This window comes from Zonotrichia leucophrys, chromosome 20, assembly GCF_028769735.1.
Source record: "Zonotrichia leucophrys gambelii isolate GWCS_2022_RI chromosome 20, RI_Zleu_2.0, whole genome shotgun sequence".
In the NCBI taxonomy this organism is placed as follows: domain Eukaryota; kingdom Metazoa; phylum Chordata; class Aves; order Passeriformes; family Passerellidae; genus Zonotrichia; species Zonotrichia leucophrys.
In genome coordinates, this window is record NC_088189.1 from 5,932,251 (window position 1) to 6,054,146 (window position 121,896).

At 46.6% G+C, this 121,896-nt stretch overlaps 2 protein-coding genes across 9 annotated transcripts in view; both read right to left on the minus strand.

Moving 5' to 3' along the window:
• The window catches only part of CHRNA4 (cholinergic receptor nicotinic alpha 4 subunit), a 20,885-nt gene extending 18,462 nt beyond the window's left edge, over positions 1-2,423 (minus strand). Inside the window, exons 1-2 of the mRNA XM_064730025.1 lie at positions 1,913-2,423; positions 616-767 (exon numbers count right to left, since the gene is read on the minus strand). Coding sequence (XP_064586095.1) covers positions 616-767; positions 1,913-1,973 — 213 coding nt within the window. The 5' untranslated portion in view covers positions 1,974-2,423. The remainder of the gene's footprint in view (positions 1-615; positions 768-1,912) is intronic.
• Positions 2,424-40,943: 38,520 nt separating this feature from the next.
• Positions 40,944-114,857, minus strand: KCNQ2 (potassium voltage-gated channel subfamily Q member 2). Of its 8 annotated transcripts, XM_064730061.1 has the most exons (18): positions 114,547-114,857; positions 92,044-92,134; positions 91,071-91,197; positions 89,406-89,581; positions 88,422-88,547; positions 86,158-86,268; positions 85,200-85,295; positions 84,421-84,515; positions 81,078-81,107; positions 77,167-77,235; positions 75,309-75,338; positions 69,800-69,853; positions 62,531-62,754; positions 61,440-61,548; positions 60,780-60,911; positions 57,903-58,010; positions 52,200-52,323; positions 40,944-51,502 (listed from the first exon to the last, which is right to left on the minus strand). In XM_064730061.1, the coding sequence occupies exons 1-18, from the start codon at positions 114,840-114,842 to the stop codon at positions 50,795-50,797; spliced, it is 2,706 nt and encodes a 901-aa protein (XP_064586131.1). In that variant the 5' UTR covers positions 114,843-114,857; the 3' UTR covers positions 40,944-50,794. The 8 variants fall into 8 exon arrangements, with proteins under 8 accessions (XP_064586131.1, XP_064586128.1, XP_064586126.1 ...); XM_064730058.1 differs by lacking the exon at positions 69,800-69,853 and having other exon boundaries at positions 62,531-62,718; XM_064730056.1 differs by lacking the exon at positions 69,800-69,853.
• Between the last annotated feature and the right edge of the window lie 7,039 nt (positions 114,858-121,896).

A 121,896-nucleotide genomic window follows, 5' to 3' on the forward strand; every position in this document is an offset into this window, starting at 1 on the left:
GGGACCTCCTTTGTCCAGCACTTGACCCCAACACACTGTGCCAGATAATCCCATAAATATTATTTCAGTGCTCATCAGCCTGCGTGCAGACTCTGTTTTGTACAGAGTATATACAGTTTGTACATGTGATTTCTATCTGAGCAAACACTCAGAAAGTATTTTCTTGTTAATACCTGCAAGATTAGGTAAAAACCCTCAAACCTTTCATTTGCAGGAACCTCTTCAGGCAATCTCTCTTCCCAAGGCGTGCAAAGCACTGTCCCTATTAGCCTGTGTGAATTAGTGTTAATGATCATGGCTCAAATTCCAAATTAGGTATTTGATTTATTATTTTGCCAGAATTCTCTGGCATTTATGCCAGCAGCTCCACTGCCCTGCTGTGATCAGCCCCATGGGTTTTGATAAGGAATTTGGGATCCACTTTGATGCCCAGCTACTCACATGAGTCCCCCTGTGTTCCACCAGATCTATCTGCACGATTGCTGTTCTCTGCTGAGGGCAGAGCATTCCCAACCCAACCTTGGTCAGCCAGCAAAGCCCACACACACCAGGAGCCTCTCCCTGTGCCCAGCCTGGCTAATTTTGGCCTTTGTTGCACAAAGAGGCTGCACTTACGACATCGATGAGCTGCGCGATGGAGAGGCCGAAGCGCACCAGGACCACGTCCGAGATGTTTGCCACGGGACGGGACCACTTGTTATAGCCAGAGAAGAGTTTCTTCAGGAGCCTCTCCTCTGCGTGGGCTCGGGTCTCCACGTGGCCAAAAGCTGTGGGGAAGGAATGGAAATACCTGCAGGTCCACGGGCTGGCATAGCTGGAGCCTGCTCCAGAGGGAAACTCCAGCCAACCACAGCTTGGGGATGCACACGAGGGTGAAGCTACCCAGGTGATTTGTCTCCCCTCACTCTATTCACCCACTATTACAGAGCAGGGTTGGTCTGAATAAAGTGGGAGCACCAGTAATACCATCTAGAAAAGATTTCATGAGCCATCCCTCCTTGAATCTGGTCTAATTTTTATGGCCACTTTGTGGCAAGTTTCTAGCACTGGAGTCTGCAAGCAGGGAAGAGGGATGTCAGAAGGGCAAGCCAAAAAGGAAAAAACAACCTCCTGCTGGGAAATAGGGATTTTGGATCAGATTTACACATAAAAAACTGGCATTACACCTATTCGAAAAAAAGGCAGACTGAAATTAAGCTCTTTAACGTGCTTAGTGGACATTTCACAAAATCAGTGGGAGAAGGAAGAGGATGATGGACAGCACAAGTTGGATAACACGATCCCAGTTTTGCTCAGGCATAACTTTAGAAGTTGGAGGCTGCAAGGAGCAGCCCTGACCCTGCACGTAGGCTCCAGGAGCTGTCAGAGGTGCCTGGTGGTTGTTAAAAATTAAAGCCACGTTTCACCCAGGGGCTGCCGGAGGAGCTGCTGTACCAGACAGAGGGGAGAGGGAGCCGGGGGCTGTCCCCACGTCCCTCCTGGAATATGGCTTCTACTTAGGCTGCAGCTGCCCTGGATTATACAAAGGGAAGCATTAGCTGAGCGGTGGCTGTGCTCTCCCCAGCCGCAGCTGTAGCCCCGAGACACATTAACACACTTCACCCAGGGAAGAAAAGCCCGGGCAAGAAGCAGGATGCTGAGCCCCCGTCTGGATTCTCCCTCCTGTCCCCTTCCCACCGTGGCTTTAACCCTTTCTCCATCACATCAGACAAAAGGAGAACAGAATAAAGGCAAAGCTTTGCCCAGCAGAGGCTGGTGCTCAGGGGACCAGGAATGGTGGGGCAGAAGGGTGGAGGAATCAGGGAAATTCCCTGTTGAACAGGGGCTGATCCCTGCAGCGTGTCTTTGAGAGGGATAAGGGAGGAAAGAGCTAAAGAGCAGAGCAAGGGGAGAAGAGCTTTCTCAAACTTACCGGGGAAAATGCTGGCACACAGCAGCAGGAGGAGGTTTCTCTTCGGCACGAGAAATCCCATGGTGGAGCAGAGCTTCAGTGTGAGGAGCCTCCTGTCAGGGCAACTTTTCTGCTCTGAGTCTCTGGATCCTCCAGGTTCATTCCCTTAAACTTCTATCGCTCTCTCTCCCTCTGGGAAGGGATAGCAGCTGGTGCTTTGCTGTTGTTGGTTTTTTGGTTGGTTTTTTTTTTTCTTCTCTCTTCTGAGTGATCTCCAGCTCTTGCTCCTCGAAGGATGCTCTTTGCTGGGACGCTGCTCTCGTTTACTCACAGCGATGTGCCAGGGATGCAGAGAGCATGGGGTGCCCAACCTCGCTGGGCTCTCCTCTGCTCCTCTCCCCTTTCATTCAGGGCTCTTGGTGCTGGTTTGTTTGCTGCTGCTGCTGCTTTCAGCCTTCCCCAGCCCTTGGGGCAGCCTTTGCTCGGGCTCTGCTGCTGGCGGGCCACCGATGATGCCTCTGGAGCGGAGAGTGAGCACAGCGTGTTTGTATATTTAATGTAGTCAGTCCTGCCCGCCTCCTGCTTAGCAGGAGGAGGAGGAGGAGGAGGAGAGAATGCCTGCGCTCCAGCAAACAGGCTGCAGGGAGGAAAACTTTTGCAGGAGAAATAAAGGGGGAGATGCAGAGCCCAGCTGCTGCCAGAGGTGCATATGGGGCCAGCTGGGATCTCTGTAGCACCGGAAGCCCAAACAGTTCTTAATTAACGAAAGCTGTCTCTTTAATCTCGTCCAACTGCTTTTCAAAATCACTCCAGTGTAATTAGACTGAGATATTTCTGGCTTGGGCATGTATCTTTGCTGTCAATAATTACTGGGGTGATGAACCTGCACAGGAGAACAGGGCTCTGCTGTCCTTGGTGCTGTACAAACATGTAGTACAAATACAAATATTAGTGTCTGCCCACGGGCAATATTGCAAATCAGGGGTGAGACTGGGACAAGGGCATTTGGATTTATCTGTATGTTTGAATGCACCTTTAATACATCACAAAAACACCATTGAAGTCTTGCAAATTTGGTGGAGAAAAGGATAACTCCTTGTGTTGGCACGGAATTATTACTCCAGCCCTTCATCTCACATCCCTGATTCCTTGCATGGGAGACATGGAGTGGAACTATCCCTGTTTCATTTCCAAACTAGCTTTGATATTAACACAATTACTTCCACACGGATAGCAAATGGATTTAATTTTCAAGCAGGGGTAATGTTGCCAGCTGCAAAATTAATCAGAGTCTGTTCTAATAATATTAGCTACATATTTTATGTATAATACTTTCCCTACTCCCAAAGCATCTCAAATATCTTCTCATATAATAGATTGCTCACTGAAAGTGGGGAGGATTAAAGTCACAAGAGAAAATAGGTCTGTAGTGAGATTATAAATAACATCACTGTAGTACGAAACTCAACTTGTCTTGTTTTTCTTATCTCATCTCTTCCGCAACAATTGTCAGCCTCTCCAGTGACAAATCACACCCTATTTTCCCACTTTATGGATTCCTGTACTGCTTTGCTTTTGGTGTCCTGACCCTTACTGCAGCGCCTGAGCACCTGTGATAAGCTATAAAAATCTATAGTGCTCATTCCAGGGAACCATGCAGCATTAATTTAATAAGCAGCAGATGTGAGATCAAATTAACTCGGAGCTGAAGTGTGGGATACATCCTGAGAGCTGGGTCCTGTGCAGCTCTGAGCATTCCAGCAAGAGGGGAGCAGAGGGGCAGAGGGGCAATAACTTCTCACCAGGGTTAGAACAGCATCACTCTGTCTCCTACTGCAGCCACACATTCCCAAAAACAATACTAAAAACTCCTAGAATTTGTTAAACACCTTTTCTCTGTGGAATCTGAAGTCTGCAGGTTCTTGTACCCCTTGTCATGTCCAGCCCTGCTCAATTCTGACCCAGCAGCATTCAGTGAGGGATTCCTGGGTTTCTGTCCACCTCCATCCAGCCACGAGCACCAAACACAAGAAATAGTGGGCAATAGGATTTCTAAGGGCCATTTTTCAGTGAGGCTGGTGCTCTGCACAGGTCACACACTGAGCAGCCAAACCCAAGGGATGCAAGATCAACTATTCCCTTCTGAAAACCCTGGCCATAAATAATACAGGTATCCTTGACTACAGCCCCTCCTGTGCAGGGCTGATTCAAATCCCATGGACAAACCCCATCCATCTTCACCTTGCCTGGCTTTCCATGCTGGTGAGCAAACCCTGCCTTTAGATTAACCCTATAAATTATTTTGATTAAAAAAGGATTTCCTTCTTTTGGAAATTAATCGTAAATCACCTTTTCCTGTGAGTGAAAGGTTTATCCCTCACCTCGCTGGCCATGTGTGGAATGAGCATATTTTACAGTGGTTTCTGTGCCTTGGAGTGACCTTGTTAAATCTCACTGCCAGTTTCTTTCTGCATCATTGGGCCATAACAAAATTTCCATCAGCTCCTGTGTGAATTTGGAAGGCGATGACTTCCACTGGTACGTGTGCAAGGGACTCTGACTGGAACAAAAGATGCCATTTAAAGGTTTTAATTATTTTTTTTATTGTGGCAGAAAGCTGCAACTCCAGCCTGATTTCCAGGGACCCAGCTCTGAGTCTCCTCATTATTATTATCTTCCTTTGTCTGAAAAAGACGTGGATAATTTGGGTGATCCAGATGTTCACAAAAGCTGATTCAAACATCCCAGATATTGAAGATTCTAGACTGAACAAAACAGAAACAAGGCAGTGTTTCCCCACAGTTTCCAGTGAAATCTCAGACTTGTCCTTGGAAAAAGGGCAAGCCAGTAACAAGCTCAGTTTTGAGCCATTTAGTAGAATACCATGATTTTGCAAGGATCTGGAAAGTCTTGACTGTGCCTTCTTGCATTCTGCACTCCTGTAAATATCTTGTCTCCTTTAAACCTTTCTCAAATAATTTTTATTCTATAAGAGACACTGACAGAAGCAGATTGGAGGTCCTAGAGAGGTGGGTGCCTGCACATAAACTGTTCCTAAGCCCCCTCTCCTGCCTCATTCAATATTGAAAATACTCAGCTGCTCAAGGAGGCAGAAGCTGCTGCACTGCCAGGGAATCCTAGGACTGCACATTTCCTTTGAATTTGCTCTCTCTCCATGATCTTGTCTTGGGTGTCACAGCCAGCTCTCCAGGGTGAGCCCTTGACCTCTGGTTATTTTGTAAAATGTCACTGGGATGTTTAAATCTGCAAGAGTGAGACATTTTAATGATAATATCTCCTTACTAGTGTCCCATTTGGGCTTGGCACGGGGAACAGCTCAGGTTAATGGAATGCTTGAGAAACACCAAGCTTTGCATTCAAAGGGGATTTTTTTTCCTTGTCTCTTCATTACTGTGAAGAAGATTTCCCTCTCCTGTTCCTAACTGCTTTGTCATCAGCAGGGGCTTCAGGTGGGGCAAAAGCAAAAGGAGAAAAACCAACAGTGAAAGGGGAGAGGTCTCCTTTCAGTGAAAAGTGCACTGGAATGAGCAGAGCAGAGCAGAGGGACGTGCAGGGCTGATTCTGAGCAGAGCAGGCTCCATCTGCCCCTGGGGAAACCTGCGAGCTACTGCTGGCCTCTCAAGAGTGACTCTGATTTATTCATCATTTCAGTTTGTTTCTGAAGTGAAAGAATGCTTCAAAATACATTTTTAACTAAATCAAAGAGTTTTTACTGTGTGAGAGGCTTCTGGCCATGCAGGGGGGCTGAGACACCTGCATGGCAGTGAGAACAGCAGTAAAACAACACTGTAGGAATGTAAAAGGATTCAAATCCTAATGAGCACACAGGGAGGAGGGAGAGATGCTGCTTGTAAATGTAGGAATGATTATTTCCAAAGCAGTGTATATAATTATGGAGCCCAGGCTTTTCCAAGGCTTCTCCTCTTCTTGGAAGTTGGCTATGGAGTGGATTTGTTTCAGCCAAGAGCCGTCTGCATTAACCTTTTGGGTTGCCTTGGAATTCTCACACATTGCCAGGCTGGGAGCTACAGGAGCTCAGAACCTTGCAGGATTAGCTCCATAATGAAGCTCTGGGGAGAATCCAGTTGTATTCATTTTGAACAGCCTGTGCTGATGGAGAGCAGGGGGAATTCTCTCATTCCTTCTGTCTCCAGACTTGTTCCCACCTCTGTCCTCCACAGCAAGACACTGATTCTCTTTTTGTCTGACCAATGACTCACCATGCCAACAAAACGCAATAATCCACACGTTTCTTCCTCTCTGGATTTCTCTTCTTCCTGTTGCTCACTCAGGCATATCCTGGGAATTTCTGAATAAAGCTCTTTATTAATGAAACAACAGGAGGATTTGTGGTTCTGGCTGTACTTAAACAAAGCAACAAACAAAGTGAGCCAAGCATTGAAAGAGGAAATGAAGCAAAGCAGAAAGTCATGGCCTCATTAAGACTTCCAGCTCTACAACTATTAAAGGGCTCATGTTACAGATCAGATGAACCTCTACATCTTATTTGTAAATGCCAGACTCCATTGTAAAGAGCCCATAAAGAGCAAGAAGGCAGCTTTCACTTCTCTTAAGATCCACAAAGATGGATTTTTAAATTAGAGAACTGAAGCACGTTTCTCCAGACAAGTTTGTTCTCCAAGGATAGCTTTGGTTTCACTGCTCAGCTTTGCGGATCTAAATTAGGCTCTTGTCCTTCCTCACCAGAGGGCAAACACTGCCCAATTTACTCACTGTGGAAACCTGGAGCTGAGTGACTGACAAAACCTTTCCTCTCCCCAGTCAGCTCCAGCAACAGATCACAACTTCCCAGCCAGTGCAAACCTGTCTGAGGGTGCTGCAGGCTACAGGCAGAGCCAGGACTCCTGAGAGCAGGCTGTAATTAGCTAGATGAGGTGACTGAGGAGGTCACAAGCTCCCCTGAGCTCCTGGCCTGCTGATGGGAAGGGTCACAAACCTGCTGAACAGCCCAGGCTGGGAGGGTCAGGTGCAGGACCTGCCCATACATCTGGAGAGCAGGAGCTGGGAGCTTCTCCAGCCACCCCTGCTGGCATCAGAGGAGCTCAGGAGGTCCTTGATTTAAAGCTCTTGATGCCACTGCACAGACATGACCTGGAACAGCTCCCATGCCAGGCCTCAGCTCCCTGCACAGAGGGTATTTCAGCCAGGCATGGAGAGAAGAATGATCTGAGCCTGAAATACCTCAAGTGCCCTCACCAAAGCTGTTATGAAGACAGAGATGAGTTTTGCCAGAGATAAACCCTACTCCAGGCTCTGTCTGGATGACTTCAGCCTTCATTTTCATGCCCACACCATTGTGAATGTGATCTGTGTCCTCTGTGCAAAAATCAGCATTTAAAAAATGCAGCCAGTGGTAGAAACTTGGTCATAAATATTGTGCTTGGCACAAAGCTTTGGCCATAAATATTTCCTTGGTTAACCAATAGGAAATGATAGCTCTTAAATCTCAATTATAGTTGAGTAGTAACTGGCTCACACTCGTTGGCACCAGGGTCCTGCCTTGCTTGTGTGGCAAATAAGGGCAGCTTTCCCACAGCTTTGGAAGCAACCCTGGAACTCTGATTTCTGATTTCCAGAGTTCAACAGCATTTATTTTCTTTCTTAAATTAGAAAGAGCTGGGATGGAAAAACTCTCATGTTTAGACTTCCTTAAGCACTGTCCAAAAGCTTCCTGTTATAGTGGCAGTTCTTTTCCAGCTTTTTCATTTTTCCATCAATTCTTTATTTACTGGATTCATTCATATGTAGCTCACAGACATTCTTAGGATGTGAATCTTCAGAAGTGCTGCACTTTCTGCAGGAAAGGAAAGGTGGTGTTTCTTAGAGAATTTTTGGAACTGGAAGTTACTGAGATGCTACCATCCATCCTGTCTGGTAGTTTAGCTATGATCAAGCCAGCTGAGATAATTTTCATACCTACTATAAAGTCTATATTCAAAGTTAAAAAAAATTAATGAAGAGGATTCAGAGCATCATCTTTTATGGCTGCAGACAAGCTGTGGCCACACTCACCATATATTGGTACATGCTGGCAGTGTTGCCTCTCCCTAGTGTGCACCTGGGAAGGTGCAGAGGGGAAATCCAAGGGCTCCAAAAAATGGTGTCCTTAGTCTGGATTAGGGCCAAAGATCCTTTTCCCCTTCACATCTCTTTTTGTGCAACAGATGAGAAAGGTTTTGGGTAACCAGGAAGGCAGAGCCTGATTTGTCTGCACCCTCCTCCCACGTTTCTGGTACCTTCAGGCTCCCATCTTCTCCCTGCTCATTAAGACACGGGCTTCTATTATTTTCCTGCTGACTGGCCCACACAAAAAGAAACATCAGCCATCTGTTACTCCCACAGTTTTCTGGATCACAAGAGTGTTGTTGATTAAGGAGGATGTTTTTTTTCCAAAAGGCACCCATTTCCCACTGATTTCCCAAAAAATATAGCGTCTTCATCTAAAATTACAGCTTTTTTGTCCTGCATGCTAACAACACACTGGCCTTTTCTTCAGATCCATGTACAACTCTTGTATTTGCACAGCAGTTATTTACAGCACTACTCACTGCTCAGTCAGGGTAGAGGAACACAAACACTTGATTTCAAGTGCCTGGATATCTTTGGAAATCTGGACTGTGCCCACCAAAGTATTGTCAGACAACCACAGCAGTCTCATGCTATTCAGGAACTCAGTTATTTTTTGCACTTTTCTACTAAAACAATTTATCATGATGTCTTTAGGCCTCATCCTGCCACTCCAAACATCCAAAAGTTCAGAGATATTTATACCTGGACTGCTTCTAATTTTGCCAAGCAAGATGATTGGGCTGGCATGGCTACAGCAACTCCCATCATGATGACTGTCGAGCTTGGAATTAGCATGAAGATACTTTGACATATTTTATTCCAGATTCTATTCTTCCTCTTTTGGCACAGGCTGGTGTCCCATATGGCCCATTGTTGGACCCTGCACCAGCTGAAGGAAAAGCTTCTTTGATTGACACTTGAAAATACCAAGTTGTGCCTTTGGGCTGGCTCAGGCTGAAAATGCTCTTGGCAAATGGAAACAGTCGTGTCATTTTTATTTCACTGTTCAACAGGAAGAACATATTTTATACACTGAGCAATATACGTAAAAGTTTATTCTCTAAGGGGAAGAAATATTCCTCTTTTGATCTCCTGTAGGATGTTTCAAACTGGAAATGGGTTTTGGATCACACATTCAGCTCTGAGTGGAACTTGGAGGAATAAAAACCCATTCCCTGGCCTCTGGGTTTAGAAATCAAATGGCTCCTTCCCTTGGGGAACACAACTCTTGGCCTGAGCAATCTCCTGTTCCACAGGTTTGAAACTCTCACATGGGGTTGCCCACACCCAAGGTACACCCAAAGAACAAGATCAACCAGCTCCTTTCATATGTGAGGAAGGAAATGCAACCAAATCACAGAGAATGACCTGGGGGTAGAAGTTTGGGGACATGGACACTGGGATATTTCATTTTGTGACCCATCTCCCAAACCACAGCGTGTCTTGACTGACTTTCCTTGAAGTCCTCTGGACTATCCACACCATCAGGAGTAAAAGGTATTTGTTCTTTCAAATTTTACTACTATGGAATAGGAGAGAAATTAAAAACTTAATAGTTTTAAATTAAATTTGTTAATTAATTACATTTTTTAAAATTAACTTTAATTTTGAAATAGCCTGGACTCCCCAGACTATTTTACACAAAAACAGGTGTGGATAAATGAGCAGGAAATAACAAAAACCACTGTTAGTAGCAAGGCTGGTAGTAAGATTATTTTCTAGCAAACCCAATGAAAGCATTTTACTGCAGTCGGAGGAGCTGACTAATTTGTGGGTTGCAGCAAGAAGTTAAATTAGTGTAAAGAAAGAAAGGATGGGCATGGAAAAATTATTCCCTCTGCCTATCCAAAAAATGCTTATAATAGAATATCTGCAACCTTCAAATATTCTTAGTCATGATCCTGTTACTGGCAGGGGAATCAATCCAGGTTCTTGGAACAGGACAACACTGAAATCATTGATTATTTCCATTTTGTGGGGTGAAAATTTTGGTGGATAAAGGGCTCTTCCTATGTGGCAGCAGTTGAGTTTGATCCTATGGCTTTGGATATATATCATATAACATACAGCATATGTTTTGTAACCCATAAATTCCTTGAGCAGTGGAGATTGCAAATGGAAATCAGACAGACAGCTCCACGCAGCACAGAGTGAAAAATCAATCAACTATAATAGCAAATACAAAGGCTGTGCTGCAGGGCTGAAGAGCCATTTTGCTCCATGTATTCAAACACTTGCAGCACAAGAGGCTCCTGTGAGGCATCGCTGTTCTGATGGAGAGAGATTTCTCATCCCAGCCCTTAATGAACACTCAAATCACTGAGCTGAGCCTTGCTTTGTTCAAGGAAGAAAGTGCTGACCACTTAACATAAAAAAGCGCCCACAAACATGAGTCATAGTCCAAAGAGAAGGAGTTTTTCTTCAAAATCACAGGATTAAACATGTGTATGAGGTTTTTTGCAACCCTTACTACCCCAATACTACAGAGACCATTCACTTCACTTCCTGACTAATATTTTTTATGGCTATAAGAGAAAAAAACAGAGGTTGTCAGACATTTATTTCCCTTCAGTGTATGAGGCTGTTGGTGAGACATCACAAGCCTGTGGTGTAATCCCAAGACCTGGCAGCCCTGAACATCAACCAGTCCCCCAGCATCAGCTTTCAGCCTCTGCTGCAGAATTCCAGGGGGAAACAAGCTGAGAAAGCCAAACCTCTGGCCCCATCTCATCATGGCCTGTTCTCCTCTGGAATATGCTGTTTTCTGGAAGTGTGCAAAACTTCCTCGTTTTGGCAACCCACACAACAATAAGTATATTTTTATTGCTGGGGTTTGTTATTATTTTCTCCTGCAAGTGAAGGTGCTTTGGAAGTCATGAAAGTGTTTCATTGAGGGATATTTTCTTCAATGCACTGCCATTGCTTGGTCCTCTATTCACAGAAGAAAACCACAAATGTATAAATTATGCAGGCAGAAATCAATGAGGCTTTTGAGGGGGAATTCACTGGCAGTGGTTTGGAGTTGTGGCTGGTACACTCCGATCACAACACAATTATTAAAAATCCAGTCAGATCCCACACAGAAGTGATGTTATTCTAATGCCCCAGTCACTTCAGCAAGGTGTAAATTGCTGTGTTGCAAGGAATGACGTTGCCTGAGGCAAGTTAGCAGATTTGTGGAGCAGGGCAGGAGGTCAGACATGAAAGAGGTGGCACAAGGGAAGGCAGGGAGCTGAGAGTCAGAATATTTCCATCAGGATCCCAAAGGTAGCAGCCAAAGCTTCAGTGAGAGACAATCATTGCTAGGATACAGGGAAACGTGTCCAGAGTCATAGCAACAACTGATTACAAGCAATTCCCCAAACGTTTCAGGAGATGGTTCACTCTAGTCAGCACTTCAATTTCTTGGTGATTATCCAAGATGTAAACATCTTTACCCAAATAATCCAGCTGTCAGCCATGAAAATCGATTAAATGGGAAAGTGGATGTCTGCAAAATGGTCCCTGCAAGGATCTATGTGCAGGTGGAATTCAAGGGGGGGTCAGCAGTGCTGGTCCCAAAGTGGGAGCTCAGAGCCATGCACATCCTTTTCCTTATCCACATCACCTTATCCAGCACTGCCAAGGTTCACCTTGCCCCTCACATGCCACATTTAGGAAAACACAGCACCAAAAATTAAAAATTTAATTTTATACCCCCATCTCCCATGAAGATGCAGAGTGTTTAAGGCTAGAGATGGCCCTTGACTGGCTACAGGCATCCCTTGCAGGGTGGATGAGGAAAAGTTGGGAAGAATTGGGCTGGCAGCTCCTCCTGGAGAGCTGGGCTGCTGCTGCCACCAAATCACCAATAAATCAAAGAGTGGCCACCATCACTCCTGGGACATTTAATTCCTGGGAAAACATGACTTTATCCCAAGCAGGGCAATGATTTCCAAAAGGATTCATGTTTTCATGCTGTGCTCTGCACCCAGAAGGTGCCAGCCATGCTCTCCCCACTGCTGGGAAGAAGCTGGATTTCCCTGCATTTCCCAGGTTTGGCAGATTTGGAAGGAGCTGGATTTCCCTGCATTTCCCAGGTTTGGCACCTCCAGCAGGACAGCCCCTTTTTGAAGTCTCCTATTTTAATTTCCCACCTCCTTTCCCTGGATTCCTCCTCCTGGCTGTGTGTGACAATGCCAGGTGTGAGCAGAGCCCAGAGCTGCCCTTCAGGGGAGGAAAGAACTGAAAACCAGAAAAGTCTGAACTAAAGTGTGCACAAGGGAGGCTTTGTAAGCCAAATTAGAGGTAATTAGAAGTTCTCCAAAGCCATCCACCAAAGCCCTGATGAATATTTATTGCACTATTATGGACTGCTCCCAGGTATTCTCCAAGAGCATTGGAATTTTTCAGGGAAGACAGTGATATAAGTACTTTTAAAGCAATTCTTTTCCAGAATTGCAGTGGTCTGTGCAACTTACATGACTTTTACATACTTTTAAAAATATTAAAATGGGGAGCACAATGACTTTTCTCAGGATATGTATGAAAGGGGACCCGACCTTAATGGACATGCAGCAGCAATTCAAGCCCTGGGAGTGACTGACACACCTCATGGTGCAACTCAGTTTAAAATTATGGCATTTGTGCCTCTGAAAACACTCAGGGACCTTGAATATTCAGGCTCCATGTAAAAAAAAAGAATTAACCATTGATCCTCCACCACCCCACACCCAGCATTGCAGGGAGATGAACTGAAGAGCTTATGCACACTCGTGGTTACACAACCCACAAATCAACCCCCCTCTCAACACACATCTCTGCAAGACACACAAGATAAATATAGAGAAGGCAGTATCTCAGCTAATTAAGCTCTCACAAAGGTGAACTGCTGCAAGTTTAATTAGCTTGCCGATGTTCCTCCTGCAAGGGTGTTTAAATCAAAGTCAGCTTCATCTGGATCTAATTTGTGGCGCACAGGGATGCGGAGGGGTGAGCAGACTTTCACCTTTTGCTGGAGGCAGCACATCATCTCAGACACAGGGGAAATGAGGTAAATGACATCACCAGGCTCCCCTGGGCAATGTGTTACATTCTTCTGTTGAAATTATTCATCTGTTATTTAGCTTTGCATTGCCCCTGTTTCTACTGAAGACGCTCGGCTCAAAAATCCAATTGCACAATTCACCACAGCGCTCCTGGTTTAATGGGAAAATGCACATGGAAGGGCTGTGAGGGGCACAGGGCCTTGGGAGACCCTTTCCTACTGAATCCCACCATGGGGATTCAACTGGAGCTTAACAGAGCTTCCCCAGGGACTCAGCTTCTCTTTATGGCATTTATACAGAAGATAAATCAGTGTTTTTCAAGAAAGGTAAAAATGTGAGGTAGGGGAGGGGGGCTATAAAGAATCACTCCTGAGTGTCCATTTTGCCCTGTAGCCCCAACCAAAGCAGCTGATCCAAGCCAGGGCTCTCCCAAAGCTGGAGCAGCACCATTTCCCCTACAGCAGTGGTTTGGTGTGAGTACCTCCCTGTGCAATGGGGGCCACTCCTTAAATCATTACAAGTGCTACTCTTAATTAAATCTTGAAATCATCAGCTTTTCTAAGCTAAAGTGAAAATCCTACCCATTAGCTGAAGACTCTCCAGAGCTGGAGAGAAGTGATCAAAAGCAGATTGGAGAAGAAATAAACACATGGCAACCATTACAAATTTCAATTTGGGTTCTTTACCAGCTGTGTCCAAAACTTTATTATCTCAGAAACGTAAATCTTCCTTTGAGTATAGTATAAACTGGGAACAAAATTTCTGGCAGCTTCCAAACCCTGCCTTATATCTCTGAAAGGGAAAAGTCCACCAGAAGCCACAACCAGCCTGGCTTTTCCTCTCCATGGTCCTTGCAGTGGGGTGGCCTTGGTGGAAAAGCATCGCCTGCATCTGAGATTCCCCCAGTGCCCACACAATTCCAGGGCAGTAAAAGCATGGAGAGTGTCAGAGAGGTTTCCAACCCTTCCCCTGAGTCTGGCCTCTCTCTGCCTCTCTGGTAGAACCCCTGTGGTTCTTCCCTCTGGCACCAGGTGCTTTTCCTCTGTCAGTGCTTGTCCCACAGGGCCCCGAGCCAAATAAAGGGAAGATCATCAGGAGCATCCAAGGAGAAGGGAAGGTCAAACACCATCACCAAAATGAGCCAAAAACTGATGAACAGGTCCTCTGGTTCAAAATTAACAATGGTTTGCCATGTGTAGAAAATCAGCATTTTTCTACTTACTCTTATACAGAGTGGACAGACAGCGGATTTAAATGGATGTAAATGGTTTAATTTAAATATATAGCAGTAAAACCATCTCTTCCCTTCCTTCTTTCTTAGATTTAAAATCAAAAGGGAATCTTAATTCTGTCTCTGTCTGAACACATCAGCTGTTCTGGTCTGCTTATGTGCCATCTCTTATCCCAGAGTGTGTGAGAGCTGATTGGAAATGGTTTGCCACGGGTGCTTTAAAATATTTTTTCCAAAAGCAAATCTTGTTAGTCTGTGGCTATCCCAGACATGAGAAATTATACTAATGTTTGTCTCCTCTAATTTAGAATAATCCACAGACCTTTGATTCCACATCTTTCCAGCAGTATCAACAAACAATTAGTACTTTTGCTGAAACTTGTTTATGCTTTTCTCACTTTCAAGTGAAGAGAAGGTATGGCTTCCTAAAATAAAATTATAAAAAAAGGGAGAAAACCAGAATATGTCAGTAGGAAGGAATTACATAGTGCCTGGAAGAGAACAATTAATGGCCTCTGAGAAGTTGAGTAAGAGCTAAAAAATTTATTTATATCCTAACAGGATTTTCTTTTGTAAAGGAAAACATGAAATATAAATCAGCGATTGACATTTCTCCTTGGGGAAAAAGAGAGAAAAAGTGATGGATGACAGATGGCAGAGAAGTGACAGTACACTCTGCAGAGATGCTCAAATCATTTGTTGACAAGGAGAGCTTAAAAGCTTGAACAAAATGATATTTCTGCTCATGCATTTAGTCAGATAGTGCTTAACTGGTTTTGTGATGAAGGCAGAAAATGCTATTTAAAGTTACTGAAGATCTGAAAAAAAAATAACTCAGGGATGATAATTTTCTTTAAAGTCCAAGTTGTGAAAATATGATAAAGCACTGGCAAAACATTTTCTTCAGGATAAGACTTGAAAGCCAGCACAGGAAATAGGTTAAATAAACATAACTTTACTGTCACAAGAAATTATAATTTTGCATTTTCCCTAAACATCTTTTGATTTTCAGGCAGGCAGTAGGAACTCTTTAAAGCCTTACTTAAAATAACCATATATTTATATATAAATACATATTTTATATACAAATATATAGATAAATACACATATAAGTTAATATAAACTCCCTCATGTATAATTTTATATTTTTACATATTGCTTTTTTATTGTCAGCTGCTGATCAGTGAGGAACAATGAGAGGAAACTTCAAAAGGTACCAAATGGATTTGAGGACAAACAAAGTGGAGCCAAACTTCAAAGCCATGTCTGATTCTTCCAGAGTTTTCTCAGGAGCTCACAAGCCAATGCAATCCCTTGTTTTGTTTGTGTGGAGCAGCTTTGCAAAGCCCAGCCTGTCAATAACAGATTTGGATCATCCCAGACCAGAAGAAATCAATGCCATGAGGTCTTCCAGGGCTGTGTTAAATTTGGTTCTTGTACATCAGATGAATGATTCCTATTTGGTGCTGGTTACACATTCTGGCAAATGATGGATGGAAACTTCTTTATCTGCTCCCTTCCTCATGACATTTAAAATTGCAAATGACCCGGAAAAGACTCCAAAAAGAGCATTTTTCAGCTTTCAACAGAGACCATCAGCTCTTTCCACAAAGTAGAGGAAAAAAATCTTTTATCTTGGTACTTTTAAATACAATACAATGTGCTGGGAGGCAGAAGCGCTCAGACAGGGCAGGGATGGTGGGATGTGCACAAGGACCCAGCCATGGGTGGTTTCTCACTTCACAGCCCTGTGACCAACCCACCTGAATTTTGCAGTATGATACAAATTGAAAACCAGCACTTCATAAATAATGGAAACAATTAGCATGGCTACTTGACAGCCTCTGCCTGGATAAACCCACATCCACACTTAGTCTGGAGTGGATTTAAAGTATTGAGAAATGTGGGACCTTCTTCATAAGAGGATCACCTCTGCACAGGATGTGCTGCAGAACAGAGTCTGAGGGTAACTTTCCACTTCTTAAAAGAGAAAACAGGAGACAAGAAACGCTTTAACAAGAGGGAATTCACTGAGTCTATGCAAATTGTGATTAATAGGGTTAACAAAGCTTTGTTAGCACAGAGAGATTCACGTGGAGAGGAGTTTTTTAGGGTTATTAACTCTCATACCTTGTTGCTTGGGGATGTCATGAAGCAGAGCAATGTGAATTCTGTATGTTGCATTTGTTTGCAAAGCCTGGGGCGTTCCAGAGACAGGACCACCCTCGGATTTGAGCTGTTTGCTCAGGCTGAGCAGAAGAGGATTCCTAATTCCTCCTCCTGCTCAGTGGAGCAGTTGGTTGCCTTCAGCAGGGGAATTCACTGAGGGTCAGCGGCAGGGAGATAACCTTGCCCTGCAGGGATGGGCCATTTTATGTATTCATCAGCCATTCCTTGGCATGCAACAACAGCATAGCAATGAGCTGCTCCCACCCTTTCCTCCCCTCTCAACACGTTAGGAGTCAGGCAGATGATCAAGCTAAGCTTCCTGATAAATCTAGCTCTATTCTCTTTCTCTTCACTCCTCAGCTGAAATCCAAAACAAAACAAAAAACATGAGAGAAAGGAAGAGACTGGAAAATGGAAATTTCATGGGGAGCAACAGCTTAAAGGTCATGAAGTGAAGACAGGAAAAAGCTGCAAAGACAAAATTTAACACTGTGAATCTTCCATATTTCAAATTCCTCATTGATAGTACCTAGTCAGATGCTTCTCTCTTTTCTGTTCTTTTTTCCCCCTTAGAACCTGTGTTTCCAATTTGTTGTTTGCTACAAATGAAACAAGAGGAAGCTGATTCACAGAGATGCAGGTGCCTCTGTTCTGGTGGGTCAGGACAACCTGAAGCCTCAGAGGTGAGGCAGAAGAAAGCACTGAGGTTTCCAGGAATGCATGAAAGAAAGATAGGTGAACCAAGATGATAAATAATTATCCTTTTGGTGTGCACTTCAAAGAAATGGGTGAATACCATCCTGTCTGTGGCAGGAAAGAGCAGTCTGGACCTCTGTCCTTGTGGCTCAGCAGGAATTGAGTACTGGGGGGTTGGTAACACATATGGAAAATTTCATGGAAGTGCCAAACATCAGCTTCAGCAGCACCAGCAGAGGCATAAAGCTAGGAGCAGCCTGCTGCACTCCCTGCCTGTGTTTACTGCAGGGAGAATGACTCCTTGTCAGGACTAATTCCATAATGGGAGTGACAACCATTTAGGGGCTGAGTGGTGTCATTAGATGTGGCTCGCCTGCTCTGCAGCCACTTTTTCTGGCAATTTGTGCCGTGTTGTCTTTCAAGATGTGCAGGAGGGGACAAGGGGAGGAGGGAGTGCAAAGGGTTAGCTATTTCCAAACCTTTCTAACAGGAAATAGCAAGATCCTGCAGGATGAAGGGGTCACTTGGGTGAGGCATGGAGAGGGGGAGGGAGTGTATGGGGAGTGGGGAAGCAACCCCAAATCTGCTCTTCATCACAATGTGTGGATCCCTGATGTTGCCCCCTGTTCCCCTGAGCATTTTCAGGTGTCAGTGAACAGGCACCAGCTCCCAGTGGGACAGGAACCCTTTTCCTGCACAGCAATATTTAGGATTTCTCACATACCCAGAGGACTGCTAGATCCTTATTTTCATATCACTCTTGTGTTACATTTTTAGACATAACAGTGCACATTCATCCAGGGTTTCCCTTTTGGAATTGCAGAGGAAGGAAGTGTTAAGCCCATTACAAATACACTTTTTGACTGACAGCTTAAAAAATTTCAGATTGTAAAGCAAGTAGTCCCATGGTCAAATATTAATTACCATTATTCATTGTGGAAAATAAAAGTTGTGGTATCTCTCAGATACTCATGTCAGCTCTTAACAAAGCTTGACTTTGATCAAGGGCAAACAAAATAGGGAAGGAGAGCAAGGTGCTGTTTGAGCTGGAAATGCAGTTGAGGTTTTCATTTTTTGGGATCTCACCCTGAACCACAAACCAGCATGGTCTTTGCTGGAACAACACTCTTCCCATGGCACCTGGAAAACAAATTCCGCTTTTCCTTTGCACAGAAAGAAACCAATATGATGAGAGATGTGGAGAGTGTAAAACTCAACTAAACCCTGAAAGAGCCTGAACAGGACTCCCTTGGCTTTGCTCCACCTGCTCACCAGGCTGGCATTGCCCTCTCTAACTCTCCATGAGCAGAGGAACCCCCTTGGTCCCAGCAGCTGGAGAGATTGCTGTGTCCCTCTGCAGGTGCCCAGCTGAGCCTTGGCCCTGTGCTGGGCAGCAAATCTGTTCTGGCAGCAAATGAAGATGTTTCTCCTCTTCCCCCTGGACAGCTATTCCTTACAACAACTTGTTTTTCTTCAAGGCTCACACTGAAGAGCAGCAGAGATGCGTTGAAATGATTGAATTGACTCCGGGAAGATGGTTAATCACATTTAGCTGGAGCCTCACTGCAGTGATACAGTTTTATGAATCGTGTTCTGTGGCATTCACATTCTCTGAAAAAAGTCCCTTCACCCAGGATTTTTCTCCTGGGAAGCTGAGGAGCCTCAGAGAAAAGGAAAACAATTCTTATCTCATTTGCTTCTCCTGTGTTGTGCTCATATGTGGAATGTGTTTGGAGATTGTTTACCCACAGGTGATTGTTTCATTGGATTCTGCTGTGAGTTGTTTTGACTTTTTGGACAATTGGTGCCAAGCTGTGTTGGGACTCTGGAAAGAGTCACGAGTATTCTTTATTATCTTTTTAGCATTAAGTATCCTTTCTGTATTCTTTACTTTAGTATAGTATTCTTTAATATAATATAGTATCTTAAAATAATAAAGTATCTTAAATACTTTAAGAATAAAGTATCTTATAGTATCTTAAATAATAATTAGCCTTCTGAGAATATGGAGTCAGATGCATCATTCTTCCCTGCCAATACAATAGTGTTCTCATGGGGCATGAAGGAGTTGCACAGTTTTATATAACAACATACACTTGGGTGATAAATCCCCCATGTATTTTACCTGGATGGCTCCACAGATCCCCACAAACACTGTACCTGCTGATTTTTATATATTTGGGGGGGATTTTTGGGTCCATTTGCACATACAATTAGCAGAGTTGACAGCAGCTATTCTTAGGAGAAGGCAGGCAGGTTGGGATTTAAAATAAATACAGATGTTAGACAGAATTCATGTTGATAAAATACTTCAACTCTAATCCTGGTATAAACCAAAAGGCAGTGGTGGGTTATTATTTTTCCAGTTGTCAGATGAAAGTTAGATTTACACAGTGCTGAAGAAAGAGGGTGGAAGAGAGAGCTGCTGGGCTCTCTCAGCAGCCCCAAGCTCTCATTTGGAAATAATAATTTATGGAGCTGACATTCTGTGGATAGAAACCTGAGGGCAAGTGAGCCTTGAGAAGGAAAGGACACATCTGAGGGATGTGAAGTGTGAGGTCCACATTGCCGTGAGTGCTGGCGTGTGTGATGGATGGGCAAGAAGTTCAAGCAAGTGCAATAATGGATTATGAAAGCTGTCCTCACTCTGGGAAGAAGAATTGCCCAGGTGCTGAAAGCAGCAGCAGCAACGGTGCCACAGGGGATGAAACCCTTTATTTCTGTCACTGGAGCCATGCCAGAAGGCTGTGCTTAGGATCTGCATGTCAGAGAGATTCTGCATTGTCCGATTTCTTTTCTGTCCCCTGGATGGTGATTGATTTACTGACCTTGAGTCTGACACCTTGCCCTGAGAGCAGCACACAGCCTGTCCCTGCTCTTCACCCAGGCTCTTCCCCTTTAGTTATCTCTCCATGCATAATCCAGGAATCTCATTTCAATTCAGTACAAAATAACAGTTTTATGCTGCTGCATAATGTAACATGGGCTGAGCCTATTGCAGGGACTGGAGAACATGCAGGTGAGGGAAAACACCTCTGTTATTTAGCCATGCCTCAGAGGCTGAAAGACAGGGAATGTGTCCTGGGGAATGTGGAAACTTGATGGGGAAAGGTGCCCTCTGTAAAACGAGCCTCCTGACACTTCTGAGGGCAGAGGAGGCTCAACCATCCCAAGGGTTTCCTTCCATCCCCCTGTGTGCCTGGACAGGGAGGGTGTGCTGCTCTATCCTTGCTTTGGAAGGAGGTGGGATCCGAGCTCAGCCTTGAAACAGCACCTCCCTGAACCCAGCACATCACTGAAACCTGGTTTTACCTGCAGACCAGCTGGGCTGAGCCTCCAGGGAGCTCGGGCCTGTCCAGCTGGGCTGTCCCTGCTGAGCTCCGTGTGCTGCTGCTGCCTCCCAGCACAGCCCTTCTCATAACCGCCCCGCAATCTCGTTTTCTCTCGCCTGGCTGCCCTCCTCCTTCCCTCCCGTTTCTTTTATTTCCACCTTTCCCAACATTTGCCCTCCTCCTTCCCTCTCCCCACCTCGCATTGTCCTTCCTTTCATTCCCCATCACTCCAAACCCTTTCTGGCGCCTGAGCTTTTGTTCTGCTCCCTCTCGGCCCCTGCTGGGACCTGCTCTGCCTTTCTGTTTACACGCATGTCTGTACGAGTGCTGTGTGTGATAAAGCATGGAAAAGTGCCCCTCTGAGAGCCGTTTTGCTTTTGCAGAGCAGATCCTTTGTGCCAAAATAATGACTCAGCACCGTCGCGGGAGAGGGGCCGTGTCTGTATCTGCTCCTCCACAAACAGGGATGCAGATGAGCTGCCCAGGCTTTGGGCTGAATCTCTGCCTCCAAGGTGATGCCTTCAAGTGAAAACACTGAGATGAGAAGGAGGAGGAATTATCCAACAACATAAAATTAACTTTTAGCTTTGTTTCCCTCTGTATGATGAACCAGAGGCCAGACAAAAAGCAGCTCCTCTTGCTCTTGCCTAGCACGTGCATGCAAAGATTTCCCAGGGGTTTGCCCATTCCCTTATAATCATATTATAAACAGAGATTGCAGCATTTTGAGCTTTCAGCTAAGTGTTCTTGAATGGGCACTTGTCAGTTCGACTCCAGCATCCTTTATCAGTCACTTTATGCCATGGCATTTCAGCTTGAAGACAGCCAGCTGCATCTTTCAACATTGCCCACTTGATCTGGCTGCCAGTTTCTCTCTGACTCACAGCATTTTATTTTAAGCAAAAGGAGTAATGAAATATTTATTCTTTTTCTTGGGAAACTTGAAACTGGAGGCAAAATGTAACATTTTGGCTTTTTCTCTTCCACCTCCATGTCTCTGAACTGCTCCGTTCTCTCTGGGATGAGAAAACTGAGGAGTGACCACCGGCCTCACTTTACAGATATTGGGATTTTTCTGTGGGACAAGGCATGAGAGTCTCAGTAACACAAAACCCCTTTCACCTTCTGCCTCTCCCCACAAATTCACCCTGTGCAGCAGTGTGTCCAAACCTGCCTTCCTGGTTCTGCTGGGGGTTCCAGCATCACTTCTGGGGACAGGTAATTGCACACTTTCTCCATGGGTTTCTTACTTTAGCCTAAAGGAAGCAGCAGAACCCACTGTTATAACAAATTTGAAAATCACAAACCAACCTACTGATTACCTTTGTGTACTTTCTGCGCACTTGGCATCCTTTAGAGATGGATTGCCCTCATCTATCACCAGTGGGAAAAGGGGAAAGGCTGGGATATAGTGGGACCAAGCTGACTTTACCCCCACGAGATAATAATAATAATAAGCCCATGGGAGGAGGTGATTAGTGGGACAGATTCCACAGGCGCCCTGCTGGCTCTAATCTGTCTGTTGTCATTCTGCTGCTGCTGTTAGGCCCAAACAGCCAGGCAGGGTGAAAGCCACGTATTTCTGAGGGGTTTATGTCAATCTTCTGACTTTTCATTTGACTGGGGTGGTATTTTTATTTATGGAAGGTATGGCGTTGGGCCTGCCTTGGGTTGTGGATAATCTCCGCTTAGAGCTTTTTGATCCATTTTCCAAAAAGATTATTTTAATCTCTTCCTCCCTTCCCCCAGCGCATCTCCCTGCACCAAGGGATAATTATTTATCCTCTTGGCTCACCTCACTCCCACTGGCCACTGTTTGATGCTGGCCAGATGCCTGGAGCAGAGGAGACAGGGTGAGTTTTTGTGCAGGGGATGTGATGTGACACCGTGTCAGTGATTTCAGACAGCGGCACAAAAGGACTAAATCCATACTTAAGTAAACTATCACAAACAATTGTTTTGTTGCTTGTCTGTGCCCTGAGCTAGGCAGAGGGCAGGCTGACCCTAGTTTGAGCAGTCCCAGGGATGCTCTGCTCTGCTGGGGCAAGTTGTTCTGCCAAGCAAGAAGAGAGCAAACACAAAAACCTTCAGGCAGAGCCAGGCAGGTCCCCAGCACCCAACACTGTCTATTTTGCCAGCAAAAAAAAAGGCAGCAGCTGAGGCCTTCTGCCTGTTCAGCTGCTCAGTGTTAACAGCACTGAGGAAGAAATGATCATATTCATGTTCAGAGCCCCTAAACCCTCCCAAAATGAGTTTGTCATTTCCTTCAAAGGCTGCTCTAAAGCCACACTCTAGGAATGGCTGGGTTTGGTCTTCAGGTTGATAATTAGGGAGAATGTCACCAGTCTCAGGCTGCATAGAGCTGGACTGCATGTACAGGCTGATAAAGGGAATTAGAAATTCACTCATAAATATTATTCAGAACGTGTATTTTCCCCTTTCTCTTCCTCCTGCTTTTGTCTTTAGCAAACCCCTCTTCCTACTCACCCAGTCCTGGAGGGTAATTTGTCTCTTCATGGCTTGTGGAGCCTACTTGAAAAGGTTCAATTAGTGAATAAAGGTTCTGGCTCTGTATTTGCAGCATTTCCATTCCCTGGTTTTGCTGAACCTCTGTCTTCATGGAGATTACACACTCATCTTAATTAGGAAGTGGAAGAGGAAAAGAGAAGCTTTTTAGCCTGCATTATTCAACTTTGATCTGACTTATTCCCTTTCATTCTGGAAGAAAAACATTTCAAAGACTTCCAGGAGCCTGAGTCTAATGGCATTGACCAGAGGCACTGTCAGTCTTGCTGGAGAAGAGAAGAATGCCCTGATATCTCAGTTTCTCACAGAGTGTAATAATGTCCTCCTTAGAAACCAGCTTTCATCAGACAAATTTCTAAATTTAAGGTCATATTCTTTTCCTTGGGTGATTCTCATTTAATAGTCTATAATGCAGATACATCTTATATCTTGGTTAGCTTTACCCAGGGAGAGAAAATGATTCTTTGTCTTTACTTCAGGTTTCACAGGCAGTTACTAAACACACTAAAATAAACTGAATATTTTAAAGAAACTTCATGAGCTTTACCCTGAAAATGGAGTAGGGACTCTAAATTCAACTTTCCTCTCTCCTGGTGTAGAATTGAGGCATCGAGAGAAATTATTTACAAACTGAGCTCACTAATATTTGTTTAACAAATATCAGAAACACAACCAGCTTCTGAGGCTTTTTTGGAGAGGGTTGGAGGTTTTGCCATCTTTTCAGGTGATATTCACTTTAAACATTGAAATGTAGACATGGAGTCGGCAATGTTTTGCTTGGTACCCCCAGAGATGTCAAATTCTGTAAGGGAAATTCACATAACAGAAGAGATGATGGCACCTCCACTCTATTGTAGCACAGATCTTCACATCCTCTGTCATTATTGTGGTTTGAAGAGCAAATGGCACAATGGAAATGTCCTGGGAGATGTCTCTGGTTCTGGAGCTCACACTTGTGCCTCTCTGCTTCAGTTGTCGCCCTGCTGTCCTGCCCAGGCTGTGCAGAACCTTTAGTAACAATGCATTATTAACACCCTCTTCCTGGGCATCAGAAATCAAACATGAATAGGCTCATACAAAGTGCTCCAGTTCAGATTACTCCTTTCTTCCTCCTTTCTTTTGCTAACTGGAGATGTCAATACAAAGCTCACTCTGAGTTGGGGGTTGGCTCAGGGTGGAATTTCACCACAGCGTTACTGTCAGGAAAAGGGGAGCTTTGGTGAAGCTTTGGTTCACTTAGTCACAACTAAATACCTGCTGCAAGATGGAAAATCCAGCTTTTGGTAATGTGGGAAACATGGAGCTTCACTGAGGTTTAATAATTAAAGCAAACAAGCAGCCACTCCCCACAGAACACATCTACCCTTCCCCTGTCCTTTTTGTTCAGCAGCCCAGTTTCTCACTGGGATCTCACATTACCTTTATTTAAAATAATAACAATAAATAATTTTTTTTTAAAGTGTATGTGATTTTCAAGACCAGGCAATCTTTTCCCCCATTCAGTGCTAACAATTCCTCATGATTTCAGCAGAGGAAGACCCAGGGTGACTCTAAACCTGTGTCTGAGCCTTCACGCTGTCTCCAGCAAGGAAAAACAGTGAGGCAAATTTCTCAGTCTCTCAGCTGCCTTTCACTTTTCACAGGAGACACACTTCTCCTCCTTTCACATGCAAAAAGGCTGTTTTTGGGATAAATAACCCATGCCATAGTGGCAAGGTTTGTCAGATTGTTCTTTGAAAGGATCATGGGAAACTGGGCAGTGGAATGGAAGTCACTTGGCAACATTGATGCCCTATTTAAAATATAAATAATAGAGCATTATAAATATAATCACATCTGAAAAATAGATTAGAGTGAGGAGATCTGCTTCCCAGCTGTGCAAAATGTGGAAGATCTTATAACTCCAACCCTAAATTTTCTATCCTGTCAAAACTAACCCAACAACGTCCTTCAGGGACAGGGAATTACCAATTCCTGACCTAGAGATGTTCTGTCAGACGCAGAGGCTGGGAAAGAGTCCAGGATCTGCCATCTAAGGGTTAGCCAAGGATCCTAATTATAAACTGTTCTGGTGACAGCTGAAACGTGAACCTGCCTGGCCAGGAGGGGCTGAGCAAAACCAAACTGAGCAAAACCAAACTGAGCAAAACCAAACTGAGCTGCGCCCCCTCCCACCCTCCAAGCTTGCTGTGCTATCAGCTCTGCCTCAGCACAGCCAGGTATGAATAAAATATCACAGGAATACATCCATCCCACCTGGAGAGCTTGTCTGACACACTGAGCAACCAGCCAGCTCTGTTTAATAAAGAGCTTCCTTTGGTGCTTCAAAGGACTTGGTTACACCAATCAATTGTATCTTTCAAAAGCAGCTTGAACTGGACTTGCATTCCTTTTTCTAATTATTATTTATTTATTTTAACAAGACCCAACAAGGGGACAGATAGAAAGAATCTTTAGATGGTGTCAAATTTAGATTAGTTCCTGTAATATGGGAAAATCAAATAAATTTCAAGCTATAGCAGGAGTGATTTTATATTTAGAAAAAGGCAGCAAGGAGTGATTCCAAATGCAGCCTGGCTGAAGATGAACAATTGGGCAATAAATGGATTTCCAAGCTGTAATGAGGAGGAAGTAACTGGTAAGGGGAAGTGTTTACCCTTGCAGTGCTGCCCCCAGACAGAACTTGCCTGGTCCCTCACACAGCACTGTCATGCTGGAACAACCAGTGGAGTAGCAGAGACAGGGATAAGACCACAGGACCTGAGCACACATTCAGTGATCTCTGGAACATGAAATAATCCAAAATAACCGTGGGGTGGAGAAAAAAAGAAAAAACAATGAGGAAAAAAGGAGGAATATTTTTTCCATTCCCTTCCCAAATGAATACAGCACAAAGCCATTACCCGAGGGCTCACTCTGAATTTAATTTCAATGGCATATTTGGGAGAATTCCTGCTCATCACAAAGGTGTCAGAGCCATGTGTCCAGTGGTACTCCAAGCATTGAGCAAGTTTCTATATTTATTTTAATGCAATGAGTTTTCCCCTGTTGGCTGAATCACATCCAAACCAGGTTTATATCTGGCTCTGTAATTCAGCTCCTTTCTTTGTGGCCTTTCAGGATGGAATTCTCTCCCTCTTCTCTGCCTCCCTAAATGTGTCATTAGCTTCTCATTTAATTTTGGTCTTACCTGCTTTCCAGCTTTCTTAAGGTATTATTTTGATCACCTCAACTGTTCCAGCCCCTTTCTGTGTCATGCCTGGCATAGGTAGGGCCAGAACATCAGAGGGGATACAAATCTCCATAATTCCAGTGGAAATCATGGAATTCAGCTGTTTTTTTGCAACCTCTGGATGTGACTGACAGGTCTTTCAGGAGCCAAATGAGGTTTTGTTACACCCTGGATTGTGCATGTCAGAGTGACTCAAAACCTGTGGAGGTGGGAATAGTGCCTGGGCACAAATGACATTTTACTTTTTTTGTTGATTTTGTTGTTTTCTCTGCTTAAGGTAAAATAATTAGCTCAATTAATTTTCAGCATATTTTCCCTTCACATTCTAACTCTCCTTCCCATAATAGTTTTTCCTCCAAAGTGTCAAAAGGAGCATCCTTCTCTACAAAATACCAATCAAGAGGATTTCAAGTTAATTGCTTCCTGCAAACCCTTATAAGCCAAACAAGCCAATCCACTGTTCTTTAATTCCCTCTTGCTTTCTGTTATTATGGCTTGGTCAGTGCTTAGGGATGCTGCTGATAAGCTAATGGTGATTAGGACTCTAATCACGTGCCATCTGGAGTGAAAAGAACACTCCAGGGAGAAGCAGAACACAGATTTAGTGTTTCTGAAGGAGAGAGCTGCTTGTAGTGTGGCCAAGGGAGAGCTGGCAGGGATGGGGACAGGGATGGGGACAGTGCCTTTGTGCCTTCGGTAGAGGCAAATCCCCTGTGCCCTCCCCTGGCTGGATGCACAGGAAAGGCAGAGCTGGGCTTGCTGCATGGAGCTGTTGCCATTGCTCTTTGAAGTGCTCAGGGAATAAAATCTTGTTTTTCCAGACTCTCATCTACCTCATATAAACTAAGCGCTGGCAATCACTTCAGTCCTGCTTGGGAAGGTGTGAGAAGAACAGTAATATGTGTGTCCTTCACCCCAAAGTTGGGTTCTGCCTCACTTTTCCCAGACAGGGTCTGGGTCTTAGTGCTACAAAACACTTCTCAGCTCAGTGAGGGCCTGTAACCTGTGAATATCTGAAAGTCTGACCCCACCAGCTCAGGAGAGGCTTCCTTTGGGTCAGCTGGAGTGGTCAGGACCTGAGTGCCATGACTTGAATGCAAGGAGCACATCCTATCTTCCCTCCCTGTGCCCGAGATGGTAACAGGCATGTGGGATGCGCAGCCCAAATCCACAAAGGAACATCTGCACAGCCAGGCTCTGCTGCTCAGAGCCTGGGGAAAACAGGAAACCTCTTTTATGGTGTGTAACCTCAGTTAGACAGAGAGCAGGCAAAGGAAACCAAAGGCATTGTCTGAGCAGAGTCCTGTGAGCTCCTTTCTGAGGGCACAGACCAAATGACAGCTCATTATCCAGGGGAAAAGCTGTGTCCTCCATCACCCCCAGCTAAATCACTGTGAGCAGGCAGATCCTGCCCCTCAGAGGATGGAGCTGCTCTGGTCAGGCCAGAGTGCAGCCAGGCTTTCACCCTGCCCTTGGACTGGTTTACAAGGTGATGGTGATCTTTACCTTTCCATGGTCTCTGGCACTGTAAAAATGGTTGTGAATTAAAGAAAATCGTACTTAGTTTGGGTATTTTTTTTCAGTGTGTGTTTAAAGAAAATGTTGGAGGTGCTGCCAGCCCCCAGGTGTGGCACTGCAGGATGCAGAGGCAGCAGCTCCAGCTGGAGCCAGAGATACAGGAGCCCCACTCGGGACTGCTGCTGATGGGAGCTGTCAGTGACCAGGGGCTTGATGAGGGAGATCAGCATTGCTCCTCCAAAGAGGGAGAGGGAGGGCACAAAGCCCTGGGGCCGTGCAGAGCTGCCTGCCTGCACCAGATAAAAATGCTGGACTGGGCTGTGTGAGCAGACACAGAGCTCACAGCACAGGGACTTTGTGTTCAGGTAACTCAGTGCACAGCCAGGAACAGAGCAGGATCACCTCAGCCAGGGACTGTCCCCAAGCCCTCAGTGCAGGCAGGTTTTCTCTTCCACAAGTGTGCATTTTAATGGGTGAAAGAGGGTGTCTGTGCTTTTTTTGGTGGAATTTTTTTCCCCACTCAAATAAACACTTGGTATTTGAACAGTTTATTCAAGCAACTCTGCTGCCTATTTCTTCCACCCCCTCCTGCCCAGAAGGTCTCAGCATCTCACCTGAAGGGTGGATGGTGGAAACTGCCATTTTCATTTTACAGGCAACTCAGGGATGGAGAAGCAAGGTGATTGATCAAGATTAATCTGTGGTAGAGCATAGCCCCCCATCCCAAATCCTACCTCGTGTGTTATCCTTGCTCTGTATGCCTTTAGTAAGAACAGATTTGGTCCTAGAAATCAGGCTCCATTCATGCTCAATGCAGTGTGAAATCCTCCAGTCTTTACTACATCTCTGGGGACTTGGGTTGCTTGTATGTGAGATCTGGCTTTCAGCTCAGGCTCCTGATTTTAATTTCCATCATCTACAGGTGCTTGGCTCGAGAGCCTGCCCTGCTGCTGCTCCTGAATGCTAATTCCAGCCACGCTGCACGGGAGAGCTGCTGGAAATGTGATAAGGAAGCACTGGGAGCTAGTGCCAGAGTCTCAGCTGATTGCAAACTGATACTGCTGCCTTGTTTAAGTGGAAAATTAGATGGAAAAAAAATCATTAAAATATGGTAGACATTTTCTTCGGGCCCTTTTGAGGGCTGCTGTTTCTTGATGCATTCCAATAAGATCTCTATTCCCTGTGCCCTTGTAATACAGAGCAACTGCAACTGCCTGTCAGAAGGTACATGACTAAGTGCTGTCTTTTCTCTGTTCTATTGTCATTAAGGCACCAGGAATGTTTATGGGATTTGGGCCCTTGCTTTTAATGAGAGGTTGGACTCGTGCCCCCATTTTAATCAAGTATAGGACCAGTTATTATTAATGTAGGACTTTGGATGCACATGACTGCTTCCAGAGCTAATGAAGATGGATTCCTTTCCCAGAATAGATTACAGGCCCAGGTCCTGCAACCTCTGATCGTGAGGTGTTCTTGGGGAGTAAATCATGAGCTGCTGCAGGATGACAGAGCTCTGAAGATCAGCAAGAACGGACCCTCCTGAGGATGCTCTTGTGGTGGAAATTGATTAGGGATTTTCTTGCATTGGATAAAATTTGGGCTGGGGTCTAGAAAATAAAAAACAGCAAGAAATGAGTCTCGGAATGCCCTATCTCTGGAAGTGTTTGAGTCCAGGTTGGATGGGGCTTGGAGCAATCTGGGAAAGTGGAAGGTGTCCCTGTCCATGGCAAGGGGGGGGGAATGACATGAGCTTTAAGATCCCTTCAAACCCAAGCCATTCTGTGATTTTGAATTCTGAAAAGCCAGTTTGTTCCAGGCATCAGGTCACTGAGTTCTTGACACTTTGCTGCTCTCACTCCCCCTCCATCAGACCCACCAGCCTGTCTGTGCCTGCACCCTGAGACACAAGCTCAGGCCTCCCTTGTCACAATATTCCTTCTTGTGTCCCTCCTGTCCTTCACCTGCCCTAAGGCACATCTGCACCTCTGTGTGTCTCCAGCTGCAGAATAAAGACACTGCTGTTTCTTGCTTAGTTCAACAGTTTTCAGACAAATCACATCCATTTTGTATCTGTGCATCTTTGTGCACAGTGGTGCATGATGGCAGTTGGGTGTACTTGGAGACAGAATAATGGAAATACTGACTGAGTGAGAAAAACAGGGGAAAATAGGACAGTATGAAGGGCAGGGATAAAATCCACAAGGTCAGGAATTTCTGGCCATGTCTGGCCTGATCAAGTGCTGGCATTAGTCCTGCTCCAAGCTGGAGGTTGGATTGGAGGCTTCCAGGAGCACTCTCCAGCCAACACTGCTCTGATCTGGAAATTACTCATGAAGTCAGCATGTCAGTTCATGATGAATTTCACCAGTTTTAAAGCAGGGAAGTTGGGTGAATAAACTTATGTCCCCTGAGATTCATGTCTGAATCTCGTTGGAAGAAACATCCTTGGTGTTTAATCTCCTGTGAGGCAGCTTGATTGTGCAGAGAGGAAAAGAGAAGGACAGAGGGGAGCTCCCCAATTTGTTTCCATATTCCACATCAGCATGGACTGATGCCAGCTAATATGGCCAAGTTAGACTGATTTAATGAGGAATCTTAAGCAAATACATTTCACCATCCAAAGGGATGAAAGCATGGACAAGGTTTTCTTGTCTCTTCTGCTGAGCTGACACTTGTCATGCCATGACTTGATTTCATTTGATTATGTGCTTACATGATTTGGCAGAGAAACTGCACGAGTTTAGCACTTGTCTGTGTGTCTGTTGAGTTTAGATAACTGAGTGCTGTCTCTATTTTCATAAGGACTCTATTTTGATAAGAGCAGCCCACCACTGGGCCATCAGCAGAGTCAAAATTGTGCCAACCCTTCTGCTGTTCAGCTTCAGGCTTCCCCTGCAGGTTTCCTGAGGAGGCTGTGAAGTGTCCATCCATTAAAAAATGGATTGAAAATGGCCTGAGCAGACAAGTCTGGCTTCAGTGCTGGGTCTGACTTCAGAGCTGGGTCTAACACCAATGTCTGCCCTGCCTGGGGATGGAGCAGGAGGCATCCAGGGGTTCACAGCCATTCATGGTGTCACAGGGGGAAAATGAGCTGAGATTTCCTCAGGAAAAACACTCAGATCAGCACTTTTACACAAGCAGGGCCCATATGAATTACACTGTCAGGAAAAGTTACCAAAGCATGAAATTCCTTCCCCCTGAGTGTATTGGAATTGATTCACTCTCCTGAGAAATGTGCTCACGCTTGGCACTCAATCCTTTCACTTCTCTTTCAGTCTGCTCTGAACACCCACATTGAAAACTTGGTGTTGATCCCAGCATTTTTTAAGTGAGGTTCTGTGCAGGTTTGTAGATCTGATGGCTGGAATGAGTGATTGCAGTGAGCACTCCTTAAAAAGAGAGTGATGAAATATCCCTTTAACTTTCAGTCTTTCTAATCTGTCATCATATTAGAGCAAGCATGGCAGGCTCTGTGCAATCAGATCCTTCCATTCCTTCCAGAATTTAAGCAGAATTCTGCTTTCAAGCAATTGCTGGTGTACAAAATTCCAGAGATATGCTGTCCCTTTTGAAAATTTCACAGCCCAGGATATTCCCACACTGAAGTCTGTGTGACTCCATATTTTTCTAGCTAGATTTAACTAATCTTAACCTCAACTGCCAAAAGCTATGAGAGCTTTCAAAATAAATACATTTTTACCCGGCAGTAGCACCCACCCTCCCTTACCTGTCAATAATTTCAAATTTAAAAAAAAATTCAGGAAACACTTGATATGAAGAAGACCCAGTGTATCATCTTTCATTTCTGCTTTATATTCAGGGTGTTCTGCTTCCAGGAAAAGGAGATTTTAACCGTTTAATCATCCTCACTACATCTTATTCTTCCTGTAGAATATAATGCTCCACAGAAGCTGATCCTTGCTGAATGAATAGTTGTTCTAAAATGCCTTTGAGAAAACAAAATGGTTTGATTACAGCTTTTAAGTCATGAAATCATGAAGAAAAAAAAAAGAGAGATTGGAATACAGAATGTGCCAGAACTGGTCCTTTTCCCACTGGTTTGTGGGATTTGCCTGTTGGGGTGACTCCTGGCAGTGCCAAGGGCAGCAGCACCATTTCAATGGGGTGTTTCCAGGTCTGCACATCTTGGGGACACCAGGAAAGGGCTCAGGGACAAGCTGGTGCCTCAGATGCTCCTGTAAAACCACAGAGGGGGTGGCCCCAGAGTTAAGGAAATGCAAACCCATTTCAAATGCAAATACCAAGGCAACAGTTTGCATTAAAAAATAGCAGCTCTGAATGTCAGGGAAAGAATTCTAGAGGCTTCCTCTGCCTCATACCAGCCAAGGTGTCCAAATGTGGGGAGGCTGCTATTTCCAGAAATCTGGGCTGGAAAGGGAGAAGTTGTGTGGACAGGTTCTGCAATCATTCCCATGGCAGCAGTGAGAAAGGGAGAAGTTGTGTGGACAGGTTCTGCAATCATTCCCATGGCAGCAGTGAGCTGGGAGAGCTCTGAGCTGCTGTGAGAGACCTTTGTGGGAAGCCTGGGAGGATGGGGGTCCCCAGGTGGGATTGGAGCAGCAGAATGGGGGACAGGATGGTCCAAGCTTCAGTGAGAGGATGATTTGAGAACATGATGCCAACTTGCTGAACAGCAGCAGCAGAACTGGAGATGTCTGGCAGTGCCAAAGGCTGGAGTTTGAAAAGCAGGAGAAGCAGCAAGGATGGGCCAGGATTGACACTGTTCTGGATTCAAAGGTCTTCTCTCAGCCTGTGACCTGATACTTCTCCCTCATGTGCTGTAAAATCTGTTTTGCTCACATTATTATTATTTTTTTAACACAGGATTTCAGGTTAAAAAAAAAAAAAATTCACTGAGCTTTCCAAGGAAACAGAAGCTGATGTTACCTCAACAGCTTCAGCCACCCCTTGCCAAGTTCTGCTCTGGCACAAACAGGTCTCCTCCATCTGCTGTGTATTTCTGTCTCTCCAAATTGGTGTTCTGTGCATGTGATCCATTCTCTGTAACAGAAAGCTTCGTGGGCCATTTCTAGCAGCTCACTCTGTCTCTCTGTCCTGGCTCTGCAGACTGGGATGGTTTTTGTGCCAGCACAGCCCAGGGGCAGGCAGCTGTACAGCTCCTGGGCTGGGACCCCCCAAAAATGTCTCTGAGTCACTTTAAAATGTACAACCCCAGGTGGAACATCATCTCCAGCACCTGAAGAAACTGTGATTTGCAAGGTGGCTCCTCCAGGGCATTGTGCTCAGATCTAGAGGGTGGAAATTAATCCTTTTGAAAATACTACCCAGTTTCACTCTTTAAAAATTTTGTGCTCTGGCCATCATTACAGTTAAGAATAGCAGTAACTGCTGTTATTACAGACTGTTTTACCCACACACATTTCTTTACAGAGAGGCAAACTTTTACTGAACTCTTCTTTAAAAAGAAATTTTTTGTTGAAGGAAGACCAGAGGCACTGGATAGCATTTTCTTTAAATTGTCCAATTAAAACCAAAGTGTCCAAGAGCTAATAATCAAAGCAGATGTTAGCTCAAAATCTAAACCAATTATTTTTAAAATCTGTTCTTGATGGACTTATGCTAATGAACTATTTTATTATCATGAGAAATTGTAGCTTGTGCTGTGGTTTTAACAGTCTAATTACAGAGATAACACTTGTTTTGTGTGCCCGTGATAAGCACAGACTTTTAATTCACTCAGCAAATAGTGGCATGACAGGAATGGGCCAGGACTCTGCATCTGCTGCTCTACAGAAGGCAAAAACCAGGGGCTCTCAACTTCTGAAGGAGATTGCAGAGCTTCTCTGAGTCTTCTCTCCATGGGGGATTAATGAGAGCATTTCTTTATGTTCAGCAGAGCATTTCTTTCGGTGGTTGTCCCTGTGCAGACCCCAAGGAAAGCTGCCTTGACTGTGCATAAAACTGATGACTGGAGGTTTTAGGACTAACAAATATTGAAGATATTTATTTATTTTCTATGCCTGCCTTTGCTGCTCCAGAGAGGGAGAAAACACTGGAGATGTTGAAGAGCAGACTGTGGTGCTGCTATGTCGGCTTTTGATTTGCAAACAGGGAGCTGATTAAATGCTTTTTAAAATCCTTGAGAAGGGAGCAGATCCTGATAGCAACCCCCAGGCAAGGGGAAATCTCTGCCCAGGAGGGAGAGGTCAGGGTCAGTTTGGAGCTTTCCTCACAAGCTCTCTGGCTCTCTGTCCATATGGCCATGAAAAACAAAACCTGGTTTTTCCTTTTATTTTGCCAACATTACTGCAGATACTTTAGCCAAAGGCAAGAGAACAGAACCTCTCTTTTCCTCTGTAGATTTGCCCTTTTTTTAATTCTTCTTTTTTCTTAACATAAATCATACCTTGCACAGAAATGAAGACTGCAGTGCAAGGACCCACAAGAGCAAGGATTTCCAGAAATCAGGCACCAGTCCCATCTGCCACCTCATCTCTGAGAATCCTGGAAATTTCCCTGACCTCATACTAATACAACATCCACAAACAGAAAAGTTTTAAGACTTTTTCCAAAATTCTTGGAAAAAGAATTGATCAAAGCTCTGTGTGCTGCCTTCAGTAGGGTCTGGCTTTATCAGATGCCTTCACTGTAGGAATCCAAAACTCTGTTTATGCTCAGTCATGGCCACTGAAGTTCCAGTCCCTGCCCTTGTGCTGTGATTCCCTGCAGGCCCCAGTGCCCAAGAAGGATGTGTGTGGTTTATTAGGGGATGTGAGCAGTGCTTGGGAGCATCCACAAGTCCCATGTGACACTGGAGCCCAGATGTGTGCCTCCTGGGAAGGGTGCTAGTGTGAAAAATGCATGTATTTTATGATTGGCTTTTTGCAAATATTAAAATGAATATTATATGTGTTGTGTTAGAAAGTAATGCTGTATTAATTCCCTTAAGTACTGTGTTAAATATAGTTTTAGGTTATAAAAATTGTTAAAATACAAACTATGCTATGTAGTATACTTTTTTTAAAGAAAGGACTTGCAGTGAAATAGCAGCCACAGGACACCTGAATCTTTCAGAGAAAAAGAGTTTATCACCCTCTTATCAGAAGAAATGAACTTCTTCCCACCTCGAAGGCGCTGTTAGGATTGGAGGAAGAAGGTGAGGATGACCAGACAGAATCCTATGTTTGAATGGAATTTATGTATCATGTATGAAGTGTATGAATATGCAAAAAGCTGTTGCTTTTAAGGATTAATCCTCTGTTAATGAGTGTCCTTTTTAGGGCTCGTGCTGAAAAGGTACCTGGACTGTCCATAACTCTTTGTCTCTATTGTCTCATATTGTCCTAATTCAAATTGCCCAAATTATTATTACTCTAATTGTATTACTATTACTATTTTTATAACCATTTTATAAATATTAAAATTTAAAATTTTAAAAACAAGTGATTGGAGTTTTTCACACTGGAAATCCCATGGGGTGTGGATGAGAGGAGCTCATCTGGGTGGGGGTGATGAAGCCCTCACCAGTTCTCTCATAAATACAAACAGCTCTGGTGGGGCTGCACCCATTGACCAGCAGCAAAAGAAAACAGTGTTCACAAAACCACTTACCTGGAGTCTGCTTCAAATGGGCTGAATTGGACAAAATCCCCACTGGAATAAATCTTTGTTAAGAGTACAGAGGCAAATTGTGCTGCCTGTGGCACTCTCCTGCCTACATCAGCTGCCCAGCCTGAGAAAATTGCCAGGCTATAATCAAGAGATATTTTTCAAGTGACTCTGACTGCTGAAAAAGTGTGGAGGTCATGGGGCTGTTTTCTCCCTCCTTCTTCTAAAATCCATTTTCATACAGATCAATATCTGTGAAGACTGAAGGAGAAAACAGGCTTTGGGAATCAAACCCTTTCTGCTTGGAAGCAGGGCAGGAACAAGAGGCTCTGCAGCAGTGCTGTATTAAGGAGCAGGATTTATCATTGCCAGCCAAGGTTGGCTTCTCTTTCATTCTTCAGCTGGATCCTTCCTTTCAGTGACTCTCATTTCTTCTTTGTACAGCAAGAGGGTGAATGCTGAATAAAGATCAGCACCTGGCACATCCATGCGCTGACAGTTTAAAGGAATTGTCTGTTTTCACAGCACAGGACTGAGCTTTCATCCCATCCATTGGTACTGGTGGTTCCTGGGTATTGGAAATCTTGTAAATTAAAGGAATTGAAAAGTTCCTTGCTTGCTTTTTTGTTTTTCCAGGTCCACATTCACCTGGGATGATTGAAGTGCAGCTTTGAGACTCAATGACTTTGATCAAAATTCCCATTTTGCAGGCAATGTGGTGAAAAGCCTATTTAAGATTTACTCCTACACAGCCCCATAATGTGGCAGATAATATTCTCAAATGCTGGCTGGTGATATTGGTTTTTTGGCGCCTCCTCTGAGCTAATCCTCAGCCACTGGACAGCAGCAGGAGCCTTTACCCTGTCCCTGTGTGTCCCAAACCTCCATGTGAGTGCACAGGTTGCTCTGTCAAACATTTTGGAATGCTGTGGGGAAATGGGATTCCTGAAAGGCTCATACTTCTGCAGAACCAGTGGTGTTTATCCCACATTTCCTAAACTGCAGCCCATGAAAGCAGCTTTTTCTGCATTTTGTGTAACACCACCTGACCCACTTCATAGCTGCAGAAATTTGATTTTCAGACCTTTATTCTGCCTTCATTCCTCCCTCAGCCACCCCATTTCTCTATTGAACACCCTCCCTATCAATATCCATCACAGAGCATCTCCTCCAAAGACCAGCTTCAGCCTCCCAACCCTCTCCTCATTAGGAAAGGATGAAGTAAATCAGCTCTTCAGCTGGTCCCAAAGGCTGTGGTGGAAGACGAATTGCACCTTTGCCTTTTATGAGTAATGCAGAGCAATCATAGCAGGGCTTTACAAAGGGCCATACATCTTCCAAGAACCCTGTGTCCATTAGCTAAATAGCTCTGCTGCACAGGACAGCTGCAATTGTGCAGGATGGGGAGAAATAGTGCAGCTGAAACACACAACCCATGTGGGAGCTCCTTCCCTTCTCACAGGACAAACTGTGGATTTGGATGAGGTGAGCACAGTCTGTGTAATCTGCAGGACACAAAGCTGGTGAAAGAACTCAGGGTCAGCTTACCAACACTGCATTAACAAATTAAACTGCAGCTCCAATTAAACATGCAAGGATTAAACACCACTCTGGAAATAAAGCTCCTGCACCCTCTGCTGGGGAAAGGCTCGTGGCTGCACAGCCTGGCACACCAACCACGCTGCTTTTTCACGGGACTTTAATCTAAAATTCCTTCTTTTACCATGGAAATACTTGCAGGGATGTGGCTGAGATGGGGAAAACAAGACAGGATCTCCGCCCACCCCAGCCCTTCCTGCCATGCTGAACAAAAAGCCTGCAGACCTCAGATGAGAAGGAAGCCTTGAATAAATAATATATTCTATGCTATCAATAAATCATGTAATAAAACCTAAATAATGTTTCTTCTCCTCCCATCCTTAGCTTAAAGGGCAGGAGGCCAGGAAACATTAATATTCCTGTCTCTGCTTCTTCCCACACAGTAGCTTTTCCCACTTCACAGAGCACCCCACTCCTTACAAGCAAACATGTTTTGCCCCATTTAGGGACCCAGTTTCACTGAATGCCTTTATTTCTGCCAACAGTGCTGTTTTCACTCTGCAAAAAAACAAGGGTGAGACATCCTATGGGAGACTTGTTAAATCAGGGAAGACCCCAAATTTGTCTGCTTTCTTCCCTTATTTAGGAGAAATGAAATCCAGATGCTTTGAGCTGCCGAGGTGGGCTGGGGCACTGCCTGTGTGTGTGTACAATTCTGGGAGCACTCTCCTGCTTCTCCCCAGAAAAGCAGCTCCAAGGGGTTGTGATGCTTCCCTAGAAGCCCTCAGTGTGTTTGTGGAGTTGGTGCCTGGCTGTAATCAGCAGCAGGAATGAGGTTCCTGGGCTCTGCAGGAGCCAGGAGCGCAGCTGGAGCAGGGAGGGAATGAGGATGCTCCACCGAGGGGATGCTGAGCAGCTGCAGGAGGTTTCCAGCTCAGCAGCAAGCTCCTTCTGCCCTCTAGGGTCCAGCTCACCTCCCTCCCCCGGGGAGCAGCTCCAGCTTTTCTGCAGGATGGGCTGGAGGGGAAATTTCAGCTTTGAGCCACTCCAGTACCTGCCCTAATGATGCTCCACTGAGGAGGAGCAGATGGGATTCCACCAGCTCTCCCAGTTCATCTCTTGTGCCTTGCTGCTGTTTGGTTTAACCACTCAATTAAAAGTGTTCATTGGCTTTTTCATTGGTTTATATCCATTGGCTTCTTCATACTCTGATTTCAGTAAAAGCCTCAGCTGAGTCAACTGAAAAGGTCAACTTTATTAAAGGTTAAAATGGTTAACTCTATTAAAGAATATTTTAGCATTTACTCTTTAAAATGAAATCAGGACCTGAAAAGGCACAGCAACTGTGGCTTTTATTTAGTTTGTGATTTTTATTTAGTTTGGAGAAGCAGTCCCAGGCCCATGCACTGCTTTTGTGGTCAAAAAGGAATGGAACAGAAAGCTACAAAAATGAAAGATGTGCCAGTATAACAAAAACCTCACACCAGTGCTGACCAGTGACAGAAGGAGAAAAAGAAACAGCAAGGATTTCCACTCATTTTTGACACTAGAAATTTGGAGAGATAAAGTGTGTCAGTGCCTCTTAGAACATTTGTTCAATAAATCATTGGGAAATGTGTAATTTATAGGTCTGGTGATGGGGGAATGTCTGGGACTGGCTCAACTGAAGATGAGAAATCTCTGAAATCCAAAGTGGAAAGAGGAGCTCGGGGACAGTTGTTTGTTTTATTTAACAGCCATAGTGTAAAGAGCAATCTTATCAGCTTTTTAGGTGTGTCCAAAACCTCCTCCTTCATCTCTGACTTGTCTCATGCTAACAGTCCTTCAAGGGCAAAATAAAATATTTGCTCATGAGTTTTGTATGAAAAGTCTCATGTTCCATTATTCACTGAATCCTTTATTAATGCCAAATTACATAATCCTTTAAAGTGTGTCCCATTCCCTTTTCCTTCCACTTCAATTTCTGTCTGCCTTTCTCTTTAACTATGTATTATTAACTTCCTTATATAAAGAGAGTGACCACCTGGTTGAAAATGGTTTCTCTTTCCAGAAAGACACTTTATGCCCAAAACCACCATTAAATTACTATTGATGGAAACAGGGTTCCATCAGGAAACAGGAAACAGCTGCCAAGAAAGTAATAAGGGTAAATTATACCCCAGAGCAGAGCTGGAGTAGCATTTAATGGATCAGAGAGATTTCATTCACCGTTCTGCCTCTGAGTTATTGCACAGCTTCCTAAAGGAAAAAGGTTTCTGCCCACCCTGAGCCTGAAATCAAAATGCTGGAGTCAGGTTTTATCAGGATCAAAAGTTGGGGTTGGCTTTTTTTCACCTTGGACTGAGAAGTGTCAGCTTTGGGTGTTTTAAACTCAGTGCCCAAAAATAGGACTGAGGTTTTACAAACTGCTTCTTAATCTTGCAACACCGGCTTACTCCGCTCCAGTGAATAAGGAAGAAATGTTCCTTTAATTTTCAAGGAGAGTAAATGATTTAATTAATCAGCAAACAGGCAAAAAAAAATTACCCAGACTGGGATTCTGCTTAGGAGCAGAGCACAGCAGAGTTTTTGGCAATGAGTTTATCCTGCAGAACTTCAGACTCTCTCATTGCATATACAATTCCAAATAACTGTTAACTTGGAAAAACCGCTTTTACTCAAGTTTTGAGATTTAGTTAGAGTCAGGGGGCTGTGCAGTTGCAGGGAATCATTGCTGAGTTAATGAAGGTTGCTGTCACAGGTCCCTGGGGCCCAGCTCCCAGCATCCTGATGGGCCAAGAGCTGAACAACACTGAGGGCAAATAGTGAGTAAAAATCAGTTTCCCTTGAGGAGCTCTATTGGTGAGGAGACAGGTAGATGTGTTCCTATGATAGCAACTGCTCTCCTAAGGGATATAAGTAATTTCTATCATAATTTTTTTCCTAAGACTCCAATATTTATTTCTGCTGCAGGGAAAGGGCCTTCCTGATTTTTCCAGAGGCCAATACTCGAGGAAAAGCAATGCCTCCTCCTGCTGGTCTCCTCTCTTGGCTTGGCAAATGTGAGAAAAGGCTGCAGGTCTGCTTGGCAGCTCTGCTCTGGCACAGCAGGTGCCACGTCTGGCTCCTCCAGCATCCCTGTGGGATGCAGCAGGACAGTGTTTGGATGCAGCTCATAATCCTGTGCAGACAACTGGGGAATGTGCCTCAGCAAGCTGAGAATTTTCCTGTTTTTCTCGCTGGTGTGAAACCTAATGAGATAAAATATAGTGATGCTGTTGAAGCCCGCTCAGAGTGCTGTATCCATTGGGAAATGCTCACACCTGGACTCCTCTAATAGCTCTGGGGAGGATGGAGCTGCTGAGGGCTTCCAGCCAAGGGCTCTGGCACAAGCAGGGGCTGCTGTGCCTGGGCACGCTGTTCATTCTGCCAAGCCTCTGTCACTGCCTTGCCCAGATGACTGGCAGGCTTCCTAAAACCCAGGCCTGGATCATCCAGATTCTCATGCTGCATCATTCTGGAAAAAAATATCAGCATGGAGGAAGGGATTTTACTTTTTTCTTTTTACTTACAAAATGGAACTGCTGTTTTTTCAGCCAAGATCACTACAGGAAATGCTGTCATTCAATCCACTTCACTCCTAGACAGTGCTCCAAAATCCAACTTTTTTGATTTAGAGCTGATGCCTGGTAAGCAAAGTAACTCATGGGTACGCCCCTTGCCAGTGCCATTTCTTGGCTCTGAACCTCAATGACACCAACCTCCATTTTTAGCAGGGTGATAAGGAGTTGGCACAAGGGTGAAAGGCGTCAGTAATCATCTTCTATCTGTCAGGATGTGGTTGATGTTGAACCTTAAGAGAGTCAATATTGTTCAAGGACTCTGAAGGGCAGTGTCCTTGTAACTAAGGGCATCTGAGATTTATGAGCGTGATTTTATACACGAGAAAGAAAAATATATTCTAACATTGGAAATGAAACTGTGTGGAGGTTTAATGTCAGGAAGTCAGGGCCCCATTTATCTTCTCTTCATCAGCCATTATATACATCCCCAAAGTACCAAGAAATCCCCACAAATAAAGAAACAAAGAGAGCAGAAGAAGTGCAAAGAAAAATAAATGTGTATTTCATCTCATGAAGGTTAAATCTCTGGTATTTTTACTGAATGCAAATTTTCCATTCTGATGCTTCGAGGCTTAAATTAATGATTGTGATTATTTAATTTTCCTCCATTTCCCTTCCAGTTGCAACCGTCGCTGTTGGTTTTCACACCACACAGAAAGAGTTTTGCAGCTGCCACAGTCATTCCTGTGAAGGTACAAGCTGACCCACGCTCAGTGCTTCAGTGTAAAAGTCTGGGCTATGTTGCTTTTCCACGGTGCTCATGTAAAACCATGTATGACTGTCTGTCAGCTTCTAGCCAGTCCCTTAGAAAAACCACAGGTCCTTCCCTTGGCACCTGTCCCTATAAAATGTACATTGCACAAAGTCATGATTGAAATGTACAGAGGAAATTACACATTCACCAACAGAAAAAAAAAAGAAAAGAAAAAAAAAAGAGAGAAAAGAAAATCTGATTGCTATTTTACAAGAGAAAAGTGTGTCTCATTCCATACATACAAAATGTTTTCAAATTGTACATAAGTACCAAAGGCATTATGAGAGATTCTTTGGAGATGAAACGAAAGTGCAAGAAAGCCAAGGCAACAGAGCAAATGAAAGGAAGCAAAGCAGCAGCTGTCTTTGCTTTCTAAAGGACAACCAAACTTGCCGGCTCAGCCCAGCCCCGGCGCTTTTCCCGCACGGGATTCGCAGGCGGGTGGCCCCGCGCTCCTCTCGCTGGGAAATTCACCTCTCAGTTCTCACTGTCAGGACAAAAACGTCAACCATTTTTAGCCCAGGTAAGGCCAAATGAGCCAGGTGCTGTAATAAACCATGGGAGTGTCAAGGTATCTCAGGGAAGCGGCAACACTCTCCAGAAATGATGTACTCTTTGCTCAGTAACCTGTTCAGGGCTGAAGCAGCTCTTACAGCTGAGAACTTTGGACCCAGAGATGAATTTCAGGCCAATGCAAAAATCTGATTACTATTTATTCAAGGCATCCAGCAGTATTAAGCCAGAAAAGTTTCCTCTTCATGCCTTTGTTTATTTAGATTAAACACTGAAGGGTAAGCCCTACCCAATATGAATCTTGTATCTGTGAAAATATTGGCAAAGTTCAGTCCTAGAGGATGATTCATTTGCTGAGGCTGGTGAAATCTCTGTATAGGGGCTATTGAAATCTGTGGGCTGACCTGCTTGGAAAATCAGATTTATTGGTTATAACATGGTCCTTTCTTCCATAACTCTAAGATCAAAGATGGGCTTTTAATGTTTCTTTTCTTAATAATGTCTTACCTAAGGGCTTTTTAAATATAGGCAAAGGTAAGACCCATGGGGCGCTGGGATCCTCTGCCTGGGCAGTAGGTTTGTGGGAGACCCTGGCACTGCCCTCAGCCAGCGCCGCTGCCGTGGGACACCCTGGCACAGCACGAAAAGACTTTGCCCTTGGATCTCCAAAGGCACAGGACAACTGCTTGGCCACACTTCTTAGGAATGGGCTTTTTGGACTTGAAGTTGGCAGTGGCCACTCATATTTGTTTGTTTGGAAGGAAGCCAAAAAAGAAATTATCACTCAAAGAACTGCATCGCTCTGCTGCATGGGCTGTGCTGCCTTCAGCAGTGGGGTTTCTCCTTGGGGTGGCAGTCACACACCAATCCCCTCTGCAAATCTTCCTTTTTGACCGAGACAAATTATTGAAAAGGTAATTTGGTTTTATTTTACCCACTGTCTCACCTCCAAAACAGAACTTTTCTTCCCCTTGTGCATCTCAGATGCAGCTTTGTCTGCTTTGATAAAGAACACATGTGCACACGTGTTCATACCCACATGCACACACAGCCACACGTGGTGCATGTACTCAAACCACATGCACACGTTTCTGCAGCCAAAGTTGTGTTGTCCTTTTATCCTGCAGGTTATGACAAAGATAAACTGTGAGCTTCATTCAATCTGTACAGAATTTACAATTCAGATGAATAGCAATGAAGAATACATAGGAATACAGTAGCTGTTAAGTATTTATGGGCTGTGTGTGTTCATTTTGTTCAGGTATTTTTTAATTAACATCACAGAGGCAATCTCGTATTTTAGCTTCCTGATAAAATCTGTTTAAAGAAGCATTCAAATGCAGTGAATTTCTTAACAAAACAGGATGTTCATTTTTTTCCCTTTTCCCAGTTATGTTGAGTCACATCACAAACCAGGCAGGTGACACTTTGGTGTCTGTTCAATGCACATAGGTTGATTACATGTAAAGATACCTATCAGCACATGGCATGTAATGTGCAATCTGTGTGCAGTACATGTGGATAATGTGCCAAAGTGACACCAAGCAAGATAAATTTCATAAATACAGTGTCTATATTGGAGAAACAGGAATATAGTTTTAGTGTGTGGAGTGTTGTTGCTGTATAAGAACAGTGGCACCCACCTATATGAATTACTGATAAAAGAATAAAACATTTATAAGAATAATTTCTTGAATCTCCTAAAGCATTTGATACACCACGCAGCAACTGCAGCTATGTTTAAAACCTGCTCTTGATTTAAAATAACAAAATCTCTCTCATTTATCAGCTATATCTTGTTTTGCCTTGGTGTTTCTGAAAGTCTCAGGTACTCTACACTGTGCGTGAATTTTTTGAGAAAAAGTGAAGAAATGTCAAATTTTAGGGTTTTGGAGGGAGGGAAGAGTAACCAACAAAGAAAGGTCTCCATCGTGTCTGCTGACAGGAGCATGGGGAAACTCCAGCTCCAGGGAAGATGCTGGATAAGCAGGCAGGACAGAGGAGACCTGTCACCAGCCTTGACTTGTCCTCATGTTCTCAGCAAGGCTGAACATGGTGTCTGTGGAGAGAATAAAGAACCACATCCACACCTGTGATCAATCCTCTTCATGAGCATCACTGCATATGGAAAACACTGGATCATGGCCACTGTGTTGGTCAAGTTTAAGCAATTACTGTGAAATGCTGCTTCTGCTTTAAAGGGAGGTGCCCATGTTAAAATAAAGAGGTATTTTCCCATTGTGGCTTGCAAGGCTTGTGCTGAGCTTTTCTTGCGTGGAGTGGGAAGAAAAGAGCATCTCTCCACGTCCACAGTCATCAGTGTTAAATGGAGCTGAAATTCCAGCAGAGGCTTTGCTGGCAGCGTGACATTCAGCCTTGTTTTGGGGTCAGAACCATCCGAACTGGAGGCTCTGGCATGGCTTCTACCTGAAATCATTAACCCTGCCCTGAAATTATAGGCATAGCTGCAGGTGAAATCCAGCCTGGCTTGGCACTGAGCTTTGGGAAGCCTTGTGGTTTCTCAGAACCAGGCAAACAGATGCTGCTTGAACAATCCACCTGCAGCTGTATTTACAGGAATTAGGAGTGGGCAAAGTGCTTCCAGGTTCATTGGCAGCTTTGGAAACAGCACAGCTTGGACCAGCTGCTTTCCAGCTCTCCCCATTACCGAGATGGAGCCTGGCATGCACAGCCACATCTGTGGGTTGCCAAAGTGCACAAGGGTCTTGAAAACAGCTCTGGCTTCAGGGAGCAAAAACATCTCCACTGGTAGAGCCTGTGAGCTCAGACATGTTCACCTGGACAAGAAAACCTGAGCCAGACCTCATCCCTGTTTCACTTTAATCAGCTAAAGCCACGAGGACAAACCCTCAGAGGGCACAGAGAGACAGCACAGACCCCATCCCTGTATGGAAAAGCTCCAGCAGAACAAACCAGGGATGTGTTGAGGCCACGGTGGCTCAATGAGGAAGCAAATAAATTGCCAATAAAAAGCAAAACTGTCATGCTAACAAAACACAAAGGTTCTCTGGTGCACCTGGTGCTGCCTGGTGATGCCAGGCCAAGTCTCAGAGCAGAGTTCTGGCATTACAGCTTCCCTGGTAAATAGTCTGGGCAGGGAAGGGGAGGATATGGGGTCAAACTCGGTCATGGCAGCAGTGCCGAGAGATACAAGAGACTGCAAACACCAGCAAGATGGGCAAACCCTGAAGGCCCCATGGCAGCCTGGTATTGCAGTGGGAAGAACACTGGCAAAATGTTCATGGAGATGAAAATGTAGCTCAGTGCCACTCTGTAAGGAGAGTGAGAGATGCTTCCATGAGGAATGGTTATGGCACAGTTCCAGGGTGTCTGAGACCACCAAGGCTGTAGGGAAGGGTGGGTGGAATTCCCAAAGAGTGGTTTCCAAGGTTTGGAAGTCACCTTCTCCCCTGCACCTTGGGCTGTGCTGCAGGCACAAAAGCACCCCAGGGCTGGATGCAGGTGAGAGGATCCTATGGGAATTAAATCAGACATATGGCAGCTCCCACACATGTGGGTTCAAATGGCATCTTTGAAATGAAGACCAGGCCTCCATCCTTGGCACTGCCTGCTCCTCCAAACCCCCAGCAAGGGCTATCTGGGATGCTCCTTTTCAGAGGCATCCAGATGGAAAGGAGGTTGTGACACACAGCCAATACAACTCGTATTTTCTCCTCCCCATTTACACATTTGAAGGAACCACAGGTACAAACATGTTTGGTTTTTTTTACCCCGTAGTCACAAGCAGTAGAAATGGAGTCTGTGCATGCTGTATCAGAGGGATGGGGTGATGACCAGTTGCAGCATGAAAGACACTTGGTATATCAGTGTTACCTACAGAAGCACCGCAGCACCCTGCGAGGCGGCTCCCTGGGAGCACAGCCTCTCCCCAGGGTGATGCTTTTGGCAATGTTTACCTTGTCAGGTACTACAGCAATCTGGGAGTGCAGATACAGCTGGAGCATATTGCTGTCTACTCATCTCAGGCTGCATGCAGTAGCAGGCAAAAATTGAGAGTACAGTCAGTGAGATAGTCCAGAAAGCACATTCATAAGTTAAAAAGGTTCCTGCTGCTACCTAAATTCCAAGCGTGATTAATAGTGTATCAAAAGGTGTGTGTGACCCCTCTCCCACTAGACACTAAGGTAAGGCAAGCAGTATTGTGTCACTGGGGCATCAAACACTAAGATATACTAAAGAAGATTCCTATGCAGTATTATTATCCTTATTATTAAAAACCCACCCTATTGTTATTGTTAAAAAAAACCAGTGAACCCACACCCCTGCACAGAGCAGGTTCTGCTCCGTGAGGCAGAAAAGTCGGGGTGTTTGTGTGCTAAAAGCAAGGGTTTGCTTTTACACCTCTGAGCAGCAGTGACCCTGCAGGGCTCGGAGGGGCTGCTGCCCTCAGCCCTCCCCACAGCCTTCTCCTCAATGCTACCTGCAGCTGAAGGAGCTTTTGTATCTGATTTCCTTGTTTGGGGCTCAGGAAAAGGAAGCTGATGGGAACAGAAGAGGCTGACCTGCGATGGAGAGAGGATGGAGAGGATGTGGACGTGCAGCTGTGGGTTGGGATTAAAAAATTGGAGGCTCAGGGTTCACTCAGCCTGAGCGTTCACATGATGGAGAAACAGAAATCCTTATCCTGCTCCTGGGCTTTTTAACATTCCCAATAAAATACTCACTGCTAAAGGTCTTTGTATGGGACAAGTTTGGGTAAATTCCTTAGGAATTTCAGTTTCTCTTTTAATACTTAAATTTTAGTCTTAACAATAATGTTGCTGGGACCATGGTGGTCTGAGAATATCAGGAAAATAAGGTTTCCAGTGGCTTCCTCTTGGGAAAAGTATGAGTGAAGGTGTTTCTCTTTTCTCTTGGGCAATTATCTGTAAGGGGAGCATTTGTATCTGAGGCGATGCTCTGGCTTCTCAGGTAGATTATACAAACTTTTTCTAAAAATTCACATAATTTAAAATTTTAAAAATCAATAAAAATGTAAAAATATACCTATTTATCCTTAAATAGCAATGACCCTGCAAAATTTATTTGGACCTCTTAAGCAGCATTTGAAACAAAATGCAAATTTTAGAAAATCTGATCTGTCACATAGTCTTCTAAAGAAATAGAATGGCTTTCTGAGCTGGGTGAGAGGTTTGGTTTTGGTAAGCTCCTTGACAGTTTTTGCTTTAAAAATTGTTGTTAAGAAAATGGGTCAACAAGGAAATTCACATACAAAATCTGCACTTGAGTAACATTAAAGTCCCTTCCCAAATATTGGGAAATTTGACTTATGGCTGTTCCTCTGTCTTGGGGTCACATTATGAAAGGCCACCTTGCAACATCTCCAGCCACATCTCCTGTTCAGAGAACTCCTCAGACCACCTCAGCTCACACTTGGACCTGAAGGACCAAAAAACTTCATGTCCCAGCCCCAGGCATTGCTCCATCCCATGGGTGGGCCAATTGCAGGATTTCTTTCCAGACCTAGACCCAGATTATGGGAAAAAAAAAAAACCAAAACAAAACAGAAATGTTTTGGAGACCAGAGCTCAGGCTGTGGTCCAAGGTCATGGCTTCACATTCAGCACAGACACACCTGGAACCAGGCTTGGGCACAGAGCCCAGTGTGGCCATGAGCAGCCATGGAGCAGTTCAGGATGGTCTGCTGGAAATTTGGCTTTCACATCTTCAGCTCTCTCTGGACTCATCCGTCCATACTTGGCATTGCCTAGAACTTGTTTCTGTCCTCCAAAAAATACAGAGTAAGATTTGGGAGGAAGAGGGAAGCAAAGAGTAGCCCAAGAGAGGCTCAGCAGAGGAACAAAGTTTGCCTGCCCAGCCTTTTAAAGGTCTTTGTCATCAGGACTGCCTTATCAGCTCCCAAAACTGATTTATTTTCTTGCAGTCTGGTGGTTCTTGCAGGAGGCTGCCACCAGGAATGTGTGGTACAGACATGGGGGAGCTGAGTGGTTAGAAGGGAAGACTTTTCACAGAGTATTGGAGTGTGATTTAGGGGAATAATGAAATTATTTATGTCAATAAGCAACAAGCAGGACCTGTCATTGTTTATGCAGTCTTAAATAATTTCATGGAAATTATGAGTGTTATTTGTAGCTAATTCTAGTGTAAATTAACCCCAAAATCCATAGGGTTTTACCTGGATGAATGAGAAATGATGATTTATGGCATGGTTGTGCATGGAGGTGTGTAAGAATTTCTTTGATAGGACGCTACAGAAAAATACTTCTCATACCTTCAAAGAAAAATTCTATGTGAAAGTGTATAAAATTCGTTTTTTGCAATCACTGATTATGGGACAAATCCAACAATTTTTCAAGATACAAGTCAAAAGATCTTTATAGATTCCAGTGCAGGAAGGTGAAGAGGAAAAACTCAAATTTTCCTATGCAACCCCTGAAGATGAGCTTTAAGCTCCCTTTCCACCCAAACCAATCTGTGGTTCTGTGAATGAATGATTCTGTGATTCTCTTACCGAAGACCAGTCATGTACCTGTGCTGCATTAGGACTGCATGGCATCATCCTCATCCTCATCCTCATCCTCATCCTCATCCTCATCCTCATCCTCATCCTCATCTGGCATTCCTGCCTCTATATCACAGCCTCTGTTCCAAATTTCTAGCAGGCCTTGAAAAGTAATTGCAAACAAATAAGAGAATAAATCTTTTTTATCTCTGACTTGGACAAAATCTGCAGTGAGCAGCTGGCTGGAACAATGTCGATTTTTGCCTCACCAAAAGCAATTTCCATTCTTGTGGTGGGTAGAAAGCCCAGGCCACACATTTGATTTAGGACCTGCTGACACTTCTTGTTCTAGCAGAAAGGATCTCATTTTGGAATACACCAGAGGCAAATCTGCACAATTTACAGCCGTTTGGCATTTAAAGTTGTCACTGTGTGGAAGTCAAGGGCATCGCTGCGTTAACTCTGCACAAAGGAATCTGGAGCCAGGAGGAGTTTTGGAGCACAAACAGAGAGGGAAAAACTGCAGAAGTTAACAAAAACATGGTTCAAGAGGGGAAAGAAAGGAACTAGCATAGCTGGAAGCCCAGTTTCTCCCTAAGAACAAGGTTTTCCCCTCCTGAATGGTGAAAAATGGCAGGAAAAGTTGTGAAGATACTTCCCCCTTCCTCATTCCATGATAAGACCTGTGTGCTGGCCCTGGGCACTAGCAAAATAATGGTTTTATTTCCTGTCTGCAAGTTGTCAGACTTCACCCACATCTTCCCTAAGGCCAAAATTATCCTGGGTCTCCCCTGGTTGCTGTGTTTGGTCAAGCAAACAGGAGGAGAGGAAAAGGCTGTGAGTCTCCCTTCACCCCAAGCAAATCAATGTCCAACCTCCCAAAGGCCACACAGAAATGAAGTTGTCACCTAAATAGCCTTAACAGGCTCTTGATATGACACAGGGAAAATGTGGAAAGACAGGGCTTGAAATCACAGCAGAAAACACGCGTGGGATTTGGGCTGTGGATGCACAGCAAGGCTCAGAGGCACAGTGCCAGCCATGGTGTCCCAGCCCTGGAAACACATCCCAAACCAAACTTCTCCTGATCCACGTCCTTGCAAATAAAAACCCCTACCAACTTATCCATTTAAAGGATCACTTTGTGGCTTTGTTTTGGTCCCAAAAGAAACTTGGAGCATCACTTTTCCCCTTGCCTTCCCCCAGCTGAAGGAGCTGCTGAGGTTCCTGGTAATGAATGACCTTTCCAAAAGGAAGTGCTTCCACAACGAAATGGAGCAGACTGGGATTGGCACAACTTGCAGGCAAGCACGGGCAAGAGGCTTCTGAAAGACCATGAAGAAAGAAAGAAAGCAGAGCCTCTTAACTCAGCTTGAGGGATCCAAACAAACCAAAGGATGTCCCAAAAATGGGGGGGTGAAATTCTTCAGGGCAGAAGAAGAAAGGAAAGATTTTCACGGGCTTAGTGTGTGCAATAAAGTGTTCAGGCACGATGCAAACCGTAAGAAAAGTGCCCACTCTGACCAACAGGGCTTCCAGAGGATGGAGCTCAGCACTTCACTCACAGCAAGGCAGGGACCACAGCATCCTGCATGTCCACCCTCTCCCTTAGCCTGGTGGCTGTGCCTCCCCAACAGCTCTGCTGGCTTGGGATCATGGCAGCCCTCCAGAGGTTGCCTTTCATTCATCTTTGCTTTCAAAACACCCCCAAGTCCCTTGTCAGCAGAAGGAGAGATAATTAAATATAATACATGGTTAAAAATATAAAATTCCATCCCCATAGTGTCTCGTCCTCCTTCTCTGTCTCATTTCTCTGCCCTCTGGATTGTCCCTCTTCTTGCACTCAAGCTCATATTTTCTGAGTTTTTCCCAAGATGGGATCATTTCCAAATTGCTGTGGTTCAGAGCAGTACCCCAGCAAGTCCCACTTAAGGCCACGTCTGCTGCTCGTGGAAATATCCCAGCCAGCATTCCTCTCCTCCAGGGATTTTCCATGTATTATATTGAAATTATGTCACCTTCCTGACAGCTAATGAGGAACCACGGAGTAACAACCCCTCACTATTACACATGCCCTGAAACCTAAGCCAGGAACAGACACGTATTCTGTCTGTGACTCCAAAACACCTAAAGGTGCGATCAGCTCCTGCCATGACATATCAATTCCCACCTAACACTTGTCAGCCACCAGTTAAAATGATCTACAAAAGCCCTGGCTGGGTGATTTATTCCTGCCCTGCGCTTCTGAAGATTCCCAAGAAATGCAAATTGCCTACTCTGCGCCATGGAAGTTTCACCTAATGATCTTAGAAAGAGAGTATGAAAGAAATCTGGACTTCACGGCTCCAGTTCACTTGTCACCGTGACCTCTTCCACAAGTGCAGGCTCGGACCTGCTTGTCCCCCCCAGAGTAAGCTGCAAGAAAGTATCTGCCAGCTAAGGGTGTCCTAGAAAGAGGAAAACCTTAGCTGTCAATCTCCTTGAGAAGTTCGACACGTGGGCAGCTGGAGCGGGCAGCTGCCAGCGCTGGGACGCGGCGCGGCGGCTGCAGGGAGGCTTCACTGCCGGGGGGTTGACCAGCCCATGTCACTGAAGGGTCCCTCGCCCGTGGCCGACCTCGGGGGGGGACCACAGGGCGTGCAGAGGTCAGAGTCGGTGTCTGACTCCCCTTCCGCAATGTAGGGTCTGATTTTGGCCACGGCTGCATAGCAACCGTTGTTAAGGATGTCCAAATTCTCTTTGGACTGGGAGATGCTAAAGCCGCTGAAAGAGCGCTCCAGTTCCTCGTGGTCCACCGAGGGGATGGAGATGGACGTGTCGCTGTCTCTCATGGCACTCTCGTGGTGTTTGGTTGTAATGTCTTCGTTCCTCAGGTACTCCGCGCTGCTCGCCCGGTGCCCGCCGCTGTAGGCGGACAGGGAGCGCTCGTGGGAGGGTGGAGGCGGGATCCGGACCAGCGAGCCGGGGTCCCCGATGGGAGAGGAGCCGTGGCTCTGCCGCTGGCACGACGTGGAGGGCGGGCAGGCGTTGCTCGGGGCTGGTGGGGCGGAGAAGTTCTTCTGACCCATGGAGCTGGTGGACCTGATGATCTTGATGATGCAGCCGTTCTTGTCGATGTGCTCCCGGCTGTCTTCGGGGCTGTGGTAGGGAGGGGCCGGGTCTGGTTCTTTGGACCCAAAGTAAGCCTCTGTCTCCGTTGGTGGGATGCCCATCCGCTGCATGTAGATGTTCACCAGGAAGTCCAGCTTCTTCTCCATGGACTGAACCTGCAAAAACACCACAGTTCCAGCACTGTGTGCAAGCTGAGGCATATTAACATCCTGAGTATGAGCAACTTCCATGGAGGCACAAGTGTGGGACTGGGCTTCATAGATCACCTCTGCCTACACTGACCCACAGCATCTCAAACTTTTAGAGTATTTAATTGTCCTGTTCTGAAGGGTTTAATTCTCCACCTTGTTACAAGATTGTCCTTATGCTCCTCTAATCTTTATGACACGCACCAAGTTCTAGAAAAGCAGCAGAACACTTGCTCCTTCCAGCTCCTTCCTTCACTTTGCACTCGTCTGAGCTCAGAAGGCCATTGAGATTTCTGAGCCTTATGCTCTAGGAAGATTTTAAATCTTCAGCAAGGCCAACAGCTCCAGCAGCCAGGCTCAGGGATTCATTTGAAACTTGTCCAGTGTGGTGGCAAAGAAAACAATGTGCTGTTTTCAAAAAGAATACAGGCTTTTTACAAACTCACTAAACTATAATTAAGATGCCTGGTTTGAAAGTAGCACTTAGGCTTCCAAGGCATTTAGTGCCTTTTCATAACATCCACCTTGCTTCTTTTTCAAAGTATTCAGGGGTCTCATTTTTTTTAACTAAAAGGTAACATTCCACTGAAGGAAAAAGCCAAGGAAAAACCACCACAATGCATGCAACACCCTCTGACAAGAACCCCTTCCTGACCCAAGATACCTGTTTTTCAACTTTTCCAAGCCTGCCCATCATGCTGGGGTCTTCGGGCAGCTCCCCTTCTGCCGGCCCTTTGGTCCGATCCTTGTCGGTCATGGAGGATCCTCTCCCAACAATCTGGTCAACTCTAGCGGGATCAGAAAATCCCCCCACCCCCGGAAAAGGACCTGGAGTCAGTTGGAGGCAGCAGGTGAGGAGGGCACTGCTTGTTGTGCCTCCACGGGACAAAGCAACAGCCTCTCTCCCAGCTAACACTCCAAATTACTCACAGACACGCAGTGGCACTGAAGTGTTAATTCAGATGCAAAATTCAGAGCGGTATTAGCAGAGTTTGAAATTATCCATTTCTGTTTATACAGATAAAACCTGGCACATTATGCACAGTAAATTTACCCACTGCAAAGAATTTCTTTAGCTGGCTTTCTTCCAAATCGATTAACTTCTTATTTGCACTGAGAAATTATTGTTTTGGGGGAAGATCAAGTTTTCTGCCTAGCAAATATCAATGGGATCTTTTTCAGTCTTTGCAGCAGTTTCCTCTCCTCCATGCAAATGTCCATGTGTAATTCTCATGTCCATGAAAATAAGCTGCTTGTCCTAAGATCCAGACAAACAGGTGCAGTGATAACTGTTTTAGTGGAATTACATCAAGGCTGAATTTGGCCAGAACTCACCAAACATTACCAAACTGTTTTCATCTCAATGCAGTTCACACTTGTACTGCTAGATTTACTGGTTTTTATTAGCAGAGCTCCCATCTGGAAGCAGCAATCTGCCAAATCAGCTGGGAAAGGTTACCAGGCACATAATTTGGTACTGAATTCTTTACACACGTCACATTTGCACTTCCTTATTCCCAGTATGGAAACACCTGGGTTGATTAACAGCTCCATAGGCAGGGAAAGGAGGAGAGCAGAACCAGTTTGGTAGCTGGAATTCAATTTTATTAGAGGAATCAAATATAAATGTCTGGAGAGTAAACACTGGAGCTTCTTGATACCTCCAGTGTTTGGGCAACAACTTATTTTTGGAATAACTTCTTAATGGCAGCCAGGTTTATAGACTAATTCTGTGCTGGGCAAACTTTACTCTTGCATAATGCACCAAACGTAAGGGTGGCAGGGGGAAAGAAGGGTTAATTAATCTGACTGAAACCAAGTTGAGGAATCTTGAGCAAAAACTCAAAATGCTTCTTACACAGTTCTGCCGTGTGGGCCATGGGTCCATGCACCAGGAGGAGGAAAAGGAAGGAGCTGAACACAGACAGACAGGGGAAAATGAACAAACAAAAACCAAGGAAAGGAATGAGACGTGAGGCTATTTCCAACACAAGAGCCACCTGTTTGCTTCACATTGGACAGGGACTTCATACTGATGTTGGCTGTTGACACTGAGGGACAGGTACCAGTGGGAATGGACCAGCGTGGCTCCCTTAGCTTATATTAGAGCAACAGCACTTTACAGCACCAGATCTGGCTCAAAGAGATGAAGTGGATGAGCACATCATACCAAAGACAGAAAATATAAGCCAACAATTGTTTCAGAGTTTAGCTTTGATCCCAGAAGCTACTTGATTTGGGCAGGGATGTGACAGAATTCTGTTCTGCTTAAAAAGCCATGTTTGATCCTTTGCTTAGCAATATAAGCACAGGAGTACAAGGAGCACCAAGTGCTGGAATTACAAGTGTGAGGAATATGCATGCCTTATTTCTCTCTTGTAATGGGAGAAGGAAGTCACTGACATTTACAGGAACTCCCCACGAGGGATGCAGTTACTGACAGGACATACAGCACAAGAAATCCTAGGACAAAGTCGTTACCATGTAAGCAAAGAGCTGTTAAATTGGGTACCTCGGGCTACCTTGGTGGGGAATCACAAGCCAAGGCGTGGTACAGCCACTGTATGACCTCCTCTCCTGTATGCACAAGCAAGTAGACTGGTAAAAGAATGAACACGAGTTTAAAGAGGCCCAAAGTCTAAATGTTATTGAGTATTGCAGAAGGCCGAGAACAATCGCGGTGCTCTGTCCTCCTGTCGCATCCAGCAGCACAGTGACACTGAAATATGTCCACTCATGGAAATGAGACGTCCCTCAGGAGCTGTGGAGTGGAGCAGGGAGGCAGGACAGACTGTGACACAGAGAGGAGAACCCAACATTGCATTCTAACCCTAATTCTAACCTTGCAGAAATCAAGGCAGGACCTCTGCTGTCTTTCATATCTGAAGAGAAGAGCTGCCCAGTGAGTGACCCTCACATGGCCCATTTCAGGGGCCAGCTGGCACTTCACTGCTGGAGTGATCACTAAGAAGAGCACTAAGTTGTTGCTCACTTTCAACTTGCCTTTAGACCTGCTAGGATTTAGGAGCAGGGCTGAAGCCCTTCTCAGAGCTCATCCATAAAGTATTCAGAATGCCTTTCCCATGATAGAATTGACACCAGAGCCCAGAATTCCTGCTTGATTCATTCCCTTTGTGTCTGCACCTGAACACAGCCCTGACTCCTGTGGTGGTTGCCTCCCACAGCTCTGAGGAAGCAGAGCCAGATTCCCTGCCTGGAGGCAGAGCAGCACCAAGGATGGTGCAGGGGGGCAGCTCTGGGCCTCTGGCTTCAGTGCAGGGAGCGGAGAAGGTGAACCAAGTCCTTCTTTCTTTATGGGAGAAACCAGTGTCAAGGTCTCCCACCCCTTTGCTTCCCATGGCACAAGCTGGAGCACAGGAGAGTGCTCCTACCCTCAGCAAAGCCCAGATTTCATTTGTGCCTTATCTGATATAAGAGGAAAGAGGAAATTCCTTGTGAGCTCCCCAACCCACCTGCACCTAGCTCAGAACCACCAAGAGCAGGAGGTCCTTTTAGCCATTACAAGATTTTGAGATTTTGTCCAAACTGGGCAACAAAGCTCAAAAGATGAAGAAGAAAGAACATATTCCACTATAGGAAGCAGAAGGGGATAATTTATATTCTTACTGCATGACAAAGGACCAAGAATATTCTGGGGTGCCTACCCCATTCTTACACTACAGGCCACGGGGAGATTTGTGTCTTCTCAATACTTATTTTTGCTGTGCCAAATACACTTGTGCAGAGGGAAGAATTCAGCTGAAGCTTTGGAAGAGCCAGCCCCATGTTCTTCCTTTCCTGGCAGAAGAGGATTCAGAGATTTCTAAGGATGCACAACCAACTGTGCCATCTGCTGTCCCTGGTTGGCTCTGCTGGGCCTCACTTTGGGAGGGAGAAAGAAGAGGGGATTGCTCTTTAAAGTGGACTTTACTGTCTTTCCTTCTTTCTAATGATACAAAAAAAATGTAAATTCTTGCATCAGCCACAGTGCAGGTTTTCTCATGCTTCATTATGCTTCATGCTAACAGTGCATGCAAAGAGGTGTAATTTGTCACCCTCGGGCCAGAAGCAGACATCAAAAGGTCAAACGGCTCAAATGATATAAAAATGAAGTGTTTGGGAATAGATAGTCAAGTATTTTCCTTTTTTTCCCCTTTATCTCTTATAAATTTTTGTAAACAATCCAGGCATTGAAGCCAAACCCCCTTCATCCATGTCACAGGACTGGCTACTTACCCCTTCATTTGGCAATAAAACTTGCCCTGGACAAATTTAGATCAACAACTGTTTTCTAAAAATTACAGCTGAGATTGCACCTATTCTAGGCTAAATCAGCTGATCGAGGGAATTTTATCCAAATTGTCTGTGTGCAGAGCATGGAGCAAACACCACCAGCCAAACCACAGCTGTGGGCACCTACCAGGATCCCCCTGACTTTGCTGGGAGCTGCTTCCAGAAAGATTTTGGCTGAACTGAGCAATCCATAGGGTGAAGGCAGCTCATGGGACATCCCTCCCATGATGTTTCTCTGGGCAGAATTTGGCTAAAACAAGGGGTGCAGACTGAAAAGGAGAGGTTGGAGCCATCCATGGGGATCTCATAGGACAAAGACCATGGCAGCAGCAGAGCTTGACCCAGGGTTTTTGGATCAGAGCACTGATTCCCACCCATCAGCCCCCTGAGCACCTCACAAGTGCTGCTGGTGTCTGTGGGAGGATGAAACTGCCAAAAATTAAGTGTAGCACATGCCTTTTCATGGGTGGGAACAGAGATTTCAGCAGCCTTCTGTATCCTGCTGCTTTCTGCAGGCACGGCTTGATAAGGGGGAAATGAAAAAAAAATCATTGGAAAAAGGAGAAATTACAAAAAAAAATCTAAACATCCCAGGAGCCTTGTGGGCATGTGCAAAGATTTTTAAATCAGTATTAGAAATTGTATAAATGGTGAGGGGAAAGTCATTAGCATGAAGCTGATACAGCAACAGTCTTGGACTGAATAAAATAAATATTCCATTTTGAGGCCTCCTCCCCTCAGATCCATTAATCACCTTTGCTATGTGTGAGGCACAAGTTTTCACATGAAAATCTTGCTTTTAGTGAAGGCTTGTCGGACATATCATCTTAAAGATTAAATACAACAAAATCCATTTGAATATGTATTTTTAAATTTAAATATAAATGTTTCTGCAGATAGCAAGGTTGTTTTGTTTTCAAAGACTTCTTTTGGCAAGGAGGAAGAATGGGAAAAATTACTTTTCTGAAAGCATTTTTTTTTCAAGCATAAAGCTTTGGGCTTCTAGAAAATTCAATTTTTTTAATGTTTGAGCTAGCTGAGTGGGAAAAGGTAAGCTTTCAATATTCTTTTTACTTACATTTCTCTAGTGAAGATTACTCAGAGCAGCTTAAATAAAAATCAAGAGATTTGTCACATATTAGCTCTTAGGGAGGCAAATATATTTAGGGAAAGAAAATATTTGAAGCTAAGCTTACTGCATTTAAAAATCACCTACTATTTCTGCATGGAAAATTACTTTCTGGCAAATATTTATACCTGGGCTCTGCTGGTCTCAGTACAAGGAGAAAATACAGCCCAGCTCATGGCCTTGCTGCCCAGACCTCAGAATGCCCCAAATGGGGAATTTTTGGGAGAATATATTCCTCAATGCATGAGCTTCAGATATAATTTTACTTAGAGAGAACTTAATGACAACTATCTCGCTGTGTGACTGAGGGCTGGGTTTGACTCCTGCTCCTTTTGCTTGGAAAATCAGGATTGATTTCTTATTTTTCAGAATATGAGTCCCATGGTTGTAGTACTTTAACACAATTTTTTCCTCCATGGTCAGTAGAACGGCACCAGGAGGAAATAGAGATCACTGTGTTCATCAGCTACAAAACACTTCATTCTTACTCTGCCCACTGAAATAAATTCATTTAATTGTCCCAAGAGCTGCAGAGGCTCCTTTGCTTGTGTGTGGATGGTGTCATCCTTTAGGAAGTGGATTGTTCACTTTATATTGGCATTGTGGGTAAATATTCCACCTTCTACGTTTGAAGACAGCCTGATAAAATATGAGATCTTTTAAAAAGATACAATTTAGCTTTCTAACACCTCAAAGAAGACTGAAAATAGGAAATAGGCTCGCTGAAGGAACTGATGGTTATTGATGACTGAACGAACATCCCCTTTTTTGTTCCCCTCTGGCTTGAAGGCAAATCAGAGCACACCCAGAGCAGCAAGTGAGTCTTGATTTAGCAGGCTGCACTGCTAAGTGAGAAATGCCGTCATATAACTGGCATGAAGGGGGTTTGACATTAAGCAAATGAAAAAAAATTCCGGAGAAAGCGGCATTTTGGTGAATCCTAACCTAGGCGAGTATTGGGGAGACTCTTTGGAAGAATACATGGGTCCTTTGGTTGGATACTTCTTATGCCGGGGAGTTGAAGGGGGTGGGGGACCCACAATCATATCTATCCTGGCAAAGTAAATAAGAGAAAAGACACCAGCAAAATGCATAATGAAGCAACACGTAGAGAAAAGTTGGTCAGAGAAAAGTCGCGGAAAGAAACAACTGACAAACAGAAGGACAGGGAGAGAAAGAGAGAGAAATTGAAAATATATTCCGCTGAAAACAGAAGGCTCTCGCCTACCACCTGGTTGTTGGTGAAAAACCAGAGTCTTACCCCCCTCAGGGTAAGATTTGGAGATTTAGGCACCACTGCATCACCATTAGGAGCTCCCCCCGCCCCAGATATAACAGGCACCATGCTTTACCCTCTGGAATATATTTGCATATGTGTGGCAATATCCCATTGAGGTGGCTGGATATGAAACAACATATATTCATCCTCCTTTCAGTTCCAGTGCTAGAGAGCACATCCTCAGCTAGTTGAGGGAAGCATGAGCTGCTGGGAGTCGGCGAGGAACGCTGCAGGGCTGGATAACTCAATGAATGGGAGACATCCATGGTTGGCAAGGTGTCAGGATGGAACACGAGACAATGTGAACACAACACTGAAAAGAGCACATTGCAGACACAGTGACACAGGCTTTACTGATTAAAGAGGAAAGTACATGTAAACACCCCAGAAATGTGCTTGGATGCAGCTTTAATCCACCACAGCCCTGGCTAGGGGAGCTCAGAGCCAGCCCTGATGAGCTGGACTGGCAGAACACAGGGCTCTGATTGATGGAGGAAAGGGACACTAAAATCTCTGTTCTCCAAGGTGCCCCATGACTCCCTCTCTGGGGTGCACCATATGGGTTCAGGTCCAACACTGGCCATGCCCTTGTCTGCAGGGGGCCCTTCCAGTTGTACTGGGCAGGTGCCCAGCCATGGGACCTGTTGGTGCCCAAAGGGTGGCCCCAAAGGGGTCTGCTCCCATCACCACCACTGATCTCCTGCTCCGTGGGGACAGTGAAACCAAGGAAGCTGCCTGGATCCCAAACCCAGGTGCTTCATGCTTTTGAAGCAGCTCCTGGTCCTCCTGGCTTCCCTGTGAGAGGATGGGTGGTGGCCTTGTCCAGCCCCAGAGCCTCATCCTCACAGTCCTAGACCTACAGCTAAGAGGAGAATCCAGTTTGGTCTTTGAAAGCTGCAATTCTGTACCCCAACCTCCCTAAAAAAGCAAACCAAACTGCTTTGTCTCTGTAGAACATGTCCCTGAAGGACTGGGAGACCTGCATGGGTGGTGAGGCAATCTGCCACAGCCCTCAGGGTGCTGGAGACTCAGGCATCCCACCTGGAGTCAGCACAGGTGACAATCCAAATGCCCAGGACCACTGCAGAGGCGGCCTCAAGGCCTCTTGGTTCGGGTTACTAAAGTTAGGAAATCTCAATCCCTTCCTCCTCTCTTCTCCCTCTATATTCAGCTACACATCTTGGATCTGTGATCACTGAATTTGTTCAGAGCAGGAGTGAGAGGCTCACACAGAGGAAATTCTCCAGGATATTTTGGTCTCCATTGCAAGGGAGAATGTTCCTTCTGGGAAAAGCACAGTGTGCAGCAGGGCTGAGAAAGTTACCTCTGCGTCTTGAACATCAAAAATAGCAGAGTTAAAATGGTCTCTGAGAGATTCATGGCAGAACAGAGACTCCTCTTTTTCCCAAGACAATTTTCCTCTTTCATTCCTGAGGTTCATGTCAGCTGTTTGCATATACAAACATTTCTTTTTCCTTCATATTTGCTGACTCTACCGGGGACTTAAATGGGTCTGAAATTAAAGGAAAACTTCCTCAATGGCTTCTAGGGGAAACTGGGCTGCCACAGCCATCAAGGGAAGCAATTTCATTCTCCAAGTGTAAAAGCAAATGGTGTATTTTTTTGACTGGAGATTGCCCATGGCCAAGGCCTGCCACAGTTCTGGGTGTCCTTCAAACTCTGCAGAACTGGAGCCACTTCTGCTGAGCCAACACAACCAGGGCTGTTGGAGGCTTGGGGTCTGCTTTTCCCATCAGGGCTGAGGGAAAAGTGGTCAGACTGAAAGATTAAACTTTGATCCTCTGCTCAAGAAATCAAACATGTTTGAGGGTTTTTTTTCTTCCAGGAGAAACATGAAAAACATGGAACCTTCTCGGTTCCATTTGTCGCTTTTCCACATTCCTTCTCCTATTAAAATGAGCACATCTTGCCCTAAAATCTGAGCACAGAAGCTGAAATGCAGCTCAGCTAAACCCCACCTACGTTGGTGGGCTTGGATGAGACACTCCCATCTGCATGGATTTCAGCAGACTGTGCCATCCGAGGAGGGATTCCTCCTGAAGCGGCTCAGCATCTCAACGGTGGGAGGGAGCTGCTGCCTCCTCCTCACTGCTCTCTGTGTCTGTGGCAGCAGGGCCACAGCCAGGACACTAAATTTTGTCTTATTTCACTCCCATAAAGGTACCAAGTGACCCACATCAGCCTTAAACCTTGGGCACCAAACCTTTGCAGCCTGCCAGGAGGACCATGGAGATACATATTGGGATAAACCATATTGCCAAAAGCTCCCAAAATAAAGCAGGAGGATGAGCCATGATTTCTGTATGTCCTGAGATGGGCAGTATGGGAGTTTCAGGGCAGTCCCTGCCCTAAAGACCTGCTTATCCCTGTGGGTTCCAGCCATAAGCACTGATGTTCCATGGGGATTTGTCCCAAAAAGGAAAAGAATAAGCTGTAGCTGCAAAGAGAAGTGTCTCTCCTGAAAATACCTCCACAGTAAACAAAATGCAGCGGAAAATGAAGCAAAGAGAGGGGTCTCTTGCCTGGCCTGAAGGTTTTTGATCCGGGAGAGCATGTCCAGGTGCCCAGCCGAGTACTGCTCGATGACGTCCATCACGTCGTAGGGCCGAAGGCTCTCCTTAAACTTGCGCTTGGAGACCAGAAACCTCATAATGCTGCGGGAGACAGAGAGCAAAATCATCACACATCCCTGGGTGCAGCCTGACCTGCTTCGTGGCGGATAAAAAACACTGCAGGGAGCTGCTCTGGAGGGAAAATGGAATAAATCCCAACCCTGTGGGTTTGGGGGAGGATGCAGCAAGAGGAGAGAGGAAGGGGATTGCGGGGGCTGGTGGCTGAAGCCCTGTCTGCACCAGGGGGTCCCTGATGCCCCTTGGACTGTCATCTGTGCATGTGCTCTCTGCACCACTTTTAGAAATGTCAGCATTACATTCAGAGCTGGTGAGAACTGTCATTTGGATGCATCCCTGCGGGGGATTTTCCTGTTTCTCCATTTATTCCTTCCCTAAGCAAAAATTGCCCTTCCTGGCAAATTTGTCTGTAAAGCAGGGCAGGCCACCCAGGGGAAAAGCAGCCTGCAGCACACACATGTCAGCAATCGCCAGCACTTCTCAGGCTTTACATTTCTCATTTTTCTCTATAATTTATTTTTCTGGACCGCTTCCCCCCTCTCCCTCTCTTACCACACGGCCCTGATGCTGACTTTCAGCCCTGGTGTCAAATCTTCTGTCACAAACTCGCAGTTGCAGCTTTTGTTCTCATCAGGAATGTCTTCTCCAGGGAGGCTTGCTTCTGGGTTTGGGACAGGGAAGGAGAAACACAACACGTTACCGTTCCCTGTGCCAGTGCTGCACAAGGAAAGATGAGGCAGATCACAAACAGCAATCCCAGGGGAAGCAGCAGAGAAGCCTTTGCTGAGCATCCAGATGAGAGCATTTCCCAGGATGTGCTTAGGTGACATTCAGCAGTGCCAAGTGCAGCTCTCACATATCCCTGTTTCAGTGAATCCCAGTGAATACCATTTGGGTTGGAAAAGCCCTCTAAGATCATCAAGTCCAACTATTCCCCCAGCACGGCCAAGCCCAGCCACAAAACCATGTCCCCAGGTGCCACATCTAGATGTGTTTTAAATCCCTTCAGAAAGGTGACTCCACCACTGCCCTGTGCAGCCTGTTCCAGGGCTTGACCACTCTCTTAGTCAAGAAATTTTTCCTGATATCTAACCTAACCCTCCCCAGTGCACCTTGAGGTCATTTCCTCTTGTCCCAATACCTGACTCTTCCTCCTTTCCCCATCCTTATATACAGAAATACAAACATTATCATGGGTATTAGAAGGGGTTTTCTTGCCTCTTGTAATCATTATTGACAAGTTTGGGTTGGAAGGGACCTTTTAAAGGCCCCCTAGCGCAACCCCCTGCAATGGGCAGGGACATCTTCACCTTGATCAGGTTGCTCAGGCTACTCCAAGCTAAAAGACTGGGAGGAGAAGGAGAAGGAGAAGGAGAAGGAGAAGGAGAAGGAGAAGGAGAAGGAGAAGGAGAAGGAGAAGGAGAAGGAGAAGGAGAAGGAGAAGGAGAAGGAGAAGGAGAAGGAGAAGGAGAAGGAGAAGGAGAAGGAGAAGGAGAAGGAGAAGGAGAAGGAGAAGGAGAAGGAGAAGGAGAAGGAGAAGGAGAAGACCTTGGCTGGCAGCTCTGCCCTTTTTAGGTGGGGAGGGACAGGATGTTGGGGCCAGCTGGGAATTTAGGGTCCAGCACGGCATCCCAAGCCCTCACCTTCCGAGTTCTGCCGCGACGCCGCTCCCTTGATGCGGAACGCTTGCCGGGCTCGGCTGCGGTCTCCGAAGCTCCAGCTCTTGGGCACTTTGCTCGGGCTGTCCTCGATGCTCTGGTCAGCACTGGGGGACCTCCTGATGCCCTGAGCCTGTGGAGAGCCTTTCCCTTTGGTGCCAGCACCGCGGGGACTGGAGAAGACACGATCTTTCAAACTGACCTTCTGACTGTTCAGAGAAACACGTTGAAACAAAGACAAAAAGGAGACAGCAGGAGGAGTCATTCTGGAAACCACGCAGTCCTTCCCCACCAGCCATTAGAAACCAAGAGCACTTCCAAGCAGCAGTGACATGTAGCTTTGCTGTTGGCTTTTTTTTTTTTTTTCTCCAATATGTATTTTTTATTTTTATTTTTGTTTTAAAGAAAGCATTGTAGAAATGTTTCCGTCATCATGAGTGAAATGGGAATGGTTCGTAAGAGAGAGAAAATAATGAGGACTTGAACAGCAGCCCCTCATGGGATGCCAGGGCTGGCGGGACAGAATGACATTAACAATGAGGTTATGATTCCTTAAATCACTGATCGGCTCCGATCACCAGTTAGGAAGCTTTTCTTTCACAACTGCCTTCCAAAACACTATGGCTAATAAGAAAATACCAATTAAAAAAACCCCAAACCACCATCTTAAAACTTTTGTGCAAACTTCACTTCTGGTGCTCAGATCTGTCCTTTCCCTTTCTTCAGCTCCTGTATTTCCTCCCTCTTAAAACATGATCTGCCCCCTTTATATATTCCAAAGAGTTCCTCTTTATCCAGTTACATATTGAAACACATAAATACAAACGCTGTGCAACTCCTTTGTATCCTATGAAAATTCCATCTAAAAGCTATCTGCCATCTCCCTTGAGGTCTGCTATGGCTGTCACAAATATGGAAAGCAAAATTTTAAAACTCCAGAATATGGCACTTTCATGCCTTTTTTCCTACATGAGTCTTTGCAATTATGGTTGGAAAAGGAACAGAGATCTCACTGGGAAATAGGGACCACCCAGCTCTACTTAGTTTCCAAATTCTGAAATTTGCATTTAAAGCCTTTCACCCAAATGGAGATGTTGAATTTTTATCCAAAAATTTAAGAACAAAGAGATTTTGTGAATCTTTATGAAACCACAAACTTTATAGAGACAGCACTGAGGAAAGCAGACTGCAAATATTTTTGGATCATTTCATATTTTCTTAATAGCAATCAATGATTAAACTCCACTGATTAGAGCTTGGACAACCAGTGCAAGATAGCTGCACAAATAGCCAATATTTTATATATAGGCATATCAAAACTGAGTGAAGACAGGGATTGAATTCCCAGCATTCTGTACCATTGCAGCAGCCACTTATCCTTCTGCTGCCAACTCTCTGCCGCAATTTGCGGGAAGAACATTTCAGAAATTTCAATTTCCACATCACCAACCAAAGACCTGCTTTTTTTTTTTTTTTTTTTTTGGTGTGTCTTTCAGCAACACCAGCTTAAAAGTCAGAGCCCCACGGCCCCTTCTTTGCCTTCAAAACTGGCACGAGGTTCTTCAGTGAGAACTTGGCTGCTGGTTTTGAAGCAAAGCAAAGCGCGGCTCCCTTTTCCCAGCCGCCGGCTGTTCCCTGCTGACAGGAGCAGACACCAGCTCCGGCCAGCCAAGGAAGAAGATGTGACTCGAGGACACTCAGGGAGCAGATCTGTCGACTAAGAAGGTGCTATTTTTACAAAGTCACTTTACATTGCGAGACAACAAACGTTTACAGGGAGAGAAAGGTGCTTAGGCAGCATTTTGCAGGGTTGTGTGGGGAGGGCATCCCCTGGGCTGCAGGGAAGGGTTGGCTGCGGCCACAAGCTCAGCAGCAATTTCACATTGAAAGATGGGTTGGAGAGAAAATAAAATTTGTTCATGACCAAATTAAAAAGGTGGAATTATTCTAATTAAAGATGAATTTTAATTCAGGTAAGTGCGGGGGATTGAATTTCCAGTGTGGTGCCCATCTGCAGGGTCTGTCTGAAGGCCATGGGATCAACAGAGCTGAAATCCAGGTCAGATGTACAAATCCACACAGGAAGCTAGGAACAAGCACGTGCCTAAACACCTTTCTGGATGTAAGCCTTCATTACTACTGCCACCAAAACCATTGTACATAATGTGCCAAAGGTTTAAAGGAAATTCTCACTCTGAGTTTCTTGGGTTAGAAACCAGATTGAAATTTCATCATTTGATTCTAAATAGGCCAACTGGATCTTCTTTCTTTATTTTTATTGATTTTAAAGAATGACATTTTTTGAATCCACTGTGTTTCAGTAGTGCTATTACTTTGAATTACCTTTTTAAAAAGTAAGTTTTATAAAAATGCTTTAGCAACACAGCAATATTCAGGAATCAAAGTGATCTTTTGTGCCCTATCCTCTGCTGAGTTTCTCCCATCACCAATCCCAGCACAAAACCAGTTGCCTTTCACTGAGTATGGCAGTGCCTTTTTCTTGGAGCCTCTTTTCCATTCCCACAACAAATGTGCTACAAATGTTTGCAGGAATCACAAAAAGCAAAAAAGAAAGGGTTGAACTTGGTGAGGGATAAAAGCAAAGAGTTTTAATCCTGAAAGCATGAGGAGCAACACATTAAAAAATCTCATAGAAATCTGATGAACAATCAAGATCTGGGTGGGTTTTGTTCCCAAGTACTCACTAAGGAAAAAAACCCAACACTTGATGTAACTTCTTTGTTTTAACATAGATGACACGAGACACCATGAACAACTTAGAGAATCTTTCCTTCTGCCATGCAATTCCTCATTGGAAATGACACCTGGAATCACATGCAAGTACAATCCCTGCAGAGGAGGATGCTGTTGGGGTCTGCAGGGGCTGGTAGGGAAAAAATCCCAAAGAAATACAGACATACAAAGGGATATATGTTGTCAGCTAATCCAAGATCATGTTCTCACTCAACCAGAAAGTCATGCAGAGGGACAGGGATGCAGAGTGCCCCAGAGAGGTGGTGTTGGGATGTCACTCCAGGATGGTAATGAGCCTCAGCTGGGTGGGAGGTGTTGGTGACACAAAGGTGAGGACAGCAGGGACAGACGGACGCTCACAGTGGTGACAGCAGTGTGAGCACGGGGCAGGAGCTCTGCTCGTGCCAGGGGGAGGAAGGGAAAGGGATCTGTGGCTGTGCAACCAGAGGCACAGGTTAGGGGAAGCCACAACAGCCTATCAGGTTTAAATCACAGGTTTAAATCAGGTTGTGATTTAATTCTAGGTACACTCCAAGTGGTATCTATGAAAGCAGATTTGATAGCAAAAAATTACCTTTCCAGGCTGACTGTGGGGAAGGTTTATAAATATTCAGGTTTTGAATTTAACAAAGGATAGAAACTGAGCTGATATTTCTCTATTGCCAGTCAAAAAATGAGAGTTCATGCTGGCGAAAGTGGATGATGTTCACTGCTTTAGTGGGCTCTGCATTTTGGTTAAGTCCCAGCACTCAGCAGAGGAAGGCACAAGCACTGACCTTCAAAATGAGCTGCCATCAGCCTCCTTAGGATGCCAGAGGTTTAAGCTCCTGTTTAAAATGCTCTGGTTTGGGGTTTATTCCAGTTCTCTATAGTACTAAATCAGCACTTTAAAAAAAATGTGGACTCATTACATTAGCAGTAATTCTAGATCAATAAAAAGTATCAGTTGTAAGGTCTTGCCATTGATTTTAAACTATGCTTGAGCCATTACTTCATTTTCTTCTCAGCTAGCCAGAATGAGTCGGACTAGCACAGACCCAGATCCATCTCTGCACCCAAACTCAACCAGTATCTGTGCTCATTCTTCTGAGAAGCTGTGGCCAGGAGAAAAAGGCTGTCTCCTGTTGGTAAATGAGGGGCTTTTTCTAAATCAAGAGTTTGTGCTGAGCTTGTGGCATATGAGAACAACTGATTAAAACCAGGCAAGAGTGCCAGGAGTGAATGATGGCCTTTGTGACTATCACAGGGCTCCAGTCTGCTTGCTGCTGTGAGTAAGAGGCAGACAACAATTACTGGAGACATGAAGGAAAGGAAAATAAAATTGTGTATACAAAATTTACCATGACTAAAACAAAAACCAAGAGAGTGCCTGGCTCAAGCCTGGTTTGACTCCAGTGATTCCAGAAAAAACCATTGCTAAAAGGTGAATTCAGCCTAGAGAACACAGTTTCTAAAAGCAGAGAAACCTGGGTATAAGGGAAACAAAACATCAGCCAGTGATCCTGTCATGGTGAGTAATCCCTCTCCTTTTCCTCATCCACATCCACGGTGCCAGACTTGGATGGGAGCCACTGCTGCTGTGGTGGTGAGGACTGGAGCTGCAGCATCCCTGCAGCCACCACACAGGGATGAGTGGAGGGACAGTGGAGCAAGACTCACATCTGTAACTTTTGCTGTCCTGCAGCATTCGGTTATAATCACCCATCTCTTCCTAAATCCCAGCCCTCTTCTCCCAGACTGGTGTTGAGTGCTGTCAGACATCACACCAGCACATTCTGCATCTTCTCCCAGCCCTTTGCTGTTTGCCAGCTCGGCTGTGTTGCATTTTGGGAGCAAAGCAAAGCAGCCAGGCTGCACTCTGAGCTGCCTGATCATTCCCAAAGCTGCCTTTAAGGAACCTGCTCCACCCAGAGAGCCACAGGCCAGCCAAGGGCTCTGCAAACACCTTTCCTTCACTGCTCTGGGTGCTCTTCCCACTGTGAGGTGCCCTCGTCCCTGAGTGTGCTGGGAAAGTCTCTTACAAAGCAGAATATGATAGAGATGATAATCTGGCTCGGTGTAGTTACATTACTGTCTAAAAATGAATGTGTTATTGCATTTATTGACTAAAGATCATTGGTTTAGTACATTAAGAAACCACAGCTTCTAAGGAGTTTCCTATTAATTTACCTACATTGAGTTTTCCATGATTGCCTCATCGTGTGCTGTTATTTTGTTATGTGCATCCTAGATGAAGGCTTTTAGCACTCAGCCTGAGCTGCATCAAAGTGCTGGCATCTGCCCCAAGAGTTTGTGCATTGGGGATTGGTGGCAGACACCCAAGGGTCCACAGAAACAAGACATCTGAATTATTTTTACATCCCTTAAAAATTAACCCACAGTTCTACTAAAGCACAGGGTGTATAACACTACACTCAGGATGGATGCAGGTAACAAAGATGCTCTTGTAGCTATTCCAAAGTCCAAGGCTCCTTTTTGACTGGAAGAACCATGGTCTGTCATCCTTCTTTTCAGACTCTCCAACAGATTAAGAAGACATTGAGGTAACACTTTGTTTCATCCTCCCTTTCCCTTGCAGAACTCAAGATGTGGGAGATGAAATGAGGACCACAGTGGGAAGGAATTCAGTAGAAAACAGAAAAAAAATCACACTGGCTCTAGCAATCAAAAATCCATGCCTAGGAAGACATGCAAGGAAGACATTGAGATCAGAGTGGCTGATTTTCCAGAAAACAGAACTAGACACGAACAGATGAGAGGACAGATTATGAATAGCACTGCTCATTTTCATCTCTGCCAAAAACAACCTCAGTGTTAAGCAACTGAGAGGAGGCTTTCTCTGGGGAGAACTCCCTGCTCACACTACACCTCCACACATAAAACAACCTCACCTGGCAAATGGGAACACCACAGAAGTCAGGATCATTTTATCCAGCTAGACTGTTGACCAAATCTTTGCCATTTGTCTTGAAATGCTGCCTGTGCAACTGATGATCACCCAATATTTACCCCCACTTTTCAAGGCTAACCTTCAAGGAAGACCATAGCAACACCAAATATGTAGCAGGAGGCTGACTCAGAGGTTCAGGCTATTTATCCAGATGTAAGGGATTTCCTACCATGGAGAAACTGCTTTTCATGAACCCTAGATCATGCCCCATTCCTCTTTGTTACCCATTCAGAGATGGGATTTACCACTCTACTTCTGAGCACCTGGTACACGCAAACCTCAGCCATGAGCCCTACCCTCTAGACTGACAGAGAATAAAAAGAGCCAGCAGGTCAAAAAATAGCAAGAAAAGAAAAGATACAGGTTGAAACAATTAATGAAGAAAATCAGAGATACATATACTGTTAGAGCTGCAGTTTTACAACTTTCAAAGCTGTAGTTTGTTGGCTTTCTGAGGGATACAGAGACTGGTGATTTTGAGAATTAAAACGGACTCCAAAAAAGAGCATGCAAAAATCCGAGTTCACAAACATGCGGCATCACTCAGTGCCCTGCCACTCCTGGGCTGTCCACCTGCCTGGCTGTGGGGCAAGGAGCTGGGGGTCCCCTGCCAGCATTCACAGCATGCAAACTCTGGGCAGAGGGAGATCAAGAAGGTGCATGTTTGCTGCTGAGGAGCAGGGGTGGGGGCAGAGACTCTTCTAGTGCAGGTGTGGAAAGTATTTACGCACAAGTAAGAGAAGATCTATGTGTCTGTGTATATGGCCGTGGGTGCACTAAGGGATGCTGGTTGGGAAGTCCCTGAAAACACCTAGCGGTTGTCAGCTGGATGAAAAAGATGCAAACCCTGCTCGTAAGAAAGCCCTGAGCTAAAGCTGTCTGTCCCCCTGGGGGTCTAGAAACAGAACCATTCACAAGGCCAATGTCAACGCTCAGGGGAGCCCTGTCCCCTACGTCTGGCGGGACAGGCTGAGATTAGTCCTTCTCTAGCTGCGTAGTAGAGGTGCTAGATAGGCAAGCTGTGGCTTCCAAAGGCCACCAGGCTAGGAAAGGTCAATTTGTCACGGTCACAGAGCCAAAGGAATGGTGACTGAGCAGAGGCAGGAAGCTGGTATTTCTCATGCTACTAACTGGACATTGCTGTACAGTGCAAGTCAATTTGCAAGGATTCCCTGGACCTTGAGGAGGGATGGGGTGATAGGGAGGAAGGGATCTTTAAAAAAAAAATTAAAATTTTTCATTTTGATTTTTTTTGAAAATTTTCGATGATTTGTTTAACTTCATTTCCTGGCCTCCTCCCTTGCTGAGCAGACACTGCCTTGGCTGGCCCAGCCCAAATTCCCCATCCTCATCCCTTTGCTTCGTGCGCTCTGCACAACAGGCAAGGCTCTAATTTTGGGGCGGGCAGCGGGGAGGCTCTTCCACCTTTATTTTACTCATCTAGTACCTCTATTAAGCAGAGAAGTGATCAGAACGGGTGGTAGCAGGGTAGAGGGAGAATGAGCCGTGCAGCTTTTGATTAGTTTCGTGCGACGCATTTCCCGTGGTACCTAGAGTTTCCTGAGCAGCATCCGCATAGTGACTCTCTGCACGGTTTGCTTTTACTGGAAATGAGGGGAGAGTAAAAATTAGACCTGGAAGCAAATGCCAGACAGGAAACTTTTGATTATGGACTCTGGGTTTAAAAGACAGGTGTTTTGAGGGCCGGGTTCATGACAGGATTGTTCTGTTTGAGTGTTCAGTGAGGAAAAAATAAGTAAATCAAAAATCATGAGGGTTTCTGAAATTTGTTTCACTGTGGTCAGTAATTTTAATTATTAGACATGAGGCATTCTGCTCATTGAGTTGGTGGTGTCTGTTTATCTACAATTAACTGCAGGAAGATTTACCATCTGTATTGGAAACAAAAAATAATACCCCATTCTTCCTCTAAATATATAAAAAAGTAAGTTTTTTCAAATTGTATAAACTATGGAAAGCCAAAACTTTAACTTGTTTTGTCAAATAATATCCAAAAATCTCAAATTTCTTCTTTTTTTTTTTTTTTTTTTTCCGAAAATAAACCCACTCACAAAAACAGCTAGTTAATCTGTGAATTATTTGATATGGAAAATACCATTTCATTAAGCCTGGCATTGAAAAAAACAAAAATAGATAAAAAAAACAAGGTGTGGTGCAGTCCCTTATGGGAAGGGAGTTGAACACCTGTGTTCACACATCTGGTTTTTGTAATGATTTTCAGACAGGGCCTACCACTTCTGGAGAGTTGCTGACTTTGAGGAGGCACCACCACAGCTCCATCCCAAATGGCTGCTCAGGCACTGCCCTGCCAGGAGATCCCCACCAGGACCAGGGTCCTCCACGCCATGGAGCAGCCCTCTACCTGTGGAAGGGGAATGACGTGGCCCCATCACCCCACCAGGCCACCAACCACCAGCAGGCAGCTCTTGCTGAATTCAGGGGCAGACTGCAAAGGCTGAAGGGCATCAAATCCCAGTGGTATTTTACACTTGAGGTGGGTAATCAGAGGAGCTGACGGGCACAGCATCCCATGCAAGCTCAGCTGATGCCACCCTCGGCATCCTGGGGACTCCTCAGGTGTCCACAATGGGACCCTGCATCCCCAGGTAGCCCCAGGAGCTGGTGGTGCTACCAGGGCTGTCCTGGAGCTGGCATGGGAGTGGGATATTGAGCATGCAGAGCCTCAGGGAGACACATGGGTTTCTGTCCTCTCAGTCTCCTCTGCAGTCCCTCCAGAAAGATGCAGTTCCTTCCGTGCAAATAATCCGCTCCCCTAAAGGCAACTGATTATTTCCAGATTACTGTCAGTCCCAGCATGAGTCTCTGACACCAGATAAATTGGTTAGAAGGCCAAACACCAGCCCAGGCTCATGTGGCCCATGGAGTTCCCATGATTGACCCTGGTTTCCATGGGCAGTAGAGGTTTGGGACACCTTGGACATCCTTGGCTGGATGAGCAGGGGCCCACTGAGTCAACCAAAGGCATCCTCCAGTGCGTACAGAAGCCTTAATCACACCCCTGAAGAGAGATCTTGGGGTTGTGTGTATCTCAGACAGACATATACACACACTGAGAGAGAGATATACACACAGATAAACACACACGGTACAAGGACCCAGCCCAGCATTCACCCAGAACACAGCCAAGGTCCTGCTGAGCTCACTGGGGTCAAGGACAAGCCACAGCTGAGAACAACCTTCCAAAGAGGTTCCTCTCATCACCTACAGCACTGAACTCATGCTGGACAAAGTAATCTGAGTTTTAGCTTCCCACTTCCCTGCAATCCTTCTGTTTCCTTTTCTCTGATATGAATGTGTTATTATGATCATTTGGTTCATTAATTTTAAGCTTCTTACCCAATTGTATTTTGGAAAATGCAAGAGGAAGAAATGTGGTTGTGGATGCCTTCAGATGTTTCTCAAACCATCTGTTAAAGAGCATCTGAAGCCCACATTTCATACAGAAGCCTCCATAGCCCTGGTGAACCATGTGTCTGTCTTTTTGACATTACAATCAAAGCAAAACAAACAGAAACGAGATGCCACAGCTAATTTTCAGCCTGATTAACAGAAGAGTAATCACCCCCCATTACCACTCTGGTCTGCTGGCTCTCTGCAGCAGGAGGGGTGAGAAAAGCCCTAGCACAGAGCAGGCCCCCTTCCCTGGAGAAATGAGGGAGGATGGATTTGTGTTTGGACCTGCATGGCAGTGGTGGGGTCTCAGAGGTGGGATGGGCAGCACAGCCAGCCTGGGGAGGGGCAGGGGGCAGTGCTTGGCTGGGGCAGGGACAGGATGGACACAACACCCAAAGTGATGGGCAACAGGAGGCTCTGAAAGCATTTGTTTTTTTAAAGGGAGGAAAATAAAACGTGGAGAAGGGGTACATGGCATGTAGGAAAAGGCCAGCATCTCTTCTGCTCATCACAGCCCAGGCTCCACCTCTGGGGGAGGTGAGCTCCCCAAGCGAGGCAGCACAGAGCGTTCCCAGCACTCGGATGGGGATGCAGACAAGCTCGTGGTGGGAAAACAAAGCAGAAACCACAGAGAAAGGACATAACCTGTCTCTCAGATCAGCTGTCCCATTTTATGCCAAAGCTAAATCAAAAGCCACCCAAGAGAAATTGCAGGAGACCCCGAGCCTCTGCCACTCTGACCCCATCACCTCCTCCTGTAGTCCCAGCAGCTCTGCCAGTGCTGTGTGGGCAGAAATCAGCACGGCCACAGCAGCACTGGGGGCAGAGGGCAGGACCCCAACAGCCACCCCTCTGCTCTGGCAGAATGCTTGGGATGCTCCCTGACCTTGCAAGACAATGTTTATCCTGCACAGCATAACCCCATGTGCCATGCCAGCATCCCTTCTCTAAATTGAAATATAATAAGGTGAAAAATAGTGAAAAAGCTCTTTCTGTTCCATTTGCTGCAGGGGGTTTGTGGTGTATCTGTTATGGAAAGAAGGATGTAGGAAATCAGCCACTCCCTACACATCACTAAAACAGGAGGAAGATCCAGCTCCCTCCAGGTGTAAGACTGTTTCCTTACAGCAATGGAAATGCAAAGTGGAAAATCCTTTCCCAAGCTGAAGCAGTAAAAGTGTAGAGCTGGGGTCTTCTAAGAGAGACAATTCATCCCCAGGAGCTTCCTGAGTGAAGCATCAGCAGCAAGTGGGTGATTAACTGTCAGGTGGGCAGAGAAACAGGATGAGTTCTCTTTTCTAAGGGCAGGATGACACACTGAGCATCACTGAGAGGCTGCTGGAAATTCGAGTGGGTGGAAGATTTGGGATGTGAATGTAAAAGACCCAGAAAATTTTATTGGGGGAAAATAGGCAATTTGGGCCCCCTTGAACACAAAAATCCTTCCTGAAGGCTGAGGAATTATCAGATGTAAGGAAAAGGACAGTGGGGACAGGTAGAATTGGTATTGCCCTAACAAATCAGAAGGAAGGAGCTTTGGTGCTGCCATGGCAGCAGAACTGAAGGATATGGAATAAACTTTAAAGCTCTGCACAGCAGCTGCAGACCCTCAGCTTCAGCCCTCCTTGGGCTGGGGTTTAGCAACAAAATCCATCAGTGTCACAAGAGACAGATGCACCACAGGAGCAGGAAACAGCACTTGGAAATGGCACTGAAGAAGGACCTATAAATAGTAAAAACTACTCTGAAAAAGCACAGGGAAGGACTATTTTTACTTCTTTCTGTGACATAAGGTTGAGAAAGTAGAAAATGATCAGGGAAAAACCTGCAACCTCTACGAAGAAATATTGTACTCAACTTCAGATGTCAAGTAAATAAATATGAACCCTGCAAGACAGGACCAAAATTCAAAAACTAGAAATAAGGCTCAGAAATAAGACTGCTTAGTCTGATTAGATTGCAAGGATGCTGGCTAGGATAACCCTTTAAGGGACTTTTATACCTCAGATTTCCTTGGCTATGGAGGAGATGGGGCTGAACAGGAATTTTGTCCCATTGCACAGCAAGAAATGTGGATTTACCATTTGATGCACCCAAAGTTTACTACTGGCTGAGGCAGAGCAGCAGAGCAGCCAGACCGTGGGATTAAATTCTGACCCTCCTGATGCCACAGGCAGGTGGCCAAGATTTCAGCCTTGGTCTGGTCCCAGAGAGCTGTTCCCAAGTAATGCTCCCTGCTTTAATAATGCTGGATGGAGGCTGCCTTCACTCAAGCTGCACTTAACAAAAAAAAAAAAAAAAAAAAAAAAAAAAACCGAAAAAAAAAATCTGGATAGTTGAAACATGATCTTGGAGATTTGGGTTATTTGGCAGGAATATAGATGGACTGCTACAAAGGTTCTGCTTGCAAAGAAAAGCTCAAATGAATGACAGGGAAAAAAAAAAGGGGTGGGGAGAGGGAGAAGGAAGGAAGGAAAGATAAAATTTTCCACCCTTTAGTCAGCAGTATATCTACCCAGATATCTTTGGTTGGCTTTTATGCCAAGGAAAAATTAGCTTCTGGCCTCTTATAAGCTAAGAGGCATGGCAGAGAGGTACATCTGCAGAATGCCAGGCTCTAGCTGTACTTCTGAAAAATGTATTCATTGTTTACAAAATCTAGGCTATAAGCTGTGTTTTGAGGAATGAGATGGAAGATCAGAAAGCCAAGCAGATGATCTCCACTGATCATCAGTTTGTGTCTCATCAGCCAAGGAAAAAAAAAAAAAAGAGATTCAGTTCCAGAACTATTCTTTAAAAGAACTGGAAAATACAGGACGAAAAAAATCCCAGAATTAAATACTTCTAAGTGGATGAAGAGTGTCCTAAAAGTATCCCAAACACCAGCCCTGCTGCTTTCCCTGGGGAGTTGTGAACGGAGAAAAGCTCTACCACAAGTGAGATTTGCAGCCGCCCTTGGAAGGTGCTCGCCACGACCCAGAGCTCGCTCTGCACCGTGGGCTGGAGGCGTGGAGGGAAGATGGAGCAGGGAATGTGCCTCCTCCCCAGCAGTGGGGAGGACCAAGGGTGTCTCTGCCATGCCACCCTGTGCCGTGCCACAGAGCCCTCCTGTGTCCCACGGAGAGCAGCAGGTCCAGGCCGTGCCCTGCAGCGAGAGGAGCTCAGCAGGAGTTGCCAAGGCGGTGACGGCTTCGTGTCCCCACGTCACCTCTGCCCAGCACAGGTGACAGAGACACAGGCAAAGCCTCACCTGCCCTGGGCACATGTTGAGCCTGTGTTACACCGAGTTACTCAGCTATAACCCCAGCACCAAAATAAAATAAAGAAGCGTAAACCAAAGCCCTGCTGTCACCCCCGTGAGTGTCTGCCAGCTCTGCCTGTGCTGCCACCACTCTCCATTCCCCCCCAGCCTTGCTACCCTGCTCCAGCCTGAGGCAGACTGGAGGGAAGATATGATTTAAGGTCCAGCATACACGTAGATAACATCGGACTGCACAGCACAGGAAAAGCACGGTAATACCTAGGAATGCTTCCCTCGATGGTGCCACGACATGGTACACACACTCACACACACAGAAATCTACAGGGAATGCATGGGGATGGCGTGTTGGCAGTGATACAGACCTTGGCGATGGTTCAGGCTGCTGCTCTTTCCTTTAAACAGAAGCAATAGTACATTAGCATGGTGTCAGGTGGCAAAAGATGTTGCTGCTTCACTGTTAAAACATAACGAAACGACAATACCAACAGTACAACTAAGTGGAAGTTGTGGACAGAAGAAAGGGAAAGGAGCACTTAATTCCTGGAGTTTCTGGCCCGGACAGAAGATCACTGGAGACTCACACAACCTCAGAGAAGACACATACAACGCACAGGGTTGAAGATTTCATCCCAATCCATCCTTGTGCCTACACACCACTGAGACACCTGAGGGTCGTGTGATTTGTGTGAGCACAGGAGGACTTCTGTGGGCTCAGAGAGCGGCCCCCTTCCTTTGGAAATGCACTGCCCTCATGTTTTGCACAGGGGGAAGGGTCTGAATGGCTCCCATGGCCTCGGTGCATTCACTTTTCCTCCCTGGCCATGGGCACAGAGCTCATGTCAGATCCCTGAATGCACGGATTCACACCAGGTGCTGGGATTGGACATGGGTGGGAAGGAGCATGGACCCCTTCCCTGGCATCCTGACACCTCAGGTGGGGTTTGTGCCTCCAGACTCTTTGGCAGCTACTTTACCAAAGCAGTTGGCAAAGGCAGCATGGAGGGAGTGGGACACCACAGTCTGTGTTTGCAGTTTCATATTGAGATCCAAAACTGGATTGCCCTGAGAAATCATTGAGGACAAAGTGAGCTGAATGCCTACAAAAGAGCAGTCAGGACACTGCAAGCCATGCTAAGGCACTGAAAAATACCCCTCACCTTCACTGAGCAGGCACTGTGGTGGTATTTCCCTCCAGCAATGAGGAAAAGCTGCTCTGATTCACAACTCCTACACTGGGGAATGGTGTTTGGTGGGGGCCCGACCAGTCCTGCCCCTGCAGCCCCCCAGAGAGGGAGCAGACAGTGTTTTCTCAGCAGATACAGCTCTGCCTCCCCTAACACAGGTGTCCTCTGAGTGCGATGCTGCACCAGCCCTGGCCCTGCTGCTGCTCAGCAGTGACCACTGAGACCTGCACAGAGCCCGACCCCTCTCCCTCAGCTAAAGGCAGCAGCCTGGAGACACTAACAAAAATCTCCTTCCCCCCATCTCTGCTTCTTGCTCAGAAAAGCCTGGAAGCCCAGCCTCAGTCACTAGCTGAAATACTCACATTTAAACTGCTCAGGCTGACCCAGGGGTGTATATTCTTTGTGGAGGGCAGGCTCCATCCCACACCCCCCAGCTGGCCCTGATGCCCACTGGCACTGCTCCATCCATCCCAGGGTCAGCACACTCCCCATTCACCAACAGGGCAGCCTGGAGTGCTCAAAAACCCCAGGAATTTCCCCTCCCAAGCAGAGGGTGAAGGTGCAGGACTCCTGCCCTTCTGGGTGGGTTCATGTAAACCCTTCCATAGCCAATTTAGCAAAAATGTCTCACTGCTGCAACCTTGCCTGCTGTCACTGGGGGGAACAGAGAATGAATTAACACATCATGGGCCTGAGGGTCCTCTGAGTGTGGTGAGGAGCAGAAAGGTCAGAGAAAGACTGGGATCACTACCTCCATCAGCCCCTTTGAGAATATGGCTTTGAGTTGTCAGTCAAGCACTGTGACATTGCTCCAGAGCCAAGTTAGGCTGAAGGAATTCATGTAGAGCACGGGAGAGGGGCAGGGAGGAGGTCACTGAGTGACCCATGTGGGACCAGCTGTCAAACCTCTTTCATCTTCAAGGATGTCCATATGCAAAAGGCAGGAAGGAAAAAAAGAAAAAAAGGAAAAAAAAAGAAAAAAAGAAAAATACTGCAAAGTGTGTGCGTTCCAAACTCTCTTAACTCTGCTGCTAACCTGAATGTCAGTCCCGACTTGCTCTTCAGGTTCCTCAGGAGCTCCAGCTGGTTCAGAGGAGGGATGAGTCTAGAGGGAGAAAACAACAGGCATTAATATCCACTCAGAGCTGATTGCAGAGCCTCCTGTCTCGGCAACTTCCCCTGCTGCCCCATCCTTTCAACCAGAACCAGCTCTGTGCCACCAACTGCAGCTGGGGGCCAGCTCGGGAAGGATGGAGAGGGGTTTGGTGCCACTTCCAACAGTGTCCTGAGGCAGAGCAGTGGGGTAAGAGAGAGAAAGTGACAGCGAGAGAGAGAGAGAAACTTGTCTGCACCACTGCATTTTGAACCTCCCCAAAACCAAGCAGCTGCCAGGGTTCCTGGGCAGCCCGGTGGTGTTTTGGCAGAGCTGTAGTCTGGCAGGTTGGCATTGCTAAATGGAGAGAAACTCCAGCTTTGGGGGAAAATAGGAAAACTCAACCCTGCTGCTCTTGGGAATGTGGGAAGGCATGAGGTGGAGAAGCAGAGAAAACAAGGACCTGGGGTTGGAAGCATCCCAGGAGAAAGAGCAGTGGGCTGCAATTCCCTACTCTCCATGTCAGATTTTGCCCTAAACTGAGACAAAATCTTGTGTCACTGCCTTCCAGAAACCATAGGGCTTCCTTTCCTTCTCAGTTAAAAAAAAAAAAGAATCTGACAATGGGAATCCTGGTAAGAATTAAAAACCCAGAGAACATCCTTTGGCCTATCCTGCTTAAAAGCCACGGAATTAGCTCCACATCCATTTGGGAGTTCTTCCCTGAGAACCTGGGAATAAATATTGCTTGGTCCATAAATATTTCATATTGATATTCCCAGCCAGGTTTTCAACCAAGAGAAACATAGGATGGAGGTGTTAGGGAGGAGACTATAAGGAATGAGGCTTCTAATAAAATAAAGGGAGAGATATTCATGCTCTCATTTTTTCAGTCATGATGAGACCAGTAGTTTCACACTTTAACTAAAAAACAAAAAATCCAACTCAACTGGAAAAGCCTCTTCTCTGCAGGCACAAAACTCTTCCTCAAAATCACAGTGGTTCAGCAGAGATTTTGTGTTCACAAGATTGAGGCAATCAGAAAATTTTCCAATTCTAAGTATGGAGAAAAGAATAAAAATAGGCCTGAAAAATTTTGGCTCAGCTCCTCAGTCGCTTCCATCCAGAGAAAAGCACATCCTGATCTGCTGAATTAATGATCCTCTTCATTCCAGACATCAGAAGAAGCTGACCTTGATGCAGTGGAGCTGTGCATGAGTGCTGGGCTGTCACCTCCCTTCAGTTGGGTTTGGAGATGCATTCCAGGTTGGCAGAGGTGGTGCATAAATCCAGCACAGGGTGTACTCAGCAGCTAATGAAGGGTGCACAGCTCTTCTTTGGTGAATTAATTCCTCAGGGAGGTCCATAGCCCAGCAGAACACAGGAAAATCACCCCGTTTTCTCCAGCTGGGATTGCAAATCCCAAGCTCTCACTGGTGGAAGTCTCAGCTGAGGAGCTCAATAGCTCAGAAGACTGGAGGGTTCAGGATTCCAAAAGTAATGATTTCTTTTGCATCAGCCCATGGTCTGCAGGGTGCTGAAGGCACCCACCTCTTGGGACACTGCGGATGCTTCCATGAGGAAGTACAGACACACAACAAACACAGAAATTCACCATTTCTGTGGCTGGTTCATGGGCCTGGCACACATGAGGTGGAAACAACCAGTGTTTTAATGAAATAATTATTACTAAAAATGAGTGAAAACATATACTTGACCTGAAATTTAATCTCAACTAAGTGCTCAGCCTGACCTGTCACTGCAAGAGCAGCTTGAGGAACAGCTACTGCACCACACCATTTCTCCAGAACCTTAAAAAAACACCAAAAAAAAAGGCAAAACTCTGCACAGCTCTTGAACTGAGCTTTGCTGTGGAATGCTGTGTGCCCAGGGGACACAGGTGCCAGGTGCAGGAGGAACCTCTGGCTGGGGCTCCTCACGTTTTCTCTCTCTCCTCCCGCTCCGTGTGTCACTGGTTAGCGAGGGAAGCACGTTTGGTTAGGGGGGAGCTGGCTGAGGAATGTGCACACCACGGGACACACACAGCTCATGCCACCCACCACAGCAACACTTGTGAGCTGCTGCAGGTCCCCCCAGCTGCCTCCACCACCCCTCCCAGTACAGCACAGGGAAAGGCCACGCTAACTCCAGCTGCTGGCTCCCGCATCCGCAGGGAAAGGAGGATCCGCTGTTCCTGGGAGCACAGAGAACTGTTCAAGCATCAGGGGACAGGAGGGAGGCCATGCCTCGGGCCAGGACACCACCAGAACCCCACGACACGAGGAGGGCAGCAGCACACGACACGGTGGGAGCCACAGGGACACACCACGACACGCTCGCGGACGCCACGATGATTTTTTGGAACAGTCCCAGGATGAACAGTTAAGGTAGATGGTGACAAGGAGAATGGTGCTGGAATGGGGTAGGAACCTAAATGAGCCTCCATGCAGTGCTAGAGTTTCTATGAGCAGCCAATTTGTGCCCTAACCATGACTTTATGTCTCCAACTGAAGCTATTTTTCATGACTGAGAACATTTGTGGAGCTTATAAAATACTTCATTACGACAAATGGAACAGAAGTGGCACATTCTTATTCCTCTGCCAGTAGTAGAAAAATGTCTGATTCTCAAAACAGGCTGCTGTTCAGCACAACAGGAAAATATATTCTTAATATTATACTTGCAGTTCATTGATGCAATTTGCTATAAATTAAGCACATAGAGCAGTAAGTGTGATTTACTAAGGCTGTAAAACTTGCATCTGTGAAAAGTGGAACTGGGTTTCAAAATCAGGCACTAAATCACATCAGCTCTAGTGGCATTACTGCATCTAGGGAGGATTTAAGCTGCTCTCAGAACAGAGCTTGTCCTGCAGTCTTGAAATGAAAGTCATTTATTCCCCATCTTAAAATATTAACTTGACTACACCTTCAGATACCCATCTCATATAAAATACTCCTGTGATTTGCAAATCTACTCCTTTCTGCAGAACCTGAGATAATATTATTTATCATAAATCTTACACAGCCATATCCAGGACTTTGCATTTGGATTGATCCCAAAAGGTTAAGTCCCAGATTGAATAACTGTGGCTAATAACTGCTTAGCTCTAGGTGGGTCTTGGAACTAAAAACAGAAATGGAAAAGTCCTGCTGAGATGAAGCATTCTTTCACCAAAAAATCAGATTGGATTACTCAAAGAAATGAATGATCATATCAGTTTAGCATTCCAGATCTTTCTCTTCTCCAGGTTTTACCCTTAAAAGCAGGCACAGCTGCTCTGGAGGTTTTATTCTGTGCCACCACTGATGTGCCCTGTGGTGCCACCACACTAGCAAACTCAAAGCCAGCATCACCAGGTGGGCACAACTCCTGCAGCTCAGAGCCAGATAAATGACAGAATGAAGGATGGGAGAAGAGGGCTGAGAGAGGGAACACAGGGGAGCGAGGGCAGAGGGCAATGGAAGATGAATGGGGATGTTTTCTTGTTAAGCGTTGCATGGATCGGGGAAGGTTGGAAAGACCATCAAGAAATCATCCTTAACAAAGCAAGCTTATCAAGCACGCTCCCCTTCTCCTTCCTGACATCACCATTTTGGCAGTTTCCCAACACTTGTGTGTACCAATAGCTAAGATGTACATGGAGGTGCAGGGTTAGTCTTTAGCAGCAGCAGGGCGTGTCTGCTTTGGGCTTTCGCTCATTCCTTGGGGAAAAAACTCATCCTCAAAGGTTTCTGTCTCTTTTTGTTTGTTTGTTTTGTTGTTTTGGCTTTTTTTTAAATTCACGTTACAGTCCCAAATGAAGAACAAGGAGTGACATGACACACACTTTCAGAGTCACATGCACTTCATACCTGGAGGCACCATACGTTTGCGTTTGCGTGCTTTTCAAGTGTTTTCACCAAAGAAAACCAAAGGGGTAAGAGAAAGAAAAACAGGGGGGGAAAGTTGGGGTGGAGGAGAGGGGGAAAGAAACAGAATAAAGAAAATTAGCATATGAACCAAGTGTGTCCCCAGGAGCAGATGCTGTGGCCAGGCTCACAGGTGGGCACAGGAGCAGGGGCTGAGCTGGCTCCTGCTGTGGCTGGCTCAGGAGCCATGGCACGCCCGTGTCACCCTCGGGGACAGGCAGCTGGCACCTTGCTCTGAGAGCAAATGGGCACCACGGGGCAGGGAAAGTGTGGGGGCCTCCCAGAGACCTTCCATGGGACATCCTCAACTCCACCAGTTGGGGACAGCCTGGGCTGGGCTGCTGATGGGCAGGATGTTCCCATGGATTTGATTTTTTTAGTGAAGGCCAATATATGATAGCAGTTCAGAGCAAGGCTCTGCTCTCATGAGTGACAATAAGAGCAGATTTTTTTTTCCCCAATAAATCCAGTGGCTGATGCAGAACAGGTTATTTATGATGTCTGGGTGCACCAACCCAAACCACACCTGCACACACAGAAGCCTTGTGCGTATTTCAGAATTTGGTCCTGCCACATTTTGGATTTAAAGATGAAATCTGGGATTCTCTCAGAGGCCACCATATTTTCCCCCAAACAAATCAGAGTAGCTCTACTGCAGTGATTGGAGTGATGCTCTGGAGCCATATGAGCTCCTCCAAGGCACTTGTAACAATTTTCTCACATCAAGCAGCCAAGCCTTTCCAGAGATGCCTTGGGAAGAGAGATGAGCTAAAGGCACAGCCTCCTGCTATGAGGGATGAGCAGCTCAGTGCTGAGCAGAAAGGATGCCAAGGTAGTGGTGACTGCAGATCATCCCCAGGCACCAGAGAGGGGATTTTGTGTTCCTCTAGCCCACTTCCACACCACACTGTGCATTGCAGCCACATGTCAGCAGCCACAGCCTTAAGGGGCTGCTGGGCTTGACGTGCTGCTGTGGCTGCAGCAGGACCAGCAGCAGCACAGGGCTGCCAGTGCCTGCCCATGGCCTGGGGAAGTGGGGAGGCAAGGAGAGATGGTCAGTGTGAGTGATGCAAGCTGCAGCCAGAACATACAGTTACTCCCCTTTTTTTAAAAAAAAAATAAATCTACTTAATTTGACAGCATTCAAAATATAGTCAGGAGTTCGCTGGTTTTTGGTAAAACAATTTCATTGAGGGCTGAATCCACTGGTGCACCCACAGCTCACTTGCCCAGGTGATGTTCACTTGATCTTAGCACAAACAGGAGCTGGGGTTTAAGGGAGAAGCTGAGAGCTCAGAGAAATCCATTTCTAAGGAACCCCAGGGTGTGGGGCTGAGCAGCACCCACAGCAGCAGCCAGCAAAACTGCTACAACCCTGCTAAAAACCTCTCCTGGCTTTTCACTCAAGATAAGCAGGCTCTCCAAACTACATTTTTTTGCCTCTTTCTCCTCCCCAGAGTTTCTATTTAGCCTTTTCTGGAGATCTTTAGCTCAGATTTCTTCCTGCATATTAGCTCTGTGGAAATACAGGTTTTAACAAGGGGGTTGTGTAACAGGTAATCAAAAGGGTGTCACTGCATGTCTGGCTGCATGGTAAGTTCAGTATTTCAAAGAGCAGTAAAATCTGGCAAAGTCCACTGAAAACAAGCCCTGAGTGCCTGCATTTTGCAGTGGATTTTGGGCCAAGCTCCATCCTCATCCTCTCCAGTAGCTGATCCCAGGCAGTGCTGCAAAGGTACAACCAGGAGGTCAGGTACTGGGAGGGAGAGCTTCAATGGGTGGGTTTAATGCTATTGGAAAACAGCTTTGTTCTGTTCTGTTGGGTCGTTGTTGTTGTTGTTTTGGGTTTTTTACATAAAACCTTCATGTTGGTTCATAAATTTCTAGGGGAAAAGCAACCAATCAGACACACACTGGGAATGCATCCAATGAGAACTTACTGACCACAACAATGGGACTTCCAACAGGTTTTTATGATGGGTTAAGAGGCTGGCTGCTGTGTATGAATTACAGGCTAAAGCTTACCCCAGAAAACACATCCAGGCTGTCTGCCTGAGGGCTAGAAGGCACCAGTAATATGGGAAATCAGGAAGGAATTATTCCTGCAGTGGCACAGCCCAGTGCTGGGCCACAGCCCTGCGTGGGAGCAGGGAGATGGGGCACAGGGAGCCCCATCACACCCAACAAAACCCCACAGAGCTACAGGAACATCTAACAAACATATCCAACCATTCTACAAACACAGAGAGTCATGGATAGGCTCCAAAAATACACCAGGAAGGGGCATATGGCCCTGCCCAGGATACAGGGAGGTGTGGGGTGAAAATGAGTAGAACATTTTGTATTTTAGCTTCTGATGAAGCCACCAGGCCCAAAGGGAACATGAAGGATGCTGTGCTTCCCCATGTCCTGGAGGGCTGGGAGGCATGGCAGGGGACTCTGTCCCCAGCTCCATGAAGCTCCAAATCCCAGGAGGCTGTGAATTTCCACAGCACTGCTCTAACCTGAATGGTTTCACCATAAAAACCTGCCTGGTTTTACTGCAGGTAGAGCAAGGCAGGTGGGAACTGCTAGAACACTCTGGTGCTCAGCAGCCTCATCCATCATGGCTCCAACGTCATTCCCTGCTTGTGTCAACTCCCTGGGACGGATAAATGAGATACAAGGAATGGGAAAACGCTCCCTGAATCCCGAGTTAGTTTTCCTCCTCTGAGAGGTAAAAAAGGAAAAGAAAGGAAAGGAGGACCCAGGGAAAATGCACCTGGGAGAGGGCCAGGCTGGTCAAGGGTGGGAGAGAAGTTTGCTGAAAGGCAGAAGGATCATTAGAGACCAGTTGGACCAGCAAGGAGAGCCTGAGAGGGCACAAGGAGCTGCAGGTAGGGTGAGGGTGGTGTTTACCTATGATCCAGGGCAGCTTGGAGGGAAGTCTTCACACCTGGGCACGGCAACTGTCACAACACAATGCAACTACCAGCAGGCGTGGAGAAATAAAGGTGAAAAGAAGAGCATGTACACACACAAAGACATGGGAAGAAAAAAAGAAAACACAAAGCAACACGGAAATTAAAATCAAGTCAAAAAAGAAAAACAATGAAAAAATACAAAGCAAATAAAACCTCCAAAAGCAAAAGCATATACCAGCCCTTAAGGAAATCAAAATCAACTTTTCAACCAAAAAAAAAATTAAATAAATAAGCAAAATTATATATTCAGATAACAAAAATAACTATGGAGACAGTGGCATCACGAGGAAGGCAGTGGAGGAGGAGGCTGGAGGAGGAGGTACCTGTACATGGGGACGGTGACGGTGCGTTCGTAGTACTGCCAGGTGGAGTGCAGATCTGTCCGGGACAGGTTGGTGGCATAAAATCTCCAAGCCGCCTGTGCAGGAGAAAACCCAGTGGGATTGTGTACCCAGGCATGGCCAGAACCACCCCTGGGTTTATAAACCTCAACGAACACCCAGTCCTGTGGCATAGATCCAGCATTCTGCCTTCCCCTTGATTTGGTGACAAATGTGGCGTGGTGCCATGACACTCCTGACCATGTGTGCCCAGTTAAAAATGCTGCAGGTCCCAGGCATTCACTGCCGGGCAGAGGTAAGGATGGGTGTTGTTGGCCATTAACAAGTGAAAAATATGGAGAGAGAGGAGCAGGAGAATGTAAAATGACTAATTTCAATTCTCCAAGACATACAACAAGGCAAGCCTTCTGCACGGACATCTGTTCTTGCGAAGAAAATGCTCCCAACTGTACCTTTATATCAGGATAAATATTCTCTTTGGGGAGAAAAAAGGGTGAAAACAGACTGTCCTAATGCATTTGTCTTGCTGAGCTGGCTGCTTGCTGAATTCCATCTCTTTTCTCTCTAGATTCCCTACCACATATGCTGTTTCCCCATAGCTGATTTCCTGGCATTTATTCCCAGACCAAACCAGTCACCGCCTGCTGTCTCACACCTTACACACACGGCCCCATTTGTCTCCTTCCCAACTTCTAAAAGTCTATGAAGCCCCCTAAAACCAGGATGGTGCCACCACAAGGCTCCTTGGATGTGACCCTCACCTGGATCAGGCCCGCTGCTGGGTTTCGCCTCTTCTCAAAGTGTTTTTGTCGATGCTGCTCTTGAACCTTCAGAGCAAATCCTGAACCCAAGATGCCCTGGGGAAGAGAACAACAATTTGCCACAAGCTTCCACTTAAAAATTGTGGCTTTCCCTCCAAATGTTTTTTCCTGGCTCATTTTGTGATTCAAACTAGAGGAAGGAAAGAGCCTCCATCCTGGTAATCAATGGCATGCACTCTCCAAGGGGCAGCTGACTTTGCTGGCACTCACTGGAATTGCAAGTTTTCCCAAACTATCTCCAGTCAACTGATAAAATACAAAAGAACCCCAGTGTGCTGGCATTCAACAGATCATCCTCACAGGAATCCTGATCCCACAACACATTGAAATGCACTGCCAAAGGGACAGGGGGAATTTGCTGAAATGGTGTAATCACAGAATAGCAGACTGGTTTGGGTTGGAAGGGACCTTAAAGCTCAATTCATTCCAACGTCCTGCCATGGGCAGGGACACCTTCCACTAGGTCAGGTTGCTCCAAGCCCAGTCCAGCCTGGCCTTGATGGGCAGCCATATCTGCTCTAGGCAACCTGTGCCAGTGTCTCTCCACTCTCATAGGAAAGTATTTCTTCATAACATCCAATCTAAACCTACCCTCTCTCATCTTAAAGCCATTAATTACCCCAAGGAACAGCCTTCTGGGGAAAAAAATTACTTTTTATTGCTTCCATAAATATTTGTGCAAAGCCAAATCTAGAGCTCCCATCCCATTTGCTCATGCACACAATTCTAAGTTGGGGATATTCAAATAGGCTTTCTATTTTTCTCCCCCATTTTCTGACTCAAAAGCCATAGAGCATTACAGTCAGAAGGTCTCTGAGTTCATGACACTGTAGCTGTTAGAGTGTCCCCAGCACCAGGGGCTGGGGAAAAGGCCCAGGTGAGCTCAGCACCCACTTACAGCAGGAAGGGCGAAGAAGGAGACACCGATGAGTGTGAAGGTTGCCGCCAGCAGCCGCCCATTCCAGGTCTGTGGATACTTGTCCCCATAGCCAATGGTGGTGAGAGTGATCTGCAGGGAGGAGATCAGTGCCCAGCCTTTGGTCAGACAGCCTTAAAACTGAAACAACTCAGTCAAAACTCCCACAACAGCCAAATGGCACACAGAGGAGCCGGGTCATGATGCAGCTTGGGGAGCTGGGGCACCAGCAGGGATGGGCAGCTCCACGGGATGCAGAGACAGCCCAACACCCGCCCTGCTCACGTGCTGGTTTCACACCAGTTGGGAGCGTTTTGGTGCCTTTTGCTGTCACAGAGAGAGCTGCCATCTGGTGCAGAGGCTGGCGGCAGCTCGGAACCTCCCCCAGGAGGGGTTGTGCCTTCGGCAGGGGAAGCAAACCAGCTCTGTTCCCCCAGACTCCCTCTCAGCAGCTCAGGAAAGCTATTGGCATGCACAAAAATCTGCTGCTGTTTATTCCCAACCTTCCCAGCAGTGCCCATCAGCTGGTCTCCACTCCCCTATTTAACAACAGCGTGTTGGGCTGAGAGGATGAATTACAGCTCCTTCACACCACCTCATTTAGAGAAGGGTTTTGTGTTATTGCAATGCACCAGGAGAGAGCTGTCTGCATTTTAGGGAAGGACTTGAGAGATTTGTTGGAGACAGAGGCCCCTGAATTCCAGAATTCCAAATTCCAGAATTCCAAACTGCAAGGGAAGATACTTTTTCCCACTTCAGTCCATGGACACCACTAGTGGGAAGTGCTGGCTAATCCCCCGAGGCTTCCAAGAGGATTTGGAGAGCCTGGGACTGGTAGGACAAACCCAAAGAGAGGGATGGTCTGATTAAAAACATCTTTGAGACTTCTGATCCCAAAGGCTGTCCCTGTAACACATGGACATCACTGGCCCCAGGGATGGGAACTGACACCATGCTGATGTGGCATTGGAAACATGCATTCCATTTAGAGTAAAAAATCACTTTTACACAAATGGAAGTAGGATCCCAAAGCACCTTTTAATTGGGCCCACTAAAAGCCTTATCAATTAGATGCTATTTTGACCAAGTGGTTAAAAAATGCATCAATGTGGTTAATCCTTACTGAAATGCAGAGTCGGAGCAAGGCTCTCTCCATAATCACTGCAAAGCTGGTTTGCAATATTTTTGTAATTTCTATAGACAACAAGAAGTGTTGGATACACTAAGATCAACGAAGGGATGAGCTTCTGAACCTGAAATTTGTTTTGTCCCATCTCTCAACATCTGCCCATATTGGATCTATGAGCTGGACTCTAACAAAAACTGTTTATTTTAATGAAACTCAATTTTTTTTTTTCGGAACTTCTCAGCGGCAAAACAGTCTCAGAAGCAGAAGGGATAAATCTGCCCATGGTTCTCCCCAGACTGAGCTCTAATCTGGGCTGTCACTTCTCCTTCATTGTTTATTTTCTCGTTATGTCAAATTGGGCTTTGTTTTTATTTTTCTGTCCTAACTAAGGGGCTTGAAAAGCAATTTGCTGCCTCTTTCCCTTTGTTGGAATGGAGGAGCTGCTTGATCAGCTGATTCCTCCCCAAGCCTGTTATTGGGATTTGATCAGATCGGGGATTTTCATTACATGCTTTGTAATCAAGGCCAAACTAGTGATGGAGCAGAAGAACAATAATGCAAGAAGATTAGAATGTCATTAATTCTCTCTTTGTTAATCGGGTAATCCAATAATTCACATGCACACACACAGGCACAGCAAACCACAAATACTGCCCTTTCAGCAGAAATGTGATGGGGAGTGCTCACCCCACTGGAGCCTGTTACTTAGGACCTATTAATTTTATGAAATTCATTCTAGCATATTCAACAGCGCCTTGCCCAAGTGCAATTTAAATAATTAAAGGGCAGCAATAGTTGTCAAAACAATGATCAAAGCACCCTGTGGTGTGGGATCTCTCTCTGACCTGCCTCTGTCACGACAGAGCTCAGTCCCATGACTGGGAGCACACCAGTTCTCAGCTCCCCTGCAGCTCCAGCCAGTGCAGAAATGTGATCCCCCAACAATTTCTATGAGGTTTATGTAAGAAAAAGCGCTAAATGGAGCAGCCTGAGGCCATTTAATAAAAATGTTAACTAAGCACTGCCTAAGTCGATACCTCACATAAGTGATAGAAGATGGAGGGTTAATGGACATTTTATTTTAATAACCAGCAGCTGCTCTATGGAAATTACTTACCAGACCCCACCAAAGTGCATCTGCGTATGTATCAAAGTGCTCATTTTCTCCCTTCTCGGCCAAGTACACCAGGAAAGAGGCCAGGATGAGGCACAGGAAGCCAATATACCAGGCAGTAATCAGCTCCTGTGAGATCATTAAAAGTAAGAAGAGGATAATTGCAGTCCTGGTGCGCATCTTCAAACACTGAGTTTCTTCCTTGCTGCTGGGTCTGAACTTTCCCTGCAGTTGTTTAGGGTTTGGGGCTTTAACTGGAGATCAGTGATGGCACTTTCTGTGATGGGACCATGGCTCTGCCAGGTCCGAAAATCAAATCATCCAAACACACACAGCAAATGGAGAATTGAGTGTTAAGAGCTCCATTATTGCAAGAACTGGAACTGAGACTTTAAAAACTCTGATAATTCCCCAGTTCACACAGGGAAGCAGAGCTGAAACTGAAATAGGAACCCCCAGATCTCTGGAGATTCTACTTAGGTCAGGTCCAATCCACTAAAGGAGGACCTGTGAAGTTGGGGTCTGGATGGACTATCTCCCAAATTTTAATTCAGAATTCACAGGAGTGATTATTTTTGGATTAGATTAATGCAACGGTGGAAAAGGAGACACACAAATTTGCTGTGATTTTCACACAGTGCTGGAGAAGCTGGCTAAGCTTCTCTGGGGAAAAGAAAGTGAATGAAGCAGAAGAAGTGTTAAAATCATAAATATAGCATAAGGAAGCAAAAAACTACCAACAACCTCTTCCCAAACTGATGCCCTTACACCGAGGATTGGTTCCATGACTGGAATATCTCTCTCCCTTTCCTCCTTGTCTGGAGGAGCACTCCATCAGACTTTGTGTCTCTCCCCTGTGTCCCTACAGTGTCCTTCCAATTTCCACAGGCCTGGAAGAGCTTTAGGATGGAGAGCTGAACCAAAGCAGTGTCCGTGGTGGGGAGAACACAAAGAGCAGCCCCACATCCCTGCCTGGGCCTTGCTCACCTTGCTGTGTGCGTAGACCACGGAGCCCAGGAGCTTCCAGGTGCCGCCGCGCCGGTCCATGCGGATCATGCGCAGGATCTGCAGGAACCTCAGACTCCTGAGGGCCGAGGTGGCAAAGACATTCCCCTGGGAGCCCGCTGCCAGCACGGCGATGGATGCGATCAGCACCATGATGTCTGTGGGAACACAGGCCAGGGAAAGCTGAGGAAGTGCTGCCCGGTCGGAAAACAGGCAACCCCGCGATGGAAGGAGGAATGATGAGGAGGACACCATGATATCAGAAGGCTCATTAATTATCTTTTTTGTACTATATTATTCTATTCTATTCTATATTACACTACATCTAAACTGCACAAACACGCAGCTGAACAAAATATCATGACTGTCTGCTGACCCACAGTCTGGACACTGATAGGCCAAGGAAACAAAACACCATCACCTTGGGCAAACAAACTCCATATCGCATTCTGCTTTGGCACAACACAGGAGCAGTGAATGAGATAAGAATTGTTTTGATAATTCCCTTCTCTGCTTCTCTCACTGCTTCTCTCAGGTTCAGAGAATGTGAATCCCACACTGCCAGATCAATACTAAAGGGAATGGCGTTGCCACTGCCTCGGGCTGTGTGTGACAGGGGTCCCCTACACTTGTGCTCCCTGCTGGAAGGACACAGCACTAATCTGAAACTGGAGGAAAGCAGCCACTGCACACCTTGTGGGAACATCCTGGTTTCCTTCTCCATGGTCATCATTCCCATAGAAAATGGGTCAAATGCTGCAAATGGATTTTGATCTGACTCAGTGTTACCATTGGATTAAATCCTTGCCAAAGGCTCCTTCTTTATTAGCCATAGCTGCCTGTTACACAGAGCAGGGAATTCCCCCATCTAAATTGGGAATGAAAATCCATACATCCTCCATAGTAATCCTAAGGTGCTTAAGGACAAACAAAGTCCAACAAATTTTCCAAGAAAAAAAGTCTTGCTCAATACATATCAAATATCCCATAAATGTCCCTCTTCTCTGATTTGCTACACAAATTTTATTGGAGTGTTTTTCTGTGGAATAAACTGAAATCCTGCATATGACCACTGCCAGCTCCCAAAGGCAGCCTCCATAGTGAAATGGCCATTCTGTCCATTTCTAATCCCAGAAAATATCACTGCTGTGCCCAGATGGCCCCTCTCACAGGAGACTCGCTGAGTGCTTTACAAACAATAATTAATTAAGTCTCACAGCTCCCTTGTGAGGCAGCTCATCAGCACCAGGGAAGGCAGAGTGAGACACGGAGTCTCAACGGCTTGGGAACAATTTGGTGTGGAGGTTGGACGCAGGATTGCAGGATTCCAGTTCCTGTGCTCAGCTTCTCCTGGCTAAACCCTGTTTCTGTGGCTGTGGACATCTGTCAGTGGCACTTGAGGTATGCAGGGCACTGGGATGGCTCCCAGGTTAGCAGAAAACAGGGAGAGCCCTGTGATGAATAACAAAAAGCATTGCAATCGATTATGACTTCTGCCTTCAGGGTTTTTTCCCTTTCTCAAGGTGACCATGAAGCAGCTGAAATTTAACCCCCAAAACACATGCAAGACACTGGAGCACCATGCAAGCCAGTGCTTGGAATGGCCACCCTGGGCTGGGGAATCTCAAGCAGGGGCTCAGCTCTTACCAATGACACAGAAAGGCTTGCGGGCAAATTTCAAGCGTCCTCTCCAGCCCCGGTAGCGGCAGCAGCATCCGGCGGCCCAGATCCGCACAAAGTACTCCACCCCAAACACCACGATGGTGACAATTTCCTGCAAGGAGGACAGGGACATTAGTGGGGGGAAAAGGATGGTGGAGAGCATGCTCCAGAATCCAGGATAAACCCACAGCCTTGGAAAAATGCACCTCAGAAAATGCAGCACTGAGCAGTGTGCGCCGCTCGACAGAGAGCCCAGGCTGGAGAGATCATCAGATCTCTGCCTCTGTGTCTTCCCTCCCCCTCCCCAGCGTGGTGAGAGGTGCTGCACGTTGTAGTCATGAACTGGAGTTTTACACCTCCTCATATTGTGCTTGTTCCCCCATCACAGGACTGATGAACACCTCGCTGTCTCCCTGCCACCAGTCCCCAGGACTGAACTCAATGCAGAGGGAAGAGCAGAGATGGGAATCACTGAACCTGATCCTAGAGGATGACAAAAGGGGATTTCAGCTTTTTCCCTAGAAAACTGACGGGTTGCCTGTGTGTGCTGGGAGATCTGGGGCAGGCAGGGTGCAGATCCCCCATCCCTTGATGCCACACGAGCTCTTTCCATCTCCTTCCATCTCCACCTGAATATCCTGTGCATGCTCCCTTCCCTCTGAGATCTTGTCTCACCTTTCTCATGTGTCAAACCCAGTAAAGCTCTAATTAGTCTGGATCACCTTTTGATTTGATGTAGGGCAGGAATGGGGAAGAGGAAAACAGACAAAAGGAGAGGAGACAGCTGAATCTAGAAACCCCAGATTTTTAATTTTTTTTTTCCTATTTCTGACCCACAGGCCCAAGTGGTCCTCTTTTCACAGGGGACAGTTTAAATTCTTGCTTCAAACACCTCCAGTCTCAGGGGTTTTTGTGGTTTTGACCTTATTTTAATACCTCACTGTCAGCCCCCACTTACCAGGATGTAAAGGGCCCCTTCTGAGCTGTTCTGGTACTCATCAATGGTGGAAAAGACAGACAGCACCAGGCAGGAGAACACTAGTAGAAAACTAAAGCAGACAAAAAGGGAGAGAGAGAGAAAGTCAGTCTTAATGGCAGTAAATTTTCATATTCATCCAATGAACTCAGAGAGCAATTTTGGATATATTTCTCTCTGAGTATTTACTGCACAGCTGCTACACCATCATGTAAAAATGGTAAGTCAAGTTTTGCTAGCTGGAAGGGTTTTGTGTGGATGGACCCACTGGACTATCCCCAGCTTGGCCAGTGCCAATCCAGTTCCCCTTCCAGCAGGCTGCTCTGATCACTTCTGACATTTTTTATCCCCAAGAAAGTGTCAGCTTTTTCATCAACACACATCCAAAAAGCACCCAAATGAGCAGGGACATTTCTAACTGGGGTAAGAGGGGAGCAGACTGGCTGAGGAGCAGGAGCATGGCCTGAGAGCATGGACTCTACTTGTGCATTTACATCCACAAACACTCACACAGAAGTGGTGCTGCAATTCTTGCCAGAGTAGGACATTTTTGGGTGGATTTAATGTTCCTTTCTCAGGCAGGTACTCCACATTAACTCCCCGCTGTCTGGAAAGACTGGTGATTTTTTGGGTTTGCTGGAGCATCACCAGGAGGTGGGTTGTTGTTAGTCTGCTCTGCTGTGGCCAGACATGGGTTTGATCCAGCCCAAGGGAAAGTGATTTTGGGAAGGGAGCTGGGCTGGTCTCTGTCCCAGCTCTCCAGGGACAAAAGAAGCCTCATCCTGCCATATAAGCTGCAGGGATACGACCTTGATATCAGCTCTCTCAGTCTCTAATTTACCACAGAATCAGGGAGATGCTCAAACCCCAGCACTGTCACTCACTGCCTGCCCCCACCAAGGCTGCCCGGTGCTGGATGTGCTGATGCAAATCAAAGGGCACAGGATGAGTGACAGGAGCTCGGCTCTCTCCTGACACTCAGCGCCTGAATCCGCAGCTGCTGAGGTGTCCTGGCATCTGCTCAAGGATGGAGGCTGCCACCCCTGCCCACTGCTGGCTCCAACAAAAGCAGGGAAATTAATTTACTCAGGATCGATTTACTAATACAATAAAGTAGGCCAGTGCAAGGAGAAACTAAAAGCTGCATTCTTTAAGAGCATTAAATAATTCATCTGTCTGACTTTGTCTCACATTCCTACCAGCTGCATTGTGAATATTTATAAGGGTTGGTTCTGCTGGTGGGGGCTGCTGCATTTTGGTGAATAAAGAAAAGGAGTTTCACACCACCAGGTCGTGCTTGTGGCTTTGCAGTGACCATTAATGTCACAGTAACAAGTAAAAATAGGGAGATTTGCAGTATTTATTTGAACCACAGGCTGAAACGTGGTGGTGAGGAAGAGCCTGCTGGAGGTGAGGGACCTTCAGAGCCATCTCAGCCAAGGCTGAGTTTTACCAGCCACAAGATGAATCCAGCACCAAGCAGGTAATTGCCTGATTTCTCACTGCAAATTTCCCCTTTTTACATCAGATTTGGTGTGCAGACACTTGAAACTGCCTCAGGAGAGTAAGAAAACCTCACTTGCAATCCCACTCACAATGTCACTCAATGTCTTGTCTAGGTCTCACTTCAACATCTTTTCTCCCCAGCCTGGTCTCTTAAAGCCCTTGCCATAAACAATCTCTGCAGTCAGATGGGCTCCATCCGTCCATCCATCCATCCATCCATCCATCCATCCATCCATCCATCCATCCATCCATCCATCCTCCATGCCCTGGAAGCTGGAGAAGGGGCCCCACTGCTGCCCACATCATGGTAAGGGGAGCAGAATCCCACACTCCAGAAGGAGAGGAGCTGCAACTAGGCTGCTCCACTCCTGGAATGGCCCAGATTTTGCTGCAAACTTCTATGCTGAAGTGAGAAACAAATGAATAATCCATGAGAGAAGAAACAGGGAAACAAACAAACAAATAAACAAAAAAACTGTAATGGAAAGGTATCAAGGGAAAAAAGAATTCTACATTTTCTGATTAAAGAAGTAGAATGTGAGCTGCATTTATTTTTGTGACCAAACATCACTGTAAAGTGCCTGAGGAAGGGCTGAAAGCAAAATGTCAATATCAGGGCAGGCTTGCACACTGTGCTTACTCAGTTGATCACCTTGGATTGATCCAGAATAAAGCCAGTATCAATTCATGATTCCTGGCAGGGACATACACCACAAAAAAAAAAAAAAAAAAAAAGAAGAGTATTTCTGTATGTTAAGCTGACAGATATTGATGGGAGAGGGGGAAAAAAAGGAATAGAAATTGCTTTATCACTTCAAATCCCGAGGATGGACTGTGCAAGCCGTGGTTATGGGGAGAGCTGGGGCAGCTCCAGGTGCTATTGGAGCCCTTGGACACCTGGGTGCTGCTTCTGCCCCTTCCAGCACATCCCTGCAGCCTCACCCCCAGCCTCTCCGTGCTCCTCAGCTCCCCAGGGCCAGCTCAGAGCTGCTGCAATTTCCACTCTGGGCTCCCCAGGGCTTCCATTGCCAGGGAGACCTGATGCAGATCAGGCTGGCAGGGCCAGCATTAATTACAGCTCTGCCGAGCGCAGGAGGCAGCAGGGAATGCACCAGCTCCTCCAGCAGAGCACGGGGGATCCATGGCCAAACCCCACAGGGACAAAACCTGCCCTGGCTCAGCTCCAACAGGTAAGGGATCTCCCTGTCCCAGCAGTGCTGCCAGCAAGGGATGCAGGCTCTGGATCAGCACGGGCTCCCAAAATAGCTGCACAGTGATGCAGCTCCTCTGCCTGAGCGTGTGGATATCCTGTGCATGCTCCCTTCCCTCTGAGATCTTGCCTCACCTTTCTCATGTGTCAAACCCAGTGAATCCCTAATTAGTCTGGATCACCTTTTGACTTGATGTAGGAAAGGAATTGGGAAGAGGAAAACAGACAAAAGGAGAGGAGACAGGTGAATCCAGCAACCCCGGATTTTTAAAATGTTTTTTCCTATTTCTGACCCACAGGCCCAAGTGGTCCTCTTCTCACAAGGGACAGCTTAAATTCTTGGCTCAAACCCCTCCATTCTCAGGTTTTTTTTGTGGTTTTGACCTTATTTCAACACCTCACTGTCAGCCCCCAATTACCAGGATCTAAAGGGCCCCTTCTGAGCTGTTCTGATACTCAGTCCCCCTCAGTATCCTGCAAAAGGAGACTCAGAGAATGGCACCTTTCTGCAAGGAAACTGCATTTGGGGGGTTGAGGTCTGTCTGGCACCTGGGAGGCCTTGAGGGATCTGCAGAGGGGTGGGAGAGGGAAGCTCAGAGGTACGTGCACATCGGGGCATGCATCCTCTGAGCTGTCACAGAGGCAGGGCACTGGGGAACAGGAAGCTGCACTCTGCTTTAATTCCACCTAATCTACCCAGACAGATCAGGAAGGGGCTTCAGATAATAATGGATAGCTAAGGAAAGGGAAATAAGCCAATAAATAGTGTAGCAGTTGGGATGAATCTAATTTTTAAAGCTAAATATCTAATGAAAGTAAATTACGTCTGCAGCCTGACTCTGGGAAATGTTAGTTTGCAATAGGGAACATTAATTAGGTCCCATCTAATGATTTTTACATTAAAGATGCCAATTCTGCTTGGAACATTGGAGAAGACACTGTCCTTCTCCTGAGCAGACAGGTCCTGGCTGATGCATGGATGGAGTCAGCACCAGCATCCCCAAAACTCAGGGCAGCTTCAGGGTGGTTTGGCACCACTGTCTCCTCTCCAGAGTGACAGGAAGGAGAAATCCATCTCCAGCCTGTTGGGGAAGGACACCTCATGGCATTTTCTTACCCGTCTCTTATTCCTGCAGGCCCCAGCACCTTCTGCTGCTCTGACATCCCCCACACCTGTTGCTGAGACCTTTAAGCTCAGCCAAGACTCAGCTGTGCAAATCTGACTGCTGCTAATGCCAGTAAATCCAAAGACCTCCAAAGTCTGACTTTACATCCAAAGGTTATGTTGACTTAAAACACCCGTGCAAGCTTCTTATTACAATTTTTAAATCCCAGCACAAAATCTGCATATCCACATTTCATATCCACTGTGCTTCAGGTTAGCAACAGAAAAAGGAGTGACTGAACTCCCCCTTGGAAATGAAAATACTTAAAATGCATGAAACACGAAAGATTGTCCTTCTCTTTTTTTTTTGTTCTTCCTCAGTGAAAGCACATGATGGAATCATCATAAACCTTCTCAGGTTAATCATCTAATTTGCCTTCCAAAAGAAACCCCCTTGGAATCTACATGCCCATTTACATAAGAATTTTAAAAAGGCCTCTAAATCTATTCCTGAAATACTCCTATTCAAATAACATTCACTGACATTCAGAAATGTTGGGGTTCCTCTGATGGAGCACCACTAATGAGCAACTGGGTTCCTGGATGTGATGGAGATGGGTACAACACAAGGAGGTGACAGAAGCTTGCAAAAAGCCACTGTGCATGTTGCCCGATTTAACGGCTTTCCCTGGAATTGGGAAAGGCCATTAATGATTTGTTTAATTAGAAAGGGCAAAGCTGGAAAGGAAGGAGTATTTCACTGCAGGCATTCAAGAGCAGCACAATGAAAAGCAACTTAAAACATTTAAAACACTTGAAAATTACTTTGGGGATGTAAACAAGGCATTGATAACTGCTCAAATAAAACTGGCATGCTCATGTGCAATCCCAGTAAATCCATTTGCTGTGGGCTCTGTAAAACCCTGCAGTTCAAGTACCTAAAACTTTGATGTAAATCAAAGGCCAGGAAAACACAGAAATGACAATAAGTGAAGGTGAAAGGGCATCCACAGCAAAGAGGAACAGAAGTTGGCAAATGCCTTTTAGTGCTCAGAGAGCCTCAAAATCAGAATGGGAGTATTTGCAGCTCAATTTAAACCTCCATTGAGTCAGAAGCAAAATGCTGAGAAAGCTGTGACTTTTCCAGGGATAAAAACTTTGTTGTATGGCACCTACCCCTAGCCAGGAGCATCCATCATCTTTATTCATGTAAGCAATCCTGCTGTGACTTGCAACCTGGCTGCTCATTTCCAAGGCTGAATAGAAGCCTGAATACCTCACTCTGGGTTCCCACATCACTTGGTCTCAGCCAAAATCATCTCCCAAGGCAAATTCTGTCGCTAGAAGAGCTGGAAATAGAAGGGGAGACTCCTGCCTTTTGGTGCTGTGCCTTAATAAATGCTCCCCTTCTTCCCAAAAATAACCCCTGATGGCATCTCAATCCCCTCAGGTTTGGCCATGCCCATCCCCATCCTCTGTGCTGAGATTTTGCTCCTTGGATGAGCCTGGGGATCCCTGAGCATCCATGTGGGTAGGAAACATTGTTTGTGATGAGCACAGTGGCTGGCTCCAAGGCAGGGACTGTCATGGTTTATAAACTTTTTAATAAATCATTATCAAAGGCCTGTCTGGGACAACATTTACAGCTCCTGTGCATTCTCAGTGCACTCAGGTGATGCCTGAGCTGCCTTGATAAGAACCCCCTTGCTTTACAAAGCCATAAAGAGCACTGAGGACTGTGGGGTGAGCTGTGGAATGGTCTGGCTTGAAAAGGACCTTAAAGATCATCTAATTGCAAGCCCCTGCCTTGGGGATGCCACCTTCCACTGGGGCTGGTGGTCTAAAAGGAGCACTGGAGCTTCTCCAGAGGACCAAGGCAGCGCTCCAGGGCAGGCTGTGGTGTGCACAGAGAGGCTTTAGGTGGTGTGCTGGGAGGTGAGAATTCATCAGGCCACAGAGAAACAGCTCTCAGAGATCCTTGTTAAAGGGCTGGCCCTGGGATGGGAAGGAAAATCATGGAATGATTTAGGTTGAAAAAACCCTCCAGGATGTTTGAGTCCAACCCTTCCCCAGCACTGCCAAGGGCACTAAACCATGCCCCCAAATGCCAAATCTATAGATCACTGAAATCTCCCTGTAAGAGCATGGCAAAGTGGCACAACCAAGTCACAAGAAAACCTCTTGCCCTGCCTTCCTTCTATAGGAAGCACATTTCTCAGAAATAAAAGCAGGATTTAGGAAATTTTTCCTTCAATATCCACTACTTCTGAAATCACTTGTCACTCCAAAGGCTCCTCCAGCCTTTTGCCCTTGCTTGTAACAGAAGTGCCAGAGTCCTGACCAAAACTCATGAGCTGCAGGAATTTGAGCTGAAATTTGTTTCCATGAAATAATTTGTTCTAAGCCCAGCAAAGGATTGTGTATCCTCACACTTAGGAGCAAGAGTGAGCTTAAGAGCTTTTCTGGATTGAAGCCTCAAAGAACAAAAACTGTCTGGAAATGCCAGGGAATGGAGATCAAGCTCTGAACCCTTACAGTGGGAAAAGGAGTTAAACGTAAGGAATTGCTTGGGATTTTTACAGGCTGGCTCCAATCATTTAACTCAGGCTGAATAAAAGCCTTATTAATAACAATGACTGCATGCAAAGTTCTAGCTCCAATGTTCTGCTTTGTCCTCACCCAGAATGAATCACTTGGAAATGCTTGTCTGCGTATTCTCCTCGCCCTGCACACGCAGCCTCAGAGGAGCCAGATGTCTGGAGGAAAACCCAAAGTATTAATCAAGCCTGTGCACCTGCCAGAAGAGTCTGTTCCTGCTGGGATCCAGCTCTGCTGGGCCGAGGCTTTCTTTCAAAAAATTTGGTGGGGGGAAATATATTCATGCAGCTGCAGAAATGGTTCATGGGAGAGAATCTTAAAGCCCACGGTGCAATTACAGTGCATTGGGAGGTAAATTAAGAGTATAAAATATTGGACATTTAAGTAATTCTTAAAATGTCTGTGCAGGCATTTATTCAGATCATGTTCATTGATTTTAATGTGAGGGAAAGTTGCTGTCTCATGCAATACCCACATTATTCAGATTGAAATCTGAGCACTGTCTCTCTTTCATCCCACAGGGTATTCCCCCAAAAGTGCCTCTGCTTCCTCCCCACCCTGGAAAAATCATTGCTAGTGAGCACAGGAATACAAACCTTCCTCATCCAACCTTTATTTGAAGATCAAGTTATTTCTGTTTCTTAAGCCTTGTTTTTCCACAACACCTCGAGGAAAATAAATTTCAGAAGCCAAGGAAATGCTGCATGGTTGGAGCATGCAGGAAATAAAATTCTTCTTGCTGAGGTCAAACTCCTCTGACTGACCTGGGCAAGTCACTCGATCTGAGGTGAGCTCTAGAACTGGGTTAAAAGAAAGCTGTCCCTATAAAATGTAATGCTGCATCTCATCTAAACATTCCTCGAGGGAATGTGATATACAAAAATAGGCTCTGGTCTAATTGCAGATAGGAAGATTGTCTCCAATCGGGCTGGTTCCTGCAGCAGACAGGAATAGTAGCTGGTTTTTCAGGGGTCTGTCCCAAAAGCAGCAATTCAGCTGGAGCCTGAGGTTTCCTGCCCACAGAGGATGAGCTCCATCCCCCAGATCTCCTGCAGGTTCCCTTCCCCATCTCTGACTCTGCACGGGTTCTACAGCACCACGAATTCCAGCACCTCAAATCCAAAACTCCTTGCTGAGAGCATCCTTAGGGAGCTGCTGCCACAGGGGCTCAGCAGCTCTCAGCACTCACCTGAACTGTCCCAGACCCACAGAAGGCAACTAAATAGCTCAAAATCCTTGTGCTGCCTTTAAAAACCTCCATTTCCCCATGACTCAGGCCCTTGGCTTGTGCTGCTGTAAAAGCAGGACCCCAGAACTGCTGCTCTTGGGCTCCCTCCCAGCTAAGAGAGAAGGAGAATGGCTGAGGTACTGGCAATTTTTAAGGCATTCAGATGCCCCAGTCACTTCCCAGGGCCCATCCCCAGCTTCATTACTTGATAATTAGAAGACAAGGATGTGGTTTCTGAGAACCAGAGGCTAATGGATAACACCATAGTGTAAAATGCAAGAATTACCAAAGCCCCGCTCATTTCATTTGTTCATTTGTTTGTTTAATTAACAGTGTCTTGGGGATAATATGGAAATATTTACAAACTGCTCATATAAAATCTAAGAGGTGGTAATTTCAACATCTGTTTAATTTTACCTCTCTTGTCCCAGGAAGTGAGCAGGAGCTCACCGCCAAGGTGCAAAAGAATTGGCTTACAGCCTTTTGATTTCAGTCCCCAAAAGACTGTGACCCCCAAACTGGATGAAAAAAATGTAACTGAGGAATAACAGGAATGCCACAATAATCAGGATTGATGTTCTCTCTTATCCATTCCAGCACAAACCAGGAATAATCCTTGAAATCCAAGGGGGCTGCACTGCCACAGGAGAGGCTCCAGCTCAGCTGGGTTCAAACCCTGCAATGCCTGAGTTGGGCAAAGAGAATGCAGGATTAGGTCCAACAGACAGAACTAAAGGGTCAGTGGTGGTTTCGGAGCTCTGCATCCCCTCCCCACATTGCCAGGATACCATGGTGCTCCACAGCAGGGGTGGCAGAGCACAGCCCTGGTGTTCCCACGCCTGGGAAGCTGCTCCTGTCAGCATGGGGATGTTTTTTCCAAGAGAAGCATCTGGGCCATGCAGACAAACAGCCCAGAGGAGCTGCCCAGGGTGAAGCGACACAAAACAAACTTGGATCTTTGAAGAGATCAGCATTTAGAAGACAGAGCTCTTTAGCCCTAAAAAATTGCTGATCCAGCCCAGTTATGCCGCAGGGAGAGGAGAACATCACACCAGCTGCCAGTCAAGCCCTGCTCAACTTCAGCACTAACAGAACTATTTTGAGTCTCCCAAAAGTGCAAGTCTGAATTTAAAAGTCCTTTTCCACCTTTTCCTCTCCATCAGCAAAGTTTCCCTGAGCAGTTGGCAGATTTGTGCTCCCCATGTGGGAGCCATGGGGACATCACCATCCTGCCACCACCCACATGGGCACCTCCTTGGCACAGACAGCGCCAGCTCTGCCAGGGCACAGCCTCTCTCTGCACCTGACACAGGAATCCCCAGCACCAAAGGACAATTAATCACTTCTGTCACCTCTCACTTCTTCCCTGGCATAACCCAGGTACTGCAGGTGGATGGGCAGGTGTGGTTGGGAGCAGGAGAGCACAGCTCACACACTGAGAACCTTCTGCAGAGGGAGAGGCAGCCCAGAGAGCTGAACCCCACAGAAAGGGGAGGGAAGGCATGGTCCTGGCCACAGGAAATCAAGGCAAGCTCAGTTAAAGAGGGAGCCTTGGTTGAACTGGGCAGCTCTGGGGGCCTGAACTGGTTGAGAGCCAGTTCAGGGCTTTTGTGCTCACCTGGATACTCACAAAAAAAAGGTGCCATTACCTCACCCAAAACTCCCCCAAAACTCCATCAGTGGAAGAGGGGAGGAATGATGCATTTCCCCCCAGCTGTCCCTGCACTGCAGCAGTTCACAGGTCAGCACAACCTCTTCACTTCACTTAAGGCTACATTACCCAGCCAGTTCCCAAACCCCACGCCGGTCCCTCACTGCTGCACATTGCTATGAACCACCCAGACATGGGCAGATGGGAATCAGGCTCAGACAGCACCAACCAGGTGGTGACCAAATAAATTTCTGACATCCCTGACAATGGATGAGCCTCACACAATCACCCTGTCTGGCTGCCTCCCTGTCTCTACCTAAAATTTGGACCTGCTGGCTGATTTTCATCAAGTTTGCCACAGTGATGGGCAGCAGTGAGGATGAGAACCTCTTCCCCCATTTCTGCCCCTCAAAGGAGGCTGCTACAGGAGCCCCATGGGGCTGGCACACCCCAGGCAGCCTGGGAAAGCCACGAGCTCCCAGAAAGCAGCTCCCCCATGTTCCCCCGCACAGCAAATGACAGGTTTTCTCCCTCTCCTTATTTCCCTGTGCCAGTAAACACAACAATAAATAGCAAACTGCAGGAGGCAGATGATTGTGTGGTGAAAGGTGGAAAACATCTAAAAATGATTTAAAGCAGGGAGGAGAATAGGAAGAGAGGTCTGTGGATTATAATCTCCGAGGAGGAGGAGCTGCTTGGTTGGAGAAAAGCAACAAAGGCAAGGAATTTTCCTTCCCACCCTCCATCTCCTTGCTCTGGGTGATGCTCAGGTCTTTCCGTGCAGGTCCCTCTTTGCAAAGGTTCCCAGACCCAGCCCTGGCACCCCAGCCCTGGGACAGGAGCAGGGGCAGCACTGCAGGGGCTGGACCCTTTAAAAACTCCTAAGGACAAGGGACACATGGCATGGACATAGAAAAGCTGAAGAGAGATTATCTAGCTGCCATTTCAACACGCTGGTAAATCAAAGTCGATGGAAGCCATATGCTCTGCTGGGAAGCATCCATCTCGTTGCCAGGGAAACATCCTTCCCGTTTAAAATGGCAGGCAAAGACTTGCAAAAAACCTGCTTTTAACCCCCTTTCCTCAGGAATGATCCAAGTCCCCCAGCAGCTCCCCCAGCCCTGCGGCATCGCTGTGCTGCTGCTGCCTGGAGAGCTGCTGCAGCCCAGCCTGGGAACAGGAGAAGGAGATGCTGCTGCTCCCCCGGGCTCCAGAGGAAATCAGAGCCAGCCTGGCAGCAGTGAGATCCCACATCCAATTCCCAGCTTACTCCCAAGGCAGCTTTCACAGCCCATTTCTCTGGAAAAGCAGGGAATCTCCCACCTGGGTCACATCCAGCAGCTCCGCTCGGGGATGCTGCAGGTGCCTGGTGCAGGCACACACAGATGTGCCCAGATGTGGGGCAAGGGAGTGACCAACAGCAGGCCCACAGCTGGGTTTGTGCTGCTCAAACCATCTCCTGCAGAGCTGCAGGTACCACCCATTCCTTCCAGGCAGCGAGCATGGTCTGACCTTGGGAATTACAGCAATCTGCAGCCAGGACTGCAGGCTCCAGGAGCCACAGGAAAGCAGCCCTGAGCTCAGCAGCTGCAGCTGGCCCTGGGCCTCCTGCTCTGCATCTGCACCTTCTCCTTGCTCCCTCTAAGCCAGAGCTACAGCCCTGGGTCTAACACGGCCAGGCTGGTTTGCCAGGGCCACCGTCAGCTGCAGGAGGAGCTGATGGGAATGTGGGAACAGCACAATTTATAACCTGGCACCGTGGAAGTCACAGCATTTGGAGTCACAGCATCCTCAGCCTGCTGCTAAAGCAGCAGCTCCATGCTGGTTGTGTAACCCAGCCTCACAGGACTCTCCCCATAATGAGAGGGCCTTTCCCTGCAGTCCCATGGGGGCCATATGCCGCACTCCTGAAAGGATGCTCAGAGCTCAGCTTCCTCTCCAGCACCTATTTTCAGTCTTCCTTAGAAACAGCAAAGAGCAAGAGGAAGCAGGAAGGAGGGGGAAAGAAAAAAAGTTTAATTAATCTTCATTTAATTTCGGCTGTCTTTTAGCAAATGGAAAATAAGTGAGCAAGGCCTGTGCCTGATGCTGCAGCCCTGGGCTCATCCAGATGGGATGTACATCCCACTACAGCCATCACAGGGTCAGGCTTCACTCCAGCCACTCTTCCCAACACATCCCACGGGGATGTGGCTGCAGGGCCTTCCCCAGAAACAGATGGGGAAGCAATTCATTACCTTCATGAATTTCTCTGTGATTTTCACCTCCCAAGGGGGGAAGAGCAAGGCCAGAGAGGACTGAACTCCTCTTGGAGGTTCAGCCTGTTTACCTACAGCAGGCTGGGCTTTGGGCAGGCGCTCTCTGCCAAACACACACCCACAAAGGCTGTCTGCAAAGAAGGGAACCAAAAATGGCAGGTTTGATGGAGGTGCTACCCAAGTGCCCAAGTTCTTGCATATGGATGGGCCAAGTCCAGGCAAAACCAAGCCCTGAATTATTAGTAGGTCTCCTAAATCTGGCTATTCCAAATCATGGGTGGAGACCCAAGGTTGGGATATGCCCCACATACTCACAGATGTTTACATCCCCACCCCCTGCTAAAAACAGTAGGAGAGAAACAACTTTAGAGTCCGATTTATTTATTCAGACACTTCCATTACCTTTTCCTATACTTACAACCCCAAATCATTCTCTCAATACTTAGACTGTTTAAAATCACTGCCAATTTAAAACCAAGTTTCATACCTACATGGTACTATCTAAACTGACAGAGGACAGGATTAGATTAGATATTAGGAAGAAATTCTTCCCTGTGTGGGTGCTGAGACCCTGGCACAGGGTGCCCAGAGAAGCTGTGGCTGCTCCATCCCTGGAAGTGTCCAAGGCCAGGTTGGATGGGGTGTGGAGCAGCCTGGGATAGTGGAAGGTGTCCCTGCCCATGGCAGGGGTGGAATGAGATGAGATTTAAGATCCCTTCTAATGCAATTCTATGATTCTATTTATCCCATTAATCTGCTGATCATCACACCAAGCCTCAGCAGCTCTCTCAGTGTCATTTAATGTGACTTGAGGCGCTCCCACCACCCACAACTGCATCAGGAAGGGAGGGCGCAGCCTCTGGGTCTGGAGGGGCAGCTCAGAGAAAGTTTTAAATTACATCTGTTTTCTGTTGCAGAAAAGAAAAACATCATCAGCTACAAAAGGTCAGTGCAGAAATTCTTCCTATCCCTCATTAGCCAGCACAATAAGCAAGAAGCTGCTAATTAAGAATAGTATTAAAAACATCACGATGTTAAAAGAAGAAAAGGTGAAGAAGAAAAACTCAATGCAAAATTCTGGTAAATTACAGAGAAAGAGCTCAGGAAATTCTCCTTTTGTCAAAGACTTTTCCCTTCCTTACAGGAATAGCCATAACTAAGAAAAAGACGATGCCAGAGATGTGCATCCCCTACCCACAAGCACCCAACCAGAGATCACATTAACCAAGTTTCTTTAGAGCTGATACGGATTAAATGCTCCATTCCCTCAGGCTGTGGAAACACAGCCCTCATGAAGTGCCAGCAATTGAGTTCAAGACATAATGACATGAGGACTTGTCCCTCTGGCTCAGGGTGATGCTTAATTGGGTGTGAAGTCAGCTTTTGGATGAGCACTGCCATGAGCAGGCTGGCTGCTGTGCAGGTCCCAGAGAGGTGCTACTCCTTCCCCCCCAAATCCATTGCAGGGCAGCTTCCTGCAGGCATGGGGAGTGTCTGGAAAGGCCCATGCTGGGGAAAAGGACACAACAAAATCCCTGCACTGGATTGTCTCAGAGGAACCCACCCAGGTTTGCCCATGGCACCTCCAGTCCTTGCTCTGATAACAACAGAGACTCACAGCCACTCAACACCTCATCTCTGCTAAATAATAAAACCGCACTAATCAAAAACCCAGCAGGACCAGCAGAGAAACCTCTGGGGGAAAAGAAAATGGTACAAATCCCACCTCCCTCTCAGCCATGAGCCAATGGACAGCAAGAGCTGCTCCTGGACAAGCACATGCAGCACACTCAGGTCCCCAGGAGCTGTCCCAGCATCTCCACACCCCGAGATGGACAAACATCCCATGCAAGCTCCTACCCATGCTCCAAACAGCCATGCCCCTGCAGCCAGGAGAGATGGGATCAGCAGCACGGATCTCCCAAAGGATGGAGCCAGTTTGAGGGTTGGCTTTGTTGCTCATTCAAGCCTGGAGTCTTTATATAGTGTCAGGGCAGGATCCAAAAGCGGAAGAGAGACACCCACTCCCAGGGAGTGTAACACACACACTGAAATAAATAGCTCCCTGCCTAAGGGGATGACTCAGGAATCTCACCAGTCCTTAAAGCACAAATCATCGCTAATAAACCCCAGAAAGCTTGGAGGAAGGCCTAGCAAGAGGTCAACTGGGCAAGACTTGGCATTTCCATCCTTGCCAGGCATAAAGGAAGAGGAAGGATGAATAACCACAATGTCCAACGTTGAGGCAATGGTCACACCAGCCCTTCCTGCAGTACACCTGCTTCAAGAGCACTGAGTAGTTCTTGTTATTGGGGAGAGGTTTTGTTTTTCACTGCCCCTCCTGGAAGCACTCAGGCTTAACCACCATATGGCTTGAAGTGGCAGGAGGAAACAGAGCCTCACTCCCTGTTTGTCCAGCTATAATATACAGATATTTATATTTACCTATTTTGCCCTCCTCTTGAGTGAAAGATGGAGTGCTCTTACATCCCTTATTACATTCTTCAGATCAGGTAATGAACCTCCCAGCAAGCATAAACCCAATTAATGGCCACTCTGAGACTCTGAGTTGAGCACAAGCCCATAAAGATACAGGAGAACGTCTCCCAGAGCTGTCATTCCACTGCCACACACAACACCCCAACAGGAGAAAGTCAATAAGAGCCATTCACAGCCCTCCCCGTGCTGCATCTGTAATGAACAGTGAGATCACAGCAAACTGTCCCTCTGAGGGTGATCCATGGCACTGGGAAGGTGCCACCTCCATCCTCCCAGCCCATGCCAGCCCTGCTGAGGCTCTCAGGCTGGCCAAAGCCACCCCCACCTTCCTTTGCAAACCCAAGGGGCACAGACAGAAACCAAACCACCAATCCAAAAGCAAATCAGGTGACAGGAAATGCTGTTGAAAATAAAAGTGGAGCAAAGATAACATTTACCAGCACTGCCCCAAGAACTGTTTTATGCCTTTTCTGTGTCTTGGATGCTCAATACACCAAGTCTTACAGCAGGGATTGGCTCCTTTTGACTTGATGGGCAAAACAGAAGCTTGTAGACTTCTACTTCCCTTTGGGGTGCTTACACACTACTGAAATTTTAATAAAATATTTTCCCCTTTCTATTCACTTTAACTATTCTTTCATTATTTTTTTTCTTTTTCCTTTGCACCCCATATTAGTTTTTTCCACCACACCAAACCTGCAAGAAACAGGCACAGCAGGTACCCAGACACAACCTACTGCCCTCACACAGGAGACACACAAGGTGTCCACGAGTCACCCTTGAGCCAGGATTCCTGATAGCTTATTTTTACTTTTTTTTCCTGGGCATCATGATAACTTCATGGGGAGTGACAGGCTGGCTGTGGAAGCTCTGTCAGGAGTGCCTGCCCTGCTGTGCTCATCCCTTGCAGTGCGTGACAGCAGCTCTGCTGCCACCCCAGCCCTAATTTGCTCCCACACTGTCACCTCCCCAGGGCTGGCAGAGCTCTAAACGAGAGAGCAGAACTGCCAGGCAGATCAGCGTTTGTTTACAAATGAGGAGTTTGTGAATGCTTGGGAAAGACCCTCCGCGAGGCAAAATCTGTCCTGAAGAGACCAAGCACCAGCCACGATGGAGCTGCCAGGAGCTTCAGACAGAGAACAGTTGCCTCCTAACTCAGTGATTCGCTCTGTCTTTGCCTGTCCTCTTGTTTCTTTTCCCTGTCCCACCCTCCTGGGGGTGGCAGTAAGAAAAGGAGGATTTCTGAATGAAGATGGCAACTGGGCACTTAGGCTTGGTGGCTTCTGATTTTTCCCAGTCTTGCATTGCAGATCACAAGAGTTGATCAGGGCTTGCTACACAGATTCCTTTCTCAAAACCACTTCTCAAAGATCTCAGATCCAGGTAATCCCATTTCAATGTGGATCAACCTCACCTCTCCCCTTCACCTTACCTGCTGGGGTGTCCACAGTGCAGCTCTGCCCTTGAACACCCCAGTTCCCACAGGCTGCGGCAGGAGGTGGGAGATGCCTCCTCTCACTCCTGTTTTTCAGTTCAAAACCATGCAAAATCTCTCCTCCTTGCCTGCACTGGTCCCACCCAGCTCTCACTAAGGTCTGCAAGGTGAGTTAGGCTCCCTCTGCCACCAACAGAGGGAAATGGGCACCTCCAGAAGGCAAACCTGCCCATCTAACCCTGCCCTGAGGCTGCTGTGGGATTTCCATGCAGAATCCAGGACATATCTGAGCATCACCAAATTCACAATGAAAGCTCACTGCATCTTAAACATCTGGACATTATAGATCCCAAGAGAAATCGAGTGACTACTCAGTCCCCCAGCAACCCCAGTGACTCTGATGTTGCTCTAAATCACCTCCCTAGAGCAGCAAGAGTGAGAGGTGAGAAGATTCCAGAGGTTTTCTCGCTTCCTCTCTTGGAAAAGGCAGCTCTTTGACATCCGATCCACTCCAAAAAAATCATCTTATGGATGCTTACCAACACCAAAAGTTTTCCACACATCTAAAAAGCACATTAAAAGGCTGGAGTGATGCCAAAGAGAGACCAGAGAGTTCTGCAGGAGCTCTCTGCTTTCCCTCATTGATTGGCAATTGTAGAGCCAAGGAGCCCCGAGGCTGTAAGGAGGCAGCTCCTGCCATCCCAGCCAGTGCTTGGTGTGACACTCCCCATCCAACAGCACAAGTAATTATTCCAGTGCCTCACAATGAATGCACAGGACGCCCCCAAGACACCTCTGCTGTCAGTGTCACAGCGGGCTTAGTTTGCAGCTTTCCCAGGAAAAGGCCACAGGAGCCACATGAAGAGCCCAGGTCAGCACAGCTTCAGGGAGCTGAGCAAGCTCACACAGCCTGCTCACCACACTGTGATGATCTCAGTGCAAAACACATTTTACATTGAAATATCTACTCTTGCAGTCCTGGGGGAGTCATCTTTCGTCACAGGTGGCTGCCAGAAGAGCCCAAATCTTTTTGTCTTGCAGCCTGATTAGGAGCATTTAAATGTGTGGTGTGGAGGATCTTGCACCCCCTGTCCTTTTGCACCACCTGGTTGTGCCATCATGTGCTCACTAGTCAAGTACATCTAAATACACTCTGAATGCACTCTAAATACATTCATGAAACTCAGTCCAGGCCACCACAACAATCTGGTTTTGCAATGTGGTTATTTTTGGACTATCAGGGATGAAAAATTATTGCATTATTCTAAAGAAATGTGTGTCCCAGTGCTAGAGACTCCTCTCTTTGATGTGCAGGGACATCACACCAACAGGGACATTAATCCTCTGTAGGAACCACTCCCCACCTTCCTCAGCTCTACCATATCTGTTCCACAGGAGATTACATGGCAGGAAAAGGACTGGCACAGCTCCCTGTCACCACAATTTAAAGAACAATCTGTTCCTCGGGAACTAAGAAACCAGTGAGCATTTGGGCTACCTTAAAAAGGGTTATGAAGGGCTAAGTGTTTGCTACTTAACTCCCAGAAGCTGAACACTAAATTTACATGCTTTATATCCTTGTGAGCAGCACTGATGCCTGGCAAACCTGTGCTCTGCTCACCCTGGGCACAGTGTCTCACCCTGCCACCCCTTCCTTGTGCTGCAATGCAAACAAAAAATCAACAAACCTGATTTTTGTAACTATATCTCTTTGAGCTGTGCCCATCTTCCCTTTAGTAAAGAATTTGGAGCTTACATTTTGGGTTATTCCTCCTTTAATACATCAAACCACAGCAAGACTCATCTGAGGTGTATTGCAGCACAAAAAAAGGAGGTCACCCAGGGGATCAGCTTGTTTTTCATTTCCTTAATGTCAGTGTGGGGTGAATATGATGGCTGGAACGTGACACATTAAAGCAACTGCAATCAGGCTGCTCCCACCAAGCTCTGACTAAGCGGCTGGAGAGGAGCTCGTGAGGCATCCCAGCAGGAGGGTGCCCGGGTCCCTGGGGTGGGCAGGACCCCACAGCTCAGGGCAGAAGCCCTGGAGAGCAGAGCCCAGCAGGTTTATTAACCTGTAGGAGATCTGTGCTGGCCCCTTCATCCTCCTCAGCCTGGAGATGGGCAGGGAAACCCAGGAGAGGTCCCTGCACATCACTGATGGATGGGCTGGGTTGGGTGGCATCTTATCTGCCCACAACAACCCTGTGTGAGGGTGTTCACAGCGGTCTCAGGCTGAGGGAAGAGACGAGGATCTGACTCCATGATTCAGAAGGCTTGATTTATTATTTTATGATATATATTACATTAAAACTATACTAAAAGAATAGAAGAAAAGGTTTCATCTCAGAAGGCTAGCTAAGCTAAGAATAGAAAGAGTGATAACAAAGGCAGCTGTCCCAGACTCTCCGAGCCAGCTGTGCTGTGATTGGCCATTAATTACAAACAAGCACATGAGACTAATTACAGATGCACTTGTTGCATTCCACAGCAGCAGATAATCAATGTTTACATTTGTTCCTGAGGCCTCTCAGCTTCTCAGGAGGAAAAAATCTTACGGAAAGGATTTTCATAAAAAGATGTCTGTGACACCCTGTCTGGGGGCGAGCGCTTGCCATGAACCCCTCAGGGTTTGGGGATGGACAATTGAGACTGCCAGACCACATTCACCCTGAATTCTGGAGTAAGAGATTATCTGGGAATGGATCTACATGAAATAACCATCAGTTCTGAGGAGTCACAAAAGAGGTCACATCTGCAAAGAGAAACCCTGGAACTCCAGGGAAACTCCTCACCCACCCTCTGTGCTCCCCCTGAGCCAGACATGGCCATGGATGCAGGCAGGGCACTGGAGAGAGGGGCAGCTTCCCTGGGTGAAAATGGAAGAACAAATGGGATAGGGATGGCACAAGGAAATTTGAATGGAATTAGACAGGGAGGAAATGTTCCTCCTTATTATAATTTAAGTCCATGCACTTGCTTAATTAACTAAATGTATGGTGCACAGTATGAAGACGAAAAATGCACCCAAACTATTTTTAACACACTTAAAGAGATGCATCAGGGTTGTAAATTCTAAGTAGGAAATGCAAGAATTATGTTGGTTCCTGTGCACACAGCTTTGGAAGTGCCTGAATCCAGGCTGTTTCCTTGCCACTGCTCCAAATGCAGCTTCTTCTTCAGCTCAGGGACCAAAGCTGAGCAGCTCACCCAGAGATCAGCAAATGTGTCCCCAGACACCTCAGACCATGGGGGTGCCCAGTGTGAGCACCTTGCTTAGGCTGGCACAGAACAGTGATCCCTCCTGAAATGAGATGGCAGGTAGGGACAAAAAAATCACTTTCAAGTATTACAGCCCTTCCTGTGCACAGGACAGGTGACAGAAACCAAGCCAGAAGGACTAGAAGGAAAAAAAAAAAATTCAGAGTAATAAAATGGAAAACTTTTAGGAGCCAAATGCCCATCTGCACAGAGAATTAAATTGAGGTCTAAGTGCTGCTGCACCCCTCAAAAAGCCTGACCTGCTATTTAGATACAGCTCAACTTTTCAAGTTTCAGTTCAGCCTTGAACAGAATGAAGCCATGTGCTGCCATGTAAAGGATCAGTCACAAAAAATTAAAAAAAAAAAAAGGTGGGAGAAATAGAAAAGAAAGATGTTGAGAGAAATATTGGGAGAAGGTGAGAAATAAAGCAGGCTCAGACTGCTGTGAGCAAGACAGCACCTCTAGCTACACTCAAAAATGGGACCCCCAATGCTCAGTTGACCATGGGGTTATCCAAAATATATATTATATATCATATATATCATACCCACAGCTCCCAAGAGCAGGTCACCCAGTTGTGTCAGTGTAGGAAGAGCTATTAAGTACAAAAATGAATCATAACACAGAAATATAAAACCCTGCTTTTGCTCAGAGGTAACAGCTCTGCTTTTGGAGAGGCAACATCTGAGATGAGACCAGGGCTGGGGGAGTGAGAGATTCCCTGGTTTGAATTTCCCTGATTTCTTATGCATGAAATGGTGAGAAAGGGAATGATCGACAGCAGGAAGAGGTGGGGAATGAAATCAGATGGATTGGATCTAGGATGCAGCACTGGAAATAAATGCAACCTGCACAGGCTTCTCAAGGCAGAGCATCAGAACCAGCCTGGGCCTCTGCAGGCAGGAATTTAGCAGAGGTATTACCCAGAGGCACCTCTCATATTTATTAAAACATCTCCGTGCTGGGAGAGCCCCAGTAGTTTTTGTCTTGGCTTTGGGTGCAGGGAGCTGCCCGAGCAGCCCTGGAGCAGCTCCGTGCCTGCAAAGGCAGCTGGGTCTGCAAGCATCTCTGAGATAAAACCCAGCCTTGCAGCATCACAAACTCACTCACACTGGAAATAAATGTGCATGCAGGGAAGCCCCTGTGAGCAGCAGAGCAGGGAAATAGGGGTGCTGGCAGTGGAGAGGGCTGGCTGGAGCCAGGACAGCGGCAGGACAGGGCACCCTCATCCACAGCCTTCTCCAGGACTCCCATTTCTGCAGGATGAGGGCTAAAGGCGCTTTTGTGCCCCAGGTTTTGGCACAAAATGAGGTTTGGGGCACGAGGAGTCACAGGGACCCCAATAGCACACACAGGGCACGGCACTGGCCTTTGGGACATGGGAATGGCTCCAGCCCTTCCATACAAACTTTGTGACCTTGAGGCAGGCTTGTCATCCTCCCACACCTTTGAACAAGCTTTTTATCTGTCCTGTCTGTCTGTATTACTGACTTCCAGTTACAGAACCCATTCCAACAGCCCCAGAGCTGGCACAGGCCATGCCAGGCTCACCCGGGCAGCAAGGGGGGACAACTGAGCCATGAGCTTATCCTGGCAGCTTTGTGTGAAGGTTCCCATATCCTTCAGCTCTTCCACAGCCGTAACAGCAAACTGCCAAGGCTAAACCTGTCCTGGGTATAGCACAGAAAACTGGAGGCCACAGAACTTCCCAATACACTGTAAAAAATTATGATATCACCAACTCTTCACAGACATCGGTGCGATTACCACCTCAGCCCTGAATTCAGCCTCCATTTCCCAGCAGGTGCGTGAGGGGAGGGGGCAGAGCTGGTTTTACAGGCTCCCCGTGGTGCCACAGCAGATACAAGTGGAGTCACAAGCCCAGAACAAACGCAGCTGCTCGGGCTGGGGGGATGCAGCTCCAGGGTGAGAGCCAAGGGGCACTGGGAGCAGGACAGTTTGGGGTGGCCCTGGGAGCACTCCTGGCTGCCCAAGCAAATGCAGAGGGCCAAACAGGTTAGAAGTTAAGACAGAGCAGCTGAAGAAGCCCAAGATGTTTGTAAAGCCCTCACAGCCAGAGCTACCCCTGCCGTTTGAAATTTGGCGTTCAGCCCCTTCCATCTCCGTCACTGTCACCCCAGTGTCCCCAGCTGGGGTCTCAGCTGTATTTAACAGCACACTGCACACAGCATCCCCATCCTCAGTGCACACACAATAACCCAGCTCCCAGCATGAACACTTGGCCCCTCCACACCATTCTGGAAGATTTTGAGACACAAACCACCCACTACTCCAGAGGATGGACGGGAGCATGGAAGGTGCTCAGGAATTCCCAGTGCTGGACTTCACACTCCTCATCATAGCTGCGGCTGAGCTCCACAGATGCTCTCTCTTCTCCTCTCCCATTTCCCAGGGGAAATGAGCTTCCCCAAGGACCCCAGCTCGCTGCAGTGCTCGGCAAGCCTCCCCCTTGCACCCAGCAAGGATCTCCCCTCTCCCATGGTCCCACCAACACCTCCAAGGAAGGCCTCAATGTACAAAATGGCTGAGGAGCAGAAAGCACATCCCAACTCCTTATCTTACAGCAGCACAACAGCAAAAGGATGGAGGGGGAGGAAAAAACCAGAAAAGGCCCCAAAAATCCTTTTGCTGCGGCTGAAAGAGGCCGTGGCCATGAGGAAAAGCACAAAAACAAAACAAAAAAAGCATTGGCACCAAGGGTAGGAGCAGCTCAGCCCGAGCCCAGGCCTGCAGAAGAGCCCGGTGGGACTGTGGAAAGTCCCAGAGGGAAGGGAGTTGCAGTAACACCGAGATTTATCTTGACCCTCCCTTGGCGAGCCTGGGAACAACGGGAAGTCATCTGCACTCCTATGCAGCAATGCTTCAGGGATTCAGGGAATCCTGCTGCCAAACGCGGGTCAGCGGGGCCATTCCTGCCCAAAACCCGGGTACCCGGGGGGGATGAGCACCCAGGGATGCTCCTTTGTTTACCGCTCGGCCGTACAGGCTGCGAGCCCCAGACACCGATTAGCATTTCTTTCTAGACACATCTCCCATTCAGACGCTTCCCACCGGGGACAAGAAATACCTCCAGAAGCCTGAGCAGAGCCCCAGAACCAATCCCGGCCCCAAACCTTTACCTGCAGCCACCCAGCAGGCAAAGATGGGGCCGGGGAGGGAAGGATGCTGGGGGGGTGGGGGGGAGGAGAGACGGTGCCTGAGCGGAGCTTTTTGTTCCTCTGCTCACAGCATTGCTATGGTGATTTCAAGCAAGACGGAGGAACAGTCGCTACCCATCACTCCCGCTGCACCGACCGCATGAGCAGCCCCTTCCCCCGCAAGCGGGAGCGGGCAGGGGGAGACAGGGGCTCGGTGACTCTCCTGGGAGCCTCCCCCCGGCTCTGCAGGGGCAGCTCCTTCCCCGGATGGCCATCACCGCCCCGATCCCGGGCACCGCCTGGGCTGGGGCGAGGGATGCGGGATGCGGGATGCAGCGGCGGCCCGGCCGGCCCGGCTGATCCCGGGGAGGATGAGGGGGAGCGGCTCAGCCTCCGCCCCCCGCAGCATCCCCCGGGGCTCCCCAGCCAGCCCTGGCACCCGGCATCCCTTCCCGCACCCGCTCTGCAGCTGGAGCATCCCCGCTCTCCGGCGCATTTGGGGGCTCAGGGGATGAAGGAGGGCACCCCGAACCCGGGGGTGCCACCAGCCTTGCCCCCCACCCTTTTACTCACACGTATGCGTGGTAAATGAAAGCCCATCCCCGCGGTCTCTCCAGCACATTGTAGAGGAAATTCTGCAGCTTGCGGTAAAAAGCATTCCTTTTGGGGGGCTTCCCGCTGCCCGAGACCCCGGAGCGCGGCTTGCTGAGGATGCTGCCCCGCTTGGAGCTCTCGGAGCCGGCGATGAGCAGCGCTCCGTCCCGGCTGGAGTCCGGGGCGCCCGGGTCCAGCCCCACGAAGCCCACCTTGAGCTTCTTCTCGGCGGCGGGCCCCGGGTAGACGCCTCCGTTGCGGGATTTCTGCACCATGGTGGCGGCGGGGGGCGGCGGGGGGCTCCGGCGGGGGCTCCGCCCGCGCTCCCCGCCGCTGCTCCGCGCCCGGCGCAGCCGAAGCCGCAGGAGCCGCTGCAATCGGCTCCGCCAGCGCCGCCCCGCCGCCGCCCGCCCCCTTAACCCTTGGCGTCCCCCGCCGGCAGCAGCCGCCCGCACCCCCACCCCACACACACACACACACACTCCTAAAAATCCGGGCTTGGCGTTCCTCACCCCCTCGAAATTTAAAAAAAGCCGCTCCGACCAAGAAAAACAGTGTTTGGTACTGTTCCCCTAAATGTAGGTCCCCTCTAATGCAGGGGGGACATCCCACCTTCAAATCAAGATACAACATGTTCCTGCTGCCCACAGTGCAGCTCCGCAAACCGGGCTCTGGCAACCCCTCAAAACCCCCATGGAGGGGGCTCCTCCTGCGCCCCCCAGGAAGGGCTGGGCAGTGCCCTGTGGTGGGATGCCAGCCCTGTTTTTAACCCTTGGCATCCCTCTTGGCAGCAGCCGCCTGCACCCCCAGTCACCCCGCTCTCTACTCCCAAAAATCCGGGCTTGGCGTTCCTCACCCCCTCGAAATTTAAAAAAAGCTGCTCCGACCAAGAAAAGCAGTGTTTGGTACTGTTCCCCCAAATGTAGGTCCCCCCTAATGCGAGGGGGGACATCCCACCTTCAAATCAAGATACAACATGTTCCTGCTGCCCACAGTGCAGCGTCTGCTCCCCAAACCAGGCTCTGGCACCCCCTGAAAACCCCCATGGAGGGGGGCTCCTCCTGCCCCCGGGTAGGGCTGGGCAGTGCCCTGTGGTGGGATGACATCCGTGTTCCTACTGGCAGAGGGTGCAGACACTGCCAGTGTCACAGGGGGACCCCATCTCCATGAGCCCACTCAGCAGCAGACCTGCTCAACCTCTCCACAAATCCCACTGTGCAAAGTCATTCCCTTCTCCGCTCTTCCCGACCTCTTCCCAACCTATCCTCTTGGAAGCCCAAATTCAGCATTTGTGCTGAAACTGCACCATGGCATGGTCACCAAGCTGCTCAGAAAGTCCATCTCCAGATGTGCTGACACAAACCAGCTCTTTAATACCCCACCATTTATAGTCCAGCAGCAGCATTTTACCCCCTTACACCATGGCTGGATTCTGCCCCAGGGAATATTTCCTGATGACACACCTTCACTGGACTCAGGAGAAGACAGGCAAACTGCAGAAAACAGGACAGAGGTGCCTGCCCCACATAATTATCCTCTATGGAAAGGGTTCTTTGAAGTGCAATGGGAAGACCTGCAATCAAATAAAATCAAGCCCAAGATCATCATCTCCTTCCCAGTGACATTTCTATCCCTTACAACCCAAAAAATCACAGGTGATCTGCATGTTCTTTGTAAGTAAAACAAGGCTTCAGGACAAAACTTTTTGTATGTAAATTAAATAGCAAGCTCAGGTAAGCTGCACCTTTCATCATAAATACCTCAGCACAATGTTAGTAGAGAAGCAACAATATGGTGGCCCCGAGTTTTATGGCTTCAGGAGCCACCCAGGGCTGGATTTTGGTGGAAAACCAATCTTACCACTCTATTGTTGCCAGCTTTCCCTGAAATTCATATTTAAATGAGAAAATCAACATAACCTTTCAGAGTGCTCTTCTCAAGTCCTGGCTTTTTGGTCCTCTCCTAATTTCTCAGGAGGATCCCAGTGAGAACTAATGGATAAGAGGAGCCCTGAGATTAAAGCTGCTGCCTCTCACTCCCCAAACCCTGTCATGCACGTTGAGAGAAGAGTGAGCGTGGAGCAGCCCTACATTTTTTATGAACAGAACGTTTCCTGTGACCCATATTCTCTCCAACACATGGCTGAAAGAGAATCCATCTCTGCAAGGCAGGCAGAAAACTAAAGCTGGGTTAAATACTGGAAAACCAGATCTGCAAGTATGTCAGTGAATAAATTGCTCAATTCAATGAGGGGCCATTCTATTCATTATTTGTGAACACTTGTAAGATCATTAGTGCTCTTTAATAGGGTGGCCAATTACAAACGTGCCTGGCACTAATGTACAAAGTGCATTATTATAGATCCAGTGACGCAGTCCCAAAGCAGGAAATATCCCCCTCCACAAAAAGGCCAACAACAAACAAAGGAAGCAATTTTCAATTAACAAATTCAAGATTACAAATAGTCTGTGAGCCCTAAAGAAGAATCTAAATTCAACACATCCCTCTTTGCCTAATTAGTTGGTCATTGGCAGTGTCACACTGCAGCACAGCCCTGGGTGCTCTGCATTTCTGAGACCACCAGAAATGGGGAGTGGGAAAGGCAAGGGGTGGGATCTCACCCTTTCCAGGTCATGGGTGGGCTGAGGAAAGGCACAGTGTGGTTGTAGGAGCTGTCAGGGATTGTTGTTTCATTCAGAAGGGAGGCAAAATCTCAAAGACAAGCAAGGCCTTGAGAGCAAGTGCATCAAGGATTGCCTCTTTTTGTGAACAGAGTGCAGTGGAAAAGGCCTGAAATTGTGGATGAAGGCCTCTTCTAGCCTCATCCCTTCTTTCTTTTTACCTTGGACTCTTAGGGCATCTCTAACTCATTTTTTATAATATTCTATGTCTTGGCACCACTAGATGCAGTTGAGTGTTTCTGAAGCGCATGGCTTTACCCTTTCCACCTCCACGTGTCACTCACAGCAGCTGTCCCTTGATCCAGTGTCCAGTGCCCTGCCAGTTGCAGCCCTGAGAGGAGCAGCAACTGGTTACAAACACTGAGCTGTGATGTCCTGCACAGAGCCTGCAGCAGGTAATTTTGGAGATGAAGTCACTTGTGTGTCACTTGTGCTGGGTGGCACAAGACAAGACACAGCCATTAACACTAGGAATTAATGAGGTATATAAAAGCAGCAGTGGGAAGGTGCTTTTATCTGATCCAAGGACATTATGTCTCCATAAACAAACAGAATTACTGAGTCAGTCCTTTGCTTTCAACACTGGTGATGGCTTTAAAACACAAACACCATGGCAGATAGCTTAGACCCTGAAGGTAGGATGAAATCCATCAATCCATGTAAAGATACAGAAAGTCCATGCTCTGTCCCCTGGCGATTTTTGAGATGTAGTAAGAAATGACTGGTGTGAAATATCTAGAATGACTCCAGGGATAAATTTCTGCTTGAAACACTGAACGAGAGCCCTTTCTCCATCCCCACCCAGCCGGTGGTTTGTGTGAACTGTGCTACCCATAGCCTGGGTTTTGTCACTCACAGCTCTCTCCCAGAGCTATTTTCAAACCCTAAAGCAGATGGCTTTACCTCCCCTTGTACAGGATGCTGCAACATCCCAGCAACACTAACCTGCCAAGGGAAATACACGAACAGCTCGGTGTCCCTGCACCCGGTGTCCACCCATCTCACTCTGCTTCAGCTCCCCCCGTCACCTCCCACCACCCTCATCCTCTTCTCTGAGCAGGAAACAGCCCTCAAGAGCCCCTGTCCATTGATTATTCATGTCTCTTCCCTGCCTGACTCTTCCCAACAGGCCAAATCAGTTTTGGCTTTGAAACCAGCAGCCCTGACCCGAGAGAGGTTGGTTCATACAAGGAGCTCGACCTGCAAGGAGATGCTTCCCCAGAATAAGGTGGAGCCTTCAGGGGGAAAAAAAAAAAAAAAGCTGTAGGAAAGATAATTCCTGTGCACAAATGGAGAAATCTATGTATTTCCAAAGGAGAAAGGTGATTGTGATATTTGTGGCTGGAACAGAAGGCAATGCTCAGCCGAAGCTTCCACATTTGGGATGAAGAGATGTGGTTGGTACAGCTGCAGAGGATGTGCAGGGTGGTGAGGACACTGGTGCAAAACCTTGAGAGCAAGAGGGTTCAAACTGGCAGAGATCAAAGATTGCTTTTGGCACTGAGTCACAACCACAGCATCAGCACTGATTTTTTTAAACTTTTTTTTTTAATCACCTGAAATGAAGGTGCACCAGATGGTTTTCCAGTCCTGATCAAATCTGACGGTCATGTGTTGCAATGCTAATGAAGTTTCTATCCATTTTCATCAAAACCAGAAGCCCTGATAGACAGAGGCTCCCCAATGGTTCCTTCTTCCCCCTTCAAAGGTGATTTTAAAGTGAATTCTCCTCTTTACCAGGCACAGGAAAAGGTGCCCATGAGGCGGCCACGCCTCCCAACCACTAAAAATCTTTAGATCAATCAGAATTTGCAAGCAACATGCTGATAAGAAGAAACCAGGCTCCCTTCATCCTGCTGCTGACAGAGCTGCTTATTTTATATTACATATTTATTGGATGCAAAATTTCTGTGCCACCATCCATCTTCCTGCCCTGTTCTTAGACAGCACCGACCTCATTGGAGGCTGCTCCAGAAAAAAGTCAGGACAAATCCTGCTGTATGAGATCAGCTTGAGCTGCAGCTGGAAGTGTCTGACTGTATGAACAGAAATCTCTCCAAGTTATGCTGAATTGACTTGGGAGATACACATGCTCCGTTCTTGACTAGAAATTTATGTTCCTCCTTTCTAAGGATGATTAAAATTGCTGAGGTCTAAATATTAATTTGTGCTGTGGAGGCCTGACTTTAAGGAAAACTGGTTTCTGGAAAGAACAGCTGCTTGGCTGGGCATGTGGAAGGAGAAACTAGTGGGAAAAAAAAACAAAATTAAGGCAAATTCTCTTGGATTAATAAATTGTGTTACCCTCGGAGCTCTCACAAAGCTGAAAGTCATAGAGGGATCAGCACCCAGCCCAATTCCCTGTCACCTTTACACTGCTCTGCTTCTGCCCCACTCAGTGCACACAAATCCTGCTAAATTCCCCACTGGCCAGGTCTCCTTCCCCATCTCCACTCTCCACCCTTCCATCATTGCCCTCCAGCTCCTTCTCCTGCCCTCGCCTCCTTTGGGACCACGTGTAATTTCTTTTCTTCATTTATGCCGTTACCTTGAAGGTATTTTTAGCCCGTGACCACAGTTGCCCCTGAGCCCTCCTTTTCCCAGACTCTGTAAATTTAGCTCTCTTAGTCATCCCTCACGTCTCCCAGTGCTCACATTGTTCCTCCTGACCTCCTTGGGTTTCCACCTCCTCCTCCTGCACCCACAAGGACCAAAGCCACACCATCAGATTGCCATCACCTCAGTGCTCTTTGACCTCATCCCCCAGGACAAGGAGGCTCCAGGACCTGGTCCCACACCCTGATGGCCACCACAAGCTCCTTGGGACCACTGAGAGATGGAGGGGCCTTCCCACCAAGAGCCCCCTCCCAGTGTCTCCAAACCAATGCTGTGCCCCTCACAATACACAACTTACAGCAACAAAACCAAACTGGTTCTCACTTGGGAGCTCTTCCAGCCTTGCCTGGGTTCAGGAGCTTGGAATCCAGCTCAGGACTGGCTCTGGTCCCAGCAAAGCACCTCCCAGAACCATAACTGCATCCTGGCTCAGGCCCAGTCCCACAAAGCCCATTAGGTGCTTTGTTCCCATTCAAGCACCTGCCTCCCACTGACTTCAAAGCTGAATCAAAACCTGCATGAATATTTAGGGACTGGAGGTTGTCATCCGAAAGAAACAAGCCCATACTGAAATAGCTGATTCTGACACATCATCTCTGCAAGGAGGGGCACATCAGATTGATCTGTGCTCTAGCCTGACATGGAAGGGAAAGCAGCTCAAATAAATAGATTCTAGATGGTCCCAGGTGTCCTGGGTTAGGAGGGGAGAAGCATAAGGAGATGCCAAAGCCCTAAACCTGCATGGAAAAAAAAATTCTTTTTTTTGATGTAAAACCTTTTTTTCAATTATTTTTCTTTTTTTCTGAAGTGTCAAAATCTACAGATTTGGAAAGTAAGAAAACCAAACCCAATTACTAAAATACTGAAAGGCTTGAAGGCTAATTATTTTACCTCTTCATTATTGAGAGAGATTAAAAAAAAACCCTTCAAAGTTTAAAAAAAATTGCTTTACATTTTTCCATGTAATTTTTTTCCATTTCAAAAATGTTGAAGAAAGAATATTAGATTTTGATTTTAGTTGTGAGGGCTGCTTTTGATCCATGTGTCAGGTTTTAAAAAAATGGAAGTATTCTGCTGGGAAGCTGCCAGGTAGACGTGGCTGTCTCCATGCTCCTGCCTCTGTCACAGCATACCATGTGTCATCTGCAAAGAAAAACTCTCAAAGTATCTAAATTCATAGTTTCTCTGCACCATGGGCTTTTGCTGCAGGCTTTCGTCAGTCTTTCAGCCTGGACACCTGGGAAATCAAAAGAACGTGAAAGGGCAAGGGTTTATGATTTATTTATCTTTAACCTGAGGTCTTAAGGAAAGCTGGTGTACGTGCATCTGCATCTCTCTTGCCTCCTTTAATAACTGCAGAGCTTTTGGGCAATTTTTATCTTCTTTATTAAAGATTGGGGGGACATTTCAGATTGCTTTGAATGAGAATACGTGATGAGAGAGAGGACAGAAATCTCCTCAGTGCAGGAACTGGTGATGCATGGACACGATAACAATGGGCATCAGAGAACCCACAGGACATTATTAGAAACATAAAACCATGGGAAAATGGGCACCCCTGGTTCTACTGGGGATGAAATTCCCGCTTTGTGGGCTCAGCTTGGATCCTGTGTGGGAAGCACCTGCTGAACATCTGCGGTGTTGGACAGGGCAGGATCAAGCACTTTGGGCACAAATGCAGGTGCTGTGCCTGCAGAGTGGCATTTCCTCACTTCCTGCCTGATTTTCATGCAACTCCTCTTTTGTTCTCCCAACTTCGCCTTGCTCATGCTGTCCCTGCCCTCAGGGACCCATCGATCACTGTCACCTCCTCCTGCCCTTTCTGGTCACCACAGTCCTTCAGGGCGGGATGGGGACAATTCCAGGCTGTGTCGTGGGAGAGAATCCTCTCACTGCACTGATGTGAGGGGTGGCAGGGCTGGCACACACACTCCTGTGTCCCCTACACTCCTGGCTTACCAAAACCCAACTCAGACACCCCAGGTGACTGCTGTCCCACCCATCACATCCCCACAAAGCTGATATTTGGGGA

Coding starts and splice junctions, on each gene's coding strand:
- KCNQ2 (XM_064730061.1), bottom strand. CDS start 114,842: ATGGTGCAGAAATCCCGCAACGGAGGCGTCTACCCGGGGCCCGCCGCC. Junction 69,854..75,308: donor CAGCCTGAACCATCGCCAAG/GTCTGTATCACT, acceptor CCTCATTTCCAG/TAAAAGCAAACCGTGCAGAG. Junction 58,011..60,779: donor ATCAAAAACCTTCAGGCCAG/GCAAGAGACCCC, acceptor TTACTTTGCCAG/GATAGATATGATTGTGGGTC.